General features: G+C 39.2%; 2 protein-coding genes across 4 annotated transcripts; both read left to right on the forward strand.

Moving 5' to 3' along the window:
- Positions 1 to 7,401: 7,401 nt before the first annotated feature.
- On the forward strand, positions 7,402 to 87,481 carry KLHL2 (kelch like family member 2; the record flags this gene model as incomplete). 2 transcript variants are annotated; one of them, XM_081091831.1, is made up of 15 exons in its annotated part: positions 7,402 to 7,656; positions 20,057 to 20,182; positions 28,951 to 29,057; positions 40,017 to 40,138; positions 54,943 to 55,105; positions 61,921 to 62,030; positions 64,191 to 64,307; positions 65,696 to 65,845; positions 70,778 to 70,895; positions 78,040 to 78,237; positions 78,676 to 78,777; positions 80,009 to 80,137; positions 81,623 to 81,763; positions 85,082 to 85,225; positions 86,366 to 87,481. In XM_081091831.1, 15 exons carry the CDS (start codon positions 7,631 to 7,633, stop codon positions 86,392 to 86,394), a joined length of 1,782 nt encoding a protein of 593 aa, XP_080947957.1. In that variant the 3' UTR covers positions 86,395 to 87,481. The 2 variants fall into 2 exon arrangements, with proteins under 2 accessions (XP_080947957.1, XP_080947958.1); XM_081091832.1 differs by lacking the exons at positions 7,402 to 7,656; positions 20,057 to 20,182; positions 40,017 to 40,138 and having other exon boundaries at positions 28,968 to 29,057.
- A 2,008-nt stretch (positions 87,482 to 89,489) lies between these two features.
- On the forward strand, positions 89,490 to 106,044 carry MSMO1 (methylsterol monooxygenase 1). Of its 2 annotated transcripts, none has more exons than XM_081091518.1 (6): positions 89,490 to 89,572; positions 97,133 to 97,418; positions 100,600 to 100,748; positions 101,494 to 101,620; positions 102,750 to 102,904; positions 105,052 to 106,044. In XM_081091518.1, exons 2-6 carry the CDS (start codon positions 97,164 to 97,166, stop codon positions 105,242 to 105,244), a joined length of 879 nt encoding a protein of 292 aa, XP_080947644.1. In that variant the 5' UTR covers positions 89,490 to 89,572; positions 97,133 to 97,163; the 3' UTR covers positions 105,245 to 106,044. The 2 variants fall into 2 exon arrangements, with proteins under 2 accessions (XP_080947644.1, XP_080947645.1); XM_081091519.1 differs by having other exon boundaries at positions 100,706 to 100,748.
- The last annotated feature ends 15,631 nt before the right edge of the window (positions 106,045 to 121,675 follow it).

A 121,675-nucleotide genomic window follows, 5' to 3' on the forward strand; every position in this document is an offset into this window, starting at 1 on the left:
TGTGTCTTGTAACAAAGCAGCTCGCCACGGAAAGCTGCAGTACCAGTTTCTTCAGGGGTCAATGACTTTATGAGTGATTCTGTCTTTGTGCCAAGTGTCCTTGTCCTGGCTTATTTACAACTTTCTGCTGGACATTTTACTCATGTATCTTGCTATTGCTGCAAACTCTGCAGGCCTAAAAACAGACACATCATCATCTATCCCATGTGATTTTCTTCTTTTTGTCAATTCTATCACCATACTTTCAGGTTCAAAACCTTGGGATATTTTTTTATATATATTTTTATTGATTTTTTTACAGAGAGGAAGGGAGAGGGATAGAGAGTTAGAAACATCGATGAGAGAGAAACATCGATCAGCTGCCTCCTGCACACCTCCCACTGGGGATGTGCCCGCAACCCAGGTACATGCTCTTGACCGGAATCGAACCTGGGACCCTTCAGTCTGCAGGCCGACGCTCTATCCACTGAGCCAAACCAGTTTCGGCTCTTGGGATATTTGACTACCTCATCTTTCTTGTCCCTACATCCAACTAGTCATCAAGTTGTGCTTATTCTGTCTTCACCATTCGGCCTTTCCTTTTTCATTTATAGCACACGATAGCTGCCCCTTAAACAGCAAGGGTTTTAACGGAGCGGGTCCACCTATATGTGGATCTTTTTCAATAAATTCATACAATACTGCAAATGTGATTTCTTTCTGTATGATTTTCTAAATAACATTTTCTTTTCTCTAGCTTACTTTACTGTAAGAATACAGTATATAATAATATGACATACGAAATATGTGTTAATCAACTGTTTATGTTATCAGTGAGGTTAACAATAGGCTACTAGTAAAGTTTTGGAGGAGTCAAAAGTTATATACAGATTTTGACTGCGTTGGAAGTTGGTGTCCCTAACCCATGCATTGTTCAAGGGTCAAGTGTACTCTACTCCAAGTTTTACCATCTCACACATGAACTTTTGTAATAGTTTCCCTACTAATCTTCCTGTTTCTAGTCTCTCCCATCTGTCATTAATTTTGCACATCAATGCTAGATTAAAAATCTTAAGAGCAGAGTTTGTTTATTGCACTACCTGGCCAAATACATGTATGCACATGGACACACACACACACACACACACACACACACCCATACTTGTCTACTTATTTCATATAAAGCCTAAAATCCATTCAAGGATCCCTAGAATCTGACCTTAACATCTACAGATAGGCTTTATTTCTTATTACCCCATTCTTGTAATCATTTATTTAAATCTTCTTTTACTGTCCACTGACCATTCCCTCTTTTTCCACTATGAGCCTTTCTCTTTCACAAGTGCTCAAGCATTTGCATTATTTGTGAAGACTTTGTTGTCTGGTGTTTTTATTTAATTAATTTGATTTAATTTCTCAGATTTATTTCTTGTGTCTGAAGTTAAAGGCAGAATCTTTGCCTTAAGTTTTTCATTATTTCTACCCCTATGCCACTCCTCATCTATTATAATGTATTCATCAAAGATGTCATTCTTCTAAGTGTAGGCTGATGGACTAAAATCAAAGAAACCTTCTCTGTACCTTCCTTAATTCTGGGGAGCAATGATCTTATGCTTCTAAAAATAAAATAAGAATAAAAATTAATATATAGATGTAATATAGCTGTTAAAATGCATGAATTTGAGTTACAATGTATGCTCCTGGAGGTAAATGTTTTGGCTGGTGTATATGAGTTGTGCCAGCTGGTTCATTCAATAGTATTTGTTGCATGCATACTATGTGCCAGTACTTTTCTAAGGCCTGGGGATATGGCAGTAATCAAACACACTAAAATTGATGCCTTCATGAAGCTTACAGTCCAAGGGATAAGATAGACAATAAATAAAATACAGAAGTAAAACATATAGTTTGTCAAACTGTGATAAGTGCTCTGGGGAAAAATAAACCAGAAAAGGAATTTAGGGAATGTAGAGGGTGCTAGGGGTCATTGCAACTTAAAATAGGGTGATTAGTATTTCCCATATCTGGCACAGAAAAAAAGTTGATATAATACCTAAGTACACAATTAAGATTGGCTGAATCAGTTTGCCTCAGAAAATGTGACTAGGGATATTTTCCTCATGATTTAATTTTAGTTGGCTTTTAACAAAGACTTCAAAATGGCAGTTTGGGTTCAATTTTAGTTCAATGAAGAATACTTCTCATACATATGCAGCCTGAATTCAATTCTATTTTTGGGGTTGGATTATTACCAAGATCTTAACAAGGAAAATGAGGAAATATGGATGCCTGAGGAATTGACTATCTACTTATACCTACTTTAAACATGCTTCTTTGCTTCCAGAAGCTGACTAGTACCAGATTAAGAACCAGAAAGGATTTCTTGGCAAAGGATCCTTACTTGCAAAAATAATTCCAAGACTTGGGCTGAGCTCAAATTTTAGGATTTATGTGGACATTCAAGACTTATCTTTTCATATTACTGTGGAAACAATTTGAACAAATAATACAAACTCCCAGAGGTTTGGTCTCAAAAGGTCTAGAGTTTAAGAAGAATATTTTTCATCTCCTCGCTCAGCATTGTCCTTTATTATAGTAAATCATTCTTCTTCATTAATAGTACAGTCATACTTCTATTAATGAAAAAGACATTTCAACATCACACTTCATCATCAAAAAATGTTGTAATTAAAATAATATACAAAGCATTGGAATACATTCTAGGAAGAGGGATAATAGGGGATAGGGTATAAATAACCCCAAAGGAAGTTACCCCATATATATTAATATGTAAGCCACTAATCATTTTGTTAACTGATAGTAGATAATTTCTAAGTTTGATCGAAAAGATGAATGGAGAATACTGAAGACCTGCAGATGGCGAAGGTTAGAGGTGATAGATAAATTGATGCCAAAAAGAAACAAGGGGCAAGACGGGGGAACATGACAATGCCAAAAAGCAAACATTTCACCATTTTGTTTAGAGCCCAAGTTATTAACAGCTGTGATGGACAAACTGAAGCTGTGTGTAAAAGTTTGTGTGTATGTGCATGGCAACAACCTAATAATGCTCCCATTACTTGTCAAGACTTTTTACTTGCTTTTTCTTTCCCCCTCCCCCAGCATTGCTGACTGTGTAGAAAGATGTTTAGTCCTAGATAATTCTGTAATGAAGTATTACATCACCAGACTACATAAATAGATATCCTATAACTATATATAAGTAAAAATAGATTAAGTAAATTTCCTTTCCTTAAAAAAGCACAGAGAAACTGCTTACCTGATATATGTTAGTGTGAAGTCTATTTTTGGATGCTTCCTGAACCAATACTTCCAACAGATTTCCAATTAAACTTTGCAGCAAACAACTTGCTTTGATTTCTCTAGGAACCTCCGGTACAGGATAATGGGCAGGTGTGCTGCCCTGGAAGTGAGGAAGGTATCTTAAAGATAATAAATACAAGGAAGCAAACATTTAAAAAAATAATAGTAAAAGGAAGCAAGAATTTGTAAACTGAATTCATATAAATGCAGGACTCCTTCAATTAAGGATTTTCTATTTATTGAGAGCAGAAGATTCACATCACCCATATAACACCACAAAGCTTGCATTAAATACCTTGGTGTATTGACAAATATACTTGCTAAATAGCACAGTCTTGCCCTAACCAGTTTGGCTCAGTGGATAGAGTGTTGGCCTGTGGACTGAAGGGTCCCATGTTTGGTTCTGGTCAAGGGCATGTACCTTGGTTGCGGGCACATCCCCAGTAGGGGGTGTGCAGAAGGCAGCTGATCTGATATGTTTCTCTCTCATCGATGTTTCTAACTCTCTACCCCTCTCCCGTCCTCTCTGTAAAAAAATCAATAAAAATATTTTTTAATAAATAAATAAATAAATAAATAAATAGCACAGTCTCACAAGACTATTTTGAAATACTCCATGCTATTTTATGAACACTAAACTGCTTCCAAATAAAAAGAATAAAAGCAAAAACCTCAATTTAAAGTTAGAAAAACAACTCAACTAATCCATTTCAGATTAACTCTTTAGGGTAGAAGACTTTTTGAAGGCCTCTATCTTCTTTTTATAAAAATACATTTTTATTGACTTCAGAGAGGAAGGGAGAGGGAGAGAGAGAGAGAGAGAGAGGAGAGATCAATGATGAGAGAGAATCGAGAATCATTGATCGGCTACCTTCTGCACAACCGACCAGTAGAATCAAGCCTGCAACCTGGGCATGTGCGCTGATCGGGAATCAAACCGTGACTACCCGGTTCATAGGTAGACACGCTCAACCACTGCACCATGCCAGCCAGGCTCCGTCTTCTTTAATACCCTATTTTTGAATGAGTGATACTTTTTATTTTATTTATTTATTATTATTATTATTTTTTTGAGTGATACTTTTTATACTTGCTATCTTTATACTGGAAGGAATTACAAAAAAAAAATGGGATCTTTTATATTCTTTGATGAGATTTAAGTATTTTTTTTACAGAAGCAATTCTCAGTTCCGGGATTCTTGCCATGTGATATGTTCATGCCTGCCATGTCATATCATGCATTTCTGTTGCAACATCTGATCTCAACTTAATCTAAGTCATTTTTGCCATCAGCTACTGTCATGGACTTGTCCCTCTGTGTGGTTCCATCTTCTTCTTGTTGTTGTTCAATTTATTGGGGTGACATTGGTTAGTAAAATTGTATAGGCTTCAGGGGTACAATTTTATAATACATCATCTGTATATTGAATTGTGTGCTCACCACCCCAAGTCAAGTCTCCTTCCATCACCATTTATTCTCCCATTTTTCACAAGTGATATCCTGGCTACTTACATTAGCTTTAGGTTATGGTTACTAATTTGCTTAAGGAATTATTCTATTTCACTTTATAGAAATAGATGGACTTTTCTAAGATCTCATTCCTCAATGGGGAGGGAAGAGCTCATCTACAGAATAATTAGTAGGTAGGTGGAGTTAATAACCTGAGCAGGGAGAGGTCAAACACCTGTACCTGTCCAATCAGTTCTTATGCCAAAGGAAATAAATGTAAGAAGTTTTTGGTGGCCTTGGGTATCTATTCCTAATCATCTGTGTGCTTTACTTGAGAAAATGGTGAAACGGACACACAAAAGAAGATGTATGAAAAGTCCCCCGGCCCCAGATGATTTCTCTTCATCCTGACAAGCATTTTTGTTGTGGATGGTGAGACAGGATTAAGTGCTGAGGCTGCATCTGGCCAAGCGCCAGTTTTGTGGACTGACTTGGCCCACACAAAGATGAAAATGGAAACTTTGGCCTCATAAATTGCTAGGAATCTGAGGCAGGCCTGCTTATGTCTCAAAGCCAGAGGTTTCATCACTGTCTTTTCAGAAAACAACAAAAGCTCAGTGTAGATTAATTAACATTTTCAAATTGCTCAGATGAGATGCCTGATTAAATCTAAGCCTGGGCTACCAAGACACTTCTCCTGATCCTCTGGCTGCTCCTTCTCTGTCCGCTTTGCTGAATCCTCATGTTTTTGTCTTAATGTTGGAGTGCCCTGGGGCTCAGTCCTTGGTTCTCTTCTTTTCTCCAGATACATTATCTGGTTGATGTCAACCAGTCCCCTGACTTTAAATACCGTCTATATGTTGACAACCTACACATTTCAGTCCACCCCAGATACATATCTGTCTATACCTATCTTCACATGGATGTGTAATAGGCATCTCAAATTTTCCATGTCTAAATCAGTGTACAAATACTCCCTTCCCATCCCCCCTCCCCCCCATCTGTTTCTTCTCTGTCTTCCCAATCTCAGTAAATGTCAACTCCACTCTCCCAAGAGCCCAGACCAAACCCTTGGGATCATCTTTGACTCTGCTCTTTCTTTTATACTCATAGCTAATCCATCAGCAATTCTTGTGTGCTTTATCTTTTAAATAGAATCAGAATCTGACCACTCCTCTCCATCACTCTGACTTCCAGGTCATGCTTATTTTTCATCCCACCAAGCTAATCTCCTTGCTTGCTCTCTTGCTTCCCTACATATGTTGCTCATATAGCAAGCAGTCATTTAAAAAATACATAAAACTTATGCACCTTTTGAAACACACACACAAATGATGATCACCTCCACGCACCCATCACTCAGCATCCAAAATGGACATTTTGCCTATCTTCTTTTTTCTATTCCTTCCCTCACTTTTTTTGGAGAATAGTTCAAAACAAATTGCAGCAAAGCCATCCTTTAATTAATCATCAGATCAAGCTGCTCACAGCGTTCTAGTTGCTTCTTTTCTCCGGTGTCCTATAAAGCCTATGCAATCTATCCCTGCTCCTTCCACACCATCTCCGCCCACCTTCTTGGGACCTCATTGTGCTTCAGTTACTCCAGACTCTCCAACCTTAGCTGCCGTCAGCATCACCTGGAAGGCTGGTTGCAGCACAGACTGCGGGGCCCCACCCCCCGAGTTTCCCATTCAGCAGATCTGAAGTGGGCTTGGGATCTCGCATTTCTAACAACTTCCCAGATCTTACTGCTGTCCAGCGGGCACACGTGAAGAACCACCTGCTACATTGTTCTCCTTTTTTTTTTTTTTCTCAACAGGCCAGGCAAGATCTTGCATAGGAGTCTCTCTGCATTGCTCTTCCCTATGCCCCCGTCTCTCTGCATTACTCGATTCATTTTCTGTCATCTCTGTTTAAATGTTATCCTTTGAGAGGCCTCCCCTGAGCACTCCTAAAATAGCACCTCATCTCTGCACATCTCTTCACTCTTCATAATAGGCATCGTTTTGTCTCTCTTATCGGTCTAGATGGCCAGCTCTCCACACCCGCAGACCTGGCTCTGCTCTCCATGGTACCCCTGGTATGGAGACCTTGCTGAGCAGGTGCTCACTTCACGCGAGTGGATCACGTACGGAGGAAGGAGGCCCAGCTTCCTTAGGCAAATTCACTTCTTCTTGCCTCAGTGCCACCATCTGCAGAGGGATTTTGGTTGGTTATGCTTAGCCTTCCCACCTCCCTGGGCACAGGCTCACATCAAAAGAGAATAATGTGAACCAGCGTGTGAAGCAGAGCAGTCAGCGGACAGCGAGCGCTTAGGCTGTGCTTTCGGGCGCCCTTTTCCTGCACAGACAACACCCCACCTCCAGTTTCCTAGCTTCCCAGCCGGGTGACCCACAGATCCCACCGCAGGCGCCCCGCCCCGCCCCGCCCCGCCCCGCCGGCAGCGCCCGCCACGCCCGCGTGGCCCCAGCAGCAGCAGGAGGAGGAGGAGGAGGAGGAGGAAGGGGAGGCGCCGAGGGAGGGGTCCTCGGCCGCCGCGGGAGGCCGCACCGCCGTCCCGTCACGGCGTCGGCGCCGGCGGGGCCGAACCCGGAAGTGGCCGAGCCCGCGCACCCGCCCGCCCGTCCCCCCGTCGCCGCCGCCGCCCCGCACTCGGGCGAGCGCGGGAGCCGCGCAGTCAGACGGAGCGCGCCCGGCCGAGCGGGCCATGGCCGCGGGGGCCGCCGCCGCAGGTGGTGGCGCCCGGTGAGGCGAGCGGCTCCCCCTCCGGGGCGGATGGAACGCGGCTCGGCGGGCGGGCAGTGCCGGCGTCCGCGGCTGGAATGGTGCTGGCGGCGGCGGTCGGTGCCTGCGTTCTGAAGCCCGAGAGGAGCCACAATGGAGACGCCGCCGCTGCCTCCCGCGTGAGTGAGCGGCGGGGCGCGCTGTGCCGCTGCGGATAAGGCGCCGCTGCGGCACGTGTCGCCGATCGCGGGCGCTGCTCGGGGACGGCCGCCCGGTGCTCGCCGGCGTTGGACGCCGGGAGCCGCGGGGGAGCCGACGCCGGGGGCGGCGGGCGGTGGGAGCTGCGGGGCGTGACGAGGCGCGGTGCCCGCAGTCCCCAGGCGGGCGCGGACGGAAACTCAGCCCGGCCCGGCGGTGACTTACCGCGCTGCCCGGGATTTCCTGGGAGGGTCTTCCCGGTCCCCGGCGAAAAGGGGGTTCGGGCTGGGGCTGTGCCTGGGGGCGCTGCCCCCCGCGTGTGCCTCCCTGAGATCCACGGGCTGCAGGTGCCCGACCCCTTTCTAGGGGCTGGGGAGGTGATGCTCGGGAGTCCGCGGGCAGAAGGCTGCTGGCAAGTGCCAGGCGCCCGGCGTCTCCATGAATGGGTCTCAGGTTGCTGGCTTCTCCGAATTTCTAGTAGAATGAGCCGAGGAGCCTTGGCATCACTGAAGGAGCCGTTCGGCGGCCCGGGGCGTGTGACCTCTTTTCCCGGGCGCTGCAGAAGATCGTATCCCGAAATCAGAGCATCTTCCGTTGCCTTGGCGCCCTGGGCACATCAGTAGTGGAGCGCCCTGCCGGGCACAGGTGTCTTTTTTTTTCTTGGTACCCAGATACATTCAAGATCGCCTCCAACAGAATTACTTCTTACACATGGTAACAGCTGGACAGTTATAGGGGAGATGTTACATGATTGAGTACACGATTTTATTTTATTTTATTTTTTAACATTTTGGTAAAAGTGAACTAGAAATCCCCGAGTTTTGAAATTTTCAGATTTGATTCGCTTTCCTTTTGTTGAACCTTTATGAAGGAACAAGAGCCCTTTGAATCTGACTTCTCAAAACCGCAGACACACCTCATTCTGAAGAACGGCTTACCTTTTCATGAGAGTTTGTTCATGGAGCCTTACGGGTTTCTTTGTTTTTACCTCGATTTGGCCAGCTTCATTCCATGGCAGTTGTGCCTCATCTGCCTCTTGTGATTATTATTTGGTAGCATTCCAGCCAAAATATGGATATGAGGCTTGTGCTGAATAATTTTTTTTTTTTTTTGATGCTGAATCCTTTTAGGAGAGCTAATAGGATTCTGGAATTACAATTTTTTAAAAGTGCCTTATGGCATTGTTAGCTTGAGTGGAACAGGTCATGGGGATCTGAGGCGCAGATGATAAAGCCTCTTGAATTGACCCTCGTGGGCTGGTAGAAATGAGGGCTCAGTTGCTTCATGATCACTGTGGCTTTGAGGGCTCTGTGGTCTGGTTTTGTTCCTTAGCAGGTTCAGGAAAGTTCCTGGCTCCTAGGAAGCGTGATGGTGGATTGTGAACAGCAGCAGTGTGAGCACAGCACCAGCACAAGTTATGTCCAGGCTTAGAGGCACTTAAGGCAGGAAATGCTACCTGTATGTAAACAACACACGGTATGTGCGATAAACCGTGTAGATGTTTTCTGTGGCAAAGCTGCCCCCTTTACGTCAGTTCTCTACAATCCCTTTTTGCTTTTCAAGCAGAGAGGCCTCAAGGAAAGAGAAAGCCCTACCAGTGTGGCTCAGTGGTTGAGTATTGACCCACGAACCAGGTGGTCACGATTTGATTTTGGTATGGGCACATACCCAGTGGGGGGCATGCAGGAGTCAGCCTATGGATGAATCTCATCATGGATGTTTCTATCCCTCTCTCCCTCTCCCATCCTTAATTTGAAATTAATAAAAATATTTAAAAACTTTTTTTTTTTTTAAGGGAAAGAACAAGACGATTTTAGAATGCAGGTGAAAAGAATGGGTGTGGAAAAGCAGGTTCTGGAGGGAGGGAGTAGAGACATAAACAATGATTTAAATAGAAATAATAAAAAATGACTGGGGGTGAGAGGGGGATACTTTGTAAAGTGTATGACGGTCTAACCCAGTGGTTAGGTGTAGCAGTGATTTTCCAGCATCAGAAAATTTTAATACTACATAAATGCTACTATTCCAGAACCCACTTCTCAAGTTCCCAAATGCAGATAGAAATGTTCTTTATATATTACACTTCCTTCAATACGCAAGGATTCTTTTGTCTTCTTTCAACGTTACCTAAGTATTTCAAAGATTTTTGTCTTTGAGGAGGTTCACCAAAATCTGAGAGATGCCCAATTTACTTAGGACTAGTTAAAAAAAAAACTAGTTAAACTTTTATAGCCAGAGGGCTATACAAGACAAACAAATGGATATTGGGATAACCAATGGCAAAGTTCCAAATTCACAGAAATTGAATCTTAGAATTAGAAACAGCATTAAAGGTCATTTGGTCCAGTGGATCGCAAATGTCAGACTTCAGTGAACTTTCAACAGGTCTGTGACAAAATGAGGCCAATGTAGTAAGTTTTCATAAAACTAAATTTATTCCACCTAAGAACTATCCTTTATTCTGAGATTATATCCGTCTTTGAGTTGGGAAGGGGTACTAAAGTGGAAGACCCAGACCTGGTATACATTAGGGCGGTGGTTCTCAACCCTCCTAATGCCGCGACCCTTTAATACAGCTCCTCATGTTGTGGTGACCCCCAATTTCATTGTTACAAATTGAACATAATTAAAGCATAGTGATTAATCACAAAAGCAATTTGTAATTATAGATGTGTTTTCCGATGGTCTTAGGTGACCTCTGTGAAAGGGTCGTTCGACCCCCAAAGCGGTCACAACCCACAGGTTGAGAACCGCTGGTCTAACCACTGTGCTGTACATTTGAAACTAATACAAAACAATACTAAATGTAAACTGTAATTAAAAAAAAAAGAAATAGATATTTGCGTGCAAATGTTGATAAATGGAATCTAGGAAGGATCAGCTAGTAATAGTTTTGGTGTCTTGCACTATTCTTTGGTATTGAGACTCCATTAATAGTGCTGGAACAATGATAGGCCGAGAGGTCATGGAAAACCTGGAATGCCCACAGTGATGAAAGCATTGTTAAAATTTCTTTAAATCACGGGTGGCCAGAGTTGGTGAGACTTTTGCATTGTTTCTGTTCATTTAATAATAAATACAAATAGGTTGTATTTTCACTTGGACTGTCGAGGATTAACTCTCATTGCAGAGTCCCTGAGAGTGCTGTTTACCTCTCTGTAAATCAGAAGTAGTCTCCCTCCGCCCCCTTGGCCTGTTTGCTTCCACTCCCACTAACTTGTTTTTTCCTTCTACTCTGTACCACGGGTGCTGGGTTTGAGAAATGCAGGCAGTGTCTTCGGGAAGCAGTTTCTTCGGGCCTCACTGGGCTAGAGCTAGACCAGGACAGAGGCCGGTGAACGTTATTGGGAGGGCTCAGCTTTTCATAAGGTTAGATTTGTAGCCTGGGCTTTAAGGCAAAGAAAGATGTTTGACGTGGGCTTAAAGTGCTTTGGATGATGGGAACCAGGGACTCAGATCCTCTCTGTACGAGTGTTTGTTTATTATTTCATTCATTCTGCAAATATTAGAATGCCCGTCTCTCTGTCTGGCACTGTGTGTGGCACTTTTGCTCATACTTCTCTCTTAACAGTCAGTTTTACATCGCTTTCAAATCCCACCTTGTTCTCTTTTTGCCTGTTGGCATATTGTCTCGGAGGAATGGAGGCGACTCTGCCCAGGCTCCCTTGTTCCTTCACTATGGGCTTGTTGAAATTAGGTTTTGATTTCTTCTCCTTTTTCCACTCATCATCTTTTTCGATTTTCATATTGATTGTTATTGGGCTTTAATATCTCTGCTTATTGTGTTTTTGCATCCTTGAGTACACGTAGTATTTAGATGCTGTTGCCTTTTGAATTCTGGGTGGTAGTATGACCATGGGACATGTGCCTCAGAATCGGAAAGGTGTGCAACTAAAAATTAGGTGTAAATTCGTAAAGGAGTTTCAGGCCATAAACTGAGATGTGCAAAAGGAAATGTAAACTGATAAGCCCCGATCTCAGGAATGTTTTCTATATTTTAACTTTCAGAGTTCACAGTTCATCCTTTGACTTCTCCTCACTGAACAGTTTTCTTGGTCTTTGTTTTCCTACTGGCTCTTCTTTCACAAGTTGACTTTCTCTCTACAGACCTGTTTTTTTTTTTGCTTTTCCTTCTCAAATCTAAGCAAACATGCTTCAGGTGCAACCATATCTTTTTTCAGTCGATTCCGCATCACTGGACACACTTGAACTTTGGAGGTGTTCAAGCATAGGTTGGCAAACATCTTGTTGACTGTGTTCTAAGGGATTTAAGCAGGAGAAGATTGTCAAATTGAAGTCCAACATAGAATTGCTGAGTTTTTTTGTTTTTGTTTTGCCAAGTAAAGAAATTATTGATAAACTACTGATCAGCTATCATCTTTTTGTAAAAGAAAGGACACTTTAGTACCCCTTCCCAATTCAAAGACGGATATAATCTCAGAATAAAGGATAGTTCTTAGGTGGAATAAATTTAGTTTTATGAAAACTTACTACATTGGCCTCATTTTGTCACAGACCTGTTGAAAGTTCACTGAAGTCTGACATTTGCGATCCACTGGACCAAATGACCTTTAATGCTGTTTCTAATTCTAAGATTCAATTTCTGTGAATTTGGAACTTTGCCATTGGTTATCCCAATATCCATTTGTTTGTCTTGTATAGCCCTCTGGCTATAAAAGTTTAACTAGTTTTTTTTTTAACTAGTCCTAAGTAAATTGGGCATCTCTCAGATTTTGGTGAACCTCCTCAAAGACAAAAATCTTTGAAATACTTAGGTAATGTTGAAAGAAGACAAAAGAATCCTTGCGTATTGAAGGAAGTGTAATATATAAAGAACATTTCTATCTGCATTTGGGAACTTGAGAAGTGGGTTCTGGAATAGTAGCATTTATGTAGTATTAAAATTTTCTGATGCTGGAAAATCACTGCTACACCTCCCACCAAACCCCCCCAAAAACCTCTTGTTTCTGATTAATATTTTCTAGTGCACTTAGTAGGCATTTAATAAATATTAATAAGTATGCTTTTGTGAAGGTGACTCTAAATTTACTCATCTGTGATTGTTATGGAACTGCACCAGGAGTGTTTATGAAAACAACTCAACTTCTTTCTTAAGATCAGGGTGATATGAAGAATTGAAAATTGCCTTTCAGAATGCTTTTCGATAGAATTCTTCCAAATTCTAAATGTATCTACTATTCAAAATGAGAGAGTTCAGGTTTTGTTCAGATTTATTGGGCACCTACTATGACCTGGCTTTGGGAATCACTCAGAAAACAAAACAAAATCCTTTTCCTCGTGGTTGAAACTGATAGGGAACAAATATATAATACAGTTACTGTAGGGTGAGTTAATCTACTTTGTCTTATGGACTTTTTCATTTCAGACTTTTGGCATTTGCTAATGTATTTTTTGGACCAGTTCTTTTCACTGATTCTACATTGCAAAACAAGCCCTTGCTTTCCATGACATTACCTTTTCTTGGTTTCTCTTCTAGTTTTTAAGTTGCTAAATGTGATTTACTTTATTTTATTACTTTATTTCATTTAATCTTATCAACGACCTACCTTGTAGTGTGGGTCCTATAATTTTTTAAATTGTTCTTCACAAATTTATTTATTTAAAACTAGAGGTCCGGTGTACAAAATTCGTGTACAGGTAGGGTCCCTAGGCCAGGCAGGCGATCAGGGCTGATCTGTGGGGTGACTGGCGGGGCCGTCGGGGGGCCCGCCACGCTGGCACCGGCCTTGGCTGGCCTGTGGGCTGGGGACAGCTCCTGCATTGAGTGTCTGCCCCCTGGTGGTCAGTGCACATAATAGTGACTGGTCGTTCCACCGGTTGTTCTGCTGTTTGGTCAATTTGCATATCAGGCTTTTATTATATAGGATATACTTTTATTGCTTTTTAGAGAGAGGAAGGAGGATAGAGAGATAGAAACATCGATGAGAGAAAGGAATATATCAATAGGCTGCCATCTGCACATCCCACACTGGGGATCGAGCCTGCAACCCAGGCATGTGCCCTGACCAAGAATCGAACCAGCAACCTCTTGGTTCCTGGGTCGATGCTCAACTGCTGAGCCACACCAGCTGGGCAGGTCTCTTTTAATTATCTTATTTTAGAGGTTAAAGTACTTTCCCAAGCTTATCATAGAGGAGAAACTGGGACTCTAATCTCTCTCTGTGGATCACTTTTTTGTCTTCCGTGGCTTCTCTTCTGTTACTGTTCATTGGCAGTAGCTGTTCCTCACAGATGTAGGCCTTGGCCAACTCTTCTTTTCAATCAACTATTAATTGCTAAGTTGTGGCTCCATCTGTTTCTTAAGACTGGGCTCAAGAGCTGTGCTTCAGACTTGAATCTACTCTTAGCTCATATTTCAGATTTAACATTTCTAAAGCTGAGTTCATAATTTTTGTTCTCAAGCTGATTTCCCTTTATAACATCTCTACTTATTCAGTGGAATAATCAGTCTACCCAGATCCTTGGAATGGTCTTTGATTTCTCTCATCACCCTCCGCATCTTATCAGCTTCCAGGAACTGTAGAGCCTTGGTTTCAAGTGTCCATTCTGACTGCTACTATTTTAATGAACAGATTTCGTCACTTGATACCTGATTTTTCTCCTATTGAGCTCTGTCTTCTCTCCTCACCTTTTAGTCCACCTACTATTTGACCACCCCCCCAATATCTTGGAGTGATGTCAAAACCAGCTATCTCAGCCAGGTAGTCACAGCCCTCCATCATTTTGGCCATATCTTATGTGTTCAAAATCTGCCTTATCACAAGCCAGGAGATGCCAGACTTTTTCCTGCCCCCAGTTAAAATAACTGAGTTGGAGCCCCATTTCCTTCACAAAGTCTTTCTTATTTCCTTCAACTCATTCCAGCTCTTTGCATTCCAATGGTATTTATAATTAGTAGCCTGTAATCTTGCACCTTATACTAACTGGTGCCCTTCCTCGATGGTGTCAGATGTGCCTCCCAGTTAGATGGTAACTGGAGAGTGCTGCAGTGTTCAGCCCCCTTTATATCCCCTCCCCTGCTGAGTAGGGAGCATGCAGTAGGCATCTAGTCAGGGCTTGTCTCCGTGATTCACTAACAGTGGTGGTTATCTGGAGTATTACTAATAATTTTAATTGACTATTGCAATTAAGGATGAGGAAGACCAATAAAATCCATAAAAACGTATCTCCACATTCTGTTTAGCTCCCCACTTTAACATTTTTCTTCTGAACTCTGTTTACATTCGGTAGTGTTTAGTGCTTGGATAGCTCTCTGAGGCAAGTAGGGGAGATGTTACTACCTTTGACTTTCAGGTTATGGTTTATATTAGACATATTTGTGGAACAACAAAACCTTTTTTTTTTTTTTTTTTTTTTTATAAACAAACAGCCTGAAGCCCAGAGAGGCTGAGTAATTAATCCAAGGTCAGTTGGTTAGTATTTGGCTCAGGCAGGAGTACAATCCAGGCCATCCAGCTGATTCTGGCCCTCTTCTCGTGCCTTTGCACTCAAGTGCTGGAAAATGTAGCCCATTCAACTGAATTGCCAAGTCATGTTGCTGCCCTCGCTTACCAGTCAAGTGATGGCAATACTAGGAAAGGTGGCAAAACAATATCAGAAATATGAGTGATAAAAGACATGACAATGTTTGAAATGACTCATCAACCTCCTTCTCTTGTAGAACCTCATAAATATCCCACTCTGACAGTGCTTTGTTAATTGTGTATAACATATTCTTTAAAATAAGAATGATCTTGCATAAGGTATGTTTTTACCCTGGTCCCTTTCCTGGTAATAGGCACTGTCAGGGACAAAAAGTGCCTGATTGTGCTCTGTTTGTCATGTAGGTGGGAGGGAAAGAAGGAGAGAGAGCCGAGTTCAACTGAAGCAGAGCTTTATACAGCTCTATTGTTCTGTCTGAGAGCAATTATGCTCCAGCTTCCATCAACCTCTTCACCTCAGACATCCCAACCACCTCCTCCTGCCAAAGCTTCCCCACAACTTACCAGAAAGCCACACAGCCAAGTCCTGGGGGTATGAAGAGGGGTGGCATGTAATCTCTTCCTCTGCCCACCAAGAGGTTCAGTACTCTGCCTTAAGGGCTATCCATTTTATTTATTTTAAAAAATATTTTTATTCATTTCAGAGAGGAAGGGAGGGGGAGAGAGAGATAGAAACATCAGTGATGACAAAAAATCATTGATCGGCTGCCTCCTGCACACCCCCTGATGGGGATCTAGCTCCAATCCTGGGCATGTGCCCTTGACCAGAATTGAACCTGGGACCCTTCAGTCTGCAGGCCAATGCTCTATCCATTGAGCCAAACTGCCTAGGCCAAGGGCTAATCCATTTTAGTAACATTGGGCATTTCCAGTTTTTCTAGATGTTTCCTTTCCAGCTCTGAGAAGGAAACTTTTAGCGATATATGTATTATACTGAACTCTTCAGTGGCATTATTTTGATGTTGTCTGTAAGGTGTTCTGTGTCTGGATAGGAGGTTTTGCTAATCTCACAAGATGCTTCATATTCAATCCTAAAACTAGATACTGAAGGTATAGTTCAAGTTCTTACATGTCTAGGGCAGACATTAACATTTTTTAAAACATATATATATATATATATTTCAGAGAGGAAAGGAGAGGGTATGTTTTGTAACAATAGACCATTGGATAATTTTAAGATTGATTATGGAATGTAGAGTTAGGGAAAGACTTAAAAGTGAAAACCTTGGAAAAGTATCTCCTCCAGACATTTTTAAAGAAGACAGTTCTCAGAATGAAGAGCAACGGAAGCAGGGACAAGATGTAATTCTACATTTACAATGGTATAACTTAAAATGTCACCTACCACTTATCTGCTTCCTAGTATGTGCTCATTTCCCACATCTATAGTTTTAGACATGAAGTGTAATTTTCTGTTACTCATTTCTATTTCTGAATGAGAGACCATCTAACACAAAACATAGGAAATGGGAAACTATGGAAAGGGCTTTAGTGTTGCAGAAGTAGACTTGTGCAGCAGGATGCTGTCTTTTTAAGTGGCTGTCAGTACAAAGAACACTAAAAATATTTTAATGTTATTTCTTGCTTATTTCTTTAAGCATTTGAATAAAGCCTTTTCTTTGCAGAGCTTCTGGAATACATAAAGAAAGCGGGAGCTGAAAATAGCTTTAAGAAAGCATCAATATAAACATTATTGGTTGTGTGGTAGCTGCCTTAAAGTTAATTCTCTAATACTAGAAGTCTTAATTTCTAATTTCTTAAGTAAATAGAAGCATTCTTGACTCTTAATGATATTCTTTCTAGGGCAGAGTTGCTTTTGCTTCTATTCTGAGCATTTTCTGAAAAACTTTCTATGATAGTTTGCTGATCCTCAATGCTATATTTTCTCTGTGTTGTAAACTCCAAATTATTAAACTAGAAGCCAATGTAAATATTACTAAATTGTTGTATGTCTGGACATTCAGGGTTACATGGTCAGTTTGTATAGGTTACATATATCTACACATTTCTCCTTTTTCCTACTGTTTTCTTTACGAAATAAAGAAGGGAGGTCGCATTCTGAGAGTATTTCTTATACCATAAAGTATATCCTCAGCCACCTCACCAGATCTAGATGTTCTGCCATCTTTTGGCTTCTAGACTTTTTCTTAGGCCAGGTGTAACTCATCCCTCTACACACACACACACACACACACACACTCACACACTCACACACTCACACACATGAGAGGCCACAGGGAGTAGAGTGCACTCCAGCTGTGGGTTCATCCACTGGATGTAGTGCCCTGCACAAAGTCATTTGTAAGGCCCCTTTAAAAACTCTCACATGGTGAGGAAGCGGGACTGATGCTCACTTCTAGTAGGTAAGCTCTGGAATAATCAGCTGTCTCAGTGTGGATTCTGGAGGCATGTGGAAATGAGCAAGGATAACATGTGGTTCATGTTGGAGGTTACCTGGATGTTTGAATGCTTGAGTTTCATGGCTTCCTGTACCGTCTAGGTCAGTGATTTTCAACTGGTGTGCTGTAAGAATTTTGAAAACATGCAATACCTGACTAGGTAGGGGAACTGACCTCTTTTTCTGCTAGATTATCAAATAAAAAAAATGACACCACCAAACACAACAAAACCATCCCATGTGAATGATCAAAATTATACCTATTTTTTGTTCAGATTGGCAAAAAACATATGTTTTGGTGTGCTACAGAATTTTAGTAATCTATATAAAAGCTTAAGCCACTAGTCAACCAGTTGCTATGATGCACACTCACCACCAGGGGGCAGACACTTAAAACAGGAGCTGCCCCCTGGTGGTCTGTGTGCTCCCACAGCCAACCTCCCGTGGCCCCTCCCCCCATGCTGGCCAGCCTCCCGCAGCCCCTCCCCCTGGCTGGCCTGCCAACATCACATGGCCCCTCCCCCTAGCCGGCTGGGCCCCCTCCCCGCCCCCCATAGGCCTTACCCATGCATGAATTTGTGCACCAGGCCTCTAGTTAGTTTATGTGTGCCATGAGATGAATAAGGTTGAAAATCGCTGATCTAGGCAATCAATGATGTTCACATTGCTGTCTGCAGCTAGATTTTTCTCTCTAATTCTAGGCTCCAGTATCCATCTGAAATCTTTTTGACATCTTCACTTCAAGGTTTGATATCTTATAACCAACCTATTTAAAGCTGAGTTCTTCATCCTCTTACCTGTAAACCGGTTCTCCTTACAGCCTTCCCCATCCAGTAAACAGAAACTCAATCCTTCCAGTTGCTCAGGCCAAAAACCTTGGAGTCATTCTGACTTTACTGACATGCCATATGTGAGCAAATCTTGCATCTTACGAACAAATCTTATTGACACTACCTTTAAAATATGTCAGAACTGAGCCACTTCTCATCACTGCTCCTGTCTCCACAGCTACTACCCTGCTCTGAGTGACTTTCATCTCCCACTGCATCACTCTCCTAAATAGCTTCCTCCCCTTTCATCTTCTACCCATATAGACTATTCCCAACCAGCAGCCAAAATGATCCTTTGAAAATATAAGTTGGATTGTGTCACTCTTCTGCAATGCTTCCCCATTTCACTCCAGGGTAAAAGCCAAAGTTCTTACAATGTCCTACGAGGCCCTACATGATCTGCACTCCCCTGTTCCTGCCTGCCCCAGTCCTGGTCTCACTATGTACTCCTGACTCTCTTTACCTTGCCCCTTTTCTTATTTCCATAGCGCTTATCATTGTCTAACGTGCCTCATGCTTTCATGATTTGTTATGTGTATCTCCCCCCTCTCCCAACCCCATACAGTAGACTCCAAGCTCTGTGAGGACAGGGATCTTCATTTTGTTTACTGATGTATTCCAAGAGCCTAGAACAGCGCTTGGTACCTAGTGGGCCATCAAAAAATATTTGCTGAATGAATTAATGAAAGATAACATTTTAAAAAATGAACCAGCCTTTCAGAAATGTGTCAGGAAAGAGTTATGAAGAGAAATACAACAATAACTAATGATTTTTGCCTGCTGTTCTTATGTGAGATATATATATATATATATATATATATATATATACACACACACACACACAAACACACATACATACATACACACACATACACACACACGTACACACACAGTATATATATATATATATACATGTATATCATATATATAGAGAGAGATTTTGTAAGGCTTAATATGGTATCCTGATTTTTTTACTTAATGAATTTACTGAGATATTATTTACATGTCATAAAATTCACCCACATAATTGTATATGCTTCAGTGATTTTTAGTAAATTTCTAAAGTTGTACAGCCATTTTATCAAAGTTCCCTTGTGTCCATTAGCACTTAATTTCACCTCCTCCCTGGGTACCCTGATTTTATTTGCTATTTTTTGGCTTCCAAGTCTCTGAAGAATAATTTATACTGTAATACCAATATGGCCTTGTGTTCTTAAAAATTATAAATTTAAATAAGAAATTAAATATTCATTGCTAAATGCAGGAGATGATGTGGAACCTTAATGAAAAGAATGAGCTTGAGAGTCAGACATGCCTCTTACTCAGCTCTATCATTTACCAAGTTATCCAACAGAGGAGATCGTTTCTTAGCGTTTTATTTGGAGGTGTCTGCTGAACCACGTTTACTGAATTTTTGGTGCTCATCTTTGACAGAGCTTTGATACCAGGGAGGTAATTACCCACTTTTTTGTTAAATTCATAGTGACCTTCAGGAAGTTCTTAATCCTACACTGGCATATACTATACCGTGAGACTTCTAAAGAAGTGTGGGAGGGGGCATTCACTGTATCTCTTGCAGCCTGATAAGCCTAAACTAATTATCTTTAATAAGGTCTTTTTCTGTTTTTTTGTTGTTTTCTTTTATGTACAGATGCACAAAGCAGGGTCATCAGAAGCCTGTCGATTCAAAAGATGATAATACTGAAAAACACTGCCCAGTGACAGTGAATCCTTGGCACGTGAAGAAAGCTTTTAAAGTCATGAACGAATTAAGAAGGTATCATTACATTAACATACATATAAACATGGGTGTCTTCCCTTTAAGTTTCAGCTGTTTATAGTAAATGCACTCCTCTTGCCTCATTGTTGCTTTTTAAAAGCCTTTTCTGCAAGTGTTTTAAAGGAAGAAAGAGAGCAAATAATTGATGAGAAGTGTGAATGGTAGCCATATTGACCTTGTGGCTATTATTAATTGAGATGTTCTGTAAGCAGGAAATACATAATGGATTTCCAAGATTTAGTACAAAAAAAAAGAATGGCAAATAATTATTAATAAGTTTTAAAATGTTGATTTCATTTTAAAATAATATATTGGATATTTTGGGTTAAATAGAATTTATTGAAATTTGTTTCACTGTTTTGTTTTTTTTTAAATGTAATTACTAGAAAATTGTGATTTGTGTTATTTTTATTGGACTGCGGTAATCTAGGGTTTCTAACTTGTTATCACAAAGAATATGGAAATAAAAGTTTTAGACAAGAGAAGAGTGTAACTCTCTCTTTGGTGGTGGTGGTAGTAATTTTAGGTAGTAATTACCCATTGCTTAGGTAATTCTCAAATGTGTTAAGTAATGAAAAGAGTGACTTTAAAAGTGGACTGAAATATGAGTAGCATTTCTTTTTTTAATTAAAAGACTAATGTATGTACGAACAGTATTGGTTTTGTTTTCTTAGCATTTTGTGAGAGACATTTTGCCCCCATATATTTCTACATATATTTGAAAGTTTGGGCTAAAAAGGGAGTGACTTAAACTTTCCCTTAATGTCTCTGTGCTATGTCTTGTTTGTTTATTTGTTCTTTAATTAAAGAGTTAATAACTGTTTATCTACTGGTGCTGGGAATGCAATGGTGAGCCAAAATAGACATGGTTGCTGTCCTCATGGGGCTTATGGTTGACTGTAGGAAGCAGGCATTAATCAGTAAAAGAATCACACAAATAATTCCAGTGGCAGTAAGTGCTATAAGAAGGGCTATGGAGGCAGGTAACAGGGCTATGAAGGAAGGCTTCCCTGAGAAGATGGGAATAATTGTGCTGAGATCTGAAAAGAAATAGAGTTAAGGAAATGAAGTCCAGATGGAGTGAAAGAGATTAGAGAACTGTGTTCTACCTGGGGAATGGCAGTGCTCAAGTCTATGATGGGAGGGAGCTGGCTTCACTGGAGGACCTCAGGAGCAGCTGGGGCACAGATGGCCAGGAGGTCATGGCAAGAGAGGAAGCTGTGTGGGTAGATGAGGGCCAGCGTTCTTAGGACCTTATGCATTTTGTTCTTTATCATGAGTTCCTGGGAGAAAGCCATTAAAGAATTTTAAGCAGGGATGTGATATGGTCAGATTTGTATTTTGCAAAGAGCACACTGGCTTCTGGGTGGAGAGTGGATTGAAGAGAGAGGGACAAGAGAAAGTTAAACTGAATACTGGATGTTTGATTTGCTTCCTAGTCTTACCTCACAACATTTTCAATAAGTAGGTTTTCATTTAGTCTTTGGGAAAAAATATAGCTGGGATTATCCGGCAGGTTTGGCCATGCTCTTTCAGTATTTTAATCCCATTGTAACAGTAATGATTAGAACGTAAAATGCAGGGGTTCCTAAGGGGAATTGAAAGAAAAGTAAAAATAATAGATTGTTGTGAGACTGAGAGCTTTAATGGCGTTTCTTTTCCTTTGAAAGGTCTAGGAAAACTGGCTTTAAAAAAAATATATATTTTTATTAATTTTAGAGAGAGGAAGGGAGAGAGTTAGTGAGATGGATACATCCATAAGAGAGAAACATTGAGAGAGAGACATCGATCGGCTGCCTCCTGCTCAGCCCCTACTGGGGATAGAGCCGAAAACCTGGCATGTGCCTTGACTGGGAATCAAACTGTGACCTCCTGGTTCATAGATTGATGCTTAACCACTGAGCCATGCCAGCCAGGCAAGACTGACTTTTAATAGTCCTATTCACATTTCTTCCCTACTTCCTTGGGGTGTGGGAGCCGTGGCCTTCCACTGGTGTTGGGAGTACATCTCTGAGCCTTAACTATAAAGTGAGGGGCGTGGACGGGATGCAGTGTACGGTTCACTGAGACTCTGACATTCCCCGGAGCCCATGCTTATCTGCTTACCTGCAGGCCAAGTGTCCTTGCCCGCTGCTGGGATTATTTAACTGTAGCTTTCATTCACCTATTTGTTTCATTTTGGGCGTGAACTATATGGCTGTGAAGTAGTACCTTCATGTTCTTCGTGTTGCACCGTTTCAGGAGCTAGTGTGTCACCAGGCGGGTAGTTGATAACTGATTTTCAGAACAAAGAATGACCTTTGAATAGCTGGAGAATGTTGGCTGCCAGGTCTATAGCCAGGATTGTATAAAGAAGTCATTAACTGCTAGTGTTTTAAAAAATGAACTCTCTTTGGGATTCATTAGCCTGCCCCCCCCCCCCCCTACACACACACACCTTTTTTAAAAAAAATTTTTTAATGCCATTCTCTTCTCTCTTACCCTTTATAAGCATTGGAATGATTCTTGAAAAACAAAAAACAAAAAATCTCTGAAGTGGCCTACTCCTTGTACAGAAGTGTAAGAAAATCACTTCTTATTTCCTGTCCTTGCATCAACTTCCTGCTGCCAGGAAAGGGTGGCCGAGAGCGGTTTCCTGACTTCTGGGAAAGAGCTTCCTTGTTCTCACCACTCTGCTCTTGGGCTGCCCCTCTAGTTGGTAGAATAACAGTTGTCTGCAGAGTCCTGTGAAGTTTTGCCTGATGGAAGTGAAATTTGAGGAGTAAAAGTCACTTTTCTTCCAATTATAGTTGGTGTAAAGTGTGGTTGTGGGAGAACAGGAGTTTTGTAAGGTTTAAGTTAAAGAATTAATATAGACTAGTTTTTGGAGGTTTTGTAGACAGGAGGCCCAGATACAGCTTTCTTTCCCAGCCCCATATGAGCATGAGTAACTTAAAATTATTTGGTTTAGAAATCCTGCAATCACTACTAAACAGTGCATTCAACAAGTATTTGTAAGCCCGGTTCTCCTTCGAAATCAGCTAGCATGCCCAAAAGGCTGCGTGGGAGCCACCAACAATATCAGACTTGCCTTTCAGTGCCTAGATTGCTTCAGGAGATGTCAGAGAAAAGGATGAGGTAGTGGATTTCTCCTGGGAGGATGCTTTTCAGCAAAATGAGCTCTTGCATCTTTTTTTTTTTTTTTTTTTTTTTAATGTCTTGCCCTCTTTTTTTTTTGTCCTAACACCTGATGCTGTTCCAAGATGCCCTGGGGCACATTCCTAAGGCTGTGGTCAGTGTTTGCCCAGTGGACTCTGACTAAGAGCTCATTTCACCAGCCTGACACCTCGATTGTTACTTGAATTCCCTGCCCTGTGGCAGGAAGTGCCTCCAGATTTTCTTTGACACCCAAGGAAGCAAGGTGGACAGATGCTATGTCAGCTGCTCACCACCCCCACTTCCAGTGGAAAGTAAATTCTTGTTTCTTGTGACTACTAATTATTTTTGATATCTCAGAGCCTGATGGCACATTTTACTTTAAGAAGATATGTAAATATAACAGTGATAAGGTTTTCTAGTCTTAAGAATTCATTCATTTTTATATCAGAAAATCAAAGAATGTCTTGGTACGTTCAGGCATGTTTTATTAATTTTCAAAGCAGTTTTTTTCCCCCTGAGAAGGACCCATTCTCATGATGTCATTTCATTTAGGAGATGGAGTGCCTTTTATTTTTCTGTGCCATCTGAGTTTTACATAAGGTTTGTGTTTCTCCTGTTCTTCAGATTTGAGCTTAGACGCAACTTCTTTCCAAAGCGCCCCCATAGAGTTGGCCTCTCTTGTGTGTTCCCAAACACCCCACATTTGCGCCATCTTAGTAGTCATAGGTTTACTGTGTAATTACCTGTTAGCTTGTCTGTTTTCCCTGCTCGACTGTAAATTCCTTGCTGTCATGGACATTATCTTTCTTATTGTGGTAAACTGACATAGTGCTTGGCGCCCAGTTAGCCACACTGGATATTTGCTAAATGAATGGGTAAATGCAAATTATGCTAAATAGCAACTGTATCTCATTATTCTGAAAGTCTTTCCCTTCTACAGTCCATTCACTCATTAGACTTCAAGTAATAGGAACATAAACTCAGAAACTCACCATGTAGACTGGGTGTGGGCTGCTGAAACAAGGTTCCCTTATTTTTATTGTCAGACTTTTTGTTTGTAGCCCCTTTCTCCTCACCCCAGAGTCATCCAGCTTGTGAGCATGCACCTTTGGAAAGAGGTAAGGGTCAGACTCAGTAGACACAAACTGGCTGAAAGCTAAGAACAGGGGTTCTCAAACTACGGCCCCCGCGCCACATGCAAATACAAATATTGTATTTGTTCCCGTTTTGTTTTTTTTACTTCAAAATAAGATATGTGCAGTGTGCGTAGGAATTGGTTCATAGTTTTTTTTTTTAAACGATAGTCCGGCCCTCCAACGGTCTGAGGGACAGTGAACTGGCCCCCTGTTTAAAAAGTTTGAGGACCCCTGGCTAAGAAGGTTGGTCAGATGATCTCTCTCATCTTTGAGTGCTGTTTTAAAATCTAGAGACAAAACAAAAATTGAACACTGGAACTATGTCTTTGATTTGTAATGTGGCCCTTAGACCCCATGTGACCTTACCCAGGGTGTGGGCTTCACACTACTAGTTTGGGGATGCCTTTACCTTATTAGTTAACATCAATGAATAAGCCAGTAAGACTAAGCTAATTATGTGGCACCCAGCAGGTGTTATGCTACAAGGATTGGATCAATGAGTAATTGTAACTGAAGCTGAATGTAATTAATTATGTGATTTTGAGGTGTTCAAATGTAATTCCACTTAAGTTCCATCTGGAAACTAGAGTGCTAAGAGGGATTACTGATGAGGAAAACAGGCATAAAGATGCTCATGACTGATGTTTGAGTTGTGTCCAGATACTCCCTAGGAAAATGCAGATGACCCTCTTGAGAGACCTGTGCTGTTCTGCCGACTGCCTGCCGTCCCACCCCCTTCTCTCCTTTGTTCACACCCTCTGCCTCTTCGCACTTCTTGTTCCACACGTCCCCATTGGGCTCCGCTGCTCCAGGTCGCCATGCAACAGCACATTCTGTTCTGTGTGTTCTCTTGCTCCTTCTTCACTAGCTAACATTGACTTGTTTTCAGAACTCAGCTTAAGGTCAATAACTCTAGGAAGCTTTTTCTGCCTCTCAGTCTGATTTAGATGCTCCCCTGTTTCTAAAGCATCTTTACAATGGTGCCTTCCACTCTATTCTGTAATCTTTGGTTGTCAGTCCTTTCTGCTAGTCTCAAGCAGAAATGATCCTGCAAGGTCTTGTTGAATGAGCAAATAAACTTTGATTTTTCTAAATATTCTTGTAGAGGTAGTGCTAAAAACCGCCTAAAATTGGGCTTTTATAAACTATAAATACAACTTTAAAAATAGTTTTTAGTATATATTGTGTCACATAATAAATTGGTGTTATTTATAACATTTATAATTCATACTGTCTTTTATGTTAATCCTCACCTGAGGATATCCTTCTATTGATCTTCAAAGAGAGTGGAGGGGGGAGAGAGAGACAAAGAGAGAAACATCAATGTGAGAGAGACACATCAGTTGGCTGCCTCCCACATGCGCACCAACCAGGACGGGGAATTGAGCCTGCAACCAAGACACCTGCCCCTGACTGGAATCGAACCCGGGACCCTTCAGTTTTCAGGTTGACACTCTCCACTGAGCCAGATTGGCTAGGGCTATTTTGTACTTTCCATTCCCTGTTTTATTCAAACTTTAACACGTCTTACAACCACACAACTTTAGATGGATTTGTGTAGTGGTTAAGAGAACTCTGGAGCTTGTCTCTGTGGATTTGAATCCTGGTATTGCCACTAGAAGGACTTTAGACTGGTTATTCATCATTTTTTTTCAATCCTCACCCGAGGATATTTTTCCATTGATTTTTTAAGAGAGTGTAGAAGAGAGAGGGAAAGACAAAAACATTGATGTGAGAGAAACATATTGATTGGTTGCCTCCTGCACACGCCCTGACCAGGGCCCAGGCTGGGGAGGAGCCTGCAACCAAGGTACGTGCCCTTGACTGGAATCGAACCCGGGACCCTTCGGTTCGCAGGCCGATGCTCTAGCCACTGACCCAAACCGGCTAGGGCTGCTTATTCATCTTTAACCTTGGCTTCCCCAGTTGTACATTTGTGGGGTAAAAATCATATCTACCTCATAAGATTGTGAAGGGGTCTGAATGAGATATGTGCAGGTAAAGCTCTTGCATGGCTTCCTCCTGAAAACACTGCTGATTTTCTCACCCTGGTTATTTTGAACCCATGCAATTCATAGAGTTGCAGAGTGGCTGTGTATTCTCAGAGCAGATGGTAGACGTTGTCAGTCCGCCACACTGACGGAGGAATCACAGATGAGTGATGTGGAGGAATGACAGCTTCGTGAGACATTATGCCACCTTTTATGCCTCTAACGTGGGACCTGCCTGATGTCTCATACAGCATCGTGAGCCATTACATCAGCACCACCCATGAGCTATACTTCAATCCAAAGGGCAGAACAAGCTCATCCCCGGTGAGGCCCAGGACGGCAGTCATCACCGGTGCTAGGGGCCATGATGTTTCTGACAGCTTCTCCTGTACTGGAGGGAAAATAGATGCTGATAAGGTCTCTGAGAGTTTTTTGCATGAACTCCACGGAAACAAGTTTGTCAAGTGTGGAAAAGTGGAAAACTAGCAGGACTTGGTTAAACTCTTGAAAATGTTGCTTATACGCTTCTAGAAACTTACAGAAGTAGGCAGGCCACCCTTGGAGGAAATAGAATAGTTGAGGTGGGGCCACATGTGACTTATGCATGCTATACATATAAATTCAGTGCTCAGATAGTTGGGGTGCCATGAAAGGACTTGGTTTCCCCACACCTGTTTCAGCCATTGGTAACATGACTATGAGTCACTTTTAGAGTTGGTGCCTTCTTGCTTGTTCTGGAATAAGCATCAGCAACCGTTAAGACACTTTTATTTCGCTAGGGAATCTTACCTAGCAGCTTGTATAGCGTGTAAAAAATGCTTACCCCACATACTTGTGAATGAATTAAAATGGATAGTTTAGAATTGGAGGTAGGTTTACTGAATAATAGCTTAAGGTAAAATAATGGTCTAGGACAGGGGTGGGCAACCCCTGGCACGTGTGCCAAACATGGCACGCCAGTAACTTTTGCTGGCATGCGAAACCCTCTCTTATAATCTTCCATTTACAATTTTTTTCTTGATATCGACTTTTTTATTTTTCAGATAAATTCAGTGTAGGTGCATCTTAGATAAATAATTTTACATAACAAGTTATCTTAAAGACCATAGACATGGATTGATGAGAGAGGGGAAGAGCAATTTCTATGCCTCTGCCTTAACTCTCCCTGCCTTCCTAGATCCGACCAGTGTTTTGGTTTCATCCACATACGCTGTGAATCTTTGTTCTCAGTGATAAATTTTGTTAAGTCTCGTAATTGGAGTAGCCTGACGGATGAAAGTAGTAGCTCGTGCATATCTCTGAAGGTCACGAAATATAAACCTGATGTAAAATCTCTGTGATCAGTGATGCAGCAGCAAAAGTCCCACTGATAATATCAAACGGAGTCATAAAGTTTTCTGTCGGACTATCAGTGTACATGTATACATTAAAAAATAAATGTAGCCCTGACTGGTTTGGCTCAGTGGATAGAGCGTCGGCCTGTGGACTGAAGGGTCCTGGGTTCGATTCCGGTCAAGGGCATGTACCTTGGTTGCGGGCACATCCCTAGTAGGGGGTATGCAGGAGGCAGCTGATTGATGTTTCTCTCTCATTGATGTTTCTAACTCTCTATCCTTCTCCCTTTCTCTCTGTAAAAAATCAATAAAATATATAAATGTTCAAGTCTTACCTTTAAAAAAAATAATAAAAAAATGTATTTTTCGTCATCATATACTGTGTTTTTGTCACTCGAATGAATTTTATTATTTCTTCAACGTTCTTCACATACGTACACCTTAAAAGATATCAAGTAGGCGTAACATGTTCTCAAAAAATTAGGGATGGCACGCAGAAGAATTTTGAGTCAGAGATTTTGCTGGTTTTGGCACGCACTCACAAAAAGGTTGCCCACCCCTGGTTTAGGATAACAGAATGCTTTTTAATTTTATATGTGGAAATATTTTCGGGCCTTGAGGCATGAGATATTTTGCATTGATTAAGTTAAGTTTCAAATGTCCACATGCCTTTAAAGCAGCAGTTGAAATTCTATTTAACTTTCCCTTTGTTTGATGACCCAGGGTCATTTTGAATATGTGTATTTTTGGTACTTCGACCCAGTTTAGTTTTCTACATGTGTTTTATCTTGTCTTTATCTTAATGTCAGACTGCTGTTTGCCGTTCTGCTGATGCTGTTCTTCATTTAAACATTCTCTCTTGGTACAGTCCATCGGAGCTTTGCTGCCAGTAATTTCCTTTAATTTGTGGAATCAGTAATCAAGGTTGGAAATACTTCTTTGTTAAACAAAGGCAAGATTCTGAGTAAGGGCCAAGGCATGTCGGGCCTTTGCCACAAGCGTTTTCTACGTACTTCCTGTTTAGGAATCCTTTTCTAAAGGATGGTAGCGTTTAGTTAGTGTCAACTTTAAAAAAGTGGGCTTTTCCTGTAACATTTTTGCATAGGATGCTCAGGACATTTGTTATTGGTATCATTAAAATGGTTTTCTCTCTGCTTTGGAAACAGTCAAAATTTGCTGTGTGATGTCACAATTGTGGCTGAAGACATGGAAATCTCTGCTCATAGAGTGGTGCTGGCCGCCTGTAGTCCTTATTTTCACGCCATGTTTACAGGTATGAAATATTTTAGTTATGGGTATTTTTAAAATGTATACAGATCTGGGCTTTTTTTTTTCTGTATTTTTTAATTAACATTTACTTTTATGAAATGAAGCATTGTAATGCAAGAGAACTCTTGCTTTGTTCTAGATTCCTCATCTTTCATTGTTGTAATCATGCTGTGTGTATGTGTACATTACATACTCATAAAAATTTATCCTCTGTTTTCTTCCATATGTAAATATAAATTATTTACATATGTCGACTCAGTTTACCTTCTTGCCATTTACAACAGCTTTTTGGCATTTTATTATTTTCGTAAAAAAGGCTTTCACGATTTTACACATTTTCAAATGATTCTCATGTTAGTTTCATCCAAAGAGATGTTTATTTAATGTCCTTTGATTTGGAAAAACTTAGAAAATATGGTGTATACTTAGACATCTGTAAAAATATATAGAATGATTTTAGTTCTTCTGGAAAAAAGTAATTTGTGCCTGCCACACTCAAAGTCTTTAGTCTCATTCTTTGAAAAAGATTTAAACATAAAAAAATGTAAACAAAGAAATGAAGTCCCAACAATGAGCATGCAATCTTAGAGTATTGGTAGTTGCAATAAAGTACTTATAAATACAAGTGTAGCAGTACAAAAGAGCACAAATGCAAAGTTATTCATGCTTTAGAAATTATGTAATTCCCGTGGTTAACAATTTTACTGGGTACTCACAAGGATACAGAACGATGTAAGAGTGCTTCCTGCCCCAGTAGCTTCTTGTGTCACTGGGGAGATGAGATGTGCACAGTTAAATACGTAATAGTGTAAGGAAGATCTGTGTGCCCAGAGCAGTGGTGCAGATGGGGAGGACTGAGATGGGCAACATTGAGAGGGGATCTGACGTTACCTGAAAACTCGTGGAAATAAAGGATTTACACAGATAAAGATGAGTGTAAAAGGCCATGTGTGAGAGTGGGCTTAGTGTTTTGGGAATAGAGAGAAGTCTGGAGGTCACCTCTCTTTTCAGCCTATTGAAGTCTTGCTGTTCCTGAACTGAGTCAAATAATCCAGAATGTAGGAAGGATGGCTGAGGGGGCTGTGAGCCAGGCTGGGATAGTGATTTGGAAAGATGTCTTACTGAGTGATTTGAAAAGGCAATTCTCATAATGTGGACTAGTCAAATTTTTATGTCCTGGGGGTCCCTTCAGTCTCTTGGTTTACGTCTTGTTTGTTAACCACTTCAGTAAACAGAATCTCCAGGCTTGTAAGAGGAGGATCGCTTTGAAACGTGCTGGTGTAATTTAGGAATTCCCTAGTAAAGTGCTGTCCTCTGTAAGTGTCCTTCCTTCACATGACACTGCTATTGCCACTTCCTTGTCAGAATTACCAGACCTTTGGGATCACCAGTCACTTTATCAGTCTGTGCTTGACTCTATCACTTTGTCAATCTTTCCATCTGGAGAATTGGGATGATAATTTTACTGACTTCTTAGGGTTTTTGCAAAGATTAAATGAGATCATAGCACTTTGCTTGGCACATAGAAAATGTTGGCAGTAATTATTATGGCTATTATTATTAACTAGAGGCCCGATGCACAAAATTCGTGCAAGGGGCTTGGCCCTCGCAGCCCCTTGCAGCCCCGGCTGGCTCCAGCAGCCTCGGCCGGCCCTCGCAGCCCACCGCAGCCCCTCACAGCTCCGGCTGTCCCTTGCAGCCCCTCACAGCCTTGGCCAGACCTTGCAGCCCCGGCTTCATCCGGAAGGTCGCCTGGAAGGATGTCCGGAAGGTCGTTCAGCTGTTCGGTCTAATTAGCATATTAGCTCTTTATTATCTAGGATGTTATTTACTCTCAATTCCTAAATGGGATGTTCTGTAAGAATTAAAGATTGAGAAAGTCTTAGACAATTTTGATAAATATTGTCATTTCCATAGTTACAGAAATATAGTGATCAAGTTAAAACTACAAGATTAAGATTAGTTTCTTTTCCCCTTAAAAGGCAACACTTTCTCAGCCTTAGATACCCAAAGACATGGATGCTAGAGATGGCATTCTTATGTCTTTATCTTTCTTCTGTTTCCTTTATAATTTAACTACGTTTCAGTTTCCCTTATATAACATTTTTTTGTCCAGTGGTTCTCAACTCTTCATGTTTTAGTTGACATGCAATTTATGAATATGGAGCTTTGCCTAATGACAGACCTAGGGGGGCCTGAAGACATTCGAGTCTATTAGTTATTCCTAGTGTATCTCAGTTTACTTACAGGTGAGTACTTCTTGCAGTTCAGTCTATTTCTGCCTGAGAATACTTGGTCAAATTTTGGATTGCTATGTGCCAAAGATGGATGCAGAACAGGGATACTATGTTAATTTCTGGCACATATAAAATGTGAACTGAGTACCTCCATTGGATGTGGATTTTTTTACAACTTTATTGAGGCATAGTTTACAGAAAATTGACCCATTTAAAGTGTGGAGTTCAGTGATTTTTAGTAAATTTACTGAATGGTACTATCATCACCATAAATATATTTTAGAACATATTATTCATGTCATAGTATGTATCATCAGTTTGTTCCTTTTTATTGCTGAATAGGTTCCATGGTATGAATATACCATATTTTGATTGTTCATTCACCAGTTGATGGGCATTTGAGTTGTTTCCAGGTTTTGGCTGTTATGAATAATGCTGCTGTGAACATTCATGTGCAGTTCTTCGTGTGGACAGATATTTTAATTTCTCATAGGGATAGATATCTAGGAGTAGAATTGCTGGGTCGTATGGTAAATTTATATTTTAACTTTTTAAAAAACTGCTATGCTCATTATTTACAATAGCTAAGATCTGGAAACAGCCCAAGTACCTGTCAATAGGTGAGTGGATAAAAGAAGTGTGGCACTTTTATACCAGCGAATGCTGTGAGGCTGTGAAAAGAAGGATCTCTTACCCTTTGAGACACATGGAGGGACCTGGACACCTTTATGCTCAGTGAGATAGGCCAGTCAGAGAAAGACAAATATATGATCTCACTTTTATGAAGAATCTAATGAATATAATAAACTGGTGAACAAAAAAAGATCCAGAGACATTGAAGCATCCAGCAGACTGATATATTTCAAAGGGAAGGAGGCGGGCAGAAAGAGATTAACCAAAGAACTTACATATGCATATGTGCGTAGCACATGAACACAGACAGTAGTGTAGTGAAGGCCTGGGGGTGGGGCAGGGGCTGGAAGGAGAGAGTGCAGAAGGGGATACATCTGTAATACTGCCAACAATAAAAAATCTATATTAAAACAAAACTAAAAAGCTGCTGTGCTGTTTTTCATGGTGCTGCACCCCTTTATTTTCCCACTAGCAGTATACAAGGGTTCCCATTTCTCCAACTTCCTTGCCAACACTTGTTAACCTCTGTGTGTTTTTTTAAAATTGTAGTCATTATAATGAGTGTGAAATGACATCTCCTATCATTTTAATTTGCACTTTCCTAATAACTAATGATATTGAGCATCTTTTCATGTGCTCAATAGTCTAGACTTTTATGGTTCTTCAGTAATAGATGTTGTTTACCTCTCTGGCAATTTTTATATGTTTTCTTCTGAATCCACTGGATAGTCAACAGTTTGACAGAGATTAGGCAGAGAAGATATGGAGATTTGGTAGTTTAGTGTGCATACTATATTCATTTAAGATTTGCTAGAATATGAGTTGTCTTGGTCTGAGCCTTGTTAGAATTTACTATTATAAAACATAAAGTGAAGGCCAGCAAATAGACCTTTGCAAATATCTCCTCTGTCATACACCACAAATACTTATATTCTCCTGCTCAGGGGATAATCAGAAGTGTTTACAGTGGCACAGGGCGTTACCCTACTCTTGTTTTCCCATAACTCACCTCTTAGAAAATGGGGAATATGCATATGATCTTTCTTGGCCCTTGTTTTTAATCTCCCATAAACTGTAGGTGAGTTTTTCATTCAAATTATATCACCTAAAGAAATAATTGTGTTATTCCTCTTAGTTCTGAGTATTTGGATGGAGAAGGGATTGGAAAAGTAATTCTGTGATTTAGTCACAGGTTTTTACTTTGTGAGGCATGGGCCTATTTACAGCAAGGCCAAGTTAACTGTCACTTGAGAAAGAATGTGTCAAGTTGGGTTCTTGTGTTTTTTAATTATTTGTTTGTTACAAATGTGGAATTTAAAAAACTGTTTCTCCTACAAATTCGAGGCGAAAGTATCTGAAATGCAGTGGGAAAATACTAAATTTTAATTTGTACTCCTTTTGTGTGCTTTTTAAAAAAAAAAGTTTTATTGATTTTAGAGAGAGAGGGAGGAAAAGGGGGAGATAGGGAAACATCAATGTGAGAGAGAGACATTGATTGATTGCCTCCTGTGTGCACCCTGACCGGGAGTTGCACACGCAACTTGGGTATGTTCCCTGACCGGAAATCAAATCAGTGACCTTTCAGTGCATGAAATGACACTCAACCAACGGAGCCACAGCGGGCAGGGCTTGATTATTTCTTTTGTCATATTGAATATGATTCAGTAAGGTAAATTCGAACTGGAAAAGACAGATTATTAAATGATTAGGAAGTGAGGTTCTTTAAATTGTGGTATGTATAGTTATATTTGCCTAGATTCATTTTTTCATTCATCAAAGAATAGTTATTGAGCATCTTCTTGTGCCAGGCATTATCTTAGGCTTCGGGGATCATAGAGATGAACAAGACAGACCAATCTCTGTACTCATGATTCTCATCAGGGAGAGGAGAAAAGGTTAGACTGAGTAAATGTAAAAAGATAACTGAGTGCGGGGAAGGAAATGAAATAGGGTGTTGCACATAAAGAGCATAAGTTAGGCTGTGCTCCATTTAAACCATAAATAGTAAGGAATTGTATTCTCTCATAATTGGAAGGTAGGCTGGGCACCAGGCATGATTGCTTCTGCAGCTTGCGACTCCTATTCTTCAGCAATCAGTTCCTGCACCCTCTGTCCTCAATAGCAATTTTATCCTTAAGTTGCTTCCCCTCCTGAATGCAAGATTCTTACCGGAGTGAACTCCATATCACAAGGAAGGAGGAAGATTGTCATTTTCTCTTTTAGAAGCTAGGAGACCTTTTCCAGAAGTTACTCAGACTAGACCAAAACTAGCAGGGGAGTGCAGTTTCCAAGTTTGCCTTAGATTAGTTGTAGAACTGGGGAGTTATGTACCATGACCACCAGAGAGTGGCTTGCAGGGCATTCGGGTCAGCTTGCCAGAATGAAAATACATGTGTCAGTAGTGTCTTTGTAACCCAAGACTAATAGAGATCAAAAGGTCAGTAATGATTAGCATGGATGACAAGTGAAGCTTGAGGAATAATGGAATAAATTTTATTAAATATAGGTGTAAATTTATCATTCACTTCATAGGGTTTCAGCATACGAGAAGCTTCTTTATTATACTTTTATGTTTTTTTGAAAAATTTTTATATACTAAACAATAACAAATTAGAATGATAGTTTTTTTTTATTAAAATGATTTTATGTTTTGCCTCTTAAACCTTTTCACTTTTTAGAACTTTAAAATGGGTAAATGAAGTTACCAGTTTGTGCTGGGTTTCAGGAGTCCTGATTAAACTTCTTTAAAATGGAAATGTTCCTATTCATAATCTATATCCTTAAGTTTTTACAATTTGAAGGTCTTTATTTCTTTTTTATTTTATTTATATATATTAAATATATCATTATTGATTTCAGAGAGATAGAAACATTAATGATAAGAGAGTCATTTTTTTTAATTTTTTAAATCTTTATTGTGTTTTTTTTAAATTAAATCTTTATTGTTCAGATTATTACATTTGTTCCTCTTTTTCCCCCCCATAACTCCCCTCCTCCCAGTTCCCACCCCACCCTCCGCCCTCACTCCCCACCCACTGTCCTCATCCATAGGTGCACGATTTTTGTTCAGACTCTTCCCGCATCTCCCACACCCCATTCCCCCTCAAGAATAGTCAGTCCATTCCCTTTCTATGTCCCTGATTCTATTATAATCACCAGTTCATTCTGTTCATCAGATTATTTATTCACTTGATTCTTAGATTCACTTGTTGATAGATGTGTATTTGTTGTTCATAATTTGTATCTTTACCTTTCTCTTCTTCTTCCTCTTCTTAAAGGATACCTTTCAGCATTTCATATAATCCTGGTTTGGTGGTGATGAACTCCTTTAGCTTTTCCTTATCTGTGAAGCTCTTTATCTGACCTTCAATTCTGAATGATAGCTTTGCTGGATAAAGTAATCTTGGTTGTAGGTTCTTGGCATTCATCACTTTGAATATTTCTTGCCACTCCCTTCTGGCCTGCAAAGTTTCTGTTGAGAAATCAGCTGACAGTCGTATGGGTATTCCCTTGTAGGTAACTGAGTTTCTTTCTCTTGCTGCTTTTAAGATTCTCTCTTTGTCTTTTGCTCTTGGCATTTTAATTATGATGTGTCTTGGTGTGGTCCTCTTTGGATTCCTTTTGTTTGGGGTTCTCTGCGCTTCTTGGACCTGTAAGTCTATTTCTTTCACCAGGTAGGGGAAGTTTTCTGTCATTATTTCTTCAAATAGGTTTTCAATATCTTGCTCTCTCTCATCTTCTGGCACCCCTATAATTCTGATGTTGGTACGCTTGAAGCTGTCCCAGAGGCTCCTTACACTATCTTCGTATTTTCGGATTCTTTTTTCATTTTGCTTTTCTGGTTGGGTGTTTTTTGCTTTTTCGCATTTCAAATCTTTGCCTTGATTTTTGCACTCCTCTGGTCTGCTGTTGGGAGTCTGTATAATATTCTTTATTTCAGTCAGTGTATGCTTAATTTCTAGTTGGTCCTTTATCACAACATCGAGGGTCTCATTAGATTTCTTGAGGATCTCACTACATTTATTGGCAGTTTCTAGAAAATTATTGAAAGACCTTAAAAGTGTGGTTTTGAGCTCTATATCTTCCATTTCTGACATTTGCGTCCTGTTTCTTTGTCTCCGCATTTTTTTATGTTTTCTTGGTGCACCCCCTAGTGGTCTTTGTGTGCAGTCTTGTTGTAGTTAAGTCTTGATTGTTGTAGTTAATACTAGGGGGGATTTGACCTCCAGGCCAAGTGGCTGTGAGAATCAGCTGTGTCTGCAGTGAGAGAACTTCTGTCCTCTAGGGAGGTGCTAATCTAGCCTTTGCCTGAGGCTATCCTGCAAATGCCTCTTTGCAGGGCTTGGGCGGGGTGGGTCCCAGGGGATCTACAGGGCGGGCTGAGCGAGCAGTTATGGCTGCCCTCAGTCCCGTCCCCAGAGGCTCTGCCTCTCAGAGTCCCAGCAACTGCTGCAAACCTCAGAGAGAAAGCTGCCCTTGAGTTCCGACCGAAGCCAGACAGTCCCACTTCTCCCGTTTGAGTCTGGGTCCCTAGAGACTCCCCCGGATCTGGAGCTCAGAGTCTGAGACTCCCTCCCCATTGAAAACAACAACTGCGCCCTCAGCCGCCAGCCCGCTCTGCATGCACTCCGCACCTTAGTATTTGACTTCCGCACTGCTCTTTCCTCTTAGTTGTAGAACTTCCACTCAGCCAGCCTTCCTGTGGTTCTGGATGATGTCCGTTCCGTCTTTTAGTTGTATTTTTGAAGTGGTTGTTCGAGGCAGCAAATTCTGGCGTTAACCTATGCCGCCATCTTGGTTTCCGATAAGAGAATCATTCATCGGCTGCCTCCTGCATGCCCCTTACCCGTATCGAGCCTGCAATCACAGCATGTGCCCTTGGCTGGAATCGAACCTGGGACCCTTCAGTACACAGGCCAACGCTCTATCCACTGAGCCAAACCAGCAAGGGCAAGACTTCATTTCTTTTCTCATAAAAAGTAGAGATGGTTCAGAGTTCACTAGTGAAAGTGCTTATCTCCACCTAGAATGTTTGGTGGATGTTCAAGAATACCCTTGTTCAAGACTAATTTAAGTGTTATTAATTATATTAAGTAATGATGTCACATCTTAAATTGGCACTTGTTTTACTTTTTTTTTTTTTTTAAGGCATGTGAATCTTTTTTTAAAATATATTTTATTGATTTTTTTACAGAGAGGAAGGGAGAGGGATAGAGTGCCAGAAACATTGATGAGAGAGAAACATCAATTCAGCTGCCTCCTGCACACTCCCCACTGGGGATGTGCCCACAACCAAGGCACATGCCCCTGACCGGAATCGAACCTGGGACCCTTGAGTCCTCAGGCGACGCTCTATCCACTGAGCCAAACCAGTCAGGGCTTGTTTTATTTCTTATTCTTCTAGTCATTCATTCATCAAACCAATATTTATTGGGTACTTACCATATGTCAGGCATTATAAGATACAGAGATAAGAAAGACATCATCCCTGTTCTCCAGAAGCTCAAGAATTCAGGTGAGGCCCTGTCAGTGTGGCTCAGTTGATTGAACATCGCCCCATGCATCAGGAGGTCGCCGGTTCAGTTCCTGGTCAGGGCACATGCTTGGGTTTCAGGTTTGAGCCCTAAAAGGGAGTGTGTGCAGGAGGCAGCCAACTGATGTTTCTCTCTCTCCTTCCCTCTGAAATAAATAAAAACATATTAAAAAAAAAAAAAAGAATCCAGGAGGTGAGAACTAGGTATTATTGCTAGTAGATTTGCAGGAAGTACTCAAGTGTACTCATGGTGAGAGCCTAAGCCAGCCTTAGGTCACCAATAGGTAAGACTACCTGGAGAGATTCCAGGTGAATCTTAAAAGAATGTGTGGGGATTAGCCTGGGGAATGAGGGTTTGGGGAGACAAGGAAGATAAAGCTCATCAGAAGCATCATGGTAGGAAATTGCTTGGCGTGTGGGGAAAAGTACAAAAAGTTCCTTCTTGATATATTTTAAGCCTATAAGTAGGAGCGAGAGGGGAGGTCGGATAGCGAAGCAAGGGTGGACATGGAAGGGGCTTGCATGTCTGCGTGGGAGCTGCTGAGGGCTTCTGGGTGCCTCTGTCAGGTCTGTGCAGTCCGTTTTGGAGGCAAGGGAAGAATTAGGAGGTTCCTGCAGAGGGGTTGGCAAGAGGTGACGGGAGCCCCAGTGGCACAGTGGCAGAAGGGATGGGGAGGTAAGGAGATTGATTTGAGATCTGAGTTTAATTCTGCAGGTTTTGGTGAACAATGGGATGGATGGCTGAAGACGGGAGAGTTAAGAATGACCCTCAGGTTGTCAGTGACTGTGTCTGTGTGGATATCCTAGTTAATAGCTTCAGAGTGCTACATGATCAGAACACAGAAACCAAACTAGTCAGAGGGAGAAACTATGGGCCGTTGAAAATGACACAAGATGAACTCTGTACAGTATCATTGGATATCATCATCAGAAATACATCTCACAAAACCATGCTGTTTAAAGATTTCCTCTATGAGCACAGCAAAGGGCAGTAACTAAGGTAATATGTTACAACTAGAATTAGATCGAAATAGCTTTTACAACTCTCTTGAGTATGTGTTTTGATTCTTAGTGGTTACTGGAATTTTTTAAACTTGTAATGCAATTTGTGGCAAACTATTTGTAAATTAATGTGAAAAATAAAGATTAAAAGGTTTCTGAGGCTATGTATGATTGGCATTGAATTTGATAGTAGATAGACACATTTTCCGGGGAGAGATAATTTATATAAAAATCACATAAGGAATATATGAATTAGTAAAGTGTGGTTTAGAGCAGTACTTTAAAAACAGTAATATTAAAAACTGCTTAGCAGAGGACTGTTTTTCAGTTATATGTATAACTGAAAGTCAGACTTATTTTCGCCTAAGCTAAGTTATGCCTAAGTCCCAGAGGGTGAATTCACTCCTTGAGAACTATGGCTTTATGCTAGTTTGAACCCAGGCCCTGCAGGAGTTTGCACATCACAGGGGCCCTATAGGTCTATTAGACGCGGCGAATTCTAAAAGTTCACGTATAGGTCAATTAGATGTGGCTAATTCTAAAAGTCCACTTGGGAATCACCAAAGCATCTTCACTTTGGGCACAAAAGAGCTTCTAGATTGTACAAATCTAGTCTATCCACAAGATCCAGAGAGCGTAGGATAGGGGAGGGTGACTTATATGCAGATAAAGAATTATTTTTCCATGTTCCTCAATCCTCCTTCCCCGGTCCTTTTTCTGTATGTAAGAGGGGCGGGGAAGAGAAGAAACATGCTCTAAGAGCAGACACAACCCAGTCCCCTGTCTCCCTGCTATATAGACATGTGTACCTTTTTTCCTTAACTATCTCTGCCTTTCCCTGTGATACTGATGTATGTTTTCCCCCCTGGGAAGTAGCAGGTAAGTTTTTGAGATATTTTAGCTCTTAGGAGAACAGCTTCTTTCTGAGCTATTGTCAGAGATAATCCTCAGGAAAGCAGGCAGTTAAATGTATGTCACTATTATTTTTCCTTTCTCCCAGGGTTCGTGTTTGCAAAGGGATTTTGTGTAATTATGGATTTCCCTAGGCTTTTCTTTTTTAAAAAAATTAAATTTATTGGGGTGACATTGGTTAATAAGATCATGTAGGTTTCAAGTGTACATTTCTATGGTACATGATCTGTTGCATTGTGTGCCCACTGCTCAGAAGTCAAATCATTGTCCATTACCATATATTTGGGCCCCTTTACCCTTTACTTATCCCCACCCCTTCCCTCTGTAACTACCATACTGTTGTCTGTGTCTGTGAGTTTCAGTTTTATATCCCACATACGAGTGAAATCATATGGTTCTTAGCTTTTCCTGACTGACTTATTTCGCTTAGCATAATAGTCTAAAGGTTCATGCATGTTGTTGCAAATGGCTATATTTCATCTTTTCTTATGACCGAGTAGTATTCCATTGTATATATGTACCACATCTTCTTTATCCTGTCATCTGTTGAAGGATCCTAGCTGAATCCAGGTCTTGGCCACCATGAATTATGCTGCAATGAAACAGTGTTGTGTGGTAGTGTCACTCTTACTCCTTTGTGTTTTAGGTGAGATGAGTGAGAGCCGAGCAAAGAGAGTCCGAATAAAAGAGGTAGATGGCTGGACCCTGAGGATGCTAATCGATTATGTTTACACTGCAGAAATCCAGGTTACAGAAGAAAATGTACAGGTAAGATAAACACCCCATACCATTTAGTGCTTTATACATGACAGGTTTTTTTCTTTTTTCTTAAAAATTTTTAATGTTGACACTATTGCAGATGTCCTCCATTTTCCATGCCAGTTTTTAAAATCAAAAGTGCATAACCATCCAGAATACATTTTGTACCAAAGTAATATAATTCATTGTTAAAACTGTCTTTCTGAGAGACATTTGGAATAATTATATCTCTTTAATAATGTTTCTGATTTCAGTATTTTTTATATTCTTAAAGTTCTAAGACACAAATCTTTCTGTTCTCTGAATGACACTCATTCTTTTATGAAAACACTGTCATATTCATTTATAACTGCTGATTGATGCTGCCCACATTCGTCTTTATTCCCTTGAAGGTTAAAATCTACAAAGGATGTTCTTGACTACCAACAGCCTTTTTTACTTCTTTTATTAATTTAGCACTAGAGGCTCAGTGCACGAAATTCGTGCGCTGGAGTGGGGCGGGGGGGGGGGGCGGTCTCTCAGCCCAGCCTGCACCCTCTCGAAGTCCAGGAGCCTTCAGGGGATGCCTGACTGCTGCAGAGGTGGGAGAGGCCGCTGCCATTGCCTCTGCGCTCACCAGCCTGTGAGCCCCAGCTTCTGGCTGAGTGGCTCTACCCATGTGGGAGCACACTGACCACAAGGGGGTAGCTCCTGTGTTGAGTGTATGCCCCCTTGTGGTCAGTGCACATCATAGTGACCGTGACCGATCCTATGTCGATTTACATATTAGCCTTTTATTATATAGGATTCTCTTTCAGTACTTCTAGAGTTTAGCTAAAATTAGACATTGAATGGTTCCTACTTTCTATAAAGAACAAATGACTTATCTATATAATGTAAATGTTTAAATAATACAGATGTATATGAAGTAGAAAGTGAAAATGCATCTTTTTTTTTTTTTTTTTTTTTAATATATTTTATTGATTTTTTACAGAGAGGAAGGGAGAGAGATAGAGAGTTAGAAACATCGATGAGAGAGAAACATCGATCAGCTGCCTCCTGCACATCTCCTACTGGGGATGTGCCCGCAGCCAAGGTACATGCCCCTGACCGGAATCGAACCTGGGACCCTTCAGTCCGCAGGCCGACGCTCTATCCACTGAGCCAAACCGGTTTTGGCGAAAATGCATCTTTAAATTTGCACTTGCTCTGGCCGGTGTGGTTCAGGGGTTAAAGTGTCGGCCTGCGCACTGAAGGGTCAAAGGGTTGCAGGTTCAATTCCTAGTCAAGGTTCGATTCTGTACTCCCACTGGGGCATATGCGGGAGGCAACTAGTCGATATGTCTCTTTACATTGATGTTTCTCTCTCTCTCTCTCTCTCTCTCTCTCTCTCTCTCTCTCTCTTTCTCTCTTTCTCTCTTTCTCTCTCCCTCTCTCTCCCTCTCCCTCCCTCCCCCTCTCTCCCCCTCTCTCTCCCTCTCTCTCCCTCTCTCTCCCTCTCTCTCCCTCTCTCCCCCTCTCTCTCCCTCTCTCCCCCTCCCTCTCTCTCTCTCTTTCCCCCTCGCCCTCTCCCTTCCCTTCCTTCCTCCCTCCCTTTCACTCTCTCTAAAAATCAATGGAAAAAATATCCTTGGGTGATGATTAACAACAACAACAACAAACATTGCCCTTCCCTTCATACCCACCCCAGCCCACACATGTTGATCTACTGCTCTCTTTACTCAGAGGGTAACTTGTTTACTGTGAATTCTTTCACACATTGTCTATGCAATTACACACACACACACACACACATTTTCTTGACATAAGTATATTTTTACTATACCTGTTGTTGTGCAACTTGCTTTTTTCACTGAACACAGTGTGTTGGAATTCTTTCCACATCGATACATATGGGTCCAGCCTTTTCTTTTGTGTGGTACTCCATATGTTAATCAGCATGTATGATTTCTCACCTTTACAAAATGCTGTAGTGGATCAACGTTTTAAAATTTGCACTCAAAAATTTCATAGGATAGATTCCTCAAAATGTAATTGGTGGGCCAAAAGATACATGTGTATTTTAATTATTGATAGATATGCTAAATTGCTATCTAAAAGTTTTTATTTATTTATCCCCTCTCCATTAGGTAAACTGTGTTTTGAGGACCACAAAAAGACTTAGGACCAACTTCTAACTTTTGTTTTTAGTCCTCACTGGAGGATATTTTTTTTTTAATTGATTTTTAGAAAGAGGAAAGGAGAGAGAAACATTGATGTGAGAGAGAAACATTGATTGGTTGTCTCCCTTATGTGGCTCTACTGGGAATTGAACCCACAACCTAAGTATGTGCCCCAACCAAAAATTTGAACCCACAACCTTTTGGTGTATGGGGTGACACTCCAACCAACTGAGCCACCTGGCCAGTCAGGACAGGACTAACTTCTTAAGGAATAATCTCTAAATTCTACTTGCACAGATAGGAAGTTGTGGGTTCAGTCTTTAGTCCTTTGTAATTAGTTGAAATGTGCTGTAGGATATTTGAATGTGGAGACTGAAATCTTTGCACTTTAACTTGTTAAAACCTGCTGTTATTAGATCTGAAATATTGGCAGTGGTGATCTTTCCCAGGTGGCCTCATTAACCTTTGCTTGGAGGTCTTGCTCATGAGGTAAAGCATTAGAAAAATTTTGGTTGATACTGAAGTTATATATAAAATTGTGAATTAGGTGCGAGGTGAACCTTTTTTTTTTAACAGGGAGGAAAGTGTGTGGGACGTGTCATGCGATAACAGCACTGAAATGTCATCTCAGTCTGGTCTTTTCTGTACGGTCATGCTATTTGCTGGGTTCTGTGGCATTATTTTCAATAAAACCTTATTTTGGGGTGTTTTATGCTCCTTCTTTTTAAAAAATTGAGTGTGTGGGCCTCCTTGTGTTCTATATCTGGCCTTCCAACAAATGAGTTACTGCTTGGCTTCTTTGATTCACACAGTGTACCACATGGAGGGAAAGGGGAATGGATGATGTAGGCCTAAGAGACTAAACTGTGTGAATTCAGCCCTGAATGCTGTTTGTAGTGGAGGACGTCTCCCATGTTTCTCTTAATAAGTATCATGTTCTAGTCCTGAAATATTAGTCACCACAGCCTTTCAGAAAAATTTCCTGCCATGCTAATTTGCCTTTTGTGTGTATTGTGTAGCTCTTACAGAAATACATTCAAAGAGTTGTATTTGATCCACTTATTAAATACTTAACATTCATAGAGTTGCCCTTTTTTTTTTTTTTTTTTTTTGTGGGAAGAGGGTTGTCTCTTCAACATAGGGTTCGCTTGGTATATAAAAACTTATTTTATCTTCCATTGAAAAATACTTGTTTTGGAAAAGGCAGCTTGGAAATGAGGTGGATTAAAATAAGCTGTCTTTTCTATCATAAGAATTTTTCAGTGAAATGTGAATAAGGGTTTATCTATCAGTATTTGTGTCTGTCTATACTTTGTTAAGTCTTTCTTGTAAGTGCTGTTCACCTTAAGAAAGGCATGGCGTAGTGGGAGGTGTCTGGTGTTCTTGCTCGTGTTAAGCTAAAGCACGAAATAGCCCCAACAGAAGACCTGCTCTGAGTATTTCTGCCTTGAGAGTGCCGACAGTGGGGACAGAACAGTCTGTACTTCAAAGGTTTATGACTTTAGGTATATTTTGTCATTAGACCTCCTGTCAGGTGACCTCTCTTTTATACTAGTAAGTTTCTGTTTTAGTAATAAAGTGCAATTTTAGGATAGCAAGTATCTCGGTGTTTCAGGTTGGGATTGCATGTTGTATATAGGATCATAGTACCGAGACTGCTGAGGGCCAGCTGCGAGAGTCAGTCAGTGGCAGAGCAGGACCATAGCCCTGGTGGTCTGATTCCTAGTTAGGGCGCCTTCTGTGATACTCGCAGTCTGCTTACCACAACACATTAAAATACGTGTATGTAATAGCTGAATAGCTGCCTGACTTTGAGTCAGAATGAGGGAATGAAGTAATTTGAAAAATTAACTCCAAAGAAGGAACAATGATTACTGTATTATACAGGTACTGGGCTTTAATTCTTGTCAATTGAAGGTTTCCCTGTTTGTGTGTGTGTTGCTGTTCTTTTGTTTAGCACTTGGGTATTTTATTTATAGCAAGGCTGGGAATAATTTGAGCCAAGTGAGTTTAAGTTTGTTTATTTTTTAAAAGAGAAATAAAGGGAGAATACATATCTTACCATGACCATGCTTTTAATTGAACTTTTTGTTGTTGTTGCGTTGAGTAACTTAAATTTAGCTTGTTTCTAGAGTTTTCAGTCAAGTTTTGTAAACTTTATGAATTTGGGGACAGAGAAAATAAAGCCAAAGGCAACGATCAAGCAGGCTTTTAGACTTTTTGGGGTCATGGACTCCTTTAGGAATATGAAGAAAAACTGTGGATCCTTTCCTAAGTCAAGTGCATGTAAGCATGTATGCACAAGGTTTGCCCACACTTTGAGAGAATTCATGTACTTTGTGGTTTCTCTGTGTCCCTCAGTATTAAGAATACTTGGCTTTGTATACATCTGAAGAGTTTTCACATGGGTTTATTTTCAGCTAACAAATTAAGTAGGCATTACTCTATTTTGCAAATGAGAAAGTTCTGAAAGGTTAAGTAATTAGTTCAAATCAGACAACAACTATTAAGTTGTAATTAACTAGTGTTGCTTAAAAAGAGAGCTTATAAATTAAAAAATAAATATATTTTTATAACTAAAATGTATTTTTTTATTTTCCAAAAATTATTGAAGAGTTACTCTTCTTCATTTGGTGTGCTGATGAACATTTTTGGAAAATTCTAAAGGAGCTTGAATTTTTTAAAACATTTACTTCATTGCTAAATTTGTGATTTTGTACCATACGTTTTTCTCCTCAGCTTTTGGGTATTTGTTTTGGCTTGCTAAAAGTAGGTATGAGCTTTTCACTTGATGTCAGTGTGGAAAACCAAAGTCAGGATGTTAATAGACAATGACAAATGTGAGTAAATGCTCTTATGCCCAAGTGTTTTGAGTGTTCAGCCACAGGTTCTATCTACATTAGAACTTTTATCATCTCAGAGGATTTTAATAAGCATCTTGTAATTTTGAATGGATGAGTTTTAAACAGTTCATGAAACTTGTATGTTGCATAAATTGAAATGATTTGAGGTAGGAAATCTCATCCTTTTAGAAAAGGAACAGAATTTAAATGAGTTTTCCAAGAGACCTTTAAAAATTAATTTTTGGTAAGGAACACAGTCTCAGTACAGTAGAAAATTCAACATAGTGTGTCCATTTTATTGGTGGTGTAGAACAGGTTGTTTTTTTTTTGTTGTAGACAGGAAGTGCCAGTAGTATGTTGGTGTATAGTGTTTTAAACCCTGAGTCATTCCTAAAAGCAAGACACCCCAGGAGGGACTCCCTTGGTAGGAGGCCTGTTGATATGGTTGACCACTTAATTAAAAAAGGCTGTAAAGTGGAGAAACCATTTAAAAAAGAATACATGTACTGTATACTCTAAATATTTTTATTTTCTTTTTTTAAAATAATACATTTTTACTGATTTCAGATAGGAAGGGAGAGGGAGAGAGAGACAGAAACACCAATGACAATATAGAATCATTGATCAGTTATCTCATGCACATCCAGCTCTGGGGATGTCCCACACTGGGGAGCGAGCCCACAACCCAGGCACATACCCTGACCAGGAATTGAACTGTGACCTCCTGGTTCATAGGTTGACGCTCAACCACTGAACCACACCGGCCGGGCTAAATACTTTATTTTAACCTAAAACATGTAACTGTACAATTGCATCCCAATCTTTTGTTGTAAAACTAAGTATGGTCAGCTGCTCATTCTTACACACATACCACATCATAATCATCAATTCTCATTTTCTAGTTGTTTAAGTACAGCAAGGACTGAGACTTAAAAAGAAATCTCAGTGTGAAGTCATCTTCAAATTATACCATTTCTGTTTCCTTACTCTCACATCTAATTTGATTAAAAAATTTCCTTTTGCATTAACACATTGGTCAAGTGATTATAAAGCAATCAACTTAGTCTTCATAGGAACAACTCTGTTTTTACAGTCACATTTTATTGGATTACACATATCTATTTAAGTTATATAATTTCAATAACAAGTGCAAGTGTCAAACAGATTTGTGAGCAAATCCAACACATGTGTTGATAAAGTGCAACTCAGATGGAGGGGCAGAAGTGTGCAAGCATACTAGAGAGTATACTTTGCAGAGGACATGAGGAGAGTTGGTTAATCAGGTGGGTAGGTGAGCAAAGGTTGGTAAAGAGTGCTTTTGCTGCTTATATTTCTGCATTGTTTAAATCTTTAGTTGTTCCTGTCCCCTCCCCTCCCTCTTATAAGTAATGCTGAAATAAAATTTGTGGATTGTAGCCTATTCCAATTTGTGAACTATTTTCTCAGGATAGATTTCCAGAAACATACTCCCAGAGTCAAAGGCTTTCAGCTTTTACTAGAGGCTCGGTGCACGAAATTCATGCATGGATAGGGTCCCTAGTGGCTGCTGGCTGCCGGCCGGGGCCTCCCTTCTTGAACTCCCGAGGGGACATTTTGCATTTTAGGCATATATGTGTGTGTGTGTGTGTGTGTGTGTGTGTGTGTGTGTGTGTGTGTATGTATATTTATATATATATATTTATATATGTTTTTGGTAGCCCATAATGAAAGTTGCCTGTTTGCTTTCTAAGAGTTGGCTTGTTACAATGGTAGCAAAAAATGTGCTAGGGGCCAAGGCTTACTGTACCTTGACCTGAATGGATGTTGTTAAAAAAAATTGTATCAATAGTGATCAAATGTGCTCTTTCATTATTTTCTTTTATATCTATCTGATAATTAGTGAGGTATCAAATATTTTCCCAGGTTTGTATTCTGTGTTTGTTCTTTTCCGAATGGGCCCTGATTATATCTTTGACTTTGGCAATATTTGATCAAAAAAGAAAACAATCTATGTTTATTATGAATGAACCAGCATAGAATATCACCTTGTGAGGGAGAGAGGAAATCCTGGCATTCCATTGTCATAGGGTTGAATGTTCAGTTCAATCCAAGAAACAAGTCCTTGAATTAGAACTAATGCACTGCTTCTGGTCATGTGCCAGGCACTATAGTGAATGGTTGACCATGTCGTTTAATTTTTCAATATTCTATAAGGTAGGTGCTATTTTCATTATACATTTGAGCCACTGTTGAATAAGTGGGAGATTTAGAGAAACCTTGGGTTAAAAATAATGGAAAAAACAGCTGTAAAAAGATAATATTGGGGAGGTGGCTTTCAGGCAGTGCCCCTACTTTTTCCTTTGCATTTTCCCCTTCATTTTTATACTATTGAGAATGACATTAATTACAGATGTATTCTGCTTAAGAGTTAGTCTCTCTTAAAACTTTAAATACCTCTGGAAGGGTTTTGTCCTGGAAGGTGATGCGCTGTTAACCATTGATGTGAGTGAATAATAAGATGGCTTTCTTTTAGACCTTGCTGGCAGCAGCTATCCTGAGGGATGGACATTGGGCACAGATGTGGGGGAGGGAAGGTGAGGTAGGTGTATTTGAAGGATGAAACCCTTGGCAATCAGGAAAGGCAGATCTGGGTAGAGAATCATTGCTGGGTGCACGGAGCAGAGGGCTGGCTCCTGGTGGCCAAGGTTTAGGACTGAGATGTGCAAGTGCAAATGAGGTGGCAGGATGCCAAGGACAGACACTTCCTATTTCAAAACTGTACTCGGCCAGGCCTACATCCCAGAAAGAGGAAGGAAACTTTCTTCTTCCTTCTCCCCTGCACCCCCTGAGGTCACAGCAGTCAGGTGGCAGTGTTATGTTCATTGATATTGCAGTTTACGACTATATTTAATACTGTTTCTATGAGTAAATGTGCAATGAGCATCAAGCAGCCAATTGAGAAAATAAACTTGTGAAACATAACTTATTTTAGAAGATGTATGCTAATGAAAGTTATAGGTTATATTTCACAATGAGACTTTTTTACTTCAGTGACAAATAGCTTCTTTAATGTGTGGGTAATTTCTTCCCTCTGCTCATGCATGCCCTTTGGACAGCTGTTTCCCTTTTTCTTTTCAGGTCCTTGCTGACATGCAAGGTCCTTCCACTTTAAATAAACAGGTGCTTCTGATATGAATATAAAATAGCTTGGATATTAATAAAAATCTGCACTTACTGTAAAGTTAACAGTGACTGAGTTGTTAGTTTCACGTTTGCATGTTTTCATAAACATCTGGAAATCTTATATATGGAGCACTCAGACCCATTGGTCATATCTTCTCTAAATATACTGCTAATGGCTCAGGATTTAAAAGACTTACTATATAAACTGTTTCCCCCAATGGAGTAAATAAATACCCAAGCTGAAAATAAACTACACATTCGAATAGCCAGGCAGAGGGAGTGCACTTGTCTAAGTGAAACATCTTATGTGTAATTTGGCTTGTCAAACAACATGAAGTAGGATGAAAGCATCTTACTTTAACACATGCAGCTGGTGTAAGAGTGTCATCCGGGTGCTAATCATTTGGCTCGGCTACCTTCCCTGTCTAATGTTCAGCTTGTCTTCACTAATCAGTGGTAGCTTTCCCCCTACTTCTTTGTTCATTGTAGAAAACAACACCATAGAACAAAATTTTCAGGCTTGTATGTATCTCCTTACGTTGGAAATCAACATATCTAGGAGAAAATATTTTTTTCTATTTAACAAAATGATAGCATTTGAAGTTGTTTATTTAATTAGCTGGCCATATTCTTTTACTTCATGTTTCTCTAGCACTTAAGATATTGCTATTGATATGAACAAGAAGAGTAATGTGTAGAGCTTGTTCATTGTTCTGCTAGAGGCCCAGTGAGGTCCCTTCGAGGCCTGGCGCCACCCCAGGTGCAGCTGGCCAGGGAGGGACCTCGGGAGGTTGGCTTCTGAGTGTGTCCGGCCCCTTGCCCAGTCTGGCTCCACTAGCCACCTTCTAATTAATTTCCTTTTTTTTTTTTTTTTTTTTAACTGTCTTTTCCTGAAATGTTGCAGATCGGTTACAGCAAACAGAACGGCGACCTTCAAGGAAAACTGTCACTCTGGGCTCCTTTTTGATTAATTTCCTTTCAATGTGCATGAATTCATGTACCAGGCCTCTAGTTAGATCATAATGCTTTGTGGCTGGGGTTTACTGTATCAATATAATTCCACCTCATATAAAAAGCAGCACTAATTCAACTGTTTCTTTGCTCTACAGAGCTCAGAAAAATTAGTTTTAAAGTCATAAATTATTTCTTCAGACCTCTTTATTTTTTGTAATTCCTAAGACCTCTTGGTTACAATGCCCAAGATATTTTTGTGACCTAAGTAGAAAATTAAGGAATCACCTCTTGCCCTGACCAGTTTGGCTCAGTGGATGGAGCGTCGGCCTGTGGACTGAAGGGTCCCAGGTTCGATTCCGGTCAAGGGCATGTACCGTGGTTGCGGGCACATTCCTGGTGGGGAGTGTGCAGGAGGCAGCTGATTGATGTTTCTCTCTCATCGGTGTTTCTAACTCTCTATCCCTCTCCCTTCCTCTCTGTAAAAAATCAATAAAATACATTTAAAAAAATAAAAAAAAGAAATCGCCTCTTTAGATTGCTAGGTGTTTCCCACATTTGTTACTAATAATATAGCTTATAGAAAATAAGCGATGGGATTATGATAGCTCGAGATTAAAGCACATTCTTCCTTTCCAGTGTTATGTAGAAACCTCTGGAATCATAATGATGTCAGATATAAAATATTAGGATACTAAATCTCATTGATTCAAGGGAATCAATTGATTCAGGTTGTTTTCCTGAGCAGGATACAAGGGTAATTTCTTTCCTGGGTCCTTGTCCAGATGGATTTGAAGAATGAAGATAGGGACAAAAGGTGGTAGATGAAAAGGGTGGAAATTTATTGGAAGCAAATACAGACTCCCACGTAGGGAGGGAGTCCCAAGGAGGTGAGTCCTTAAGCTCTCTTTTGCTAAGGTTTATAAAGGCTGTATGTAGTTCTTTGTCACTTCATGCTCTCTTCTAATATGACCCCTTCCTCACGTTATGATCTTACTAGAGGCCTGGTGTACAGATTCGTGCACTAGTCGGGTCCCTTGGCCTGGCCTGCATCCTCTCCCACTCCGGGACACCTCAGAGGATGTCAGAGGCCTGGTGCATGGTTTTGGCCCAATCCCCACAGGCCGAATATCTGCACCTGGCCTCTAGTGTGCATATAAGATCTCTGGTTAATCTCTTCCCGCCCTCCCCCCTTCCCTCTGAGATTCATCAGTCTGTTCCATGTTTCCATGCCTGTGCGTTGAGCATCTGCTCCCTGGTGGTCAATGCACGTCATAGCTACCAGTCGGTCAGACGCTTAGCATATTTAGCCTTTTATAAATATAGATTAGAGGCTCCATGCACGAAATTCATGCAAGAGTAGGCCTTTGCAGCTATGGCGGCTGCCTCGATCCCTCCCTCGCAGCCATGGCGGCTGCCTTGATCCCTTCCTTGCAGCAACAGCGGCTGCCTTGATACCTCAGTCGTTCCAGTGTTCGGCCATTCGATCGATTTGCATATTACGCTTTTATTATTATAGCTCCTCTTCTAATTGGTCACTCTCTTTGTAGAATTTCAGCTTCAAAGCCCCAAACCCATGTGGTACTTCCTCCTTTCGAGCTCTCTTATCTTGTAACATTTCTCTATCTCTTGTTTTCCTCTTTCTGCCATTTGTTGTCATTTCTCTATCCTCTGTGAAAGTTTGTTTCCTTTTTCCTCCATGCTCTGTGGCTTTTCCTTATCTTCTGTGAATGGATGTCTTCCTCTCCCCTTATCCTGTGGCACCATTTTTATTCTCTGTGAATGTATGCCTTCTGGCGGCTCTACACCCTCACCTATGCATTCCTAAAATTCCTAAACCTGCCAGTTTTATCCCCAAAATTCCTTTCATCATCCACCAAATCAGGTCTCTCTAAAGTTCAATAATTTGTGTGCACTTCCATGATTTTGCTGTATTCTATACTACTAATACTATTACATAGTTAATGTTTTTCTATACATTGACTCAATTTTTGCTTTAATCTACTGAAGAAATAATTTATATTATTAAAATAAATAGAAGGTAACTGCAAAAACATATTACTAACTAGTAACATGAAATGTTTATCTGTGTGTCCTCTAAAAGCGTTATACCCGCCTTGGTTAATACTGTACTCATAGCAGACTCAGGCCTGTCCTGTGCTAGGTCTGTGGCCTTGGGCAAGTTACCCAACTTCTCCAAGCCTCCGTATTCACTTGTATATAATGGGGATAATGAGATATTGTTATCTGCCAAGTGCTTAGCACAGTACCTAACGCAGTTATTACTCAGTAAATAGAAACAGTTGTAAGAATGTGTTGTTGAGGTGTTTATTATCTTTATTGCTCTTGCTGAAAGAACAATAGAATTTCGGTCAGCACTTCTATTCTGCACCTTGAGAGGGGGCTCAAGATAATGGAACAAATAATAGACAGAAGAGTTGGTGAATTTGATTGTAGCCCTAGCTTTCCACTCACCAGCTACATGACTTGGTCAACCTGCTTGCCTCTCTAGTGTTTGGTTTCTTTATCAGACAAAGTAGGAGGTTTGGTTTGATTTGATTCCAGGGCATCAAGCTCATAGGCTGCCAGCTGTTTTGAGTGTTTCTGATTATGGGATATGTGTCATTTCAAATTTGGAGCATTTTAAAAAAATCTTTATTGTTGAAAGTATTACATATGTTCATCCCCCCACCCCCACCCCCCCATGGAGCATTTTTTATTTTGTTTTTCTTTAGCTGGCTATCCAACTAATATGCGAAGTAATTAGAAATTTGGTGTGGCCCTAGCTGCTTTCCTGTTTTCATCATGAGTGACTGATGGTGACCAGGGGTCATGTTAGTAAGCCTGGACCAGTTAGTAATTGTATTTGAGCTGTATGTCATGAATTTCATAATTATGAGCTATTGAAGTTTAGTCCTAGTAAAATCACATCATAAAACCGAGGCATTTTTGAAGGGTTTAGTGACAAAGGGAAAAGATGAACAAACTTGTTTTATACCTTTGACTAACACTTCAATTATATTTAATATGTTTGCCAAGCATGGAGGCATTTGACTCATTATTGACATCAATAAAAAAATATTTGTGAATTTCTAGCTGATGGCCTACAGATAAATAACTTTTATATTCCTGGCCTACCTGACTTGTTTTATACTCTTCAGATCTGAGATTCTACAATGCTATAAATTTCAGTCTCTTCATAAGGTAGACCTGGGTTTGATAGTGATGTTGAAATTATTCAGAATAAAAAATTTTAAAGCCTGTTGTAGCTGCTTTTTTTTTTTTAGATGGATACATATGTAAATGTGGGTCTATATGTGTATGTTAGTATACTATGAACTGAACACTGATTTTTTTTCATTTAATATATCTTAGAAATTATCTCATTCATATATACCATTCTTATTATTTTGAATGACTTCAGAGGAGTCCATCGAATAGATTATTATAAGTAACCAGTCTCTTTAAGATGGACATTTAGGCTTTTTTCCTAACTTTTGCTATTACCCACAATAATGCTCTAATGGATGTCTTGTACATGTGAGATTTTCTGCATATATTAGTGTACCTGTAAGTTAAGTTGCTGGGTCAGAGGATATAGGCATTTGTAATTTTAATTGAAATAGACAATTTGCTCTTCGTGAGGGCTGAACCAATATAGGGTGGACAAGAGTAGGGTTACAGTTGTTTTTATGGAAAATAATACAATAATTAAGAAATAATAATACAAGAATAAACTGTGTTTCATGTATTCACAACTGTAAACCTATTTCTGCCAACCCCTGTATACATTCCCACCAGCAGTGTATGAGTGAGCCTGTTTCTGCTCAGCCACTTTTCCCCCCAAGTATCTCTGTCTTTCCGTATTGCCAAACAATTTGACTATTACTGTACTACACTGTGGTGTTTCTGGAAAAATGCTGATTAGATGGGTGATCATTCCTATTTGTGCAAATTTCAGAGAGATTGAATCTTACGCTGAAGACCACTTTCTTAACTATTTGTATTTGCTGAATTAAATGGCTGCATTTGTTAAGCATCTTGGAATGCACTTTACATTGCTTCAGAGCACAATTATACCAGTGTAGGAAATCCTCCAATTTGCAAATTATCTCGACTAAAGTCTTCCATGGAGATTCATTCTCATAACATAATGAAACACATTATACACATTACACAAAAGGTTTGGCTGTAAACAGCATTATTTGCACTTTATTTTTCTTAAATTAGAAGGAAAAGGCATTACCTATACATACTGTTTTATGTTTTTAAAAAAATATTAGTTAATGGGTTTGGACTGAAACGTAAGTTATCCTCTTAGTCCTTAATTCATGACCATTTGATTATGTTCATGTGGGCACACACACAGTCTAAAGATCTGAGAGTTAAAACTTACATGTTTTTTTTAAGAAAATAGAGTGGTTTGTGTTACAGAAAGACACGGTGCACTCTCCCACATTTAGGACGACTTACATACATTTAGGAATATTGTAAAAGATATTCAAAATTATTATTTATTTTTCCTCTGTGGCATATCTGAAAGTCAATTACTGTAAGAACTTAGGTCTTGTTTCTTTTTGTTTTAATATATTTTTATTAATTTCAGAGAGGAAGCGAGAGACAGATAGAAACATCAATAATGAGAGAGAATCATTGATTGGCTGCCTCTTTCACACCCCACACTGCAACCTGGGCATGTGCCCTTGACTGGAATCGAACCCAGGACCTTTCAGTCCACAGGCCGACACTCTATCCACTGAGCCAACCCAGCTAGGGAGGTCTTACTTCTTTTTTATGCTTACGTGATCTTTTCTAAAATTGACCATTGTTCTAAATAGTTGAGGCTGTTTTTTCCTTTTGGCTTTTATAAAAGAACTGCCGATGTTTGAGAACTTCTTACGAAGTTTTCCTCCTAAATTTGACTTTCAAATATGGTCCTTAACATAGCACTGTACTAATTCACTTACAAGGAAAAATGTTTTCATCATTGACCTATTTGAAAAGCAGTTATAGTATTGGATATAGTACTTATAGTGAAGATACTAGCTAAATTGTATAGAATAACCTATAATTAAAGAAAATTTCTTGGAGTTATTCAAATAAAAACGAATTAAAATGTTACTAGGCACTTATCTTTTATGTTTTCCTTTTTAGCACATGTATTACATTCTAGAGACACTGTCTGCTTATAGCTAGAGACTGTTGAATTTAAAATGGTGCTACCCCCAAGAGAAGCAATTTGTTTTGTTGTTCAGACAGTGGATGAACAAAATGAGGCTTTGTTATGGTACGTACTCCTCTGGGCTCACGCCTGCTCCACAAATCACTGAAGCTCATCCCATGACTGCTCAAACTCAGGGAACAAAATCATTTTCACTGAACCATAGCACCCCCTAGCATCCTAACAACTTATATTTTTAAAATTCAAAAGACTATTTTGTATGCGTATAAAAAGAACCATTAAATCTAATATGATCTAATTGCTCTTATATTCTTATGACTAAGGAAGGACCTTTGAAAGATTCTATAAAAATTATGAGGAATGTGAAGAGGCATCACTCTTTTTTTGCAAATAATCTTTAGATTACTTTTTTGTGTATGGGTCTGGATGCAAATCGTAAGCTGTGGCTGGACCTCTTGTGCCCTCTGTAGAAGCAACAAATGGTGACAGTGTTTCTCCAGCAGTTGCCTTATCATGCTTACTTGTGTGTTACAGGTGCTCCTTCCAGCTGCTGGTTTGTTACAGTTGCAGGATGTGAAGAAGACTTGCTGTGAATTTTTGGAATCTCAGCTTCACCCTGTCAACTGCCTAGGAATCCGGGCTTTTGCGGATGTGCACGCATGCACAGACCTCCTGAACAAGGCCAACACCTATGCAGGCAAGTCACAGAGGCTCGCTGAGCTAGAGACCAGGAGGAGTCTGGAACACTTGAATTTTGAAGTGAATCTATAGTGATTTCTGGAAAATCATGTCCTGTTTCTGGATCTTGGCCTTATAAGAAGACATTTAAAATGTTATAATGGTAGCACAGTATAATTCAATCATGTTCATAAAATTCTGAACTTGAAAAGAAAAACACTATAAATTGGTATTGAGCCTAAGTAATAGAATACCTGACTTTATGCAAGTTTTGAATCCCTATGTATTTGTCTTTCAAATTTTCAAGTTAATAGTCATTGCTTGCATAGGAAATGAAGTCATTTTATCTCTGTGGCTTTTTACACCCTCCTCTTGAATACATGAAGACAGCCTTGTTGCTTAAAAATCTTTAAAGCAATGAAGATCTAGATGTCTTTGGGTGGAGTAGAAAAGTAGATCCAATAAAAACAAAAAACTGGGAAAAAAGAAAAGTAGATCCAGCCCTGGTCCATGTTGCTCAGTGGTTAAGAGTGTCGGCCTGCCTACCAAAGGGTATCGGGTTTGATTCCTGGTCAAGGGCACGTATCTGGGTTGTGGGTTCACTTCCTGCCGCCTGGTTGGGGCACATGAGGAAAGCAACCAGTCAATGTGTCTCTTTCACATTGATGTTTCTCTCTCCCCCTCTCTCCCCCTCTCTCCCCCTTTCTCCCCCCCCCCCCCCCGCCCCCTTCTACTTTCTCTGAAAAGCAATGGAAAAGACTTCCTCAGGTGAGGATTGACAAGAAAAAAAAGAAAAGTTCATCCAACATAGTCAGCCCTCTGCTTAGACAGTGGGTTCTAGGATCTTGTGCTGGCATCCTCTCCCTTGGCAGAAGAAGGGCTTGTTGCTGTTGTCGAGGAAGCCATAGGATGGTTGCTATGTAGGACCCTCAGATCCCCCTCTCTGGGGAGGAGAGATTCTTGTTATAGCTTTGGATGTAGCTAAAGAACACAAAAGTAACCAATAATTTACTTTGCTTTGAGTTTATAAACATTTAAATATATATATTAAAAGTAATTATTAGGAAGTTTGTTTGTTTTTTTAACCATCTTTCTGGAGGATAAACCTTGTGGAAATTACAGTCCACCATCAGTCCTCTGAATCTGTGAGACCCAATAGGGAGAGTTACTATAGGACCTTCATAACCATCGCCCCTTAATTAGCTCTGTAACCCCTACTTCTTCCAGCCTTCAAAGGCGAGAGCCCTTCATCTAATCTCTGCTCCATCGTGTTTACTTTGATGAGTAAGGGACATTTTGACACATGGACCTGGGCAAAGGGTATGTGTGTGGGGGAGTCTGGGGGCGTGTGTATGTGTACGTGCACATGCACATGCAGAGCATTGGAAAGGAGAATTATTCCCAGAACTCCTTTTGCATTTATCCAAGAAATAATGGTATAAGGTGGTTAGTTGAAAACAAAAAGCCACAGTGCTTCAGTAAAACATAATAGGTCCAATAAATTTGAGCTTTATAGATTTCTGTAGATTGGCCTGACTGCCCTTTAAAAAATTGTTTCAGTAGGAAAATGTGATCTGAGTTCCAGAAAGCTTGTTTACAGATAAACTTTTAGAACACAACCCTTTTGTAAGTTGGGGAATGCCTGTAATGTGTAATGATATTCATGAAATCTGTGGGATGAGGCATTTTAAGAAAAACCAAAGACAAATTAGAATCCACTGATGTGTTTCCATACAACCAATTCTCTTCTTCAGCTAAATAGAAAATATTTCTTCTAAATCCATAAAATCCATCAACTACTAGACATAATGTGCCTGTTTTCAGTGATTTATATCAGGTAAACCAAGGAAGCATATGTATTTTTTGATAAGTTTTGTGCATAAAGTAATCACTATTTAACATTGTATCTTCCTTGGGCTGCTAGTTGTCTCCAAAGCGCTTGATAAACATTACTGACTCTGAAGAGATGGGTAGGGAAAGAATGGATAAAGCAGGATTGATGCAAAAGATGTCCAGACGTGCTTTACGTGATGTACTTACTAGATCGCATAGTTTTACTCTGTCAGAAGGAACTCATTTACTCTGCTTTCAGGAAACAGATTTTGTTAATTCTTTCTTTTATTTAAAATCTTAACTTCGTTACAGTATGCTATAAAAGATTAACAGTTTTCCATCAATATTAGAACATCTCCATATCTTAGTTTCTAGAGTCCTTCTTTGTAATTATGCCAAGGATTTTTTGTGGAAAAATTGTCACTTTCATCCAAATTATAAAGAAAAATTGGATTTTCATTTTGAATGCACTCTTTTAAATCAAAGTCTAGTCTTAAAGGATGTACTCTATTAAACCATACTCCTGAGTCTTTTTTTTTTTTTTTTGATGTCAGGAATAATGTATTTAAGTGCCGGCAGCCTGGGAAGATGGGGACTCTTGTCCCAATGACCATCTTAACATCTCAATGCAGGCAGAGGTTTATAAGGAGGGAGAGAGAAAACGGGACAGAGAGATTAAGGGGAGACGGTTGAAAAGTTCTCTGCATGCAGACCAGCACAGTCTGTTCGGATAAGGAAGGACGCAAAACTGGTCAAACAGTGTCTGGTATGCATCATGGTTTTACGGTTGAAGGTCAGCAAATCTCCCAGAGCTGGAATGCCTGAAGGTCAGAGCCTGTATCTTTTGAAGTTAGGTCCTAGAATTCAGTTTATTACAAAAGGATTTGACTCGGGAACAGGCCAGGTGGAAGAATGCACAGGGCAAGGGCTGGGGAAAGGGCACAGTTTCCGTGCCCTCTCGGGGTGCACCCACATCTCCACGTGTTCACCAGGTAGGAAGCTGCTCCAGAGTCTTAAATTTGCTTGAATTTCTTAAGTTTACAAGCAATATTTTATAATATGATTTATTATGAAAAGCTACAACACATAACAAATAGAGTAATACTCATTATCTAATTTTAAGAGTTGTCAACTCACGGACAATCTTCCCTCTACACCCCTCTTTACATACTGGGGAGGTGGGTCAAAGGGTATCACCTCCAGACCATTGTTCTCTTACTGTCACCATCCTGAGCTCTGCACTGGCTGGCTGGTTTCCAATCTGCAGCATTCTCTCTGCAGCCTGTTTTCTCTCTAGGTCTCCAGGTATACTTGCCCTTGACGCTTAGATTGCCTTTGCCCCCTGTACTTGATTTCCCCTGCTCTCAGCAACTTCCACATCTGTACTGTTGGCTCCCTTGCCCTTTCCTAGTTCCTTGTGACCACCGTCTTTCCTCCACAAACATACTTGCCACCTTAGACCACAGTTCCAGGGCACAAAGGGCCTGGTTGGGATTTGGAATTCCAAGGTCTCATCTTCTGTGCTGACCGTATTCCTCCCTTCTCCCGGGCTTGTGTTTCTTCATAAACCTGTGCTCAGCTATCTCTTAGCTGCTCAGCTGAGACCCAATGGTCAGTCATTTCTTAGCTACCCTCTTTATGTACCTGGCATTACCCAAATGGCTGTGGGTGATAACAGGACCAATAAAATTTAACCTCTGCTTACAAGGAGTTTATAGGCCAGTAATTGTCAACTCACGCCTAAATTTAGTATATTCAGATTGTGCCCTATTTTCTGTAAAAGCAGTTCTCATAACATTTTCTTCTGCAATCAATTTACTTCAATCGTGTGCCACCTTTCCATAATATAGTCTAGGAACCACTGCGTGGGGTAAACACCTGTCAAAACAAGCACATGCATTTGAAAGCTGCCCTCTATGTTGAAAGAGTGGTTTTAATAACAGCATTATTACTCTTGACAGTGTGATATGCATACCAAAGAATAGGTGCTGATTATTCAAGGATCTATTGTAACATTAATTGACTGACACAGAAGATTCTTTGGAGAACTGTGAAAGCATTTGATATATAGCACTTCTAGATTGAATTCGTGTAGACTTGAATGAGACTTCTTAAAAGGATTAATCGTTTTTCTATTCTCTCATTCATTATGGCCCTCATTTATGCCCTAGCAAACCACAAGTATTCTTTTTAAGGATATATATATTTTATTGATTTTTTACAGAGAGGAAGGGAGAAGAAGATGGATAGAGAGTTAGAAACATCGATGTGCTTCCTGCACACTCCCTACTGGGGATGTGCCCGCAACCAAGGTACATGCCCTTGACCGGAATCGAACCTGGGACCCTTCAGTCCGCAGGCCAACGCTCTATCCACTGAGCCAAACCGGTCAGGGCCACATGCATTCTTTCTGCTCTTCTTTGTTGACAGTTTTTCTAGCTGAGATGAGTTAGCTGTGTTCAGGTTTCATCAAAACTGTGTTAATGGAACTGCTGGAGATATAGAAATGCATTTTTTTTCCTACAAACTAATAGTATTCAGAATCAAAGAATTATAGTGTGTTAGCTCTTGTAGGGAACCTTAGCATTTATCTAGTCTAACACTTTCATTTTATTAATTAGGAAAATGAAGACTAGAGATATCTTTATTTCCCCCCAAACACTTTGTCTTTCAGAGGTGAGCTGTTTGTGGATCTAAAATACTGTTGTTATCCATGCACTTACCTTGCTTCTCAGATGAGAGTCTAGATGGGGTGTAGAGGGATTAAGGAATCCCACGTGGCATTTAATTTTGATAAAAAAGGTGCTTAGAAATCAGAGTATTTGTACCTTATCACTGCGTATATACAAAACAGAACAAGCAAAATTTTGGACTTCTGTTGTTGAATTCATTGACTTAATTTGGGATGAGGGACCTGACTTGGTGTGATAAATCCTAGGGATTGTCTTTCATTTCTTTCTTTTTTTTTTTTTATCCTCACTAGAGGATATTTTTTTCCATTGATCTTTAGAGAGTGGAAGGGAGAGAGGGAGAGAGAGAGAGAGAAGCATCAACATGAGAAAGACACATTGACTGGTTGCCTCCCACAAGTACCCTTGACGGATATCAAACCCGAGATCCTTCCACTGAGCAAAACTGGCCAGGGCTGTCTTTCATTTCTTGATAAGCTTATCTTATTTTCAGAAGGGACGCAAACAGCAACATTCAACAGCTATAGAGAATAAAGAGAAGCCTTCTATTCTATATAAGGAAGAATTCTATATAATAGAAGAAAGCCTTCTATATAAGGAAGAATACACACACATATATATATACTGTACTATGTATACTATACACACACACACACACACACATATATAATGTATGCACTACATATATATTTAATGCATTTTGCATATTTATGGCATAGTCTATGCCACTGGGAATTATGTCCTTTTGCAATTATGGGATTTGTTCAGAGAGATGGAATTGATTGTTGAATGGTAGTATAACTAGGTTGGCTTTACTCAGTGACAGTGGTAAACCATTAAAGGAATATTACTAGTGTCACCGTGAAAGCTCTGTGCTAGAAACAGAATAATCTGTCAACTTGTGAGTGAAAGGAGTGGAAACAATAGATGAGGTTGGTAACAGAACTAGTGTAATGAAGATAGGAGGTGGCTGAAGCAAGATTGTGGATATGGGAACTAACCCTGGATATAAGTAGAGGAAGAAGCCTAAATGCTGAGATGACTTGCTCTTTAGCATTACATTTTAAGTAAATGCTTTGTTAGGTACATTTTAGTTTGTGTGTATGTATTGCCAGTATACAATAGCTGCTAATTTTGACTGTACCTTACTGAGGTATGGTAAGCTGAATAAAAACTCATTTAGTAAAAGGAAAGAATTTCTTATCTTGGCTTTGTGACTTCTATTGGCCAAACCAATCCAAAGATGTTAAGGTTTTAGTTGATAGTGTATTCAACAGAAATCGATAATGTAATTGTGTCCTGAAAGGTGTAAAATGATTGTCACATTTTGTTCTGCCCAAATCAGACCATATCTATGAAATCGAGTTCATTTTCAGGTTACATGTTTTGAGAGCGATGGATGAACTGAATCCCAGGGGAAGCCTCAGAATCTTTAACAGGGCTGTTGAAAGGCACCTCTCTCCTGGAGGCAGTTAGTGATGACTGAAGGATGTGACTACTACTTTAAATGCAAAGACAGCATTGCAAAACTCCAAGGAACAAAAAATGAAGGACCTATAACACCACAAAAGGGTCACTGCAGTCTTCCAGTAACTGAACCCAAAGACATGGAGATCTATGATTTACCCATTAAGAATTCAAAATAGCTATTTACGGAAACTTAAGGAGCTCCAAGAAAACACAGAAAGACAATTCAACAAAATTAGGAAAACAGTATATGACAAAAGGACAAGTTTACCAAATAGAAATTCTGGAGTTGAAGAATTCAGTGAATGAAATAAAAACTACACTAGGGAGCATCAGTGACAGATTGGATCAAGCAGAATCAGCTAGATTGAAAACAGGAACTTTGAAACTCCAGTCAGAGGAGAACAAAGAAAAAACATTGACAATTAGTAAAAAAGCCTTTGATACCTATGGGATACCAAAAGAACCAATTTGTGTGTCATTTGAGTTCTAGAAGTAGAAGGCTATTGAAAGAAAGCTTATTGAAAGAAAAATGGTTGACAGCTTCCCAAATCTGGGAAGAGGTTTGGATATTCAAATTCATGGAGCTCATAAGTCACCAATAAAATTTCTCCATTATTTTGCATGTGGATATCGAGTTTTCCCAGCATCATTTGTTGAAGAGACTATTCATTTCCCATTGAGGGGGGTTGGCACCCAAGTTGAGATCATTTGCCTTGAGGAAGAACAGTTCTTTTTTTCATTATTGGATTAGATTAAGAAAAACCCCTTCTTTTTTAAACAGTTTGAAAGTATGATAATGAAATGTTGGTGTTAATAGATTTTCTTTTTAACCTCCAAACAGAGCAACATTTTGCAGATGTTGTACTTAGTGAAGAATTTCTCAATCTCGGCATTGAACAAGTGTGCAGCTTAATCTCAAGCGACAAACTGACCATATCCTCAGAAGAGAAGGTAAGTATAAATGTCCCCCCCCCCCCCCCCCCCCCCCCCGTGTATAGTGATGTAGTATTTTTCTTTTCCTTATTTCACTTTGGTAACTGTGATCCTGTATGTGTAGTGTCAGCCAGTGATCTTTGATTTGAAAGTTAAGAAATTTGTTGATTGTCTGTGTAAATTACTGTTTCTTCGCTCTTAGGAGATGTTGAAAACTGTTAGGCATTAGAGTTTTGTACTTGACCCCTATGGGAAGGACTTGCACACATTAAACTGTCTGAAACAAGTGCCTTTTGGGAACTGGGTTTCTTCCCACAGCTAGAGGCCTATAAGAATTGTGATCTAAAGGCAATATTTCTCAACCCAAAGTAATTGTACCATCATGTAGGTTGGAAGAAGTTACCCTGGGTGGCAAAGTTTAGCTGCTTTCAGACTGAACACCCTTGATTGTCCTCTTCACTTAGAGTGGTCCCCTGTCACTTACATCCCAGCCCTACCAGGCCTCCTCCCGTCCAGAGCACCGTGCAGCGCTTCACCTGCTTGTAGACTCTGTCTCTCCACGTTTTGGGTTGTTTTTATCAGCCACCTGCACCGTTGTTAGGGGTGGTGGGAGCTGCTTCTCCCAGTGGGTTTTTCTCTTTGGGTAGGTTTTGTAGCCCAGGGGAATCAGGGCACCAAGTTTGTGAACATACTATGTTTGGAGGAAGCAAAACTGGAACTCTTTCTTCATGTACTTTGCGTCTAAAGTTGTGTAAACTTTCGTTGTATTCCTCATACCAGAAACTGTCATAGAGTCTTAGGTACAAGAAGATGAACAAAATAGAATTCTTGGCTCATAGATTAGAGGGACAACCAGTGGGGTAAATGAATACAGAATGCAGAACCTCTAAAAAGTTTAAGCACTAGGAGAATACTTGCATTAGAGAAATGAAGGCTCTTGTGGTTTTCTGTTGCTGTATAACAAGCCACTCTAAAATATAGTGACATAAAACAATAACCGTCTTACTTTGCTTACAATTCTGTGGACAGAGTTCATGCAGGGCATATAGGGACAGCTTGTCCCTGCTCTGCAGTGTCAGGGCCTTCAGATGCCTGGCATGGTTCTGCTGGAGCCATAAATCTGGGGCGGTAGCCTTTCTGTACATTGCATCCTGTGTCTGGAATATCCAAGATGCTCCTTCACTCATTTGTCTGGCTTAGTAAATATCAAATGAGAGGTACTAACTAAATATATACAAGTACTATTAAAGTACTTATTAAATTAAAAGTAGGCCAACCACTTGATCCAGCAATCCCATTTCTGGTTATATAGCCAAAGAAAATGAAAGCAGGGTCTCAAAGAGGTATTTGCACTCCCATGTTCATTGCAACATATGCACAATAGCCAAGATAATGGAAACAACTTCGTGTCCATCAACAGATGAATGGATAAAGAAGATACGGTATATATATACAATGAAGTATTGTTTAACCCTGAGAAAAAAGGAACTGCTACCTTTTGTGACAACATGGATGGACCTTGAGAGTGTTATAACGCTAAGTGAAATAAGTCACACAGAAAGACAAATACTGTATAAAATCACTTGTGCTGTATGTGGAATCTCAATAAGTTGAACTTTGAAACAGTAGAGTGAAGGTTACAAGGGGTTGGGTGGAAGGGTAAATGGGAAGATGTTCGTTAAAGTGTACAAACTTCTAGTTATAAAAAGATGAATAAATTCTGGGGATATATACAGCATGGTGATTATAGTTAACTGTATTGTATTATATGCTTGAAAGCTGCTAAGAGCAGATCTTAAATGTCCTCACCACAAAAAAGAAATGGTAATTGTGTGATATGATGGAAGTATTAGCAAAAGCTACGGCAATATATAAATCATTTTGCAATATATAAATATATTAAGTCAGTACCTTAAGATTGTATACTTTAAACTTACACAATGTTATCTACCAATTATATCTGATTAATTTCAGAAAAAAATAAAGTATTTGCTAAACAACAAATAAAAAAAGGAAAGAATTTGAGTGAAAAGTCAGGATTTTGGGGGAAAATTGAGCCATGGGTTAAACTTGGATTATAAGCAAAACTTGTGTTTTGAAATGTAGTCTTATATTTTATTCAGTTGCCTTGGTACATAACTCATTACTTATTTTCCTTTTCCCCATATTTTCCACAAGGTGTTTGAAGCAGTAATAGCTTGGGTAAACCATGACAAGGATGTAAGGCAAGAATTTATGGCTCGGCTGATGGAACATGTACGGTTACCTTTGCTCCCTCGGGAATATTTAGTTCAGGTAAAAGCATTTGCAAAACACATGAATACACATGTCACCGTGTCACTGGGCTGTCTGCATGTAGATCCCTGTTACAGAATGGTGTGAGTGGAGCGAAGGACAGAGGGCAGTCAAGGCACATGCAGTCCTTGGTCTGCTCTCTCCCAGGCCATCCCCATTCTTGTACATTTGTTTGCCCTCTTTCTAAGGGGGTAAGCAAGTGCTAGAGCTTATCATATGCAAATTTACTTACATATGTAAATAAACACCTATGGCTCTGCCCTGCTGCTCTGCATCTTGTTTGTTTTCCTTCGATAGCTTCTTTTAATTGCTGTGCAGAAATGGAATTTCAACACTCTATACCAGGGGTGGGCAAACTTTTTGACTGGAGGGCCACAATGGGTTCTTAAACTGGACCGGAGGGCCGGAACAAAAGCATGGATGGAGTGTTTGTGTGAACTAATATAAATTCAAAGTAAACATCATTGCATAAAAGGGTACGGTCTTTTTTTTTTTTTTTAGTTTTATTCATTTCAAACGGGCCGTAGTTTGCCCACGGCTGCTCTATACCGCTACTGTTTAAATTCTATTTTGTAATTTCACAGTGGCATGCCTTTGATTTCTATCTTTATTTGTAAGCTGAGAAAAACCAGGTTATTTGAAATAAATAGGTATAAATGGGTCTTTAGTAGTCTCTAAAAAAAAATTTAAGTTTACTTTTTTATTGTTGGCATCCTACCAGGTACATTTCCACGTTTTTATAATTGAACCCATCTAAAGAAGCATTTTTTTTTTTTTATTAAGAGATGAGATTTGAGCATTTTAGGGTTTCTCAGAGCCTCATTATTTTTTGTGATCTGTGAAATCATTGGTACTCTGCTGTTAAGAAAATGAACAGAAAAAACCTGTTCTGCATTTGAGGCCAGGGATAACAAGGACAAGACTTATTTGTGGTGGAGGCCCATTGTTATAAAGTATTTTGAATATCTTTTCTGACTATCTGCCGTCTTGAGTTTGAAAAAGGTTGTCTTTAATTTATTAATATTGCCTACCCCTCCTGAAGGACTCATATAAATTATTTTTTCTTGTTTTTGGTACTATGTGGCTTGATAGTTAAAGATAAGAAATAGGTGGATATAACATTATCTAAAGATAAGTCTCTAGCTGATATTGACATATAATTTTCATTACAGTTCTTTATTACTTATATATGTTTTTCTCTGCAGACCAGATACTTGAGCAATTTTTGGCTTCATTTATTTCTCTCAGTGATATTCTAACTGTAACTTTTAGACTGAATTAGAGAGGATAGTTACTTCCTTTTTTTCTCTTCTTTACTATTGTTTCTTTGGCAGTTTTATTATGAAATAGCTGTCCCCTCATGGGGTTGTGTGATTTTTTTCTCACAGAGGGTGGAAGAGGAAGCACTGGTCAAGAATAGCAGTGCTTGCAAAGATTACCTCATTGAAGCCATGAAGTATCATTTGCTGCCAACAGAGCAGCGTATATTAATGAAGAGTGTCCGGACCCGGCTGAGGACACCCATGAACCTTCCCAAAGTAGGATCTGTTGTTTACACTTGTTATTATTTCATCTAAAAGGCTTAGTGAGGTGTTAATATTTTTACTCATCTGGATTTCCATGCTTTATTGTTTTAGTTACCCTGCAACAGACAATGTACCTAGGAATTCATTTCTGTGTATATAATTCACCTTCTCTATTAATTTTGTCTCTGGAGGTTGGGGATTGCGGTTCATTTAATTTTTATAAGCTACATGATGTCACTCTTCTGGAATAGACCGCAGCTAGGTTTTGTCTCTGTAGAGTTTTATTATCTCTAGTTATAGTAGAAAGGAAAATCAGGCTAGATGGAAATTCTCTGTAAGCTACGTGGGGTGGATAATAACTGAAAACCAAATGATTTCACAGAATTACATATTAGAAGTAAAGATGATAAAACAGCTTGCTTAGTTTCATTTCCATCCTGTTCTCTGTTGTATACTATCGGATGGTTCATCCACACATCATATGTTGCCATTTCAGTGTAGATTTCCCAGATTTCCAGTGTTCATGTTTTCCTATGTGAAAGTTTCATACTCTACTTTCATATTTTAATTGAAGCCATTCGTGTTTTACTGTTTTAAATCTCCTTATGAAATAACCCATCATTTCTGTCTCTCTGGTTGTAATTCCTTCTCTCTTTGCCTCTTTTTGGTGCTAGAAGACCAACACTCTAAGCACCATTTTGTGTATGGTCTAATCAGAATGATCCATGATATCATGCTTTTATTTATGTATTTATTTTTAGCTCTTGTGTGTGTTTGGGGCAATGACGAATGAAGAAATAAGAATTAATCTGTTACCCATTGTTTTCTTACCTCATCTTTAGTTATTACTCTATCCTTTCCATTAAAGTGTGTCCTTTAAATTATTTCACTTTAATGTTTTGTTTAGTGTTTTTTCAAGTTTTTATTTTTGGAATCTACATTTTTAATTGCTTCAAATTTATATCAGTATGGTATTGTTTTTTCTGTTTTGCCCAGTGTTAACAACAGTTCTCAATTTAGAAGTAACAGCATATTTTACCAGTGTGCTATTTACCTTTTCTATATCATTAGTAAATATTTTAATTTAGAATGGACCTAACACTCTGCTTGGTGACACCTCATTAGAAATAGCCACTCACTGACATAGTCCATTTATAGAACATTTCAGTCCATATGATTATGTTTATTATCTAAGCCAAAAAGAAGTGATTTGGCATATAATGTCTGATGAGATTCAGGGTGAAATAGATTCTAATTTGGCATGATTTTTTTAAACATCTCTCTGTGTGTTATTCATCATTTTGTTGGAACCTAGAAGTTTGAATGCTTTTCTCAAAATATTCTAAATTTTACTGACAATTATTATCACTTTAAAGGTATTTACAAGGCATTCACTTCCTACCATTTTGAAAATTGGTATTTGCCTTTTTTAAATTTTCTGATCTCTCCTCAGTTCTCCAAGATTTTTCAAAAATAATTGTAAGTGGCTCAGTAAGTACATTAGCTAGTTCCCCTAACACCTTAGTATGCATGCCATCTGGGTCTGCTGATTTAATAAATGTTTACATTTTCCAAATACCCTTTTACCTGCTTTAATAATTAGCCATCTATATAAGTCTTCATTACTTCATATTTGTCCATATTATTTGTCAGTTTTTGCTCTTAAAAAATAGATTTATAGATTTATAAAAAGTATTCATAGTGTTGGCTCATTTAAATGACCTTTTTTTTAAAAATACTAGCCTTTTCAGCTTCCTTCTAAATCGTTTGCTTTATCTTTAATACTTTTTAAACAGTTCATCTTTGTAAAAGTTCTCTTCTTAACTTGTATATTCCCTCTAGTGGAATCTTTAGCTTATCTATCATTAGCTGTGCTGCAGAGATTTTGGGGGTGAAAACTAATTCTTTTTTAAATTCTGAAATAAACATGTCACTTTTGAAACCTTCTAAAGTTTTTGGCCAAATCCCAGCATGTATTTTATTTTCTCCTTTGTAGAGTGGTGATCATCTGTTAAGTTGACATTGTTTCTGGGCTTCTCTAGTTGTAGCTTTGGAGTGGCCCTTCCAATATTATACCTTTGCATTTCTCAGTTCTTAGCTTTTATTTTGTGGTGGTTATGCTGATCAATGGAGGTTCTCTTTTATTCTGCTCCTCAGGGTGGCTAGGGAGGAGCAGCAGCAGCAGTGGCAGAAAGCAGTGAGCTACACTATTGCTGTGACTTTGTACTTGCATGATCTGTCTCAAAATTTATTTACCTACGCATATTTTTGAAAAGGTGCTTGTGTTAGATGCTCTTCCAACAGCACTATTTATCATTATAGAGTGGTTATATCCAAGATGAATTCTAAATACGTAGGTAAGAATGAAACAAAGATTGATTTCTTATGCTTACATATTTCATAGTAATGATAAGTCAAATCAGACTAACTGTGGCATTAGTGCCGAGGAAAGTTTGCAACATTTTGATATCTCCACCACAACAATGACTTAGTACTTTTATATTAGGCTCTGATTCCATGTGCTCATGCTTATTTTCATGGATGATTTTTTTAATATATGAAACATTAGGTTTGCATCCTCAGTAAACAGTATTGGGATTGTACAAGGCACTCTTGGATTTGGGCATTATAATGAAGAACCATATATGTTTTGCTACTGGACTTCATTGTTAGCTTCTTTTTCTCTTTGGAATCTATTTTTACAAATGCTATAATATTATTTCTGCATTTTTTTATGTTTTACTCAATATTTATTGAATTTGCAATTGGAAAATTATGGAACTTGATTTTTTTTTAGGGGACAGGTTTTTAAACTAATATTTGCTAGGTGAAGAAAATAATAGAATAAAGTTAAATTGGCCTATATTCAGGATAGTCACTTGAATATGTTTAACTCCCTACCCCTTGCTTTCCTTAAGTATGTCACATTTAGTTTCTCCATACAAACAGGTCTTCCCAAATCTCTGTTCCTTTAAATTAGCATAAGTGGTTTGGTGTTTTTCAAATGAGATCAGGTATGTTTTGCAAATAACTGGGGTGTCAAAGTCATGAGTACCTATTTTGATGGTGGTAGCACAGTGGTTTTTCGCAGTTTCCTGATTTCATGCAACTATCCCTGCTGTCTTGTCTTCCCTTTAAACATTCTTCCCTGTCTCTGTTACCTCTGACTCCTGAAGTCCCAAAACCTCACCTCGGCTTTCTTCTCTTGGGTGAGTGAAGGACAGATATTACTGCCATTCTCTGTACTCAGTAGCACATTTTCCCTTCCTTCCTCATTTTGATGTTGCAAAAGTGAACTATTACATGGAAATTATGAGCTTCAAAGCTTAAGAATCAAGAAATCGAATCAGTATTGTTTCTCAAGGATTATTTTGAAAAGTATTCCCTTCAGAATTTTTTTTTGTTGTTGTTAATTTTTATCAGAGATGTTTAACCAAGTCTCTGTCAACTATTGTCTAACCTCCAAGCAGAGTTTAGAAGTTTAAACACCGATCTTATATAAATCCCTACATACAGGGTTCATCTTACTGTTGTATTTTACCCCTGATTTTTTCCCTTTGGTGATTGGATAGGAGGGTAAGGCAGATTTTCTTTGTCAATTCTTTTGTCTTCTTTTTAAAACCTTGAAAATTCTTTCTACTCTCCAGTTAATAAATTACTAAATAGGCTTCTTTTTGGAAACGGGGTTTACTCTGATTCAGGAATGATGTTTTCTGTGTGTGCACCTTTCTATAGTTCTGAGTTCAGGTAGGTCATGGCTCAGTCAAGGTTGCAGATCTCCCCTTTTTGTATGTGTGACTCATTCCATCTTTTGTTGGTTTGACTTTTTGGTTTCTTTTGAACATCTGTTTTTTCTATCATCACTTCATCTTTCCCCCAAGGTCCTTTGCCATTCTTTATGGTATTTTATACACAACATCCTTAACTGTTATGTTCTTCTGATTTGAAGGCTGTGTTTTCAGTGTTGCTGAAGTGCCTGCTTGTACTTCAGTAAAGGACAAACACAGTGACTACTAAATTCCATCTATCTCACAAGGTTCCTCCCAGATGCTTTCACTAAATTATGGCAGTGTTCCATTTTCTGATCGGCAGTAGCAGCTAATGCCTATAGTAATTTTATATCTTTTTGGTCATATATAATTGTATATTGTTCTTGAATTATCTTATGTGTATTGTCTCCCATATGCTCTTGGTAGGTAGAGTCCATGTCTTATATTTCTTGTGTATAATACCTAGCACAGTTTGGACAACTACAGATGATAGATACTTAGTAAATAGTTGTTGGACTGAGTTAATTTGAAGAGATGTATAGACCTCATTTATTCTTAGCACTAGATGATTGTGCATTCATTCATTCATTATCTGTCCTATTGGTTTATTTGGGGGGCATCAAGGGAGGTCTCTTGACTTGACACCCCAGGAATCTGTGCTCTCTTGTGAACTCCAATTCAACTTCTCTTTTTCAATAGTTCCCCCTCCCCCTTTTCCATCTTTCTTTTAATACCTGATTGTCTTTGTCACCTCACCTACCCACTAACATACATTTCACTACTGTGTGCTCTCCTAGACTATGGAGGTCTAATCCCTGATTGTGACAAGGCCAGGATCTGGTTTATAGAAAGCCCTATGACATATTGCAGCCTTGCCAGTGCTGACTGCCTGCTGCTTTTTGGCTTAAATACCGCTTTTGCTTGAAGGATCAGAAACTTACTTTAGTTTCTGAAATCCTTATTTTTAACTAAATGTGCTACAGAATAGAATTGTAGTTCTAACGTGTGCCCCTTTGTTGATGTTTATTAAATGTTGATTAGGTGGGTGTTATCCCCCAGCTCACCCTCCCATCTTCATCCTAACACTCTCCACATCAGTGTCTTTGTAAGACTTTTTAAATCCTGGAATGTGCAATGGTGGTTTGTTCAAGTGCTTACATTTCTGCCCTTCCAGTTGATGGTGGTGGTTGGGGGCCAGGCACCAAAGGCTATCAGAAGTGTGGAATGCTACGACTTTAAAGAAGAACGGTGGCACCAAGTAGCAGAATTGCCTTCCAGGAGATGCCGGGCAGGTAAGCAGTTTCCTACTGCTCGGTCATTGGGAGCTTCTTGCTCAGGTCTTATTTTATTAATTAGAAGAATCTTTATTAGAAAAGCTTTGATAAAGTGGCTATATGGTTAAACAGTGATTCAGAAGACTCGTACAGCTCAATGATGTGAATTAGCTGCTCTGCCTGTATCTTTACAAATCTTTCTGATTCTGTAGTATAAAGTGTAGTAGCTAGCAATTTGCTGGGTTTTTTTGTTTGTTTTTTTGAAAATTTACTAGTTTATCCACTTTTTGAAGCTTAAGAATTTACAAGTTGTTTGTAATGGTCCTTACTGTTTCAGAATCACATGATCACATATCATCTACTTCAGGTCCTGGAGTAATTTTTAAATGTCTGGGAATTTTCTTAATGACTTTTGTTGACATGTTGAGAAAGAATCTTTAGGTTGGGACCTTTAGTTCTAGGAGATTCCCAACTTAGCTATAAGCCACAGTTGCCTTCTTCCCAGCATCCATTTTATAAACATTTGTTAAAATAGACCTATTTAACAAAACTGTAATCAGAAAAGGCAGTTGCAAACTCTAAGGAGTCTTCCTGAGGCTCAGATTTCGATCCCTTATTCATAGCTTCCATAGCAAAGTGAATTCTAAGTGTAATGGGACATTTCTCTATGGTAGTACTTTACCAATACGGCTTGGAGGTTGCTACATATCAGCATAGAGTGACCACATTCCTTAAGAACTGTCTAATATTTTTTTGGGGGGGGGATTTGGATGTAGTACAAATTTTACTGTGTTTTAATTGAACATTAAGATTGTTTTTAATATTATGTTATAAACAATGATAAAATGAGTTTCTTATACATACATCATTGTGTACAAATGCTAATATATTAGAGCAAGATAAAACTCTAGAACTGGAATTAAAAAGTATCCTAAGATGATACACCAGTTATTATACTAACAGTAAAATATGAAGATACCAGTCTCCTTACATTCCCAGCAACACCTTGTCATGAATATTTTGAGCTTCACCAATCTGGTAGGTGAAAAATGTGACCTCATTTTTCTTTGTACTTCTTTTATTATGAGGAAAGTTAAACATCTTTCTGAATTGTCAGCTCATGATTTTTGTCATTTTTTTATTATATTGTTTTATTGATTTGACAGATATATTTCTGTGTTAAGGAACATAGCCTTTTTGTTTATCATTTATGCTATGGATGTTTATTTGTATTAACCTTTTTTCTTTTGACTTGTTATTTTTACCACATAAAATTTTTTTTATCATTTTATGGAGTCCTGTACATCAGAGTTTTGTCCTAGGATTTAAGAATTTGTTTCTTGTGTAAAAAAGCCTTACTTTAAAGTTATACGTGTATGTGTATTTGTGTGTGTGTTTACACATACATGTTTTTAAAAATACTTTTTGTGTTGAAATAATTTTACACTTACAGAAGAGTTGTAAAGATAGTACAGTGGGATCTGGTATACTCTTTCCCTATTTTATGTAACTGTGAAACAATTACAAAACCAAGAAATCAGTTTTGGTACATTACTGTTAACTAAACTAGAGACTTTATTCATATTGAACAGTTCTTCCATTAATGTTCATATTGTTTCAGGGTTTCACATTGCATGTTGTTGTCATATATATATTTTTTTAGTCTCTTCTTGTCTGTCACATTTCCTTAGTCTTTCCTTGTCTTTCATTCTTGATTCTTTTGAAGGTATTTTGAAGAATGTCTCACATCGAGGGACCTGGAGAGTATTATGCTAAGCAAAATAAGCCAGTCAGAGAAGGAATAGTGATAGGACTTATGTCTTTTATGTCTTCAGGAGATTTTTAACATTTTCTTCATATGGTTTCTGTTTGTTCCTTGACAGATTTATTCTTATATATATTTTATCTTTTTTAAATTTTTTAAAATTGATTTCAGAGAGGAAGGGAAAGAGAGAGATAGAAACATCAATGATGAGAGAGAATCATTGATTGGCTGCCTCCGGCACACCCCCTACTGGGGGGAATCAAGCCCACAACCCGGGCATATGCCCTTGGCCGGAATTGAACTTGGGACCCTTTAGTCTGCAGGCCGATGCTCTATCCACTGAGCCAAACCAGCTAGGGCTATGTATTTTATCTTTATTGTTACTGTTGGATATGGCATCTTCCATGATATTTATAATTGGTTTCTTAATTCACATCTTATTCCTGGTTTCAGGAATCAGTTTGTTTTTCATTGCGCCATAAGTCATTGAACTGGACCCATTCCAAAGGGTACTGTTCATGAGTAAATTTCACCCTAATTATGTCATCAGGCCCACACCTCCTTCACATTAGACCTGATGCCCTTTAACTGTAATCTTGGCCAGACTACTCCCTGGGAGCTTCAGTTCCCTGTAACTTTGGGGAAACTAGTTCTTCTAGTTCAGACACCTCTCCACCCAGAATGTTTGGGCGGGGGGTGGGGGTGTGTGTGTGGTTAATTTCACATCATAGATTTATTTATTTATTTATTTTTCCTTGTCACTTGCTAAGCATACCATACTGTCACTAAGATATGATAGATTTTTATTTTGTTTTGTTTGTAGAAAAAATAAAATGAATATTTCAGTGGCCCAGATTCACAGCGAACATTCCCTGGTTTTACTTATGATTTTGGATATAGAACATTTTTGTGCTGAAATATGCTGCTTGCTTTGTCACTGCTGACTAGTCCCCAGGCTCTCTCAGGAGCTCTACTGCATTTCCTGCTATCGGGGGTGCTCAGGAAGTCTAGTGGCTGTCCTTAATCATTTGCTAGTTCTTTGCCTACCTAAATCATACATTGCCCACAGCTCCACTCAGACACTCCTGACTTACCTGAAAATGGCCTGAGTATTCATTTCCAGATTGAACCAGGGACTGAAAAGTCATTTCTTTCCCTGACAGTCTTTCTTTTTTCTTTATTGATTAAGGTATTACATATGTGTCCTTATCCCCTCCCTGCCTTCCCTCTGAGGTTTGAGGGTCTGATCAATGCTTCTCTGTCTCTGGATCTGTATTTGTTCATCAGTTTATGTTGCTCATTATATTCCACAAATGAGTGAGATCATATGATATTTATCTTTCAATGACTGGCTTATTTCGCTTAGCATAATGCTCTCTAGTTCCATCCATGCTGTTGCAAATGTTAAGAATTCCTTCTTTTTTACCGCAAGCGTGGTATTCCATTGTGTAGATGTACCACAGTTTTGTTTTGTTTTTGTTTTTTAATTTTTTTTATTGTCTAAAGTTTTATATAAGTCTCCTTTTTCCCCAACTGACCCCCGCCCCCCTCACCAGCCATTCCAACCCTGGGCAAGCCCCCACTGCTCCAGTGTCTGTGTCCATTGGTTATGCTAATATGCACGCATACAAGTCCTTTGGTTGCTTTCTAACCCCCTCCCTCCCCTGCCATTTGTCTCTGGATCTATTCTTGTTCATCAATTTATGTTGATCATTATATCCCACATATGAGTGAGATCATGTGATATTTATCTTTCTCTGACTAGTTTATTTTCCTTAGCATAATGCTCTCCAGTTCCATCCATGCTGTTGCAAATGGTAAAAGTTCCTTCTTTTTTATAGCGGCGTAGTATTCCATTGTGTAGATGTACCACAGGTTTTTAATCCACTCATCTGCTGATGGGCACTTAGGCTGTTTCCAAATCTTAGCTATGGTAAATTGTGCTGCTATAAACATAGGGGTGCATATATCTTTTCTGATTGGTGTTTCTAATTTCTTGGAATATATTCCTAGAAGTGGGATTACTGGGTCAAATGGGAGTTCCATTTTTAACTTTTTGAGGAAACTCCATACTGTCTTCCACAGTGGCTGCACCAGTCTGCATTCCCACCAGTAATGCAGGAGGGTTCCTTTTTCTCCACACCCTCGCCAGCACTTGTCATTTGTTGATTTGTTGATGATAGCCATTCTGACAGGTGTGAGATGGTATCTCATTGTTGTTTTGATTTGCATCTCTCGGATGATTAGTGACTTAGAGCATGTTTTCATATGTCTCTGGGCCTTCCTTATGACCTCTTTCGAAAAGTATCTATTTAGGTCCATTGCCCATTTTTTTAATTGGGTTGTTAATCTTCCTTTTGTTAAGTTGTATGAGTTCCCTGTAAATGTTGGAGATTAAACCCTTATCGGTGATAACACTGGCAAATATGTTCTCCCATGAAGTGGGCTTTCTTGTTATTTTGTTGATGGTTTCTTTTGCTGTACAGCAGCTTTTTATTTTGATGTAGTCCCATTTGTTTATTTTCTCTTTAGTTTCCATTGCCCTAGGAGCTGTATCGGTGAAGATACTGGTTTGGCATATGTCTGAGATTTTGCTACCTGTGGATTCCTCTAATATTTTTATGGTTTAAGTCCTTTATCCATTTTATCTTTGTGTATGGTGTAAGTTGGTGGTCTAGTTGCATTTTTTTTGCATGTATCTGACCAATATTCCCAGCACCATTTATTGAAGAGACTGTCTTGACTCCGTTGTATGTTCTTGCCTCCTTTGTCAAATATGAATTGAGCATAGTATTTTGGGTCGATTTCTGGGTTCTCTATTCTATTCCATTGGTCTATATGTCTGTTCTTGTGCCAGTACCAGGCAGTTTTGAGAACAGTGGCTTTGTAATACAGCTTGATATCTGGTATTAAGATCCCTCCTACTTTGTTCTTCTTTCTCAGGATTGCTGCAGTTATTCAGGGTCTTTCTTTATTCCAGGTGAATTTTTGGAGAGTTCGTTCTAGGTCTGTAAAATATGCCATTGGTATTTTAATGGCGAGTGCATTGAATCTATAGATTGCTTTGGGTAGTATGGACATTTTAATGATGTTAATTCTACCAATCCATGAAGACGGTATGTTCTCCCATTTGTTTATGTCTTCCTCTATCTCTTTTTTCAGTGTCTATAGTTTTCCAAGTACAGGTCTTTTACCTCCTTAGTTAAGTTTATTCCTACGTATCTTAATTTTTTTTTTTGGTGCGATGGTAAATGGGATTGTTTTTTCAGTCTCTCTTTCTGTAAGTTCACTTTTGGTATATAGAAATGCCATAGATTTCTTGGTGTTAATTTTGTATCCTGCTACATTGCCAAATTAATTTATTAAGTCTAATAATTTTTTGATGGAGTCTTTAGGGTTTTCTATGTGCAGTATCAGGTTATCTGCGAATAATGACAGTTTTACATCTTATTTTCCAATTTGGATACCTTTTATTTCTTTTTCTTATCTAATTGCTATGGCTAGCACTTTCAGTACTATGTCGAACAGGAGTGGTGAGAGTGGGCATCCCTGTCTCATTCCTGTTCTTAGGGGAAATGGTTTTAGTTTTTGTCCATTGAGTATGATGTTGGCTGTAGGTTTGTCATATAAGGCTTTTATTATGTTGAGATATGATCCCTCTATTCCCATTTTGCTGAGGGTTTTTATCAAGAAAGGGTGTTGGATTTTGTCAAATGCTTTTTCTGCATCAATTGATTATGACTATGTGATTTTTATCTCTCAATTTGTTTATGTGATATATCGTGTTTATTGATTTGTGGATATTGTAGCATCCTTGCATCCCTGAGATAAATGCTACTTGGTCATGGTGTATAATCTTTCTGATGTAATGTTGGATCTGATTTGCTAGAATTTTGTTGAGGATTTTGGCATCTATGTTCATGAGTCTTGATGGCATATAAAGGACTGCACATCCATGTAATTTAGGGGGCTGGGGAGAAAAAGCACCAGATGGTAAGACAGTAGAGAGTAGTGGTGCACACCCTACCTGACCACATCGTATGAAACACTGAGCTAGTGAAACACTTAGCGCTGGTGATTCCTGTTTTCTCCGCCGGATTAAGAGAACTGGGAGGCACAGTGCCTGCCCTCAAGCGGGGCCAGCAACATAAACATTACAGAATTTAAGAACAACAAAAATTTGAATAATTTAAAGCAATGATATTGCAGGCTGTATAAGATTTATTAAACTTAAAATAGGTGTATTTGCTGTAGGGGTTCAGGAGCTCTAGGTAATCCTTCAGGCACAAGTGGTTGGGTAAGGCCTCATAGAGATTGTGGAACTTTCACTGGGGCTTGAACTTGAAGATCACAAAGTGAGAGGCACTTGTCAGATAAGGACAATAGCAAGGAAAAGCTCAGGAAGTGGAAAGGTGGTTGAAAACTTTAGCGATGTGGTTTCTCTGTCCAGAGATCACCTAACATCTCATTAGCCCCAGGGATCATCAGCACACTTTTTCTTACAGAATCAGAATGTGGGTTATATGGTCTCTGCTACAATTACTAAAACGTCTCTGTAGTGTGAAAACAGACATATACACTATATAAATGAATGGGTAGGTCTGTGTTCCAATAAAGCTTTATTTATGGATGCTGAAACTTTAATTTCATATAATTTTTTATGTGTCATAGAACATTCTTTTTTTTTAAATTGTTTTCAACCATTTAAATATGTAAAATCATTCTTAGCTCCTGGGTTCTACTGAAATAGCCTATAGGATGTAACTTACTAACTCCTGATTTAGCCCACTACAGGACAAACTGGGAGCACGTTCTGCAAATTAAGTATAGACATATAGAGTAGAAGATTCAAAATTTGAAAGCGGTGGGAGAAGTACACAGGTTAGAGGAGTTGGCTCATTTTTTAAGTCTGTAAATAAGTCTTTGAAAAAGCCTAGAGTCAAAATAGGACCTCAGCTCATGCCACTGCATTTTTTAAAAATACATTTTTATTGATTTCAGAGTGGAAGGGAGAGGGAGAGAGAGAAACATCAATGATGAGAGAGAATCATTGATCAACTGCCTCCTGCACAGCTGCCTCCTGCACAGCACCTACTGGGGTGATCGAGCCTGCAACCCTGGCGTGTGCTGTGACCGGGAGTTGAACCCTGACCTCCTAATTCGTAGGTCGACGCTCAACCTGCCAGGCCCATTGCATTTTAACAATCTTAGAAAGGAGGACCGTTTAGTCATTATGTAGTCTTGCTAATGAATAGCATTTCTTAGGACCTCTTCAGTCAGGATTCTCTTACGAATAACTTATTCTAATAACAGCTGTAGACATATTGAAAGCCGTCTTTAGGTAGTGGTGGTAGTGTGGTCACACAGTCATCATTAACTGCTGTGTTTCTTTTGCAGGCATGGTCTACATGGCTGGGCTGGTTTTTGCTGTCGGTGGCTTTAATGGTTCCTTACGAGTCCGCACTGTGGATTCCTACGACCCCGTGAAAGACCAGTGGACCAGTGTTGCTAACATGCGAGACCGGAGAAGCACTTTGGGGGCTGCTGTGTTAAATGGATTGTTATATGCTGTTGGAGGCTTTGATGGGAGTACAGGTGATTCCCTTTTCATTTTTTTCACATTGATGTTAGAATTAGTATAGTGATCACATTTACAGAACGAATCATGACACACTTAGGAGATATCTGAGCATTTTAACAGGTATTATAGAGCTAAGTTTAAAAATTCTATCAAGAATTTCTTTAAGTGATATAAGAGTGGTAAGTATGTTATATTTCCTTCTATGCATTAGTATTAGTCATCTCACTAAGTTTAAAAAGCTAATAAATGTTAGTAGCTTGGGTAGGAGCCCTCTGGAAAAGTCATTCCTATTTATCACTTAATCGATATGTTGACATTCCATCATTTTTCTCTTTTAATTTTAACCCAGTTTCACATACCTGAACTATTGTTCCCTAGCAACATATATATAAAAGAACAATCACTTTACATTTTTTCTAGAGGAGGAAATGAAGAGCACTGTTTCATTGTAGGTTTATCATCTGTGGAAGCATATAACATAAAGTCTAATGAGTGGTTTCACGTGGCTCCCATGAACACGAGGAGGAGCAGTGTTGGCGTCGGCGTTGTTGGAGGTAGGTGCAGACTCTTCCTGCAGGTGAGCATTTTCAGGTACATGTGGCTTCTTTGTTGTTAGGAGCAGTTCTTCCAGTAATCTAAACACCAGTCTCTAAATGGGCAAGCAAGTGATCATTTAAAAGGGAACGTAGTATTGTAAAATTTCAATTATCCTTTAAAAAAAGTTAGCTTGTCTATATAGCCTATATAAGGCCCCCCCGCCCATGCCCACTCTAGCCCCTCTTACGCCCTCACACCGTCTGTCTCTCCCTCTTCTTCTTTCCTCCCTTCTCTGTCTCTTTGCATATGGAACCTGTATAAAACTGTTAACTGATATTAATGCAGTTGTTTGGGAGAACAAGTCAGATGGCATATATACAAAATTCTATATCTAGAGAAGAGCTGTTTAACATTTAAGGGATGGGTTGCCACAATTATTTATTTCTACTTTGTCCCCCAGCAGAGTTTAAGAAAGGCTGTATTTTTGGTGTGATTATTCCCCCCTTGGGTAAATTTGTGGGTTGCCATGCCCTCCCCACTATGGATATAATTCTTTGCACTAACTTTTTTTTCTTTAGCAGCTTATTGAAAGATAAATTACATTATACAATTCATCCATTTAAAGTGTGCATTTCAGCATGTATCCATCACAATTCATTTTAGAACATTTTTCTTACCCCCAAAAGCATCCCTACTCCCCTTAACTGTCACCTCCATCCTCTCCAGCTCTCAGCAACCACTACTCTACTTTCTGTCTCTATATAAATTTTCCATTTCTGGACATTTCACAGGATTTGGTCCTTTGTGACTGGCTCCTCTGACTTAGCACAGTTTTCAGGCTTCATTTGTGCTATAGCATTTACTGGTACCTCATTTCTTTTTGTTGCCAAATAATATTTTATTGTACACTGTTACTAACTCTTGGTTAACTTTTTTAATTTACTAAGATAACTTTGACATTTAATTTTTTTCCAGGGTGTTGTTCACTTACCAAATAGTGTTATCCACAGATAAAATGAGTGTACTTTCTGTTCTGTCAGATTATTTATGAAAATGTTAAATTAATATAATAACATATACTAGTACTCTGTAGATCTTCATAATATGATTTGGTAACTCTACACGTCACCATTAGGCAAATCAGTAACACTTTAAAGGGAAACTGCTACCATGGAGGAAAATATATTATCTTCTGACTTGAAGAAAAGCTCTGTATGCATCTGGCTTTCTTTGTGACCCCATGTTTAGGTTTGCTGTATGCCGTAGGAGGTTATGATGGAGCCTCACGCCAGTGTCTCAGCACCGTCGAATGCTATAATGCTGCCACGAACGAGTGGGCCTATATAGCAGAAATGAGTACCAGGCGGAGCGGAGCAGGTGAGCAGGAACCTCATGTAGCAGTTGAAGTCGAAAATGATGGGAAAGAGTTAAACAAGTGAAATGATTCACAGACATATCTTTATGTTTACAGAAAATATATACTGATTCTAATAACATTGTTAAAGTATCTTTTGAATTACACAGGGAGTGGTAGGTAGCTGCAGTTAAATTTCACTTTGTAAAATTTCTTAGTGCCAAATTAAAGGCTTCTTCTCTGTTTCAGTTAATTATTTATATTGTTGGGCATTTCTTTTAGGTTTTTTTTTGTTTTTTTTTTTTAGTGCTCATTGAGGAACTTGCTTCATAATCAAGGCTCTTCATATCCATTTCTTCTTCTTTTTAAAAAAATATATTTTATTGATTTTTTTTTTTACAGAGAGGTAGGGAGAGGGATAGAGAGTTAGACACATAGATATAAGAGAGGAAACATTGATCAGCTGCCTCCTGCACACTCCCTACTGGGCATGTGCCCGCAACCAAGGTACATGCCCTTGACCGGAATCGAATCCGGGACCTTTCAGTCCGCAGGCCGACGCTCTATCCACTGAGCCAAACTGGTTAGATGCTTCATATCCATTTCTTAGAAATTTTGTGCTTTAATACTTATTATGTAAAATTTCCCAGGATTGGGAGACTAAAGAAAGAGGTTGATAATCCAGCAGTACGCGTTTATTAAGGGGGGTTACATACAAGGTGTGTCTTGGGCTGCAGCAAGAGGACATGGATACCCTCCCTGCCACATGGCAGGTGCTGAGGGGTTATATAGGACGGGGCAGGATGGATAGGTTACTGGGGCATGACCTACCCCTGATAAGGAGAAAATGCTTTACATGTTTGCCTGGGGTGGGGCACAGACATGTTCCAAGAAGCAGCACATTTGGGGTGTAAGGGAGAGGTCAGCAGTCCCTGAAGGAATTTACGAGAAGTAATCTTCTGACTAGAGGGTCCAACATCAGTCACCTCAGGGAACAGTCTCTCCTCAGTAGTACTGATTTGCTTTTATCATGAAAGTTGTTTTCAAAATGATTAATGGCCTCTCTTTTTAGAATGATAGTTCTTGTTGTGATTCTCATTTGTCCACTTTTATTTATTTCCCTTTTTTTAGGTTGTATACTTTTAATATCCACTTTAAAAGAATATCCACTTACTTTTACTATGAAGAATAATTTCAAAAATTTTAGTTAGAAGTCATTTGAATAAACCCTAATATGGCCCTAACCGGTTTGGCTCAGTGGATAGAGTGTCAGCCTGTGGACTGAAGGCTCCCGGGTTCGATTCTGGTCAAGGACATGTACCTTGGTTGCAGGCACATCCCCAGTAGGGGGTGTGCAGGAGGTGGCTGATCGATGTTTCTCTCTCATCGATGTTTCTAACTCTCTATCCCTCTCCCTTCCTCTCTGTAAAAAAATCAATAACATATATATATTTAAAAAAACCTAATATGCTATGAATTTATTGCTCCTTTTATTCTATATTTTATAGGTGTTGGTGTGTTAAACAACTTATTGTATGCTGTAGGGGGTCATGATGGCCCTTTAGTGCGAAAAAGTGTTGAAGTGTATGATCCCACCACCAATACATGGAGACAGGTTGCAGACATGAACATGTGCAGGAGAAATGCAGGTATCTGTCTAGTTCACAGTTGTAAAACTTATATGAATTGTATTTACAGTTGTATAGTATCCCCATGTGTTTCCATTGTTCTTTTATTGTTCTGGGTTTTCTAATGGACTAGGTCTTTAAAGGCAGATTCTTCTGTAATAATCCTATGTACTGAATGCTTAGTATAGGGTCTAGATTAGAATTTATTAGCAAGTTGTTGTGACACGTCAGTGAACTTACTTTCTCCTAGTGGCTGCTTTTGGTGGTGAATGTAGAGACTGAATTAGAAGAAGAGCCCTCTTTATTTGACATTGAAGTCACTCATTCTCACCACAGATATTTTTGAGTGCCTACCATGTATCACGTACTACAAAATCCATTTCTTAGGAAATTTAGTCTAGTTGAGTAACTATTCATACCAGATTAAAAAGCCAATATTTATCTGAATCTGGAGGGAAGCCCAGAGAAGCTAGCCCTAATCTAATACAGTTCAGGATTTCTACGAAGTGGAAAAGCTAAAACAACAACAAATAATTTAAGAAAACTGAGATCTTCGAGATTAGGAAACTAACTCCTTGAAAAGAAAAGCCATGGATGGGAAATGGAAAATAGATTCAGGAAAGCCAGTCTTTTGGGAAATGCCATTATCTTCATGCCATTTCCCATAGTACAAAAATATGCTCCTGATGAATCTCAAACTCACCGTATACCATTAGATGATGTTGCAAGATGCAGGCCCCACACCCTCCAAAATGCTCTTCTTACTTACGCCTTAATTTAACTGTGATTACTATGGGGAGTTAAATACTTATGACTGCAAGGACTGTCAACAACAGTGAACTTGCACCTCATTCAATCGTTAGTATTTGGTAATGTCCTAGAAACCTCTCAGCTATAGATAGTCCGACGCATGGTAAGACCCACAGATCTGGGCCATAGGTAGAATAAGTGCTTGACCCTGTATATATTAAGTTAAAAAAATCAAAGTAATATGTGCACATGCCTTCCCTAGATTAGGACATATATTTGCAATTTGAACTTTCATTATTTTCCTGAAGGTTGGAATATTTTTATTTTTTATTTTTTAAATAATATATCTTTATTGATTTCAGAGAGGAAGGGAGAGGGAGAGAGAGATAGAAACATCAATGATGAGAGAGGATCATTGATTGGCTGCCTCCTGCACGTCCCCCTTTGGGGATCAAGCCCACAACCCAGGCATGTGCCCTTGACCGGAATCGAACCTGGGACCCTTCAGTCCGCAGGTTGACGCTCTCCTCTGAGCCAAACCAGCCAGGGCGGAATAATCTTATTATTTTCCTCTACTCATGCTGTATTTTCAAATCAAAATAAGCTCATTTCTGTTAGCCAGGAGAATAAGGACATACTGTGTAGAGCAATCATTGCCCTGCTCTTGCTTTTCAAATATTTGAACTACTTTAAAATGGTACGAATTTACTTCCGTCAAGAGACTAGAGTAGTAACACAATTTAGTGTTAGTGGGGAAGATTCACTCCATTTGCACAGATTGCTAGTACACTTCTAAATCCTGTATATGGAGTTGGCTCATTGTTTTGTTAATATAAAAATCTGTAAACACATGTTAATTATACCAGTAAAACTACCTATGGAACTACAAAGACCAGTGTGTGAGCATTCTTCTGGATTTTTTGATGCCCTTTAGTACCAGTTCATAATGGCTCTAAATGTTGTTATGAATTATTTAATACACTTTATAAAAATATGGAAATAAAGGTGTTTATCTTTTAACTTAGCAATTTTTTTGGTAAAAATTTACATTAAGAAAATAGTTGTGGGGGGTAATGTGGTGATAAGGACACATATGTAATAACTTAATTAGTAAAGAAATTAAAAAAATAGTTGCAAAAGGATGAAAAAAGTATGCAAGAGAGATCCTTATTCATTGCAACATCATTGATAGCAAAAAAACCTAAGAATAACAATATCCATTAGTAAAAAATTATTTTTGATGTTCATCAAAGACAACTAACAAAATTATGGTATTTTCATACATGGAGTACTAAGCAGTCACTTAAAATTATGGAGATCTATATTTATTAACTTGGGTAGATGTCCAAGGTATATTGTTTGGAGGAAATGGGTGAGTAATAAAGTAGCATGTGTATTATGAGCTACTTTGGGATTTAATACAAGTGTGTGAGTATTTATGCATAGAAAACAGCCAGGGCGGAATAATCTTATTATTTTCCTCTACTCATGTTGTATTTTCAAATCAAAATAAGCTCATTTCTGTTAGCCAGGAGTTAGACAATTTCATGGTCATTATTCTAAGCAGTATAGGATTAGAGGTGATCTTTTTTTCTTTATACTTTTTTAGATGTTTTAAATTCTTGCAAAAAAAACAACCCATGAGTTATCTAATAATAATGAAATAATATTGCTCTCCCTTTTTGAAGGAGATAAAATAGTTAACCAGTGAGTATAGTAATTAAAATTTAGAATCATTTTTTATCAGCTGTTAAAGTGTGTATACACCCTGTGTCCCCAAAAATTGCCTACATACTTTGTAATTATAAAGGCAGTATTAGTACTTGAACTGCATTTCGTATAGCATTTTAGGATGAATTTCCTTTGTTCAAAGCTTAGTCTAGCTGAAAAGAAAAAAATATCAATTGAGTCATCTGCTACTAAAGTGTATATACATGTTTTTTGGGATACCCTTTACAATTTTTCCTTAGGTTTCCCTAACAAGTTGACTTTGAGTTACTAAACTTATTTGACCTTAATTTTTTTCTTTTTAATAATAAAATATGGATTAACCTAGTTTCTAACCTATAAAGTAAGATTATTGTGAAGATTAAATAAAGTAATGCAAAAATAAGGCAGCTAGCCCTAGCCGGTTTTGCTCAGTGGATAGAGCATCGGCCTGCAGACTGAAGGGTCCCAGGTTTGATCCCCGTCAAGGGCTCATGCCTGGGTTGCGGGCTTGATCCCCAGTAGGGGGTGTGCAGGAGGCAGCCAATCAGTGAGTCTCATCATTGATGTTTCTGTCTCTCCCTCGCCTTCCTATCTGAAATCAATAAAAATTAAAAAACAAACAAACACAAAAACATAAAAAAGAGACAAAAGAAACAACAAATCTGAAATTTAAAAAAATAAAGCAGCTACCGCATAAATGACACAGTAGGAGCTTAGAAGTGGTATTAGACTCCCATATAAAAATAATTCCTTCTCCACCATCTTCTCTTCTTGCCTCCTTTAAGAAAGTGTCACTGGATCACCTCACCAAATATGTAGGGATATTCATATTCATCTCAGTTTTTTAAATAATTGCTTTTTTCTCTAATTTTTTAAAAGGCGTTTGTGCTGTCAATGGTCTGTTATATGTAGTTGGAGGGGATGATGGCTCCTGTAACTTGGCATCGGTAGAATATTATAACCCAACAACTGATAAATGGACAGTTGTGTCATCTTGTATGAGCACAGGGAGAAGTTATGCAGGTAATAATAGTTTACTTTTCTTACAGTCTTCTATTACAATATAAAAAATTACACCATTATGATTTTTACATTAAGAATGTTATAAGAGGAAAGTCTTTTCTCAAAGTATATATTTTATTTCTTGTTCTTAAAACAGTATTGGATGTGTATTTTCTGAAATAAAGCAGTGGTATTCTTTTATCATTCTACAATCGTTTGTATTTGCAATTACAAATCTTTCCATTGCGGGATCATATACTAAAACTTAACATAGCTAATATCTGTATGCTGTGGAGTGGAATTCACTAGGTAGCAAGGCTTCCATTACTCGGCTACACAAGAAATTTGACCCCTACAACATCCCCCTGGCAGGGCTTGTGTGATAGGATTCTAGAGAGGCTGTGAAATAATTTTTCTTACTTAGAATAGCACTGGTTAAATTTTAAAATATAATTTTGGTCCATGCTCTTAGTAAGAGAAATGGTAATTCTCTTTATTAAATATATTGAAGAGTCTTCAAAACTGTATGTTACATATTACTCTGATGATAGGAATTTATATCACTATAAATATTAGAATGTTTCTATAACATTGTAATATTGATCCAGTTGTGGTGAAAAAAGTTTATACTAATTAACCATCACTACTGTTTTTATATCATCCAAAACAACATTTAATAGAACTATATACAATAACATGACTGAAAATTAGGAAATTTTGTTAAAGTTTCATTGAGATATAACTGACATAGAATAAATAGCATATATTTAAGCATACAGTTTTATTAGTTTTGACATATGTATATACCCATGAAACCAATACCACACTCAAAATAATGAAAATAAGTATTAATCACCCCTGAAAGTTTCTTTGTGCCCCTTTGGGTGTGTTAGGTGGATTTTAGTGTTTTCTGAGTAAAATTATTTTTCCTTAATTGTAATTGCAAAGAGCAAAAGAGTAATCTGGATTAAATAGTCTGACATTTTGGTCTATAACTAAACAGATCTCACTGCAATTTAAATTAAAATGATAGTACTTTTGATACACTATGATTTGTTCAGACCCTGTTTGCTTGAGTAATAAAATAAAGAATTCAATATTTTCTCAGATATACAGAATGCTGCCTGTAACTTCCGTTTTGTTCTTCATTTCTTTGCTTAGGGGTCACAGTTATTGATAAACCGTTATGAGCCCGAAGGACATTTTTGGCATATTTATACATGAGAAACAGACTTCAACAAGTATTTCTGAAGTGACATGAGAATCCAGCACTTCTCCACTTGTAGCTGCACTTTAAGTCTCCGCAGAAAATAAGATCGGCTGCCTTTAGAGGCCTCAGATTCTGAAGATTATTTTTGGTAGAAGCACCGTGTAGGCATTTTCTGCAGCGAGCAGCAGCTGACTGAACTTTAATAAAAAACCTGGACTGCAGTACTTACTCTTCAGTCTTTAGACAACAGTTGCTTTCATAAAGACTAGTTATCAACCTTGAACGACTGGATTATTTTGTGAAGGAAGACAAAAGAATACATGTTGTAAAATTAATTTTTTCTTTATTCCTTCTGGAAATCTGTATACACAGGAACTGAAAATCTTTGAACTGGTATTAAGTTCTATGTAAGTATACAAACTAGTTGAGGGATAAAACTGTTTGCTTTTATAAAATATCTTTGATTACATGAGTATAATAAATGGTGTGCATATAACTGTGTGTGTATATGCTTTCCTTTAAATATGTTTGAAAAGATGTTTGAAACTTGATTATACTATTTATAATTGGCACAGTACTTTGAATTATGCCAGTACTACATTGTAAAACAGAGTTGTATTTTTTGATATTTAACAATGCTTAATACTTTAAAATGCCACTTCTGAGGAATGAACATGGTGTAACACACTTGAATATGTGTGATGCCAAACTTTTTAAAAATAAAATGTAAAGTATGCTTATTTATTATTTCCTTCCTTTGGTTTAATTTTGGTCATGTTTTGGTGTGTATTTTTAATTTTTTTCTTAAAGTAACACTTTGGCATGATCATTACTGCAGGTCTTTGATGAATATAATGAATGTATGGAATTCAACTGAATTTGCATGGTCTTAAGAATTTTTTCCGTGTGTATAAATTTAGCTGCTATTAACAGAAGAGAGAACTTTCTGCGAGTAGCCATGTGTGTTGATCAGATACAATTTTTCTGAGGTCTTCAATTAATCTCACTTTAAAAATGACCAAAACATGTCTTTCTGGAATTACCTTTGAATAAAAGTTTGTATGTTATTTGTTTTACATTGTCCTTGATTTTTATCGATTTAGTTTGATTTTAAGGAAGTTGCCTGCTCAGTTTCTCTGTTCTTTTGTAAAATTTGCGTTTTCTAACTTCACAAATCAATACTTTTTGTTTGTTGCCAAAGTAATCTCTTAGGCAAGTCTGTTAAATCAGTAACTGAAGTCACTGGAAATTGTTCTCCAAGAAAAAGTTACCTCAACTATTCAAGGAGAAGTCTCCCAAGGACTGATGATATTTTAAGTTTGTATGTTCCTCTGTCCCTCAAAGGGCAGGACACAAGATAAAGATAACACAAATAGCATTGGACCAAAAAATCAAAGAAAAAATACCTACTCTAAAGAAACATTTTGATATAAAGCAAAAGGAATTAAGGAAATGGGAGTTGGGGAGTGGGGTGGACAGGTGAGGTGCTGGACACAAGAGGGGCAGAGAAGGAAGGGAGAAGGACAGGAGGTGATGGGATATGGTGGCTATTCCTCAGGAGAAGAATTTAAAAGGTTAGCATGAGCTTGTTGCCAGAACAGTCGGGAGGAAAGAATTGTAACTGTGATATGATACCTATTTAATATAGAGTATTCACATTTAAACATAGAACCATATTTATTTTTTTTATTCATTTTATATAACAACAAAAATTGTATTTCTCACAATTCTGGAAGCTGAGAATTTCAAGATCGAGGCACCAGCACATTCAGTGTCTAGTGAGAACCCACTTCCTGGTTCACAGACTTTTTGCTGTGTCTTCACGTGGCTAAGGGATCTCTCTGGTCAGTTTCATAAGAGCACTAATCCCATTCCTAAGGACTCTTAGTCCCTCCTGACCTAACACCTCCAAAGGCTCCAGTTCCTCATACCATTACTTTGGGGATTATGTCTCCCTCAAATTCCCATGTTGAGTTCGGGGGCAACATAAACATACTGTCCATTGTAGAGATGTTTAGAACATATTCTGACCCCCAAAGGGATTTAATACAACTGCTTCCAAAGCTCCCCTCATCTTTAACCACATCTAAACAGTCTGATCCAGATCCTGGTACAAAAAATGAGAAAGCAAAAACCCTGCCTTCTGCTAATGACCTGAGACCACAACAAGTAACAACCTGTTGATCAATTGCTGCAGAAAGTATGCCAAGACCCAAATCTTCATTTTTCACATACAAATTTCAGCAGCACTTAGAAAATACTGGCCTGGCCAGTTGCCAAGTGGTTAGAGTGCTGGCCTTGGGCCCAAAGGGTTGTGATTCGATTCCTGGTTAAGGGCACATAGCTTGGTTGTGGGTTCAATCCCCAGCCCTGGTTGGAGTGCTTTGGCAGGCAACCAATCCATGGGTGTGTGTCTCTACCCCACACCCTACCCACCCCCCGCACCAGCCCCCTTCCACTCTATCTGAAAATCAATGGGAAAAATGCCCTGGGGTGAGGATTTAAAAAAACAATTCAATAGGTCATTTAATGTAATTATCTGAGAATATATATATTTACTTTTAAAACAGGTTTATTTTCTCCTTATAAAACTAATAGATAGCATGGAGCACCCAAGTGTTTATCATCTAAATTGATGATCAGTTATGAGGCTTATTTTTTTAGGTAAAAGGATAGCATAATCTTACAGAGTGATATGCTATAAGCCTGCCTCCCCGGGACAGTGCCCACACCTGCTAAAGTTCTGGAGGAATCCCAAGTTGCCATGGCGACGACTCCTCGGCCGCACGAAGCCGTGTCAGTGCCCGTCCCCTCTTGACGCTCCATCCTCTGCCCCGCCCCCGGGCGCGCTGCGGCGCCAATCACTGGCTGGGCGTGTGGGTCTCACTATCCTCACTCCATCCGGGGAGCCAATGGCTGGGACCGCCAGTCCTTCGTTTGCGCGAGTCGCACGATGCCGGCCACCATACAGACCAGTCACAGCACCGAGAAGGCGGGACGGGCGCCCTCGCAAGCCAATAACAACAGAGAGAGCCGCTGCACACGCCCTCATCCGGGAGAGGCGGGGTCCTGCCTGGGCCCCGGCACCAGGTTGAATACGGTGAGCGGCAGTCTCGGTGCTAGCATCCTGGTGAGGGCACCGGAAGAGAAGATCGTAGGTGAGGAAGGGGGAATGTCGGGGATCCGGCCCTGAACTCTGCGGGATTGAGGGGAGCGAGGTCGGGCGTGGATGGGCGCTCAGGGCCGGGTGGGGGCACCCCTAACCCAATGTGAGGGCGGCGAGGAGCCGGAGGGGAAAATGGTGATGCACCCGGGCTGAGGCTTGTTTCTTGCCCTTTAAGAGTTTGCGGTCACTGGAGGCATTAGGCTACCAGTGGTTCTCAACCTTCTGGCCCTTTAAATACAGTTCCTCATGTTGTGACCCAACCATAAAATTATTTTCGTTGCTACTTCATAACTGTAATGTTGCTACTGTTACGAATCGTTAATGTAAATATCTGAGATGCAGGCTGGTCTTGGGCGACCCCTGTGAAAGGGTCGTGCGACCGCCAAAGGGGTCGCGACGCACAGGTTGAGAACCGCTGCTAGACGATAGTTACAGCACAGGATGAGAGTTTTACAAAACAGAAGCACTGCAGGGGAGACCAGATCTGGTGTGCACGTGCGATGGGGGGCATGGGGTGCGGAAGGGCGGCTAAGAGGGGGTTATGATGGGTGGGTGGGAGTGGGATAGGAGGCCGTCCCGGGTAAAGGGTTGCTGTTTCCGTGGGCAGAGAGAGAGAGAAAGCCACAGGAATGGTGAGAAGTCAGATGTGGTGGTAGTTTGACGTGTAGGTTGGAGAGGAGGAACAATGAAGGGTGGACAGGCTTGGCGGGGCGTTTTTGTTTTCTTTTCCATAGCTCAGCGGTTCTCAACCTGTGGGTCGCGACCCCTTTGGGGGTCGAACGACCCTTTCACAGGGGTCGCCTAAGACCATCGGAAAACACATATATAATTACATATGGTCTTTGTGATTAATCACTGTGCTTTAATGATGTTCAATTTGTAACAATGAAATTGGGGGTCACCACAACATGAGGAACTGTATTAAAGGGAAGCGGCATTAGGAAGGTTGAGAACCACTGCCATTGCTGAACGCCTTGGTCTTGTATTCCTAGGGGAGACACTTTTCTTAAACTTTACGTGTTGTGAAAGGGTGGACGCTCCTGTTTTGATAGATCCTGGCATGAGCCTCAGAAGTCGGCTTTAAAAGGGCAAGCCGGAAGCATGGCAAGGCCAGGTGAGGGCCCTGGAGCAATCCGGGTTTACCTAGGAAGGTACAGGGTACGGCATTAGCTGGCGGTAGTCAGGGACAGCCAAACGTCAAGGCTTCCCAAAGGATCCGCGAGGAACTACATTTCTGAGGACCTAGTCAGGCTGCTCAGAGCAGGTTTCCAGTCCATCCGGTTGTCCAAGGAGGAGAAAAAGCAGAAGAAAGTTCACGGTTTCCCTTCCCCTCTCCCCTTAATTTCCTTTCTGTATTTTGCTTTTGTTCAGTTGACAGCAACTGGCCCCATTTTCCTTGCTTGTGTATGGAGAGTCAACTCCCAAATGTGAGTTAAACCAGGTGTGTCTATTCTGGGTGAGCGTTTGAGGACCTTACCTAGTTAGCAGCGATAGGGGAGACTCAGAACATTGTCAGAGATGACTGAACAGGTGAAGGTGCAAGTCACAAAATTAGGTGTTCATGGAGGTGGGTCGGGAGTATTTGGGCAGGGTTCCGAGGCCAGCTGCTGAACTTTTGGATCTGTTGAGTTTTATGTGCCTCTGCGCTGTCTGATTGGAGCTGGCCTGGGTAGTTAGAACCTGGGGTTTAGGGGAAAAGGCTGGAAATAGAGATTTTGGATATTAGGAGATTTTTAAAACAGGAAATAGTTAAGAACACCAGGAAAGGGAGAAAGGAAAGCATCCTTGGAAACTTTCCAGCCTCAGTGGTCCAGTCTTCCTTCCTCAAAAGCTGTCCCACAAACTAACTAAATCAGAAAGGGCTGTACTCTTTCTCACGTCCTGGTTTAGTCTTTGGGTGGGAAGCTCCCTCCCAATGGTTCTCAACCTTCCTAACGCCGCGACCCTTTAATACAGTTCCTCGTGTTGTGGTGACCCAACCATAAAATTATTTTCGTTGCTACTTCATAACTGTAATTTTGCTACTGTTATGAATCGTAAATATCTGATATGCAGGATGTATTTTCAGGGATCGCCACCCACAGGTTGAGAACCACTGCAACATCCTCTTATTCCCCCCACCTCGCCCAGCTTGCCTCGCTTTGTATCTGGTCTCCTCCCATCGTGCTCCAGGTCCAGTTTAGAAAGTATCGTTCTCTAGGAACCCTTGCTGGTCCTCCGCGTTCTCCTAGCACTGTTTCCAGCCCTTTATTGCTTTTACCACATGCTTTTATGGCAGTCTGGTGAATTCTCTGATTTCCTCACTAGATTTTATGTTTGTGAAGTCAGAGGTGAGAGCAGATGCTAGCACAGTGGCTGCAGCTGGTAGCACAAATTCAGGGGGCGTGAATACATGGGGATTCCAAGAACCTAGAAAGGAACGTATTTCAGGGAGAGAAATCTCAAACCTTCCAGACTGGTTGAATAAAATAAGCTCCAAGGGATGTTTGTTGGATGTGGCAGCTGGAAGATCCTTAGTGATTTTAGTAAGAGTAGATTCAGTGTAGCGATGAGACTAGAAAGCTGACTGTAGTTGCTGGAGAGTACATGGGAATGGGAAAAGGAAGACAGCCCGTGTAGAATACTCTTTCAGGAGACTTGGGTAAACTGTAGGAATTATTCTCCTCTTACTGTAATATTTGTCTGGTGCGTTATTATGTCTGGTTAAAGTATAGCTTACTGGATGAGAGCATAAGCTTCTCCACTTAGCATTTTTGTAACTTGGGGAAGTTGCATGATCTTTCTCAACCTGGAGTTTATCATTTAGAAAATGGAAATAATAAAAGTACCTAGTTCATGAAAGCGTGGTAAGGATTAAAGTCTTGGATATATAGAGGACATGTATCGCACTGAGAGTGCAGTTCCCGGCACATAGAAAATGCTCGATAACTGGTAGCTTCTTAGCATCACTGTGTGTCAGGTCCTGTGCTAAGTGCTTCACATGCATTCTTCCTTGAACCATTGGAAGAACTGTTGTTATTCTTTTCCCCTTTTTCAGCTTTCTTGAGGTGTAGCTGACACATAAAATCATAAGATATTTTAAGTGTACATTGTGGTGATTTGACATTGGGAAAAGATTCCCTCTATCTAGGTACTATTGTTGTCTATATTTTGCAGATGATAAAACAGGCTCAGAGAAATTACATAACTTGCTCCAAGACACACAGCTAGTGTGACCTCATGAAAACCGAGGGTTGGAATTTTATTTTGCAATATAGAAGATCTTTGAAGATAATCTTGATATGAATTGGGAGCTAGATTGCAAGTAGTTGAGCAAGTTGTGTGGGTGAGAGTTAAGCAGTCAGAGGCTTATGAATTCTTCTTTAAGAAAGAAGTTGAGCCCTTGCCGGTTTGGCTCTATCGCTCAGTGGATGGAGTGTCGGCCTGCGGACTGAAAGGTCCCAGGTTCGATTCCGGTCAAGGGCATGTACCTGGGTTGCGGGCACATCCCCAGTAGGAGGTGTGCAGGAGGCAGCTGATCGATGTTTCTCTCTCATCGATGTTTCTAACTCTCTATCCTTCTCCCTTCCTCTTTGTAAAAAATCAATAAAATATATTAAAAAAAGAAAAAGAAGTTGATTGGTTGGTTCCAAGAAAGAGAAATGGGACATTGGCTTGGGGGAAAGGAGATAGAGGTTAGAAAAGTTTTCCTCAAGAAAGGAAGACTTGAATATGTTTTTAAACTTGAAGGCGGATAGACTCCGTGAAGAGGGAAAGACAAAAGATGAGAAAGGTAAAGTGAGTGCTGGGCAAGTTCTTGATGAGGTCAGTTAACACAAGCCTTGTCAGTCTTAGAGGAGAGGGTGAGTGAACCAAGAGAAATTTTGAGCTTGGCACGGCACAGGGTGTAACACGATAGTCTCCATGGTATAAGTCATTTGAGAATTAGACAAAAGAATAAGGATGCAAAGTGAAGTCAGACCTGAGGAAGTTGGCTAAGCTTCCCAGTATCCTCTATGAGGAGTAGGGTAAGAGGTAAATTGGGGTGGGGGAGCATTGTAAAAAAAAATAAGAGTGCTTCTGAGGTTTCAGATATTTATTGGTCCGTCCATCATTATTCATAAATCAGGAATAGCAGTGAGCATTTTTAAAAGAGTGATACTCTTCATAAGTTTCCCTATTTTTTTATTTGGTAACCTATAAGCTTATTTATTTTATAAGTAAACATGCTCCTGGAAAAAATTGTAAGAAGGTATAAAATAAGTAAAATTTCCTTCTTCTCCATAACAACCTCTCATTGTGTGTGCATAATAGGGGTGCACACACACACCCCTAATACCTCTTTTTTTTAAATTAAATCTTTATTGTTTAGATTATTACAGTTGTTCCCCTTTCCCCCCGCCCCATAGCCCCCCTCCAACTAGAACCCACCCCACCCTCTGCCTTTACCCCCCTCCCCCACTGTCCTCATCCATAGGTGTACGATTTTTGTCCAGTCTCTTCCCGCACCCTCCCCACCCCCCTCCCCACCCCAGAATAGTCCATTCCCTTTCTATGCCCCTGATTCTATTACATTCACCAGTTTATTCTGTTCATCAGATTATTTATTCACTTGATTTTTAGATTCACTTGTTGATAGGTGTGTATTTGTTGTTCATAATTTATATCTTTACCTTTTTCTACTTCTTCCTCTTCTTAAAGGATACCTTTCAGCATTTCATATAATACTGGTTTGGTAGTGATGAACTCCTTTAGCTTTTTCTTATCTGTGAAGCTCTTTATCTGACCTTCAGTTCTGAATGATAGAATTGATTACTGGGTAAATGATAGAAATGATTACTGGGTAAAGTAATCTTGGTTGTAGGTTCTTGCTATTCATCACTTTGAATATTTCTTGCCACTCCCTTCTGGCCTGCATAGTTTGTGCACCCCTTTGTGAGCTTTGTGCACAGTCTTGTTGTAGTTAAGCCTTGATTATTGTAGGTATAACTGGGAGGAATTGACCTCCAGGCCTGTTGGCTGTGAGAATCAGCTGTGTCTACAGTGGGAGAACTTCTGTGCTGGAGACACCCTTATGGGGCAAGACTTGCTTCAGTGGGGCTTTGGTGCTCGCTGAGTCTGCCCCCTGAGTGTGTCTCTTATGGATCTGAGGAGTTGTAATCTGGATGGTCCCACCCTGACCACTGGGTACACTGGCTCTTGGATCTCTAAGGAGGTGCTAATTTAGCCTCTGCTTGAGGCTACCCAGCAGGAGCTATGGAGAGATCTGCAGATTCCTCTTCTTTGTTTCGGGTTTGGAGGTGCCCAGATGAGGCCCAGCTGTGAAGCAGTGCAAGCTGCTGTGGGGCCTTGGGCCTTGTTTTGGATGTTCTGGGTCTATCTGACCCAGCTGCAGTTTGTTAGGTAATTTTAGATTGCAAAGGGCCAGGCCTTTCATATGCAAAAGCCACTGGGCACAGCTTGGGTGGGGTGGGGTCTCGGAATCAACAGGGTGGAGCAAACAGCTATGGCTGCTCCTCAGTCCTACCCTAAGAGGCCCCGTGTCTCAGTGTCCCAGTAATCGCTGCAAGCACCTCTGAGAGAAAGCCACCCTCGAGTTCCGACTGATGCCAGACAGTCCAGTTTCTCCCCGTATGAGTCTGGGTCCCCAGAGACTTGCCCGGAACTGGAGTTCGGAGCAGCTTAAGACTCCCTCCCGATTGAAAAAGACAATCGTGCCCTCAGTTGCCAGCCCTTTCCAAGTGCACCTCCTCTGAGTCTCAGTGTGCTTTTCTCTTTCCTTCTAGTTGTAGAATTTCCACTCAGCCAGCCTTCCTGTGGTTCTGGATGATGTCCATTTTGTCCTTTAGTTGTATTTTTGAAGTGGTTGTGCAAGACAGCAATTCCCGGTGTTTACCTATGCTGCCATCTTGGTTTCTCTCGGAAAGAGTAGCTCCCCTAATACCTCTTGATCCCCTTTCCTAAAGATCTCTACTCTGAATTGTTCCCTGTGTATCCTTCCGTTCATTTTCTATATTTGTGTGTGTGTGTGTGTGTGTGTGTGTGTGTGTCTTTGTATGTACATATATATGCATGGAAGTACATAGATAAAATGCAAATATTTTTTACAAAAACATAAGTGGGGCTCTTGTCATACATATTGTGCAACTTGCTATTTCACTTAATACTTAATCTTTTTTAAAAAATAGTTTTTATTGATTTTAGGGAGAGAGAGAGAAACATCGACTGGCTGCCTCCCACATATACACCCCTACCAGGGATGGAGCCCGCAACTTGGGCATGTGCCCTGACTGGGAATCGAACCAGTGGTCTTTTGGTGCATGGGATGATGCCCAACCAACTGAGCCACTTGGCCAAGGCTTAACAGTGACTCTTAGATATCTTTCTAGGTAGAACATATAGATCTTTCTTTTAAGTGGCTATTTTGTTACTTTTCTCTTTGTTTTTGCTATTATAATCAGCACTTCCTTCAGCCTTCGTGTACCAGTCTTTGTACACTTGAGGGAGAAACTTGCTGGGTCAAAGGGTGTACTTATTTTGAATTGTGTTAGATACTGTGATTTCCTCCCAAAGATGTACTTAATTCTGCTCCTCCTCCCCCCTTCCCACTTCATCACCAATGTGTAATGGTGCCTGTTTCTTCAAATTATTGTCCTTAACAATACTGGGTACTGAGCCCTATGTAATGTAAAGATTTTTGTTTTAGGGTATATTTCCTTATTTGAGTCCAATTGAACTGCTTGTTTGTTTAGTGAGCATTTGCATTTACTCTTCTGTGAACCCAGTGTTAATGGCCTTTGACTTTTTCTTACAGCCCTTTGTCATAAGTGGTAGAGATATTTTTCGAATTTGTCATTTGATCTTTGACTTTATTTATAACCAGACGCCCAATGCACGAAATTTGTGCAAGAGTAGCAAGAGTAGGCCTTCCTTCCCCCGACTGCCAGCACGGGCTTCCCTCTGGCACCTGGGACCCAGGCTTCCCTCTGGCCAGCACAGGCAGGCACCTGGGACCCAGGCTTCCCTCGCAGCCCTAGCTTCATCTCTGACTTCATCCGGAAGGTCATCCGGTCTGATTAGCATATTATACTTTTGTTACTTTAGATTATCTCTTTCTTCCCCAATTAGAAGTGTATAATTTTTGTGTAGTCATATTTGGCAGGCTTTTTCTTTATAGGTTCTTTTGTTTTTTTTTTAAATATATTTTTTTTATTGATTTTTTTTACAGAGAGGAAGGGAGAGGGATAGAGAGTTAGACACATCGATGAGAGAGAAACATCGGTCAGCTGCCTCTTGCACACCCCCCACTGGGGATGTTGCCTGCAACCAAGGTACATGCCCCTGACTGGAATCGAACCTGGGACCTTTCAGTCCGCAGGCTGACGCTCCATCCACTGAGCCAAACCAGTCAGGGCGGTTCTTTTGTTTTAACTACATGTTTAGGACCTGAGAAATTGGTGCTAGTAATGGTTATTTTAAAAATTATTTGAAGATGCATTTTTAAAACTACTTTCTTAGAATTGTTTGACTTGCATTCTTGCTTATTTATTTATGTACTTATTTATATTTACAGAATTAAAAGGCTGTGTGCAGAGATTTGAAAAATGGCAACAAATGAAAGTGTCAGCATCTTTAGTTCAGCATCCTTGGCTGTGGAGTATGTAGATTCACTTTTACCCGAGAATCCTCTGCAAGAACCATTTAAGAATGCTTGGAACTATATGTTGGACAATTACACAAAGTTCCAGATAGCAACATGGGGATCCCTGATAGTTCACGAGACCCTTTATTTCTTGTTCTGTTTACCTGGGTTTTTGTTTCAATTTATACCTTACATGAAAAAGTACAAAATTCAAAAGGTGAGTATGATGGACTTGCAATGGAATATTATCATTAGTGTTGAATATTTTTAAAGTAATTGTAACTTTGTTTTGAGAGACTCTAGATCAGGCCTGTCAATAGAAATATAATTAAGCCCCATAAGAAATTTAAATTTTTCTGTTATAATACATGAAAAGGTAAAAAGATATAGGAAAATTAATTTTAAGATATATTTTACTTAACACAGTAATTCTAAACTTTTATTATTTCAACAAGTAATCAGAATTAAAAAGTACTATATGAGTTGATAGCTCCCAGGAAAGAATCTGGACCAGCTTATTAGAGAAAGGATTTATCAGTACTTGGTGAACCCATGATAGTTTCTAATGCTTACTGTTTACTTTTCTAAAAAGTCATGCCAGGCTCTGGCCAGTTAGTTCAGTTGGGTTAGAGCATCGTCACGATACGCCAAGGGGGTTTGATCTCAGGTCAGAGCACATACAGGAAGCAACATGAGTGCATAAGTAAGGGGAACAACCAGTCAATGTTTCTCTCAAAAGAGAAAAAAATCATGCCACACTATTCTTAAGGGCACACATAGCCTTGGTAGAAAGTAGATATGTTGAGAGTGTTTGTTTATCTGTGGAGACTAGTTTGCACTCACTGAGTCTATGTGAGTCGGCGTTACTGCACACATTCTCTCACACTCTCAGTTTCCCAGGGAGTCTCACTTTAAGCCAGCGCTGGTATTGATCTTCTCTGGGGATAAGTACAAGGGGTCAGGTGCCCATGGACTCCAAGCCAAAGGAGAGAACAAAAGTAAAAGGGGGAGGGAATAAAAAGGAATGTGGCCCACGGGAGAGTATCCTGTTACCCTCAATTGAGGACACAGAAGTTCCAAAATGCTGGTTATAAAATGTCCCGCCTTGAAAGGGAGGATTCAGTTTGAATGTCTTAAGTTCATTCTCCTGGGTGTTAGGGGTGACTCAGGCTGCCCTGTATCACCCATTGCTTTGTTCATATGGCTGATTCATTATATCCCTGTATAGTTGAGTCATTGGTCAGAGGTGTAAACCTTCTCAAAGAGAGGAAAACCTTTTCCAGTCATTGTTTTATGATTGGTTTGATGGCCAAAGAAAGGACAAGCAATCATCTACAGTAGTTGGTTACTGGTATTTATGAACAGAGATTAAAAGGCTGGGTAGTGTGGCCTCAAGTCTGTCCTCAGTATTTCTTCCTTTAAGTTTTACAACCAAAAAGCTTTGAGCTTTTTTGATACTAAAATAAATTGAGATGGTAAATTAGTATAGGTTCTCACAATATGCCAGGATTTAAAAACAAGTCAAAAAAAAATCACTGCAAGTTACAGGTTTATGAATTTTGAAGGCAGATACCCTGAAACATTGAGGGTACAGGAAGAAGTTGCTATTGGTGATGAGACAGCATTAAAGACTTTCTGCTTTCAAAGAGAATAGACGGTGTGACAGTTAATGCACATGTGTGCTAATGACGGGGGAATTTTATAGGAATAAACAAGCAATAAAGTAAACCTTGTAGGATCTATTTCTTTTTACAAAGTCACACATTTTAATAATTCTCTAGGAATTTTCCTCACGGAAAAAATATATATATATATATATATATTATATAAATAATAAATAATATATATATATTAAAAACATTCTTTCCGAAGTCCATGGCCTAATAATGATATTTTTTCATATTAGAGTGCAGTTATATATAAAGTACTATATGGTAAACTCTGATATTCCCCTAGGTGTGAGTTTTTGATTATCTTTTAAAGAAATTCGTGTGTACTTTAAACAGTATAATGAATGATTTTATTAGTTATAGTTGATTAATTTTTGTGTTAATTTCTGTACAACATAGGTATCAGATTCTAGTTAGGATATTAAGTCTGTTAAACATAGTTTCTATGGGAAATAGTGCCATTGCAGGCCCAAGTCGGAATTTCCCATTTATTTTGTCCCCAATCACAGACTGAAAGTTTGAAGGTGTAGGGTGATAATGTTCAGAATAGAAATAGAAAGACAATTATAAATGATCTTATCTAATTTCCTCATTTTATTGTTGATAAAACTGACTTATAACTGGTTAGTGGTGGCCCTGAGATTAGAGACCACCCAGCTCTCTGGATTTCTCGATTGCGTCTCAGTTTCATGCTTTTCCTTTTTTTTTTTTTTTTTTCTTTCTTCTTTTTTGGTCAAGGAAGGTAACTCTTAAAGAATTTCAAGAACAGAACTGGAGGCCTAGATTTTAGTTAGTCCCAGTTCCTATATCATTCTGGGCAAGGTAGTGGACCTCTTTGGGCTTCTGCTGAACAATATTTCCCATACTTGAGATGTTGTGGTTCAGTTGAAAAAAATTTCACCAGCAGCTTTCTGAATTTTTAAGTAAGGACATTTAAAACAAAGTAATAACTATTAGCATAATCTTTATAAAACCCCAAACAATTTTCCTTTGTAAGTGTAGCCCATTGAATTGAATCAATTTAGTTTTTTAAAATATTGCTTGTTAGGTGAGTAGGTATCCTGATGAGATTTAAATGAACATTTTAGTACATTGATCTCACTCATTTTGACTTTAATCTTGGAACTTCTGTGGGCAGTTGCTCTCCATTCTTTGGAAACGACTGGACACATCTCTGAAGTTCTTCCAGCTCAGAGAGTTTATAATTCTGTTATTGTATATATATAAACAAAAATGCACTAATTTCTGGGAATGAATACTGCCAAATGTCTGGAAGCATTGATTTACCTGTGTAATAATGGCTTTCAATGCTGCTGATACAATTGCTTCAATACTTGGAAGACCCAACTGTAATCTTTGCATAACACATTTCTTCTCTGTCATTTCTGATACAAGAAGTGAATGATCTGTGGGCAGGAAAGACTGGAGAGTTATTCATTCTATAGTGCTTCTTCTTAGGTTTGAGATCTTATGTTCGTTATTCAAGAGTTTGTTTATTCACAATTTCTTCACCTAAATTGGTGATGGTAGTTGCCAAGAATTTAGAGGGGAGGATGTTGTGATTCCTGGGCTTTAGTTACTGTAACATAGTAACTATAATATAGAATTCACAAAACAGAATTAAGGTCTCATTAACAAGTAGAGAAAAAAATAGGAATTTACTTCTGGATACCAGGCTAACCTGCTGATAACAGACTAACACTCAATATTTGTGCCTTTTCTCCGTAGGATAAACCAGAAACATGGGAAAACCAATGGAAATGCTTTAAAGTACTTCTCTTTAATCACTTTTGTATCCAGCTCCCTTTGATTTGTGGAACTTATTATTTTACAGAGTATTTCAACATTCCTTATGGGTGGGAAAGAATGCCAAGATGGTATGTAGATATAAACAATACTTTAATATATGTAAAGATTTGATTTGTTTGCTCACAGTTTGCTGTCCAATTAAAATATCCTTAACGTTTATTTTTTTTCTTTATTTGTTTAATGTTTGTTTGTTCTAAACTTTGGAAGTAAATAAAATGGAGAAAAGTAAATCATAGTAGAAACTTAGAATGTTACCATTTTTAGGTCTTTCTCTACTAGTATTTTAGTGCAATACTTTATTTGAAGGTGCTTGTACTAAGAAAAAAATTTACATTTTAAGTCTAAAGGGAATGAAAACGTTGAGAATAGTTTGAGAGGTTTATAAAAAAAATGTGTCGCCCGGCCGGTGTGGCTCAGTGGTTGAGCATCGACCCATGAACCAGGAGGTCACGGTTCAATTCTCGGTCAGGGCACATGCCCAGGTTGTGGGCTTGATCCCCAGTGCAGGAGGCAGCTGATTGTTGATTCTCTGGGTATGAATTTTGTTTCTTAATTGATTTTATACCTGTGATTTTTTTTTTTTTTTTTGAATGAGTTAGAATTGATATAGTGGCCAGTCTGTTCTGTTCAGCTCTTCTGGGTGGTGTAATATAGCTACCTTGTGTCTAAACACTTTTGAGAATTTATTGATCAATATGTCCAATTGGGTCAAACTGTAAAGTGGGTATTTGATGTTATGTATATCTCAGGCAGTGATCCCCAGTAAAGGTCTAGATTGCACTTCATATTCATGATAGTGTTTTCATCTTTTAGGTATATGCTTTTGGCAAGATGCTTTGGTTGTGCGGTGATTGAGGATACCTGGCACTATTTCCTACATAGGCTCTTACATCACAAGAAAATATATAAATATATTCATAAAGTTCATCATGAGTTTCAGGTATGTTAGAATTATACTTAATACTTTTTTCTATTAGAGGCAAAATGTTATGGTGTGTGCATGGGGTTAGAAAATCATATACTTGACGAAGCGTTCCCTTGATATTTCTAGTACCTTTCTGGCACCATACATAATTATTATAATATTATTAACTATATTTCCTAGGCTGTACATATATCCATGACTATTTTGTAACTACCAACCTGTATCCTCAATCTCTTCACCTTTTTCACCCAGTTCCCCAACCTCCAATCCCCTCTGGCAACCAGCAGTCTGTTCTCTGTTTTTATGAGTCTTAAAAATAGTGACCTTTTTTTCTTTTTTTATCAAAACTGCTTTGATTTGTCAAACTGGTTCTATTATGTTCTACATTGGTATGCTAAATCAAATATTCCTTTCTTTTTTTTTTTTTTTAATATTAATCCTCCCCTGGGGATATTTTTCCATTGATTTTTAGAGGGAGTGGAAGAGAGAGGGAGAGACAGAAAGAAACATCGGTGTGAGAGAAACACACTGATTGGTTGCCATCAAAAACATTAAGATATTTTTAAGGACATCCCTACTAGACCTTTTGATGTTTGGTAGGAATTAAATTTTTTTTAATTTGAGAATTGTTGTTATTGTTTACATATGTATGGCTAGATATACTATTTTATATATAGAAACAATATATTTATAAAACGATATTCGTTAATAAATTAGAATATATGTATACGGATTCTCCAGAGAAAAAGAAAAAACAGGAGATACACATACACACTCAGATTGTCGGGGCTGGCAAGTCTGAAATATACAGGGAGACCGCAGGCTGGAAATTGAGGTAGAGTTGATGTTACAGTCTTGTGTCTGAATTCCCCAGGGTAGCAGGCTGGGAACTCAAGCAGGGTTTCTGTATTGCAGTCTTGAGAACTCCTTCCTCTGAAACCTTAAGTCTTTGTTTCTAAGGCCTTCAACTGGTTAGATGAAGGGTAATCTTTACTCAAAGTCTACTGATTTAAATGTTAGCCACATCTATAAAATACCTTCACAGCAACATCCAGATGGATTGCCCAAGCAACGGGGCACTGTAGCCTAGCTGGTGTATAAAATTAACCACCACAATATATTAAGGAATTGTTCTCTGTTTTAGGCTCCATTTGGAATGGAAGCTGAATATGCACATCCCCTGGAAACCCTAATTCTTGGAACTGGGTTTTTCATTGGAATCATGCTTTTCTGTGATCATGTAATTCTTCTTTGGGCATGGGTGACCGTTCGTTTGCTAGAAACCATTGATGTCCACAGGTGAGCTCTCGTTTCTGTTCTGCCATGAGGTATCATAAAATGTGTTTATTTTCATGGTCATAAGATTATATTTAAGTAGGCTAATAGAAGTTAATCTTGTTAATATTGCTATTTTTTTAAGAAAACAAGAGACATAATCATTGGTTAGATTTTTTTATATCCCTGTCTATGGCTGTTGTCATTTTTATAGGGAGAATAAGTTCTTTTGGTTAAACGAAATGAAATTTTGACGTGCACTTCAGAGCTGCCCTTTAAAAGGGTCCCTGTTTACATTCTCAGTGGAAATATGTAAGAGTGCTTTTCCTCCCTCAACACCCTTCCAAGCCTGGGTAGTACAGTCTTTTTCATGTTTGTCAATAAGAGGGCAAAGAGCTTTCAGTGCTGTGTTGGTGTGCATTTCTGCAGGGACACATGAGGCTGTGCATCTGTTTGTGTGCTTATTGACCAAGAGTATTTTTTCTTCTTTGAGTTACCTTTTTATGTCCTTTTCCTATTTTTCTGTTATATGTCTTAAAAACTACTGGTTTGTGTAAGCTTTGTTAGCTATATATGTTCTAAATAGTTCTTTGCATCTGTCATTTGAATTTTAACTTCTGATGGTTCTTTTCTAGTTTTTAATTTTCCGGTAGTAAAATGAGTCATTTTTATGACTCTTTGAGTTTCACACCTTGCTTAGGTCTTCCTGAAACACTGTTCAACTGAAACTATTTGTGTGGTTTTTTTTAAAGATTTGGTTAAATACAATTCAGGATTAGCAATTCCTTTATCCTTCTGTAATGAATCTAAGACTAACTCTTATTTGGAAAAAAAAAACATTGAATCATTTAGCCTTCACTAAATAAGAATATTTCTAGTCTCACTGCCTAACTCTGATGAAATCACTACTTTTAATGTTTACTTATTTCACTTTTTTTCTATCGATTGGAAGATATTTTGTGGTAAGTTATTTATATTTAATGCCTTTTAAAATGCCTAATCTCCTAATTTTTTATTATTTTAAAATTATATATTCATTGCATTTTAACCTGGGACTTATTACCATACCCATGAAAGCAGAATATTAAATTCTAAGAATTATTTTTAAACCACTACTAGGCAGAGAATATTCTTCTGTAGATAAATTGTGAGTGATGTCTCTTACATTCTTTCTTTCCTTTCATTGTTCTTTTCTCTCTTCTTCCCTCTCAGTCTTCTAAAGAGAGAGAGAGAAAGATTGGGGTGATTTGGACTGGAATAATTCTATCTGTCAGATTTCAGATATATATTGGGGAAAAAAGAGGATACTCTAAATGATATTCTTTTAAAATCACATGTGTCCCTCCACATTCAGAAAGCACACTCATATTTTCATTAATCCTGGTACGTTTAATTCCAACTTGTCATTGACTAGAGTAAAAGAAGTTGTAATAGTGATTCACAGGTCTATCAAGCATTATAGATTTGATACTCGTTTCATATAATTTTCCCCCCAAAGGCTATGGTAAGAAAGCTCCTCCTCTAAAACAGGAAAGAAAAAGAATTTATGAAAAATCTATTCATTATTATAATGCCTCTCTTTCATCTCCTGATAGTCCTATCTATTAAAGACAGAATATGCAAACTGACTGTCACATCATCACAAAAAGATGGTGGTGCGCCCAGTTTTTTCAGCCCAGTTGGGGGGCAGGCGCACGGTGCAGCCAGACCCACCCTCAGTCCCCCAGCCACCCAGGGCTGCCCGAGGCTCAGGTAACCAGGGCCGGCCGAGGCTTGCGCTGCCGGCAGTGGCAGCAGCAGAGGTGTGATGGGGGTGTTGCCTTCCCCTGATCACTGGGTTGCCTCCCGCCCCTGAGGACTCCCAGACTGTGAGCGGCCGGGCTGAGGACCCCCCCCCCCCGCCCCCCCCCCCCCACCGAGTGCATGAATTTTCATGCATTGGGCTGTTAGTATAATATATAATTTCCATAGGTTTTTTTTTTTTACATTTTAAAAAATTTCTTAGTGTTTTCTAGAATTTGCACTATTTTCTCTTGTTTGTGTCTTTGTAAACATGTCAGAAATAAAGTGACCTAGGTAAAGTGGAATGTTATTTGAATTAGTTAACAAACATATGACTATCAATGAAAGTGCCAATTATTGCTTCATAATCTTTATTACTTTTATTGCAGTGGTTATGATATTCCTCTCAACCCTTTAAACCTCATCCCTTTCTATGCTGGCTCTCGGCATCATGACTTTCACCACATGAACTTCATTGGAAACTATGCTTCAACATTCACTTGGTGGGACAGAATTTTTGGAACAGACACTCAGTTTGTTGCCTACACTGAAAAGATGAAGAGTGGGAAAAAGACTGAATAAATATTTATGTAAATCTTCCTGAAGATATAGATTTTCCTGAATTAAAACTAGTAGCTAACTCTGCTTCCGGGGAACAGAAATAAACGTGTGTCTTGGCCGCTGAGTGATTTTAAAAATGAACAACTTTTATCTTCCTAGTGGGAACTTTTTCTACTTTCCATTCCAGTTCTGTATGTGTAGGAATAAGTAAGGAAGTTTTAAAGGCCATGTTGTTAACCTTACAAAAAGGTTTTAAGTATTAGAAGAAGTATTAATCTATGTCTTTTCTTTTCCCCAGTAACACCATAGGCCTGAAGGGGAAATAGCTCTTTAAATCTTTTAAATATATAATGAGCACTTCAAAAACTACTAATAGTGGATGTTGGCCTTATATTGAACTTGTGACATTTTTTTAGAGTTTGCCTAAAGATCAAAATATCATAGGTTGAATGACATCAATTGATACATTTGAATGAGGCTGCAAAATTAGGACTAGCCAGCACCAGAATTTCCAGTCTTCTCTGGAGCTGACCAGTTTGAGGTGATTTTCTTTCTTTTAGAAGGCCTTTTGGATTCCAGTGTACTACTGGCCTCTGTAAATTAGGGTATTTCTGAATTGATGAATATGGAATATTTTCGTCTAAAGGTTTTCATGCTTCTTGAATTTTTTAAAAAAATGAAGCTTTATTCCTGCTCTTTACCCTTTAATTTTTGTAAATCAGGTTTTTATTACACTTAAAGCTATATCTTGAAACTTTGTGAACTGACTTGTATTTGCACTTTGAGCTATTAAAATAAATGTCTGGTTTTTTTTGTCTGATTACCTGGTTTCCAGTTTTGAACATCAGCTGTCACTTCTTATATTATTCTTATAAGGAAAAGCACAGAGATGTTAAATTATTGTTTTGCAATAAAAGGAATGATTTTATTTTTTGTAAGTGCTTTATTTGCTAAACTTTTCTTTACAGTTTCATTATGTATTTATCAGGCTGTCTATTGTGGGAAATTCCATTTACCTATTTCAGTAGAGGGTATTGAAGCAGTTTTTTTCTGTACTTAGAAAATGTATGGAAGAATAGAGCTAAAACTTTTTAGGGCTGACTTAATCTCACTTATCTAGATTCTAACTCAAATCGAGAGCTGATTATTCTAACTTACTGAATTGTTATTTTAAAATTTAGTTATTTTTCTGATAAGTTCCTTTCCCTGAAGACTTTGTACACAGTTTTGAGGGAGATTGCAGTGCTGGTTTTCAGTATTTTGCAATACTGTGTCAGACATTTTTAATTGTGTGTTTTACAAACAAAGGCACACACAGATGGATGATCACAACCATGTAATTACTACGTGGATTCGGAATGTGGGTACCTCCTTTATCAGTTTTGACTAGGAATATAGTTTTCCCACTTCTGACCAAGAATAAAGTTAAATTTTTAGCTGGTTTAACAACTGAATCCAGATTATCCTGACTAATTTCTCATGTAGTGACATGAAGCTTTACCTGTGATGATGCCACTGAAGGCAAGCTTATTAGTCAAATTTATGATTAAGGCAAAGGGAAAGAAGATTTCTTCTACATGACAATTCAACAAATGTTTTGTCTTCACTTAAAGTTCAGCTGCACAAATAGAGAATGATAGTTACAGGCCTGAATTAATAGCAAAATATGTCTGAAAAACTGAAGAATTTTAGTAGACCAATATCCAAAAGTTTAGACAATCTTAGGCTGAGTTATTGGCAAGAGTAAATTGCAGAGATGTTTGTGTTTTTTTTTAAATATATTTTATTGATTTCTTACAGAGAGGAAGGGAGAGGGATAGAGAATTAGAAACATTGATGAGAGAGAAACATCGATCAGCTGCCTCCTGCACACCCCCCTCCTGGGGATGTGCCCGCAACCAAGGTACATGTCCTTGACGAGAATCAAACCTGGGACCTTTCAGTCCGCAGGCCTACGCTCTATCCACTGAGCCAAACTGGTCAGGGCTGCAGAGATGTTAATGGTCTCATTTTACTCTGCTTTGGGTGACTGCACCTGGAAAAGCATATTCTGTTTAATATGTCATATTTTGACTAATACTTAAAATAGTAACCAGGAATGGTTTAAAATCTAGCAATGATACAAAAGATAGTTTAAATATAGAGGTCTAATGGAGAGCAGCTCTATTAAATATAGCTGGGTACTTGTAGGACTTGACTATCTTTGGGGGAAACACATTTCAACCCTTAAGAAGCATTATGAACATATTTTTTAAAAAGTATAATAGACCAGGATGCTAGAATCTTGGTTCTTTATTACAAAACTCACCACAACCCTAGCTGGTTTTGCTCAGTGGATAGAGCGTTGGCTGAGGACCAAAGGGCCCCAGGTTCAATTTCGGTCCAAGGCAATGTACTTTGGTTGCAGGCTCCTCCCTAACTCGATGTTTCTGTCTTTCCCTCTCCCACTCTCCCTAAAAATCAACGGGAAAATATCCTTGGGTGAGAATTAACAAAAAAAAACAACATACACACACACACACACGCACACACACAAAAACCTCACCACATTCTCTCAAGACTGCCCGGCCGCCCTGCATGGCTCAGTAACTGAGCGGCGACCTATGAACCAGGAGGTCACCATTCGATTCCTGGAACCCTGTCAGGGCACATGCCCAGGTTGTAAGCTCCAGTGTGGGGCTGCAGGAGGCAGCCAATCAGTGATTCTCATCATTAATGTTTCTATCTCTTTCCCTCTCCCTTCCTCTCTGAAATCAATAAAAGTATATTTTTAAGAAAGACTAATACAGAGAGAGAATATTTTTCACCTGCTGTTAGCTTGAACACGTACCTGGAAGAAGTGGATATTTTCCGGAGTTGTTGAAATTTCAGAATGTTTCTGTGTCCTTCAAGATAGCCTTAAAGGCCATTTAATTTAGTCATCTACCCAGACGTGAATCTCCTTTTTATAATAGACATGAAAAGGGACTTCGAGCTGAGCCCTAGAAAGCAAAGTCACCACGCAGTTGTAGTTAATTGCCAACTCGTGACATTTGTTTTGCTTGAAGCTGTGAGGCTTGAAGAAACAGCATAGGAACTACATAGACTTCATTTGGAGCCAGACTGCTGTTTTCTGTGTGGCCTGCCTGTGTGGCCTTGGACAGATTGCTTAATTGAGTCTCTGTTTCCTTGTCTGTAAAATGGGAATATTAATGCTTACCTTGTAAGGTTTCAAGGATTAAACACAGCTATTAAAAACGACAACAACAAAAAAAACAAGCCAATTGCCTAACACATAATAGAAACAGCAGCAACAAGAAGCTGCAAATTAAAGAAGGCAACCAACGTTTGATTTTTCTGAATTAATTCACCAATATTTTATTAAGTGGACTGTCAAAGAAATGGAAAATTTGGAGCCATATTTATCCATTTCTTTAAAAACGTATTTTCCCATGTGCATACCAGTGATAAATACAGCTTTTACAAATATTTTTTTTCTGTAAGATGTGTGTAAAGATAATAAATTGATTAAGCACCAAATGCACATTTAAACTTAAAATAACTTTAGTTCATAGTAACATAACTTAGCAGATTTATTAAGAACAAAGACTTTAAATTTTTTTCAACTTGATTGGAAATTTTACATTGAAATGGTGTTTATCAGCCATTTTATCAGGGGTTTTTTTTTGTTTGTTTGTTTGCTTTTTAGTTTAGTCCAAATGAAACATGTTTTATTTTACTGTATCTTCTAACATCTGTTAAATTGATTTTCCTGCTCTGAGAAGTACTCTGCTGGACTGAAAGCAGAAAATAACCCGGGTCCAGGTGGCTATTCCTCCAGATAATTTAGTTTACCAAAGTGAATGGTCTTCTTAAATTATGTTCATCCTATTTCAGTTTATTTTTAGCACTTAGTCCAAGGGTAATCTCTAGCCATCGCTTAGTTTACTGCACTAAGCTTACACATTAAAATTTCTTACACAAGACTGTGAGGATCGACTAATAATTGTTTTGAAAGCATTACTTCAGCGTAGTGAGGGCAAGAAACAGGATGGCAACAGCATTTTGAGACTTCATTGTTAAGAAATATTCCCTTTTGCCCTAGCCAGTTTGTCTCAGTGTATAGAGCGTTAGCCTGCAGACTGTAGGGTTCAGTTCCTGGTCAAGGGCACGTATATCTGTTGCAGGCTTAATTCTGGCCCTGGTGGGGCGTGTGCAGGAGGCAACCAATATATGTGTCTCTCTCACATGGATGTTTCTCTCTCTGTCTTTCCCCCTCCCTTCCACTCTCTCAAAAAAAAAAAAAAAAAAAAGGAAAAATATCCTCTGGTGAGAATTAACAAAAAAAGGGAAGGTAGGGAGGGAGGGAGGGAGGGAGGGAGGAAGGAAGGAAGGAAGGAAGGAAGGAAGGAAGGAAGGAAGGAAGGAAGGAAGGAAGGAAGGAAGGAAGGAAGGAATCTTCCCTTTTAATATGGCAGCCTTTGAGCTCTATAGCTTTGCTTATAGCCTGAACAGTCCAGACAGAGAACTTGGCGACGATGAACATTTAATTCTGGCCACGGGATGATTGAGGAAAGTGGTTCTCTTACAAAACAAAAAGCAAGATAAAAATAGGTCACAACAAGCCCTGGCCGGGTGACTCAGTTAGTTGGAGCATTGGTTCATATATCAAATGGTTGTGGATTTGATTCCTGGTCAGGGCACACATCTAGGTTACGGGTTTGATCCCCTGTCCTGGAGTGTATGGGAGGCAACTGCTTGATGCTTCTTTCTCACATCAATGTCTCTCTCTCTCTCTCTCTCTCTCTCTCTCTCTCTCTCTCTCTCTTTCATAAACATATCCTCAAGTGAGAATTTTAAAAGTCACAAAAATATCTTGACCTTTACTTATATAATGAACATTATTTAAAAGCACAACTCTAGTCTAAGAAGCATATTAAGAAGTCTAAAAGTCTGGGAAAAGATATTTTTCTTATAGATTGAATATGTGCTTGGTGAAATAATGTATCTTTACAGTGTTTCTTGCCTTTATAGATATCCTGTTTGAGATTTTACTTGTTCTTGTCTTTTAGATCTCAATTTTTAGGTATAATCTATAATAATACCCCATTTTCTTATCTTCAGTGATTAGCCTGAGAATAGGCACCTGTCCCAAGTCAGCCAGGTTGATCCCAAAATCTTTCTTTGGGATTAAAAAAATGTTATTGATATTTTAGAGAGAGGAAGAGGAAGAGAGAGAGAGAGAGACATCGATAGGTTGTCTCCCACAGGCACCTTGGCCAGGGATCGAACCCGAGACCTGGTATGTGCCCTGACCAGGAATCGAACCACCACCTTTCAGTGTACAGGACAACACTCCAACCAACTGAGACACACTGGCCAGGGCTCTTTGGGATTTTATGTATGAACATTGAGAGAGTGCTGAAAGTGTCTACAGAATACCCTGTGAATGTTCCTCTCACTGAATAGATTGAAGCTAACACAGAGGTTGAGGCAAGAAAGTAACCTAGGTGGATGGCTAGACAGGTAAAGACTCCTACTGCTGGCGGAGTCCTGGGAAGAACTGGGAAAGAGGCCAGCTCTCTTTATGTAAATTAACAAGTGTCCTTCCTCTCTCCCTTTTCTTCCTTCTTATTATACCATTTTGAATTTAGTTTATTTTAGTTGCAACAAAGCAAGTCTTGGCCTGTTCCCTTGCTTAGGACTTGAAAGTCAGTAGAGCTATATTCCAGGTTTCCTTTGGTTGCAAGGTGTGTTTCCAGGTGAACCGACAGAAGTAGGCAGTGGTGATGGGTTCTTCCTCAAGCTCAAAAGAGTTCGGCTGAATGAATGTTGATTTTGAGCCAGTTGTTTTGAGTTGTGGAGGCTCGACCTAAATGGTGGAGTATCAGATGTTTATTGAGGAGCATAACTTGATCTCCCTAAGAATTTATATATGCATTCAGCAAAGAAATATTTGCTTCGTTTCAATGTCTGAACTCTGCTAGGCACTAGGCTACACTAGGGGGCGTGAGAGACATGATTACTGCCCTCAAATTGTCTAGTATATGGGAGATTATGGCTGATTAGGTAATTGTTAAAAATCTCTGAGAAGGGACAGAGGCACAAGAGAGTTTGGGATCACATAGCAGCAGGATCGTTCTTGCTTGATGGAGGCTGTTAGGGAAAATGCTTGTAGGAAGTTATGTTTAATCTGAGACCTTGACAGCAAAAGTTACTCAGAAATGGAGGGAGGAGAGCAGAAAGGGAAGAATAATTCAAGCAAAGGGAACAGCTTGTGCTAAGAACTGGTGGTAAGAGAGTATGGAGTACCGTACATACTGCATGAATGGGAGCCACGGGGACGATGGTGAGAGAAGCTGGAGAAATAAAGCTGGCTCCTGATGCTTGTTGCTGAAGCATTTTAGACGAGGGAGCTTCCCTGCCGTGAGGCATGAACAAGAGGCAAGCCCAGGTGGAAGAATGGAGGACCATGGGGACTTGTGGCTTATTTTCCATCAGAGCACCTGTGATTGATTCTCACTTGCTCTCTATTTCCTCTTCTAGGTAATGCCATCACTTCAAGGAACCATTTGAGCCTCTTTTCCAGGTGGTTCTGTTGCCCTGGCCTCTGCTGGCTATCCAGCCAAGCAAAATAGATTAGTCATAGACATCCAGGGGTGGAATGATTCAATGGCTAATGAATACCAGAGGGGTTGGGAAGCAGCTTGAACAAGATAAGGAGATAAGAAACTAGTTTCTAGAAAGAGGTCAACTAGAGTAAAGGAGGGACAGTAGTTGGGCTATTAGAGTTTCTGCAAGTGTTATATTAACTATAAGCCAAGTCAATGAGTCAAACTATTCGTTGACGCAAGGAAACAGACAGAACCGGTAAAATGTTGAAACCTGGAGGAATCCTTCATGAGAAGTAGGCAGTGTGGCATTCTGAGCAGCCTAACCTAAATTCTTTACATAACCAGGAAGATGTAATGACTCAGTGTGTTTGGTAACACTTCCCGCCAAAAGTGGGTTTCCAAGCAGCTGGGGTGTGGTGTGTCCTGAATCTGTGAATTGATTATTTAACCAATCTAGTTCTAGGACATTTATTGTATATATTTTATTCAAAGTTTTTAAAATACTCACCAAATCACTTTTAACAGCATGTGTTTTTTCCAGACTTCATTTCTGCTAAATCCCAATTGAAATAAGTTTTCCTATGCATGGCGATGGGTTCTACCGAGGGAACATGCTTGTCATTGGACAAGGCAGTCTTGAGTCTTTACATTGGAGACTGAGCTTTGAGCTCCTCGTTGGCAGGACCTATATGCTAATCCATTTTATATTCCTCACCGACCACTTCCCACCAAGTAACTACCAAATACCTGACATACAGTAGGTTCTAACTAAAACTTTGTTGAATGACTAAGAATGATTAGAAGCCCTGCAATATACCATGGAAATAATGCTGTGTGTCTCCACTGTTCTGACTTTATCACTTCTTATTTATATACTAGAGGCCCGCAGGATCGGGCCAAAACCAGCTCTCTGACATCCCCCGTGGGGTCCCGGGTTGGGAGAGGTTGAAGGCCAGGCCGAGGGATCCCACCAGTGCACAACTGGGGCCGGGGAGGGATGCAGGAGGTTGGCCAGTGGGGAAGGGACTACGGGAGGGCTCCAGCACGTCCAGCCCATCTCATTCAGTCCCTATCGGCCGGACCCCAGCAGCAAGTTAACCTATCCGTGGGAGTGTCTGCCCGCTGGTGATCAGTGCCCATCATAGCGAGCAGTTGAGCAGCCTTAGCATATCATTAGCATATTATACTTCGGTTGAACAGACAGCCGGACGACTGGACATTTACCATATTAGGCTTTTATTATATAGGACAGTGTACACATTATTTAACCTCTAAATTTTAGTGTTCTTATTCGTAAAATGTGTTCAGAAGGTGGAAGATTAAAGCCAATAGTTAGTACAGTACCTAGTTCAAAAATTTTAGATATTAAGGTCATTAGGAATGATGTTCTTTTAGAGATATATTGGTTATTTTCTTAAAATCTTTAAATTTTAGCCGAAACCGGTTTGGCTCAGTGGATAGAGTGTCGGCCTGCGGACTGAAGGGTCCCAGGTTCGATTCCGGTCAAGGGCATGTACCTGGGTTGCGGGCATATCCCCAGTAGGAGATGTGCAGGAGGCAGCTGATCGATGTTTCTCTCTCATCAATGTTTCTAACTCTCTATCTCTCTCCCTTCCTCTCTGTAAAAAATCAATAAAATATATTTAAAAAAAAATCTTTAAATTTTAAAAGGCATACAATTCTTATAGTCTCAAATTAAAATGTTAGGACATATGTCTCAATATTTTTTTAAATATATTTTATTGATTTTTTTTTTTTTTTTTTTTTACAGAGAGGAAGGGAGAGGGGTAGAGAGTTAGAAACATCCATGAGAGAGAAACATCGATCAGCTGCCTCCTGCACACCCCCTACTGGGGATGTGCCCGCAACCAAGGTACATGCCCTTGACCAGAATCGAAACTGGGACTCTTCAGTCTGCAGGCCGAGGCTCTATCCACTGAGCCAAACCGGTTAGGGCTGTCTCAATATTTTTAACAAGTAATTATTGACTCTCTTTTATGGGTTACTCTCAAGGTGCTCATCTTTTAGAAGGAAAAGAAAGAAACATGAGTGAAGAAATATTTTGTTATGAGTGTGATGATGTAAATGAATAGGAAGATATGATAGGTAGTACTTGGGAGTGCACATCAGAGTCTGATAGAGTGGTACTTGAGGAGATGGGAGAGGGAGGCAGGAGACAGATTTTATAAGACTGAAAACCATGGTAAGAGGTTGGGATTTTGTTCCAAGAACACTGGAAAGCTGCTGGAAAGTTTTAAGCAGAGGAGTGATATATCTGATTTGCATTTTGAAAATGGGCTGCTGTGTAAATAATAAATTGTAGGAGGCAGGGAGATGAGTTAGGAGGTGATTGCAATGGTCCAAGTGAGAAAAAGATGGTGGCTTAGATTACAGTAGTGGCAGTGGCCTTGGCAAGAAGGAGTGGAATCTACTTTTATAAAATCCCTGGGTGGTGTTCATCACGACCAGAAGCGCTGACGATATAAAAACATGATATAAAAACAACAATGATGCAAACAATGACTGATAAAGTGATTCAACTTATTCTAATTATCTACCTGTACACCACATTAAGAGTGAAAACACTTTCAGAGAGCTTGACTAATTTCCCTTGTGATGAAGTATTTAGAGCTTTAACTGTAACATCATATGCTCTTCAAACTCGAGAGAAAGCAACATATAACTGACCATGTGCGAGAACGGGTTCAGGTAGGAATATTCCTACTCTGTCTAGAGTTTGTCCTTGTGATTTATTAATAATCATCGCAAATGCTGGCATCACAGGAAACTGTCGTCAAATTAATTTAAATGGGAGGCCAGTGTCACACAGGGGACAAGTCAATGCTTGGAATCAGAACAGCCACTCCCTCTGCAGATGCTGTTAATACTTCAGCCTCAATAATGTTAGGTCATAATCTTTTGATAATAAATCTGGTACCATTATAAAGACCCCATTTACTATTAAGATTTCTCAATAGCATGATGATTGCACCACTTTCTTCTTTGTGTTTTTTTTTTTTTTGATTGCACCACTTTCAATTTTAATTTATGACACAGCATTCCTGAAGGAGTAATACTATTAAGAAATTTGATGGCAAAATTTTCCTTTTCAATATCATCTGTTGAATCAATGGAATCATCACTCAAATATGTGTGAAAATCTCCATTGAGTATATCCAAAATGTCTTCATTTAATTTCTGAACGTGCTCATTTTTTTGGACAAAGAACTGCATGTTTAGATATATTTTTAATATTATCTATAGATATGCTATTTCCAAAGGTAGCTTCAATAATAGATCCATTACAAATCATTTCACAGGGGATTTCAATAATATCTATTCCTAAATGAAAACTGCTATCAAGTTTGCCATCTCCAAGTTTTACTATTAACTATAATCAGTCCTCTGATCTCATATTTGTTGTAAGAGACAACTTTCTGAAACATTCCCAAACATTACAGTACTTTAAACTCGTTTGTACTATGGCTGACCCCATAGCATGCAGCACAATGTTTCGAGACATTGTCAAAAATCCCCTCCAAGAAGAACTTTCCCACCAAATACAACATTCAAATTCATAATTTCTCTTAGTAATCTATGGTGTTTATAGCATGACTGGATGTCATGATGCATTCATCAATAATGAGAAGTTGGGCCTTTATAATAGTTTTAGCAACTTCACTGTTTATATCGAGTCTAGAAATTGAAGTTTCATTTAATGGAATTGGTCATTTATATTGGGAATGAAAGTTTCTTCCACTGAGAAGTAAATTTGCAGCAATTCCTGTAGACGCTGTCGGTAAAACAGTACCACCACGACCTCTAATATAATGTATTAAAACTTTATTGTGGGGAGCTGCTACAGTGTTTTGGACAGGTTCAAGCCTTGGACTGATAAGAGGGCACAGTCCTCTCATTGCCATGTGCAAGTCCCAGCTTGGAGGGCAGGGCCCTCCCAGCACAATTATAGCCAACAGCTATCACTGTAAGCTTGAACCTATGGTCCAAACACATGGCCCCACGTGCCTGAGTGATGTGGGCTTGATAGAATTCAGGTGCATGTAGTTGAGAAGGATTGAAACCCAGGAGAATGTTGTAAACATCTTGGTCACGCCCTTACTTTGCCTCATGGCATGTGCTATAAAATAAAGACATGGTTGTGGGTGTGGTTGCTGTTTCTCAGAGAAGCAGCGTCCCACCGAGACCTGGCTTTCATTCTCTTGTCTGTCTTTTCTAAGCCTTTCAGCCGCCCCCACTCAGGTTCACCTTTGGCCATGCTCTGAGGGCGGGTTCCTGCCTCAAACCTTGCCCTTACCTAAACAGCTCGGGGGAGGGTACAACCATTTCCAAGACAACCCCTGCAGGACTGACTTCCTTCCGGTTGGTCTTGCCTCGGGTTGTGATGTTACACCCAAGGTTTTTATAAAAGTAAATTATTTTTTTTTGGTGGTGGTGGTGGGGGGTTAGGAGTGGGCATGAGCAGTGATCCAGCCTTCACCAGAGTACTAAAGATCCAAGTAGAGATGATTATTGGTTATAATGAAAGATTAGTTTACTACTGTGCACATGTGTGTAATATTTAGAGTTATCACTGTAGATTTCTGTGCAACTTAACTCACACTATAAATAAAGGTCTTATTTATTTACAAGTTTTTTAAATTTATAAGTTGACCAGCATCTCATAGCTAAAGAGAAAACCAATCATTCTTTGTGACATTTGATGAGAGTATGGCATTTGATTTTCATTTGGTAACTTTATTCCCAAACATGGGTATATCAATTAGTGGAAAAATTAAGCCCTATAAAGTAATACATTCCCCTAGCTAGTAGGGCCTAGCACAGCATTTTATAAATTATTATACTATCTTTTTTATTCCATTTTTGGAATCTTGTTTTCAAATAGCAGAATATGTAATTTTAAGTTAAATTTGATGAACACCACCACCACATTTTATAGTTGTTTAGAGACATTACATGTTATAGTTGGTAAAGGTACAGGACTAATAATTTCTTCACAGATGGGAAGAGGATATAGAAATTCAATTCACTGTTGGCTCTTAGTAACATAGTAAGATGTTCAATTTATAGTATGTTTTCCTAAAATAGAATTAGCTCAGATCCAAAAAACTAGATGGAGTAAATTCTAAAACATATCTTTGAGTTAATCATATTTCTCTTTGACCCCATGTATCCTTGCTTTGGAATTTAACCTCTGTGAATTCTCTGTAAAATGTGCAAATAAAATGGAGTCATTGCAAGAATGAAGTTAGAAACAGCAAGTGAAACAGTCTGTAAACACCGAAATACTTTATAAATGTTATGTTTTATTTTATTTTTTGTTATGCTATTGTGTGTATTGAATAAGATATAGAGATTCCTCAGTTTGATTTAGGACTACTCATCTATAAGGAAGGAAAATTTCCCAGACTTACCACACCAAAGTAGATGAAGTTTATAAAGTTCCTAAGGCTCTTGAATAGAGATAGTACTGATTTTCAAATGCCTTTCTTCTCTTCTTCCTCTTATTTTTTCCTCCTCCTTTCTTAGCCCCCCACCCCACCCCCACCCCCCAGGCCCATCTTCTTCTCTTACACAAATCCCATCCTGAAAGAGAATCCATTAAATCACTCATGAGAAGACAAAAGTAGTCCCCTAAGCTGAGGCTAACCCACTAATACCCTACAGCTACCACTCCATACCTCCTGGTGGGGGAGCAGGGACTTGGTTGGAATGTCTGTAAGGAGGAATCTCTGAAAGGTCGGGGGCCTCTGGGGGACCTTGCCAAAGGCGGCAGAATCTACCTTGACTTTTCCAAACAAGTCTGAGCCCTTGGGTGTTTTACTAGAATCTTTATATTTAGACTTTAAAACATCCTTGTTTGAACGACACTGCAGAGGCAGGTGTTTTCTCAAGGATGCAGGTGTTTTCTCAAGGATGCTTATCCTGCTGATTGTATCTAGAGGTCGATTTTAGTTCAAGCTGTTGTTACAATAAAAGCCTAAGGAGGCAGGCGAACAGGGCTGCTTAATTCCTATAGTGAAGCAGTCCCTTAGCCTCTCTTTCACAGAAACGTGTGTCAGGGTAATCATTCAACCATCGTTCAGGGTCTGTTGGTCAGTCCCAGCACCTCCCGGCCCCTCATTGACTGAGTAGTATATTGGATTCTGCCCTCTCTCAAGTTACATATCTCTGGATGCAGGACCCTGGAGAAAATCAAGCAACCAAATGTGGAGCAAACCAAGCCATCTCCTTCGTTAACTGGGAGCAAGTCTCCTTATCAGTAACTTTTCAACAAAATGGCCAAAGCAAGTGTTGTGTTTAGGGCAGGGGTGGGCAAACTTTTTGACTCGAGGGCCACAATGGGTTCTTAAACTGGACCGGAGGGCCGGAACAAAAGCATGGATGGAGTGTTTGTGTGAACTAATATAAATTCAAAGTAAACATCATTACATAAAAGGGTACGGTCTTTTTTTTCAATAGTGTTATTCATTTCAAATGGGCCGGATCCGCCAGCGGGCCGTAGTTTGCCCACGGCTGGTTTAGGGTGTAGGTCTGTAGGAGAATCCTGGTTTAACTTCAAAGACTTTGATCAATCCACACTGAAGTGCACAACAGTGATAATTATTCAATGGTACTATGTTAAACTCATAGTTATTGGTGAATAGTGCTTGAGCATCCTCTTGATGAATGTGTTGTATTTTCCTTTCTTTCCTCTTTTTAAAAATATTTTATTGATTTTTTACAGAGAGAAAGGGAGAGGGATAGAGAGTTAGAAACATCGATCAGCTGTCTCCTGCACACCCCCTACTGAGGATGTAGCTGCAACCAAGGTACATGCCCTTGACTGGAATCAAACCTGGGACCCTTCAGTCCGCAGGCCAATGCTCTATCCACTGAGCCAAACCAGTTAGGGCTCCTCTTTTTTTTTTTTTTTTTTTGTAAATAATTATGAGATTGACCAATTATCCACCTCTAGGATGATTTTAGCTGTCATTCCTTCAATGGGGTTGGGGTTGTTGTCATCCACAAAGCTTCTTTGATGTTAAGTGTGCAGTCCTGGTAATGAGCAAGAGATTTATTGCTTGTCTTTTTTTTTCTCTCGATACATGAATCATTTAAAAAAATTTTACTTTTCAATTACAGTTGACATTCAATATTATTTTATATTAGTTTCAGGTATACAGCATAGTGGTTATTATATAATTTACAAAGTGATCTCCCAATAATTCTCATACTCACCTGGCACTATACATAGCTATTACAATATTATTGACTATATTCCCTATGTTGTACTTTATATCCTCTATTGCAGTGGTACTCAACCTTCTGGCCCTTTAAATATAGTTTCTCATGTTGTGACCCCAACCATAAAATTATTTTCCTTGCTACTGTTATGAATCGTAATGTAAATATCTCATATGCAGGATGGTCTTAGGCGACCCCTGTGAAAGGGTCATTCGACAGCCAAAGGGGTCGCGACCCACAGGTTGAGAACTGCTGCTCTATTGACTATTTGTGTGCAGGAATCATTAATTAACCTTAATTTAGACCTTATCAGGACCTTGGTCAATCTATCTAGAACAGTGGTTCTCAACCTTGGCTGCACATTAGAATCACCTGGGAATCTTTTTAAAATCCTGATTTCTGGGCCTCATCCTCCAGAAATTCTGTTTCTTTGTTATGGGGTGGGGCCACAACATTAGTAACAAGGAGAATCTTATATCCATCCCATCCCACTTAGAGACAGACCAGCCTGACTTGTGTGTTTGCCTCCATGGCCTAGGCACAGTCATAGGTACTCATTGTGTCTACAGGTGAATGAACTAGCAAAATCTGCTTCCAGCTTCCTTCTAACCATGGCACTCAGAATTTCCCAATGTTGTTAATACTCTGCTTATTTAACAAGCAACTCTGCTCCCACAGTCTCCTGCAGGATCCCTTTCCTGACGTAACCCGACAACCAGTTTCCTCTTCACTCATCGACCACATTTGCCAAGCTGCTCTGCATGTCACATAAGTCACTTGCCAAGTTTCTTATTTTATCTGAGTAATTATTCAATGTACTTCCTATTTCTGTCTACATTCTTTTTGTTCGTACTATAATTTTATATCTACCACGCCACAGATACAATATTCAGAAGAGAAAACTGGATTTTCTATTATGCTCTTACCTTTAGAAATTAAATTACTGAAATGAAAATCAAATTGCCAATTTCCATTAAATAAACACCTCAGAGAAGGATTCGTTTTCTCATCAGCTGCTGGAAGCTGACCAACACAAACAATGCATAACAACTTTATGATGTAAAATGCTAACAATTTATGGTGCGCAGGAATATTAAGTATTATGTAGATGTACAAAGAAGTACGGGAATTTTTCATTATAAACAATAATCATACCTTATCTATTATGTTACTTTTTAGTCTGATATTTCTTGTACCTTTTTAAATCTCAAGTATCCAAGAAAGAAAGCTGTTCACCTCTTTGTTTTATACAACATACAAGGCATCAAGGTAAAACAGTCTTTTATATGTAAAAGCTGCTCATTTCCCTGGTTACAACTTTATAAATGTATGTAAACATGTTGTGTCCACACATATGTGTTAAAGAGTCTCCTGCTTTGACCAACACTTTGGAAGCCTCTCTGCTTCTAGAACAGTGGTTCTCAACCTTGGCTGCACATTAGAATCTCTCCATGCTCTGAACATGGAGCAGAGAGGTAACAATTGAAACCATGAGTCACAATATGAAGATGGAGGAGAACAAAAGGCCAAGTGTGGGCCCCGAGGAAGCCCCATAGAAAGGGCAAGTCTTATTAGATGACTAGAACTTATAGAGCAGTGGTTCTCAACCTTCCTAATGCCTCGACCCTTTAATACAGTTCCTCATGTTGTGGTGACCACCAACCATAAAATTATTTTCGTTGCTACTTCATAACTGTAATTTTGCTACTGTTATGAATCATAATGTAAAGATCTGATATGCAGGATGTATTTTCATTGTTACAAATTGAACATGATTAAAGCATAGTGATTAATCACAAAAACAATATATAATTATATATGTGTTTTTCGATGGTCTTAGGCGACCCCTGTGAAAGGGTCGTTCGACCCCCAAAGCCTGCGGCCCACAGGTTGAGAACCACTGTTATAGAGTAAAAGTTGAGTAAAAGAGTGAATGAGAGGTGAGAAAGTTGAGATGTTTGGATGATAAACTGATGGGGAAAGTGAATTCAAGTGAGAATTTCTGTTTTGTTTTGTTTTCCAAGAGGAGAGAATTGTGCAGAGGGGGAAATGCAAGAGAAAGAGGGCCCTAAAGAACAGGAGAGAGAGTAAGATTGCCTGGTGGAGCATAGAAACAGGGTCTAGGGAATAAAGTTGGTTTTGGGAGGAGGAAAGACAGCTTAGAAGGCAGGATCATGTAGACATAAAAGTGGTTGTAGTTTAGAGGATGGTGGTGCAGGAATTTGAAGTAATAGCTTGAGAGATAGAATGAAGTTGGGAAAGAAGCAGGAGGAGCTACAAGAGGCAAGATTTCCTAAGGAAGAGGATCACAGCTCTGGTTCTGATCCACTGAATGATGGACATCACAGGAGGGTGGATAATGTAATCACGGTGAATGATGGGGAGGGTGGTCTTAGCTAGTGATGGAGAGGAGTAATCTCCAGCGGAGGATGTTGGCACAGTCCGGGCAAGAAATAACTGATTAGTAACTGAAGATAAAGCAGAAGGAATCATTTTAGAAAATAAGAATATCAGAATAGCAAGATTTGCCAGCTGTCCAATATAGTTGTCACTAGTCATGTGTGGCTTTTAGCACTTGAAATGTGGCGAATCTGAATTGTACTGATATGCTATG

Source organism: Myotis nattereri (assembly GCF_964212035.1).
Source record: "Myotis nattereri genome assembly, chromosome: 5".
In the NCBI taxonomy this organism is placed as follows: domain Eukaryota; kingdom Metazoa; phylum Chordata; class Mammalia; order Chiroptera; family Vespertilionidae; genus Myotis; species Myotis nattereri.

Excerpts from the sequence above, each read along its gene's own strand:
- MSMO1 (XM_081091518.1), top strand. The coding sequence starts at position 97,164 with ATGGCAACAAATGAAAGTGTCAGCATCTTTAGTTCAGCATCCTTGGCT. Across the intron at positions 100,749-101,493 it reads TGGGAAAGAATGCCAAGATG|GTATATGCTTTTGGCAAGAT; the intron begins GTATGTAGATAT and ends TTCATCTTTTAG. Across the intron at positions 101,621-102,749 it reads AAGTTCATCATGAGTTTCAG|GCTCCATTTGGAATGGAAGC; the intron begins GTATGTTAGAAT and ends TCTCTGTTTTAG.